The following is a 130,837-nucleotide window of genomic DNA, read 5'->3' on the forward strand; positions in this document are numbered from 1 at the left end:
GATAGATAGTCGAAAATTTGCTCAAATTTTTTTTGGGCACGCTACAGACCTACAAAGTGAAAAGAAAATTTTTTTTTCAGCTCGTAGTTTTCTATATATAAAAATTATAAAACTCACATAAATTCAAAAAATATAGTAACCATTCGACAGTAGAGATTTCAAGCTTTAAAACTCTCCTTTTTAAATTTAAATTTTCATCATTTTAACGAAGATATTGATGGGGAAAGGTCTTTTTACCAACTTGTAAAAAGATTTTTTTCCTGATCCAATATATTGTACTTACAATTTGATAATAAAACCACAGAATATGTAAAAAATTATAAATAATACTGCGGTTACAAATCGATAGTCAATACGAGTCTGATGATTGTACATATAACTGATCAAATTGGTGGACATCAAAACTCAGCACTTGGAAAGGAAGCCATGTTTTCCGAACCCATGTTTATATGATACATGTTTATACTTTTTTTCATCCTTACAATGAGTGGAATATGCTCTTAGAGTTCGGCCAACTATTTCTGAAACACCCTGTATAAGAAAAGAAGAATATTTTCAAAATTAATTCTCTGTACCATTGGGATTGGACGTATTAACGACGTCTATTAGACGCCTTTAGGCGGTACCTCGTACGCTACGAAAGATGTCTACTGGATATCTTTGAGATACACTTGATACGTCTATGTATAACGAAATCATGCTCTGATTGCATAGAAGGTATTGTGCATAATTACAATAACCAGAAATTCTGTTTATTTTTACTAAACTTTGTTTAACCAAACATTTTGTTAATCATAATTATTTTTCCCTGTGGATACTTGTTAAACTTTTTTTAAGAGTACTATCATATTCGAAGAAGACAAAAAAAAACTTTTTTTATTCCAAAGAATAAATGTCAGGATTGCTCAAAAGCGGCTAAATATAAATTCGCAGGTATAATTTTATTTCGAGTAGCTTGTGTTATGCTTTCTATAGATAATTCGGGACTACTATACTTTAATGATAGCTAAGAAATCATAAGAGGAGCTTAAGTTATCATCGCTATCATAAATAAAAGGCGAATTAGAGTTTACGCGATATGAGAAATTTCGACAAGGTTACAAAAATATTCTGTAATACTTCCGACGCATCTTATATTTAATCTTTATATTTATTATGCCGCATTTAATCTTTGTTCGAATATTTTTATTTTGACAAGGAATATATATTATTTGCATTATTTTAATGTTACCTAATCTATGGCTATGAAACATTTTTTTACAAAAATTATTTTACAAAAAATTTCAGATAATAAATAATTTCAAATTAAGACGTAAATTACGCGGTTACGTAAAATATATAAAAAGTCTGTCGCGGCGTATTTGGATAGACTAATGGATTTCCTAGAATATTCACCGGATATCCGTGCATATTTTGATTGAAAGTTCTGGACGACGTGGGGATCAAATATAGATCGTGAGCGGGTGATTAGAGTAGACGGTAAATAAAGTACCAGAACACAAGCGGTAAGAAATTGTACCGAGGCGCGTTTTGGTACCGCGAGGTCGTATTCGCGGCTCGCCGGGATGGCTCGTTCGCGATTTCCCGGCTCGCACGAGAGTCACGAGAGTTGACAGCCTCGAGAGAAGAAGAAAACGGTCGCCGTCTGGCGCTGTACCGACGTAAAGAAACAAAACGGAGCGGAAGTGGAAGATATCTATCTATAGCCCGGCGTGATCCCGACGGCGACGCTCGTCGTCGTCGTCGTCAGCGAGCGACGTGTCAGCAAAAATTACAAAAGCACATTATTGCAATAGGCCAGCAATTCTTAAATCATAGTGGTAGTTGTCTTTGCAAGCCGATATTCTTTTCGTTGTATCATAGCTCGTTAAACGCAGAAAATCGTAAAAGCGAAGGTCAAACGCAGGGATATAATTCCTCTGACGTAATATACTCATCTAAATTTTATTATGCAAAACTCTGTACCTTTCTTCGCAATTTAAGTGACTTGAATACATAATTAAAATGCCAACTGCGATTATATTAATGAAACTCTAAGTAGATCGGGGCATGTATTATGGAATTGTTCGTAATATGTGTGTGGATTCTTGGAAATTATTTCGTTTTCTCTAGAAAACACAATCGAAATTTAATGAATAATTAATATAAACTGCAATTCTGATCGGAATCCATTCCGAATAATTCCATAATACATGTTCTGTTTAAGGATCGGTTATGCACGCTTTATAGTAACAAATTGAAAATGTTATTTTTTAAATTCTAAGTATATTCACTAAGATTTATATTTTACGACACTTTTCCTTTCAGGTCGATCTTTTTTCTCCTCAATAAAATATTTTTTAATTTTCGTTTTTTTTCACTTATCTATATAGAACCATGCGTTCCTAGAATTAGATATCTTCTGCTTATACAAATTCTCAATCTATTTTAGGATTCGTTACGTTACGTATCCGTTTCCGTTTTCTTTTTTGTTTTAGAGGGCCTATTCCTTGCCGGCACGGACGCACACCCCTACCTCGCAGAATCGCGCTAATTTACGTCGAAGCGTCAGAAACGAGCCTCCACCGCAACCGGCGCGCCTGGATAAGCATCGTCGTGGTTGGACGTTACACCTGGCTCGTCCCCTAAAGGCATCCGGATGCTCAAGCCCGCTCATACCCTTGCTGATTGTCGTGCTGATCCTGCTGGGAGTCGCAGGGGTTGCACTGTACATCGTTTTCGGTAAATAAATCTTTATTTTATTTACTCTTGATGTTATTATTTTATTTTCTTAATTGTTTGTTAAGTGGGAAATCTGTAGTTGGTGAACGTACCTCACGATGTGATATATTTTTCGCGAATGTTTTTTATTTTACAATCTGGATTTCGTTAAATGTGTAAGTAACGAAGATCTGTTGTTCATTTTTACATAATTTTCCAAAACGTGAAAACGTTTCTTTTGATTATAATATTCACTTATTAAATAAGAATTATTTAATTTCAGATCACTGAAAAAGACATTTACCGAGATTTTTAGAATATTGTGAAATAGGATAATTTTGGCCGAAATTAAAAAAATGTCTAAATAGTATATACGTATGTTCCCAAAATCAGAACGTAAGACAATTTTTAAGACGTTTTTAAGATATCTATGTTTCGACTTGAACATGTGTGCTGCCTGGACATTAAACTTTAGGTCAAAATTATCTCATTTTACGATAGTTTATTCATAAGATGCTTATTCTTTACTTGTTGTTTCGTTATTAATTCATTTAAAAAGCTCTATCAAGAGAGATTAAATAAAACGCACACTGGAATTGCGCATGCGTTTTATTGCTTATATAAAGTAATAGCAGTAACTCGATGAAGGTTTGATGAAACGTTAGAAACAGTTCGCTGGAAAGATATACGTTTGTCAGAATGAAATATTATTCCCGAGATTAATCGTTCGATCAGAATGTTTATTGATTTATCATATAGAAGCTTAATTCATCTCGCGCTCATGCTGACTGCATATTGATTCACTTCCGTGAATGAATCGCCGAAGTGCATAGTAGATACTTCAGATCTACTCTGCAATATCTTCGTTTCTCAGAGATTTTTCATTTTCATTTAAAAAATCCAATGAAATTCCATTACCTCTTTTTTCAATTTTTGTGTACTCTTTATGATATTACAACTGTTTTACTTTGAATATTGTTATTAATACATATTATTTTTCGTCGTTAAAATGATATTAATGACATAGAGTTCCTTGATAGTTTACGATAATATAGAGCTTAACGACAAATTTGCAAGTCTTTATTGTTCGAAGGTATTATTCTATGCGAAGGGGCTTGCGTGCCGGGACATCATATATTAGCCGGGAATGAACGATACACTCGCCATCGCCGGCGCCGTCGCCTTATCGTTCGGGCAATTAAAAGTATCTGCATCCCGCCAGCTGACGGCCGAGGTTTAATTCGACGCAAAGCGTGGCAATTGCTTCAACGAGATGAATTTAACCGCGGGGTCAACAGAACGTTTCCTCCGACCGTGTTTGCGCGCACGGTCGATCGCGCTGAAGCGCGGCCGCGAGTACTATGCGCGATGCAAAGTGGCAAGAGCCAACGACCGTGTATTTCGCGAACGTTCAGTATTATGTCTGGAATCCCGAGGCTCGAGAGAAAGTTTCTCAGGCTGTTCCTTCAACCCCTAACGGCGCAAGGCGGAGGGCAGAGAAGCTTTCATTCTCTTTTTCTATTTCCACCTTCAACTCTTCGTTTTCCAAAATTAACGAGAAAAATCGAGGAGATTCTACCTTATATTTGCGAATTTTTTTTTCTATTTCATTTCTCTCTTTTGTGTAATAATAAATGGATTCATTAAGTCGATTCTTGTATAAAAAAAAAGAATTAAAAGGTTCAAAAAAGAACAAAGGAGAACGTACATATAATTTTGCTTTTCTCAATTTGTTTTTCTTGTATGTCAAAAGTGCACAAATTTTAACGAAAATTCAATTAAGCTTTGTTTCCCTCCTGAAAAAATTTTTGAAAACAAAATGGCTCAAATAATTGGAAAGAAAATACGATATATGTATTTTTGTGTGATTTTTGAGAGTTCTTTTCACGTTACAGTACGATTGTTTATTCTTTTGATACTGGTAGTTGCATTTTTTTATGTCTCAATCGCGTTTTCGATATATTAATTAATTCATCTGCATTTCCGTGGTTGCGAGAATGCAGTAACGAACTTTTTCAGTCGCGATGATTGATCGCATCGTGCCTGTTTTTTTTTTCAGAGCCCGAGAAGCTCCAGATTATTCAGCAGTACCTGAAGTCGTCGACGAGCAGGTTGACGGGGCAGAACGTTACTTCCGGTGAACCGATCACGCCCGCTAACGACGAGTCAAATCTGACGACTGCGACGACCGATACGATGACGTTAACATCGATGACAGACATAGAAGAAACGTTTGCCGGGGGTATGTTTGCTATGAGCGCCCCTATAAGCGGCAATCTGTCATTTCCGGGAAGCACTTCTCCGTCAAACGAAGGCGTGGAAACGGAAGCTGCGAGTCAGAACGTTATTAATGCGACGAGATACTGCGATGATTGCTTCGAGGGCGAGGTGTGCGTTGCCATCTTCGGCGAAATGGTGCCGATATGTAGGAGAATCCGTGACCGCAACGATCCCACCGGATGCGGTGGTTTTTGCACCTTGAATAGGCAGAAATGCCATCGTCTCGACGTGGACGCATTCAGGTTTGTCACTGCTTTTTTTTATTGATAGCGTCGGAATTCATTCTATTAGGTATTGATGGATAGCAGTCGGTGGATCCTTTCTAAGCGTCGATCACTAACAGAGTATCTTTGTTAGTGACTCAAGAGGAAACAATAATTCTTATTATTATAATTATATACAGTTCTTTCATTATTAACCCATTAAGGACTGGCTGTTCGATTTTTCGAAAAAAAAATAGGTCAACTTTGGGAATCTCTACCAAAAGGCTGCTTAAGGACATAGTAGCTTGCCATTAAAAGGATTTTAAATTTTGAGAAAACAATTTGTCTTGGTCCTTAATGGATTAATAATTTAATACTATATTACATTAATATTATATACTGAAAAAAAATTTGCAGATTTTAAATAAATATTTATTCCAATATAGTACTAACGAAATATTTATTTATAGTAAATAAATATTTATTCAAAATAAAACAGTTATGTTTAAATCGAATAAATATATGTTTACCGAATTATATTTATCGAATAAATATGTATTTAGTAAATATTTTGTTAGTACTATTGGAGTAAATATTTATTTAAAATCTGCAAATTTTTTTTCTGTGTATTAATAATTTAATTACCCCATAATTCTTATTTTTAAATTTTATGTGTAATTATATGATTATTATGCACTCTTATCTTATAAAATACAAAATGTGCGACATAAGTATATATTATTTTTATTATTGCCATTCTTAATTGAAACATATTTTTATACAAGAAATTTTATATATACGAGTTATGTAAGAATAGCTACGTAAATGATAAGTGTGATGTTTGTATAGAAACTATGATAAATCATCAGTTTCATTATTCTCATCCTCTTAGAGACGCAGAAATTTAATTAAATTAACTTCATTCATTCAATTTAATTTATAATCAATTTGTCATATATTCTAACAAGTTTTTTTTATTTTGTTAAAGATGCGAAAAGGTCGAACGTTTCTCCTGCTTGGACGACGAATGGACTTGCTCCAACACGTTGTGCATCCCCTTGGACAAGCGTTGCGACGGGCATATGAATTGCTACGATCATTCGGACGAGTATGATTGCGGTAAATATAAATTAAAAATTATAGTTGAAACAATCTACACATTTGTTTCCCTTTAGAATACGAGATTTGAAACGACGGGATTTTATTACAAATGAGTTTTGAGATTGCTTTCCATGTACTACGGGTACTTTCTGTAATTTCTATTCAGAAGCTATGCATTTCGCGGATTATCTTCGATGTGAACCGCAATGTTTGCAAAACGTTAGCATTTAATAATAAATCTGGACTCGGAGATAACCCGCGGATTTTGAGATTGTTTCGCCACATTTTATTTAGCGTTTTTCCAAATGGCAGGTTCTAATACAAATCTGGGATTTTCTTTTCTTTTAATTAAAATGATGAGTTTTGTAGTGAGAAATATTAATTAAAAGTGTTGGATTATTAGAAGTAATTCGTAATCGTGATAATTATAAAGAAAAGCGGAGAATTACGCGCGCTTAAAATACTATATAATTATACAAAAAATATAATTAATTATTAAATCAATGGCATAATATTAGATGAATGTGAATATTGTTCGCTCGTGATCCTGATTATCGTAAGCCAGTCATGTTCATCCACTTGCGATTTGTCTCTTGTTAAAATATACCGCATTGTTCTAGTTTGTAGTGACCTATAACTTTCTATTATCGGCTTTTCTTCTTTACTATTATTTGCGAGGCTTCGATTTGCCAGTTTTTACTTCGGTATCGCTCCAATCATATTTTCTGCGTTAAAACTAAAGCACAATTCCGAATTAAAATCATTTGATATCGATTGATGGAATTTAATAGTGATATAAATTATAAGTACCATATGGTCGAGCTAAGATATGCAAGCCATAATGAAATACAAACATACAAAATTCTTTTCTAAGATAAAGAGATTTTATCACAGCTTGATAAAGATATTTTATCACAGCTTTGACACATATTCGCAGAACTATAAGCATGCAAAATTATTTTTAGAAGCGGTATAAACAAACTATTTAGAATAAAAGAGAAATATTCGGTGAAATGATAATATTTATTAGTGTAAGAAAGAATTAACTTTCAGATTATCGTTAATTCTTATTGTCATTCAATGTTCGTTTTCACGATTGAGACGGATTACACTTTTGTGATAAATTATGTTTATAATTTATTACAAAAGAATCTAGCAATTCGTTCATTTGATTTTATATCGAGAACGGCTTGCGATATTTAATGTGGGTATGGAAGTATGCAAATATAAAGTATGCGAAGCAAGTAGAATACGATGTTATCAAATAGTACTACACGTTCTTTTTCAGTCTGCAATCTGGAGACGCATTTTCAGTGTGGTAACAAGACTTCCTGCCTTCCGTTGGAGAGGAGATGCGACAGAAAGATAGACTGCTGGGACGCAGCTGACGAGATTAATTGCACGTTAGGTGAGCATTCCAGCGTTTTATTGCGATAATGATAGTCTGAGATGTCGTAATATTCAAATGAAATGTACAAACAAAAATGTTATGCTACATGTATATGATAAAAGAGCAATTTTCTTAAGATTGTTTGTAGAGACGCAAATTCTAATCGTAATCTAAAATTTAAAATATTTATCAAGTGATACGGTGCCTTATATTTATTAAGTATTCCTTTAGTCGCACTTGTTTAAGTTTTGTTGCAGCAAAATGATGGTAGATGCAGTGACAAAAATATTATCAGTTTTTTCAAAATATCATTTGTAATGAAGGTTTACTTTATATTTTGTTCTTGAGCACTTCTCAAACACTCTTCTGGCATATCTCCAAGACATTTTAATGTCCTTGCAAAATACAGACAAAAAAGAAGATAGGACATTTTGTGTAAAATTATAAACAGAAAAATTATTCGTAGTTCTCCTTTTACATCGCTTGATCAAGATCCTTTTCATACCTTTTTTCTTTGTTTCCTTTATAGGTCATGATCTTGGTTGGTGTGAGTACATATTTATATTTGAAATGCATGTATATTTTGTATAATTTCTGCATGCTGAATTTTTAATAATGCACGATTTCATTAATAGAACGGTGAAATTGTTTATATGGTTTCTCGTATAATATTAACATTAGATTTTGATATATCTACAAACTAACACATTTTTATTCAAAGAATATATTTATATTACTTATTACATACATCTGGGATTCGAATATCCTAGAAAAAAGATAATCCATAGATAAAAATAGTTAAGTTTCCTGTATAAATATGAAAATAATTAAGTATACAAATTTATGATTCATTTGTTAAATATTTAAGAAAAGCAGTTGATTTTCTAAAAGAGTAACTTAAATATAATTCCAGCAGAATCAAAATTAAAAATCTCTTGTTTCGAGTTATTGAATATTTGAACAAAGGTAAAATGCCGAAAAAAAAAAACTGGTTTAAATAATAATTTTTATTCTTGATCCTTCAGTTTGCTCATCGGAAGGCGAATTTACTTGTATCAATGGGGAATGTATACAGAAAGATCGGTTTTGCGATGGATTGACGGACTGTAGCGATGGAACAGACGAACCTCATGGATGCAAAGGGCGATGCAATAAACACGAATTTACATGCCAGTAAGTCAATATTTTAAATTTTCTCTGTATATAAAAAATAGATAGAGAGAAAGAGATGCAATAATTAAAATAATACATTCTCTTAAGAAGATATTTTAGAATATTTTTTTCTTTTCGTGAAATTAAATTTCTCTTTTTATAAATTTACATTTTTTTCTATTCTTAACATGTCTATCGATTTATCCTTATATATATATATATAACAGGTTTATTTACTCTAACTTTATTTATGAATTATTAAATAATGAATCTTTTACTTTTTTCTGCGAAATAACTGTATTATTGAATGTGTCGAATATTTTAATTTTTGATATTTTTTAATATACTTCGATTTTTGTTAAAAGGAATTGAATTTTTGAATTCAACACATATTTTTAGATCTTTGAAAAAATAAGAATTTTTTTACAAAGAGAACAGAAAAAAATTTGCAATATTTTCATTCAAATATATTGTTTTATACATGTAAAATTTTTCTATTGTACAGAAACAGTAGATGTATTGCAAAAGGAATGAAGTGCAATGGGTTTGACGATTGCGGAGATGGCTCGGATGAGATACATTGCAAAGACCGGTTTATTTAGTATTTATATATGAAGGAAAACATTGCCAATCAGAGAGAGATCAAATACAGTATTTTATACAAATAAATGTACGTAATGTATATAGTGTGTTGTATAGAGACAGAAATATGACAGAAATATATATATTAAATCGCTTTATTTATTGAATCTAGTGCTATATATCCTTTCGTTTTTTTTCCTTTACCTCAACAATTGTAAATACATAATACATTGGTGAGTTATTGTGATCCTTTTATTGTGTAACTATTAAGACATATGTAATATGTTATAAAAGAGCATTATAAATGTAATGATTATGTAAATTATTTTTATTCACAAAAAGAAAAATTATCGATTTTATGCGGAATATATCGTTATGGACACAAATGATGAAATGATTTAATGTAACATACATTTTGTTATCTAAATATACTTACTACTTAAAAACATTGTAGAATTCTCTCAAGCCAACACATATATTTTATACTAATTGTAAGATAATGTCAGATGCTACATAATTCGTAATTCATACGAGAAATAACAGAAATTCGTCGGTCAGCAAAAAGGATTCTTATTACTGTTCGCGATTCATGATCTGTTATCTATATAGTGTAACTCTGTATGCGAATTGATCAATTCATATCTCTTAATTATCTCAAGAAATCGTTTCACTGACAAATATTGAGAAATTGAATGACGACTTATAAATGAAAATTTGATAAGATCCAATTATAACTTAAGATTTTCATACGAATATCGTCATGAATTATTTATAAATTTCACATTCAAGTTTAATTTAGATTTTTTACATTTCACTCAATTTGATCAATGTTTCGAATTTTATTCTTTTGTATATAAACTATGTGTAACATATTTTCTTCTTTCATAAGCCTCTTTTTTAAACAAAATATTAAATGTTTTTATACATGTCTATTTATACATGTTTACTATAACTAATTTTATTTTAGAAAGTGATTAATATTTGTAGATATATATATGTACACAGGTATGCAATGTACACACTTGTGAATGACTTACAGAAAAAAAATGTTTTAAGTGATTCTAAGCAGCGTCTATATATTTTTATATCGATCAGTATATCTCTTTTAATCATCCTATAGGAATTCGTCCGGTTCCCGTGGAGCATCGAGATCTCGATAATGTATGACTGGTCGAAAATCGCCACTGCAATATTAAATATTAGAAAAAATGACAAAAATTGATATTATTGCATATATACACACACACACAAAATAAATATAACAATAAAATAGATGAATAAAACAATTCTGAAAAAGTATATGTAAATTTGTTTTTAATTCTACTATACTGTATGCATGTATTTATGTGTATGGAAGATATACCATATGTATATAAAAATTAAAATTTTCTTCCCATACGCAGCAGCTATACAATAAAGTTGGTTAAAAAATTACATGTATTATTAAAAATAATAATTAAAAATTCGTATTTTTTTCTTTCTTTATGCTTCCCATAATGTTATATATATATATATATAAAATGGCTATTGACATATCAGGATTTTCCATGACATATGACCAACCGGACATAGGGTTTAAACGGAAATGGGACAAAATAAAATAACAAATCATTAGAGTAACACACAAATAGGTTTATTTGTTATTCATATTATAAATTTGCAGCATCAATAGATCCTTGCATTCATTTTAGATGGGACTGTATAAAAGTTTATACTTATAATTTAAAAACTATTTTAATAAAAAGAAATAAAGCAAAATATTTTTTCTGTACATACAGGACGATTTTTTATTACTTGTTAATACTTCAAGAGAGATTATAGAGCTCAAAATATCATAGATTATTTATAGGCTTTATTTATTTAGTCATAAGTAAAAACAGGCACCAGAGATGCATCTGCTTTCTATAATAAATAAAGCCCAAATAGTTCCTAATCATTTTCCTTATTTTGAGTTTTATATTTATTTCTGAAAATTTATATTTAATTAAAAACGCACCCTATTAATCAGTGTGTATATATAGTGGATATATAGACATGCACAAGTAAATTTCTTTTTCTAAATAATTTTTTGTTTTTAAGTATATAATACCGGATCTTGATGCGCATTAAATAAATTTGATTTATATTATAAATAACATTTAAAAGATTGTGCTAATTTTGTAGTATAATTTTTCGATTGCATTAGTTTTTTCTTTTTCTTAAATGGTGTGTTACCTAATCAAGTACATAGAAATGGTATTAGCGTTTTTATAATTGGTTTAATCTCGTGGTGAAATTATTCGCGAGATTTTGACAAAACTTAAAACAAGTCCATGTCCGGCTGGTCCAAGTCATTATAACTAACAACAGGTCTTGATGTAGTATCCGGAGCGGCTCTGTAAAACATTGTATCACTATGTTCAATATATCAACTCGAACAGACCAAGGTTATATTACCGAATCTTGAATCTTGTCTCAATTCAATATAACTTACTCATCAAAGAAAATTGAATGTTAATCGTGTAATCTTTCTATAAACTCTACAACCATGCCATTATCTCAAAGTACTTATCTGTAGATTTTATTAATTGCATTGAAACATAAAGAAGTATTTCTTACCGTCCTCGATTAAATCCGCCACGATTAGAACGTGGAGCACTAAATCCAAATCCGCCACCATAACCAGAACCATAATTGCTTCTGTTACCGCCAAAACCACTACTGTAACTTCCGAATCTAGAAATATTTGTGGATGTTTGCGTTGAGTACCTTAATGACGTTATTTCATGTTATTTCAATGTTATCGTTGAATGCTTCACAAAATACAGATAAAATCGCATTTTTATACTATATATACTACACACACGCACACACATACACACACGTACGTACGCACGCATAAAAGCATTTATTTCTTAAGTATTTTTAATTACCAGTAACTCTCTTGTACTTACGAACTGCAACCATATGGCGCAAAATTGTCCCGTGATCCTTCTCTTAACGGAGCCTTGTTGCCAGGATGCTCAGGAAGCTGAGGCCTTTTTGGATCTTTTAAATAATTGTTGAAGTACTCAGCTTCCGCTTTCACTTCGGCAACTTTCTCAGAATGCTTGTTGAAGATATGTTTACGGATAAAATCAGGTCCTTTAAATTTTTTTCCGCTAAGAGGGCACAACCATTTGTCTTTCGACAATTCTTGGGTGTTGGCTTGAACAAACTTTTCGACTTCACTGTTTATATATTAAGGAAATATTGTTTAAACCACAACAAAAAATATAAATCTGAGAAAATGATGATTAATTTAAATCAGTGTCCCAGATGTGTAATTTTGAATATTGGCTTAATACATGTTAGCATTTACCCTTATTGCCTTTCTTTTTCTTAAGAAATGAAAAAAGGAAAGTAATATATGCATCAATATATGCCGATGTATGTCAAGGTAACACTTAGAATTTTGGACAGCACTGGTTCGTCATTTTTCAGATTCATGTTTCCTATATATATTGTATTCTATAATATTAATTAAATATAATATTATATAATATTAATTAAATATAATAATAATAATTAAAAGCATAAATAGATAAGGATACGCTTCAGCATTTTTCGCGCCTAATTTCTCGAAATCTTCATTAGATAAAGTAGCAACTGGTTGTAGAAAAGCAGACATTTTGCTTTCAAAGTTGCGACAATATTCCAATAATTCTGCACTTGAGACCTTGGCGGTGGGTGGACATCCTCTAACATGCATTATTCCGCATCTATTTGGCATCTCGTCCTCGTTTGGATACTCGCAGTGATTGTAATAATCAACGGAATGAACAACTCGCAAGTATAGCACTAATCTGTCTAATACCTGTGAGAATGAATATAATGTTTTATTGATAAATATAAAATACGATATATTATACGTACCTCATCAAATAATTATCTATGTCTTGATCTTCCATTATATTATTTAAGTTTATTTAATTTACCTTGATTAGAATTGGATCTCTCTCGATTGAACTATCTCCATCGCCGCCTAACTGACCTTCCTCTTGTTCACCTGACATACCTAGTAATTCTTCTTCTTCAGCTGAAGCTTCTTCTATTAAGTAGTCTGTTATGTTTTTCAGTACTGGATTTTTAGATGACAATCCGAAAGCCTAAAATGTCATGCAAAATTTCATATAATTGTATAATACAAGATTTCTATAGATAATATATATAAATGCAAATTTTACTTACAGCTTGCTCAACCTCGTTGCTACTCTGAGTGGTCTTATTTTCTTTGTCGTCTTCCTGTTTTATTGTGCTTTCATCTTTCTTTTCTTCTTTCCATAGTCCCACTTTATTATCCAAATTGTGAACAATTTTGGCACTAAGTTTAATATCATGTCTGACTATTTGCTTATGAGATGTTAAACCATTCACTGATCGAATACGTCGTGACAGATCTCTGTTTACTATTGCACCAAGCTCACAATCACGTAGCTATGTGAGAGATGTAGTAATTAAAAGTATCCGTTTCTTTTTTTAATAACAAATGCACGAATATAAACTAGAGCTCGCTATTATACGTTTAAACGAAAATACGTTTACGCGTATAATTAGTATATCCGTTTATTAGAAACGTTTTTCCGAATATACGTGTAATTAACTATTATACGTTTAAACAAAAACACGTTTACACTATAATTAGCATATCCATTTATTAGAATCGTTTTTCTGAATATTTTCACTTTTTTTATATAAACTTTTATTCCTTTATTAAGGAGTGTGACGAATTGAGAAAATGCAAAAAATTCGATTTTTAATTTTAGTAAAAAATGTTAAAATATTCGAAAAGATGTTTTTCATAGATGGATATGTTAAATATACATGTAAATGTATTTTCGTTTAAATGTATAATAAAACACGTATATTCGGAAAAATGTTTCTTTTATAAACGGATATGCTAATTAAACGTGTAAACGTTTACCTTCAAGTAAACGTTTTTTTGAAAGCGAATATAAACGGATAAACGTTTTACGTTTACACGTATCTTCGAAAAACGAAATAAAATTAGAGCTCTAAAATATAAACTTACTCGAATGTTGTTTAAACTCCAGCAGATTTCTTTGATGTTCACTTGACGTTCGAACGAAACCCAGCCACGACGGAACCATCGTCTTTCCGGCTGTGGATCTGCTATAGCCACACGTAAGAATCCAGGAAATCGCTTGCACATCTATTCGTTAAATATAATTATGTAATTATATTATGTTATAAATGTGTCGATAATCACATCATTAATGCAAAAGAATAGTTCAAAATGAAAATGTAAATTATTTAAATATAGACAAAAGCTTTTATAAGATTTATTAACTAAAAAGATTTCAACTAACAGCTTCGACTTCTGCCTTAGTAATGGTCGGCGCCAAGTTACGTAGAAATATGCTACTGGTTTTGTGCAAAGCTCTAGGTTCTTTCTCTTTATCTTCACTAGCTAAATCGATTACTGCTTCTGGTTCAATTGTAGACTTTTTATTATTTTTTGCTTCCACTTCTGTTTTAACTTCCTGTTTCTCTACTTTAACGTCTTTTTCATCGGCATCTTCATTAGTAGCTTCTATTTTCTCGTTGGCAGCTGAAATGACAATTAATTTACGAAAACAAATATGAATATTATTCTGATGACTGATCACTGAAGAGGACAGACATTAAAAGTAGAAACGTTTGTTTATATTATTTGAATCATATGATTGTTTAAATTAGCGCACATTAACTAGCTAATCTCTGATAGCTCTTCACGATATATATTTGAATTGTTATTCATTAGAGCTTATTTTAATACATTATTAAATTACAAATACGAATATTATTCTGATGACAATTCAACATTTTCACAAAGTATACAGATTTAATTATACTTACGCATTTCTACTTTCGGTGTATCCAGTTTATTACTGTCACTACCAGAGGAACTACTGCTGTTGCTACTACTGCTGCTACTATTGCTGTCGGTACGTTTACGCTTTCTTGATTTCTCCGATTTTTCCGCTGTAACAAAATAGCTTATAACGTATGTGAATGAAAAATCTCTATATAAAATAAATATTTTACATACGAGGTTTATCATTATCAGCAGTTTCTTCTACATTTTTACTTTCTTCGTCTTCGTTTTCCTTGATTTTGTTAGAGTCAGATACTACATTTTCGTCTGTTATTATGTTTTCGACTTCCATATTAGCATTTTGGTCATCTTTCAGATCTTTCTCGTCGTGTTGTGAGTCGTCCAACTTGTTTTCCTCGCTAAAAATAAAATTAATAGAATAATTAATGTCATTTAATAATATTAATACATTATTTCTTCATATTTCATATATCTTTTTCAAAATATCTAATATCATAAAATACCTATTTTCAGATTTCTTCTCTGTAGAAGATTTTCTCTTGTGATCTTCCTTTTCTTTCAGAACATCTTTAGTCATAGGCTTAAATAGTTTCACATTTAAAATCTGTAAATCTTCCTCTGTTCCACCCTCTAGTTTAATAACCACTGCATCTAAAAGATGTAGCAATGAATCTGCTTGATCGGCATCAACGGACACCTTGTCTATGTCTCCTGACTTTAGCAACTCCAAAAAAATTTCCACGCGTTTCTAAAGTAGAAATAAAATTTGAGATTTCTGTCAGCCGGGCAAATATATTAATGATAGAATTAGAAAATAAGTTATACATTTTGGTGTTGTAGTTACCTTAAGCGCTGATACTTGCTCTTCTTTCCTTTTCACTGATTCCTCAGGATGGTATTTTATTTTGAACCTGGTGATCAATAGAAAAAAATGCGATAAATGGATGTTCACGAAATCATTTATATACATATAATGTATTTATATAATAATATTAAACAAGTCCAGAATAGAGAAACATACGTATTAGAGATGCAGCTAGTTCTGTAATTCAAGAAAGGCAACGCCTTGAAAACATAGACCTTTTATAATACACGCAGATATGAGGTATGTAAAACATCATAAAGTAATTTTTTAATGCGACGCGGAAGATAAAAATAAAAAAAGTAAATATAATGTTTTACTTCCTCATATTATGCATGCACATGCATATATCCATAAAGTAAAAATTTTAGAGTATTATATCATATCAATCATAATCCCTCCCTCATGTTTTTCCTGTAGTAACATATATGTTAAATTTATATACAGCAAAGCGCGCATAAAACAAAGTACCCACGTGAAAAATAAAATATTAGTAAGTTTTAAAATTATAATTCTACATCACAATTAGATCGTCATAAATACAATATTTCTTGAGTTGTACAAGTTTTAATTAACTGTGAATCATCGTTTTGTGACTTACAAATCCATATTCATAATGCTCGAAAATATACCTCAAATATTTCGAGTGCCATGCAGCGCGATCGCGCCGCTCACTTTTCATGTCAAAAAGTTATAAAAGTCACAGTAAGTTTGATAATGTGCTCAACTTGTATTAATTCTCAGAATTTGATTACGCTTTACAATCGAAGTTTGTTTCGTTTTCTTTCAATTTATTAAAATTAGATAAAGAACTATACATATGTACTAGGTAATTTTATTTTTACTTATTATGACGTTTATTACTTTTTAATATGTAACAGAAGACGCGCGAACGTGCTCCTTGGCATTTTTCGCACAAGTTTTTACGATCACCTTCGGCACTTAAATGGTTAAATATGGTCGGAAATATCAACTCAGAGTGGAGCCTCACCTGTAGTCATATTTCTACTCGCATTCAGTTTTCTCGTCGACACAGAGTCTTATCGACAAAGACAGTGTATTCTCGAATATAAAAATAAATAACGGGTTTAGAACGCGGCCTACCGAGCAATATTTGGGCTTTGCGCGCCCAGCTCGCAATCTATTTAGCTACCTAACAGGCACCTTGTGTCTTCAGCGATGCGCGGGACGCGAAATTCATAAAATATCGTACGAGAAAATAAACGGGCGAGATGACCCAATATAAGACGATGACGGCGATTTGCTGTAGGGATAGAATAAGCTGGTCATATTGTTTGAACTTAGCTACAATATATCGTATCTGCAATTTATCAGAGATTATAAATCATCTTCCATTTTTTCCAGGCATGTAGCCATATATGTACATGCATGGACAGAGTTCCACACGACCGATTTCCTACAGTGGCATTACTCAAAAGTATTCATTGCTTACATAATTATGATTTTAATAATGTTGTTCAATAATTCTTGATAGAAAATAGCATTTTAGCCACTGTAAAAACAAATTCTATTTTGTTATTTATCAAAGACGCCATGATAAAATCGTTCAATCCTAAATAATATAATGATGCAACCCCAAAAATGTGTGAAAACGAAGAATATAAGAATTAATATACCATTCTTCGTCTTTATGGGCGACAAAAAATTCATTGAGCTGTTGCCTCCTAAATTCCAATTTGTACTCGTTGTAGCGTTTAATCGCCTCCTCGTCAGTAATAGTATCTTCTTGAGTACCAAGGAATGCTTTGAATGACATCATGGGTGGCTGGGTTTCAATATTTGAATTACTGAAATTTCCTGCAACTTCTCGACTGAAAACAATTACATTAAAAATATATTATGTATGTTCTTCAATCACAATATAAATATTATAAGGATTAATCTATAATACAATAATTCATCATACAATATATTTATTATATATATATATATAGCTATTATATAGTTGTTAGCTAGTTGCAATGCAATTTGTGCATTAATATCTTTGTCATTGAATGGGAATATATTTCTTTTTCTCTTTAAATAGAAAGATTTCTAAAGAGAAGTAATAATTGTATAGTTTTCTGCATTTAGTAAGTTTGCATCTTATAAATGTAAATACCTTAATTTAGCTAATAATTTTGGAGTCAAACGACTTCGTTTTGGCGGAATTCTCATAAATCCTGCTCTCTTCATCATTATTTATTTGTCATAACAGTCTAACAAAATTCAGAAAAGACTTGGTTATAACAAAACAAACGAACCTGCTACTATTATTATGGTTGCCATAGTGATGGTTGCCATGGTGAGGAGAAGCATAATTATCTGGGCTCCAAGAATTCCCACCTCCACCTCCACCTCCACCTCCACCACCACCACCACCTCCACCAGCACCACCGCCACCACCGCTTCCGCCATAATAATCATGTCCATATCTTGGCCTATCATCCCATTCAAATCGCATTCTCTTCATAGGTGGTCCCATATCTTGAGATCTCGCAGGACTGTAACGATCACGACCTCCACTTCCACCACCTCGATATTCTCGATAATCTGGACGTTGCCTAGGACGACTGGACCATTCTCTATAAGAATCACTATCAGTATAACTAGAACAATGATAACAAAAAGCATAACAAAAACTATATAAGCTTATATTACAATTCTTTTTCATATAATACGAGAAGATATATCAGATTTTTAATAGATTATGGAAAGCAAGATAAAAATTTTATATTTGTCGACTATAAAATAGTTACAATAATGTAAAAAGATTAGATGTATATAACACATTATGTACCTATCGACCCAGTCATCACGCCTACGATCATCTCTGCGTTCTCGTGAATATGACTCAGTTCTCTCACCTCTAAATTTATCACGCCTTTTTCTATCGTATTCATCGTCGGAATCTGCCATCTTCGTAAAGTACTAAACCTTTATATCTCTGAAATAACACATAAGAAGCTGTTTAATTAAGATACATTAATAGTTCGACGTGCTTGAGAGTGAGGTTAGGTGCAATTAACGCAAATTAATGTGAATAGTCTTTTTCTACGAAATCGTGACAACAAAATTGACGACGGATGGAGCTTCCTTCAGTGCGAGCATCTAAATTCTCGACACTATTAAAATGTTAAAATTGACGAATTTTTTATCCGGAAAGAACGTGATAGAAACGCGATAGAAAGCCAAGTCGCGATCCAACACGTTTTATCGCTGTCCTTCGTTCGGGAAAGCAGCCGTCACGCATAATAAAGATGAATATTGGATGATAATACGATTAATTGTTTCACTTACGTGTACGTATCACTCTACGATACCAAGATGAAGGCGATTAGACGAATGAAAAGTGATGAAAAGTTTTCTTTAAAATAGCGTAAAAAGAAACGCACTGGGAATTCTGCGTCACCAGTGATCTTCACTTACGTGAATGGCGCTACAGTTCGCTATCGATCGACTCTCGCATCTCGAATCGACGCCTTTGCATGAACGCGGAAAATTTAAATCTCTAAATTGGCGCGAAGGAACCATATAAGTATTTGAGGCAAATCGCGCTTTTTACCATTATTGAAATATCTAAGGAAAAGTTTATATATATGTATAAACTTTCCTAGAATTATATATTTATCTTGTTACAACATTAGCGTGCGATATGTACATGTTGGAAGATTTGAGATTAATCCAATCTAAGAAATACATAAAAGTCAACAAAAGATCAAAATGACTTTATTTTGATCTTTTCTTCTTATAATGTCTAATTATAATGTCTTCTTATAATGTCTAATTATAATGTTCTTATAATGTCAATGATCAGTCAAATTTTGTAATAAAAAAATTATTGTTTTGACTTTCATGACATTAAAATAAAATCATTTAGATCTTCTCTTGACTTGATGTTTTCCTTGGGATGTAGAACATAATCACAATAGAACAGAGTCATAATGATATCATAGGACACGTCGTCATGATTTCATTTGTCATTTATAAGTGAATTTATAAATGACAAATAAGATCATGATGATATCATTACTACTTTTGTGTTCTATTTGATAATGTATATTTTTATCTGTTTTTATTTATTATTAAATCTGGCTTATTTTATTATGGAAATTTAGTTCTTTCCTTGTTTTCTGATTTATAAGGAGTCTCTTAGTCAGGTTGATTTATTATACATTATATCTCAATTGGAACCTTTTAAATTATATTAATATAAAGGATATCAAACTTGAGGTTTGATGTGTGTTATTTTGTCAAAACTATTCATAAAGCGGACTTTTGAAAAAGAAAAGGAAGAATATCGCAAGCGTAATGTGACAATTAAACCTTTTTTAAGAGGAACGGCACAACAATCTTCTTAATTTGACAGACAAATTATTATGTGCGTCGGTATCCTCTAAAGTCTAATTGTAAGATTACTCTGTATCCGGTATTGTGTGAATTTTCATTGATCGTACGATTAATCTGTTAACACGGATGTAACACGCCGTAATAAGGAAATTGAAATCTTCGTTTCTCTTGATAACATCTAGGCATGCGTCTCCATCACGCAGTACCATTTGTGGCCACGTATTTTTATATCCTGTGTTTTCCCCAATTATGATTGTACTTTATTATTCTGCAGGACATTGGCATATAGAAGAGAGACATCATAACACACATACAATCTAAAAGTACTTACACACGATTGCGGATATTGTCATTATTATTATTCTTATTATTACACAATGAATTGTAATTTTATCTTTTACGTGCGCGCATACTGATCGCATAGTTTTGCGACATTTATATGAAGTTTGCACGCGCATACACAACTGCGAGAAGAATTCCGATGTATTTCAATGTAAATGATTCACCGAAAAGTCAGTCCTCTCTATTGAAACGCATTCCATATATAATTTACGATACTCTAATCTAATCGTAGGAGTTGTGCATTAATAAATAGAAAATAGGGGCGTGTATGGCATTAATGGAATGGATATGACATAAATTTTTATACTTCTAAGAATAGAAATGATTCAAAACAAACACCAGCGAAATGAAAATAATCGCGTTTGGAAAAAAATAAATTTAATTTGGTGATTATTTAAAAGAAATTGTTGAAGTCGATCAATTAGTTTCAAGAATTTGTATTTTTCAACGTGTATTATTTGCATGAGACTTACAATTGCAATTAACATGTAAACACGACACTGTAATCGGCAATAATTGCAGCATACCTTTTGAAGTAATAATTTAAGTAGGTAATAATTTCAGTATATCTAATTGTAAGCTGCAACGTACACGCAATGAAAACAATTTGTTATTTATGATTATGTTAGGTTTATACATGATATTTCATAAATTGCGTTTCACACGGAAAATCAGTAAATCATCAGTCAATCATCAATGATCATTTCTTTTATCGAGAAACATTGATTAATAAATACAAAGCTATTTAGTGATGAAAATTTTGAGATTTCAACGATAAAATGTCTTTAAAATTGAAGTATAAACGTAAATACGTAGACCAAAGCGTATAATGTTAATTTATATTAACTCTATTATTTTAGATAATGTATACTTCATCCCGAAATTTAGGATAGAACTCTATTAATAATTTTATACAAGGTAGGCCATTTTAATCAATACACGCGAATATCTCGTCAGGTAAGCAAGATAGCGAAAAATGTTTCAGACCAAAGTTGTATGACTTTGAGGGGGACATAAGATGGTGTCATTAGTTTGACCTTGAATAGTTGCTTGAAGGATACGTGAAGGTCACCTTCAATTTCTTAAATGGAAATTTAAAAGTACTTGATGAAAAAATATTTTATTATGGTGTTTTGGAAAGCTCTCGAGGTAAGTTATAAGAATATGCAATGAAAAATAAGGGTTTTCATTTAAGAAATTGAAGGTAACCTTCACATGATCTTCAAGCAACTATTCAAGGTCAAACTAATGACATCATCTTATGTCCCCCTCAAAGCCATACAACTTTGGTCTGAAATATTTTTCGCTATCTTGCTTATCTGACGAGATATTCGCGAGTATTGATTAAAATGGCCTACTCGTATATACTGTATAATATGATACATATTTGAAGAATTAAAAAACATATGTTTATAAAATATATATATATATGAAAATAGATGGCACATAAAAATATAAATAGTATTCTCTATAGGTTTTAGATAGAAATTTATTGATATTTATCAGTTTTTAAAATATCCAATGTAACGTCAACAGCTTTAAATAAATATCTTTGCTCTTAAAAGGAAAAAATAAATTCTATTATTTTATATTATTATATCAACAAGTATATAAGTTAAAGGACTCGGATTCATTTTTTTTTTAACAAAAAATAGTATGTTTGATGAATATGTATATTAAATTAACATTGATATCTTGATAGAAGATACGGTAAGTGAAAAAGACTTTGAGAATTCCTTGTACGAGATTAATATAAAACGTGCACGGATTCGCAGCATTCGCTCATAGCATGCCATACAGGATGCGTAAACGTGACAAGCATTGAAGTCTCTCTCGGGGAAACTCCTAAAGAACGATGACGTACTCCGGCTATAATGGACCATCTCAAACCAGTTCTACCGTTTTACTACATCGTATATACTGTTTCTATTAGTATCTGATCGTTTGTCTGGTAGTAGTAAATAGTAGAAACAATAATTACTCATTGTTCGACAATGTACGAATGTCTCTGGCTGTGCTGCGCTGCTGAGGATGCCACCTTCGCGAATCGCTCGCGGCGGCATTCGGGATCCGCGGCGTCCCTTTCACTGTTGGGGATATCCTCATTATATATATGAGCTTTCGATCAGGATACTCTTGGCAATGGATCGGCACTCGGCGCCGCAGTGTAAACGAAGCAATCGGTAAAGCAACATTCGCGAGCCGGCCTCCGCCGAGATCGCTGAGATGTGGATCCGCAGCTTGCAATGTTCTCTGGCGGTGTTTTTCGCATGCGCGTTTCTCGCCGGCTCAGGTAGCTTCCCATTATAAAATCTATTTTAGTTTTATATAAATATTTGTCGTGCACGCGCCCAATCAGGCGAGTCATATTTTTAAATCGAAGTATGATTGCACGTGCATTTATATGAAAAAATTAATCTTTTAAATACTCACCTATTTATTAAATAAGTTTTTTTTACTGACAATTTTATCTGTCTCTTCTTTTGTTTTGCATTGTGTAAGATAGATACGAATAAAATAAATTTTGAGCAAATATATTATTAATTAATTTGTAAAAAAACAATCACATTATTTTAATAATTGATAATTATTAATATAGTTATAAAAATATATATAATTTATAATAATTAATGAGACTATAATATAATTTATAATCAAAACTGCTTGGGAAAGCATTTTTTATATCTGATTAAATTTTTAATTCATTGTAATCTGTCAAAATTATAATTATAAACTTGTACTGTCTAAATTTCAAGTACACGTGCATGAATAGACAATGAAAGCAATAGCGATACTTTTAGTATGTATATTTATTCCTCCTTTGTGTACAACTCAATGAAATCATCTTTATAAATAATATTGGAGGCCACATCTCCTTGGTGCCATAACGTCATAATTACATATATGGTTGTTGGCCTATTTGCGGAGGAGTACAATTGTTTTCACGTGTATTGTGTAATATTTTCTGTTACGAATTATGGACAAAAATTTACAACCTTCGTCCAGAAAGTTATTGCAGACAAATGAAAAGTATCCAGTCAATTTTGTTTCTGTGAGAATAGAGTCATATATATATATATATATATATGTGTATTCTCTTATTGCGTGCTATATAAATTTCAACATTTTATATCCGAACCTTTATTCATTACAATGATACTCGATTATTCTACGTGAGAATGTTTCGGTGACATTAATAGACATTACTATACGTAGAATGAATATTAAGTGCATGAAGTTTATAACTTGACGATTGTAATTTTCAAAATTTTATATAAATAAAAAAAAGCGAAGAAACAAAAAGGTATACTCACATATATCATAGTTTAAACATTACTAAAAATGACTTATGTATTTATTTTTTTAGATAGTGTATCAACTGGTGCATACGCCGGTGCATACGCTGGAGCCAGTGTATGTAATAAAAATTTTTCTCATAATTTCTCATAATTTTACAGATAGCATGTCATATTTACTCATAAAATGATCGCTTTCTCATAAATACTCATAAATACTCATCAAACGTATATGAGAAAATATGAGAAATTAAATACTTTATATAAGAAAATATGATTTTTTCTCTATATTTTGCCATTATTTGTATGATTTTCTTTTTCTAAATATGTCGTATTTTTTCATATTTTCTTATATAAAGTATTTCATTTCTCATATTTTCTCATATACATGATAACAATTTTTTTTATAATTTTTTTTTTTAAATTTTTTCAAAATTTCTCATAATTTCACATAATTATTTACAAATTGTTCATATAAAAAATTATAAAATATTTTATGAGAAAAATTTTTACCAGGCATCTGCATTAAGCAGCACCAGTGTGCTTGAAGACACAGAAAATATTCCTGGTGCTCACGATAGACATAAGGGAATTCGTAGCTACGACAGCACCGGTTTTCCCCACGACAATAATGCTAACCGTGGTGTAAAATCTTATGGCACGCCTTCCGGACAAGGTGCCAGCTATGATCATGGAATAAAAGGCGGAGGTCACGGCTATAATAAGAACAATGATTGCTCTAAATGCAAATGGGAGAACGATGATTACTGGGAGCGGGATGAGCCGGAAGAGGAGGGAGATGAAAACGATGGGGATGAATGCGATGATGGTCAATACAGACCCCATAAAGTGCATCACCAAGGTCCTGGTACAGGACACAAACCAGGGTCGCATCCACCTGGTGTACATAAGACTGGTCCTACGGGCGTTTACGTTGATGGGGGAGGCGGTAGCCCTGGCGGTCCTTTAGGCGGTAGCCCTGGCGGTTCTTTAGGCGGTAGTCCTGGCGGTCCTTTAGGCGGTATCAACTATCCGAGCACAGGATATTCAAGGCCAATCAGTGATTATGAAAGTACTCCAAAACCTGGATCCAGCTGGAATACTCCATTCGCTGATGCGTCAAAACCCGGATACGATAGCGTAACCGCAGGCGCTTTTGGAACAACACCGAGCCCTTGGCCAGACTGGAACCGAGGGACAACACCTAGTAGTTTTGGCTCTTCGCCAAAACCCGCTTGGGACGGTAGACACGACGGCAGATATCCTTCTTCACAGAGACCTGGTGCACCTGTCCCAAACTTTGACGCAACGACAAAATCCGGACAAGGATGGCCCATCAATCAATTCCCGAGCAGTTCTTCTTCCGCGATACCATATGCAGGAAGTGGCATATCTTCTCCAAGTTACAGAAATCCGCAGGAAAATCAGAATAGGCCTTACGGACAACCTGCAACACAAAGTGCGTGTTTATAATTCAATATTCTTATTGCTCATTAATATTAGTACAAATAATATTGTAATTATTATGCAGTAAGATGAATAAGAAAATGATACAAAATATAATTTATATATTGAACGGATACATTAGAAACGGTGAATATCTGTCAACATGAATTTTTTTAGAATGTTAATATAAAATGCTTCTACTTGTTATACAGGCACATATGCTGGCGCTTATGCTGGAGCAACATCTGGTGTTGGAAGCCCTTATGGAGCAACCTCTAACTTTGGAAGAAAAGATCATCCATTTGATCTCCATAAACCAGCAAATACTCAAGCATCACAAAGGCCATATGATGGGACAGATCGAGCACCTTCTAGCACTGACAGTAATTATGGCCTAGGAGGTTATAACAAACCCAGACCTGGTTCTTATAGTACGCCCACAACTATAATAAATACTATCGGAACTACTAAAGGACCATATGAAGGAATCGATTCACCTAAAACTGTTCCTGGATCCCAAACTGATCCATTTGCTCCTAGAAAATCACCAGGATCACCAAGCGGTGCTTATCATCCGGGTGTCACGAAACCGAGTTATGGAAGTACTACTTCCTGGTTAGGTCAGACTGGAAGTGGAAGTAGCACTTGGCATGGCATAGGAACTACACCTCATGTTGGATTTCCAACGTTAAATACTGAATTTGGAACGACTAAAACTCCGTTTAGTCATGTTAGCACCCCAAGTTCTATATTATCTGCTCCATACGACAGAACAGGACCAAAACAACCTAATTTTAATATTGGAAGTAGTAGCGCAATTGCAAGTGCTGGTGCAAGTGCGTTTGGAACGTCTCCTGGTATATACAGCACTCCCAGCATAACTACGACTACCTCATTATATGGTACAACACCGGCGTACAGAGGAAGTTCAAGTTATACTCCCGGGGTTAAAGGTTCTATCGGAAGTACTAAACCTGCTTATGGACTTGTTCCTCATGGTACATATCCTAATATTGAAAGTGGTACCTGGCCTGGAGGACAGCCCAGTAGTGGCACTAGACCTTGGTCTAGTGGAAAACCTGGAGATGGAAGTGGAATTACGCCTGGTAGATATTCTCCAGGTATTTTGCCTGCTAAGCAACCTCAAGGAAGTGGAACATGGCCTTCCAGACAACCAGCAAGTGGAAGTGGAGCTTGGCCTAGCAAGCAACCTGGAGATGGAAGTGGGGCATGGCCAGGCCAGGTACAATCTGGATCTGGAAGTGAACCTGGATGCGGGCCAGGTGGAAATTGTGGAGGTGCCACTGATTTGCAAGGAGGTAGTAATTGTGGAGGATGTTGTGGGAATTATAATTGCAATAGCGGTTGTAGTGGAAGAGATAATGTACCAGCACAGGGATTGTGTGGAGGAGTAATAGGTCCTAGTGGTGTTAATAAAACATATTATCCCGCTGGAATTGGCGATGGAAATGTTCCAAATATTGGAGCAGCATATTCACCTCAAAATACCGGAACTGGTATTAGGCCAGTTTATCCTGGAACGCAAGGTAAGAAAAATAAGAGAAAAATAATATTTATAAATTGATTAAATATTTAACTGTTTAGATAGCTAACGTTATTTTACGCATTATATAAATGACTAAATATTTTAATATTTATCCTTTAAGCAATACGTAAAATAATACAAGAAATACTAGCTGTTTGATAGTTGTAAATATGATTAAAGCTAAATTTTAATTTTTATTAAAGGTGCAAGTACAACACCGGAAAATCCTGTGTCATGGAATTCAGCAAATCCATTCTTATATGGAACTAGAAGTATGTGCATTAATATTTGAAAATTTTAATTAAATCTTTATCATTTTTATAAATTATATTTTTTTCACTTTTATGGTGAAAACAATAGTATGTATTATATAAAACAATAATAGTTCATAACTAAAAAAAATATAAGAAAATCTTTCGTAACAATAATTTATGTTTAGGAGCAATTCATCATATAAAATAATATATACATATAGAGTTCATCATATGTAAATTATATGAAATATGATATACATATATACATATTTATTATATGAAATATATATTATATGATTAAATTTTCTAAAATATTACGATATTAATGTCTCAAATTTCAATAGTATAATAAATTAAATTTTTAATTTATAAAAATATATATTAATAGTGTCAAGAAATACATATAAACGTTAGTTGTATCTTAATCCACTGTTTAGGCAGTACTCCAAGCAGTATTTCAGATCCTTGGATTGCAAATGCAAATAATAAACCAATTGGTCCAGGAAATCCTTTTCTCGATTCAAGTTGGAATCGTCCTAAGCCTGAATATAGCAACTCATATAATGATAGAAATGTGATTCCTCATGAAGAAACAAAGCCTGTTGGTCAAAAAAATCTTTTCCTGAATAATGACAATAGAAGAGGAGATAACAGTGCTAATCCTAACGAAGGTGTAATTCCGCTTGAAGAAAAGATACCAAAAGGAAATAATCCTTTCCTTACACCTTTGATAGGTGGAAGTGGCGGTTCAGGTGGTCCGTCATACGGTAAATATCCAGATAGATCAGGAACACCAGGAAGTTTCCCTGGTTCAGGAACACCAGGAAATTATCCTGGATCGGGAACACCAGGAAATTATCCTGGATCGGGAACACCAGGAAATTATCCTGGCTCAGGAACACAAGGAAATTATCCTGGTTCAGGGACACCAGGAAATTATCCTGGATCGGGAACACCAGGAAATTATCCTAGCTCAGGAACACAAGGAAATTATCCTGGTTCAGGGACACCAGGAAATTATCCTGGATCGGGAACACCAGGAAATTATCCTGGCTCAGGGACACCAGGAAATTATCCTGGATCAGGAGTATCAGGAAGTTTCCCTAGCTCGGGAACACCAGAAAATTATCCTGGATCGGGAACACCAGAAAATTATCCCGGATCAAGAACACCAGGAAATTATCCTGGATCGGGAACACCAGGAAGTTATCCTGGATCAGGAAGTAATCCTCAAGGTCCTAATCCAGTACAATGTAAGCTGGGTTTGTTTGGTTGTGGGACACCCGGTAGTGGAAGCTACGCAGGTGGCAAACACCCAGGAGGAGCATTTGGCGGAAATGTTGGAACTGGTACTGGAAATCCAGGAGGCATTGGCAATGTTCCTGGTGGGAATTCTGGAATTGGGGGATTCACTGTCGGCGCAGATCATCCAGGAGGGAATAATTTAGCGGCATCCGTTAGCGGTGCTCAAGCGAGAGCTTACGCTGGATCTTTCAGTTCTGCTCAAGCTTCCAGCTCCAGTTTTGCCGACTCTTTTCCCGGCGCACCAGGTTTGTTACTTGCAAAAATGATTTAACGGTGGACATTTCGCAAAATACAATTCTGTAAAAAAAATTTGAAAGTGCGATTTACTTTCAATAGCTAGAAAACGTCACGTTTTAAAAATAGAAAATATATAATCAATACTATCCATAAAATCATGAAAATTATAAATTAGAGTATAATATTTTGCAATTATTTTTAAATTAAAAAAATCTTTTCGTTTATAAGATATATTATTGCAAACATTGGATCTCAAAATATGATAACTATACACTATGGACACGAACAGTAATAAAACTTATTGAAAACGATAAAATGATATTGATTAAATGTACTTAACAGAAATTTCGCTTTTTTATTTATATTCAAATTAAGACTGTGATCCGAAAATGAACAGGCAAACGAACGACTGTTTAAAATTGGATAACCAGCGTTGCGTTAACAAGCCACACGATCATTAAGATTAGAACGAGGGAGTGTGTGCCGATCATAAATCAAGTCAACGATGCGTTCATAATTCCACAGCATTTATATCCCCGCGATGTCAAGTAGATCATACCAATGCAAGTTTTTTCTCACGGCTAATATCACGCTTTAGCGAGACATTGTAGCGGTATTTTTTGAAACGAAACGAATATATGCGAGATAAGAACGTAATCTCTCTTTTACAATGGGAAAAATGGCCTCAAGGTCAACCACGTTTGCATTACGAAGGATTGGAAATACGCGTGTGATTGATGCGTTTCTTCGTACAATGATGCATAAATCAAAGATAGCAGCGTCTTAATTAATAGTAAGCGCCGGTTCCAGGTATCCGTTTCCGTTCTTTGACTACGAAAGCTGTTATACACATATACACACAATTCGCATTGACCATAATTAATTTACCATATCAATAATATCTAGCAATGTTTCTTAATGCATTTCTGTCTATTATAAGATAATAGCAAATGTCAGCAGTTTGTAACAATTCAGCTATTTAACAAGATTTGTATATTTTATAATATTTGAAATATTTATAAACAAAAGTTAAATTTAAATAATATTATGCCGAACAAATTTTGTCAAAGATAAAATGTTGTTGAGTTTATCAATTACTTTTAAACAAGTTCTTACTTATTTTATTTGAGGATATGTGGCTTAAAAGCTCTTAGCAGTGTGGAAATCTATTAAATAATTTTGTATTCGTAGGATCCGCCAATAATTTTGGTGGAAATTTGTCTCCTGGAGCGCAAAATCAAGGACTTAATTCCTGGGCTTCCAGTGGTGCCTCTGCTTTTGCCAGTAGTAATGCCGGAAGTAAGTTTCCAATAGGATTATTTTTTTAAACGTGTATTCAGAGAGAGATGTAATTATTTAATCTAAATTGTAGGAAAGAATATTAAAATATTAAAATATTATTGCAGGCTGGTCAGGAAATCATCCTATCGACGTGAAGGGTTAACCAGTTTAATCGAAAGATGAATATTAAAGTATAATAAATACAGACGACATAATTTTGAAATATATTATAATATATTTTGATGTCTCGACACTTAATCATAAAATGCTTAATGTCTGTCATGTAAAGCTTGATGTATAAAGAGATTTTATATTTATTTGACGTATCGCTTATTTATTGTAATTGATACGAGTAGATAAAATTTTCCCTTTGTACATATCTTATTGTTAGTTAACTGATGAAAAAATAAATAGATTTCTCAGAATAACGTGTATAATAACGACTTACGTCACGAGTCCTTATTATCAGTTATTTCAATAATTGGCAATGTAATATTCCATTCCATAGAGTTACGACTCTATAGTCCGTTAAAAAACGTTAATTTTCAATATTTTTGCTTTATCGTTTATCTTTGCCATATTGTTATTCTAAGCAAGATAGATTCCATAATTAAGTCCTTAAATCAATACAAATAGGGGCTCTTAATTTTCCATGACATAGACAGTAATACTTGATCTTATTATCTGAGGGAATGGATGATCAACGAATTAAACACCCAGTATATGTTAATGAGCGAGCTATTATCCTTAATATTCTTACGACGTAGAAGTAATTACAACTCGCGCTGAGAAATGTATAAAAGGACGTTTTTAGTTTCATAGATTCAGTCTTTCTTCCGGGCTCCACTGTGTGTTTCTTGAGGAACCTTCTCCAGTTTACAAGCATCATGAAGATCATCATATTAATTTCTACTCTATTAATATTATTAATTCAACTATCTAACGCACAGATGCGTAAGTCTTATTATTATTTATATAATGAGAATACTCATTAAAGAGTATATGATCAATGGAAATAATAGCGACACCATGGTGTAATTCTATTATTAGTTATATATATATAAAACTATATATTTATATAGATATATACTATATATATATAACTAATTATATATATATAGAGAGAGAGGAAGGACACTGATACTGACATAGGTCTCCTAAAGCGACATCCCCTTATTTCTTAGAAATTAACTAGCATCTTATTAATACTAATAAAAACTGTTTAGCTAATTAAAGAAGTACAAACTCATAACTCATATATTTGTGGCTTATTTCTATCAGCTAAAAACAAATTCTATGAATCCGAGAAGAAAATTCTTACGATGTTTTTTTGCAAATTGCGTAATATAATTAAAATAAAAGTGACTGTATTATTGATAATATTATGTTATTTTAAATGTTTACAGTTTCATAAATTAGTTTCTTTTACAGACTAGGATATATCTTTATTTATAGAATAGGAATGTTGGCATTATTGCATACTATGTCAGTTTTGGAGCCCATTTTGTCAGAGCTCATTTTTGCATAACTTACAAAAAACTTAATTGTTGCAAAATTGCAAACAGTATTATAAAAATCGCTTATACCATCTCTGATAGAAGATTTTTTAGTTTGTATTTATATTTTTGAAGTTGTATTTTTATCTTTTGTTTAAGAAATATTGTCTAAAAACAAAGTGGTATATCGGTTATCGGTGACTTTCCTCTATATATAATATTTAATATACAGAATAATTTCAATAATAAAATTTATATCCTGGAAGCCAATTTTTTTATTTTTATGCTATTTTATAGAAGCAGTTTCAATTAATAAAATTTATATTTTGATGTCTTTGATTTTTATTGCTATTTTATAGAAATAAAGTTTTGATTAATAAAATATCATTTATATAGATGTAAGTTATATCGTGTGAAATTTTATTTTTCTCACATTTTCTTTGACATCAATTAAAGATGTCTAATACAGAATTTTCTTAGACGAAGTTAATAATGACAGGATTGCTTCCAATTTAAATGTTATGTTATTTATATATTGTTCGAGAACTAACGATCAGTAACTAATGATAGAAAACCATCCATATAATTTATGTAATAATTAAACCTTGTGGAAATTTTTTACAAATTTTGAATTTTATATATAATTTAGAAGGCATGTATGGTATGGAGATCCCAGGGAGCCGCCTAAACCGCGGCAGAGGAAACAATAGAGGTTACAATATGAGACAAGGAGAATACAATATGAGGGGAAGATACGATATGGGACCAGGTTATGGATCAGGTATATATTGAAATCCAAAAAAGATGAATCGGTGATCTGGGTCTACCACAAGACTTCTATGCGTTTCCACAATAATTCGTATTAAATTGTATTATATCATATTAAATAATATTTATATGTATAAAGAAAACAGAGATCATATGAAAACTTTTTCCTTGCACTACATTATTGTTACATTATACTATAGTTACACTATATTCGTATAGTACTTTATCCTAAGGAGTAAAAATATATTAAAGAAAGATACTATATGTATAAAGTTTCTCATATATATAATATTCATGTGTAATGGATTGATATAGATGGACACTTTGATATTGTTAATATATACTGAAGAGATTCTATTTTGGTTTGTGAATTAATAAACAGCTATAAATTCTCTGATTATGAAGTTTATTTTATGTGCATATATTATTATGATTACATGCAAAAAAATTAAATTTACTAATATATAAATGTAGATCATGAAATTTTTGGGATATTTTACAACCTATACTATTAAACGCTTCTAAAAAATTGTTTATTTCGCATAGTGCAAGCAAAAAATCGCAAAAAATCTCTCACTTTTAATATCATAATTTATATGGCTGCAATGAAAAAACAATTTTAATTAACAGGAACAAAAATAGCTTAATATGTCATATTTCGCTCATAATTTTCATTTCAATGGTAAATAGTAGGTATACTTTTTATAGAAAATAATATATTTTTTTAAATCAATTTTTGTGTCAAATTCTTTGCCAATGTTTGTGCAGAAACTTGGTTATTTATATAATGCGGTATATTTGCAAATATCGTTCGTTTATAAATTGTATTATTAAAGGTAATGAAAATGTAACACGCGGAATGCAGTTTATAAAGCAATAAATTTTCGAAAATATATTGAATGTTTCAAATTTAATTAAATAGCTACATAAGTACGTGACAATTTCAATGTAACTAAAAAATTTCAATTAATTTCATGATATTGTTTCAGGTACGTTCTTCTAATTCTCAACTACCTGGAAACCCGAAATTTATTTAATATAATATGATTCTTCTTGTGAGTTAAATAAATATCTATGTGAGATATTTTTTGTGTTCTCATTTTTACCAATCTAACAATATATGATTGTTTTTTTATTATAATACATATATATATATTTGTTAAAATAATTATCCTACAATTTAATTCAATTATGAGTTTTCAACCAATAATATTTAATTTTTTATTATTATTATATTGTCTTTTTCAAATTAAAAAGGCTTCAGAAACAGTCATTTCAATATCTTTGTAGCATTTATGTGAACATCTGTTTTGAGTTTTCAGTTTCCATTTGCCTATCTTATTTATCTTTTTGTTATTCTTTTTCTTTTAAAGTTTCTTGAATGTCCAATTCAAGTTTGTAGATATAACGCTTTCACAATGTATTGATTCTCAGATAGCATATATTAAATACGATGGGTTTTAAACATTTTAGCGATTTTACTCGTCTTTCAGGTAGGAATATTAAGTGACTTATTGTTAGCAATTTACTTAGAAATTAATTTATTATTTGTCCATACACAGGAAAAAATACGACTTTATCAGACCTATTGGCATATAAAACAGATACAGGTGTAATCATGGAAATATGCTATACAACTACAAACATACGGTGCTCAATGTAAAGAAACAGAAAGCCGTAATAGACTAGATCCGTGTAGTTAGGATATGTGATTTGAGGACAGGTGACTATTTAATGCTGTTTTATGGGCGAATTTTTTCATACAAATAAGACATTCGTGAGTTTTTTCGTTAACGTGCACCAATAAGTGCTTTTTCAACGCTGCTTTATCTTTGCATATTTTTTGACAAGTACTACATTCAAATGGTCTCTCACCAGCGTGAATCAGGATGTGGCTATTTAACGTGGTCTTCTGCGTGAAAGCTTTGTGACACACATAACATTCGTACGGTCTGTCACCGGTGTGACTTAACATATGTTTTTTCAACGATGACTTTTCCTTGAATGTCTTCTGACAGATGTGACACGCGTGTCGCTTATCTCCTGTATGTATGATCATGTGCGAGTTTAATCGCGTCTTCTCCCTGAACGCCATGTCGCACATATTGCACGCAAACGGTTTCTCACCGGTGTGTATTAGAGTATGCCGATTCAGATCCGATTTCCTGGTGAAGATTTTGTCGCAAACCTTGCAATCGTATTGACCGCCAGTGTGTAATAACATGTGACTGTTCAAATCCGACTTTCTTGCACATGCCTTGTGACAGACGTGACACTCATGTGGTTTCTCACCCGTGTGGACCAACATATGGGAATTCAATTTGGCTTTTTCTCGAAAAGTCATTAAGCATTCTTTACACTCGTATGGTCTCTCACCAGTATGAACCATAGTATGCCTAATTAATTCTGATTTTCTCTTGTACGTTTTTTCACAAATGTTACACGCGTGTGGTTTCTCACCGCTATGTGCTAGCATATGATTGTTGAGCGCGGTTTTTTGGGCGAACGATCTATGACACAATGTACACTTGAAATGTTTGTTTCCCGTATGGAGTGGCAAATGCATGTTCAATTTCGCCTTCTCCTTGAACGCTTCGAAACAAATCGTGCATTTATAGGGTTTGTCCGTATTCGCGTGAATGGTCATGTGTCGATTCAAATTAATTTTCTCCTTAAACGTCATGTGACACACATCACATTCAAAGGGCCTGTCTTCCATTGGCATTATCTGTTCGTTCATACCAGCTCGCTTCATAAAAGCCTGCTGCAACGCATCACAATCGTAAGGTTTATCTAATACATGTAATTGCATGTGGCTCCTTAAGCTCCATTTATAAGCGAATCTTTTTTGACAGATGTTGCACTCTAATGGACTCATTCCAACGTGAGTTAACATGTGGGCATGCAGGCTAGAGTTATCAGTAAAATTTTGTTGACAGACCTCACATTGATTTCCACTACAGTGCGTTTTTAGATGCGTTACCATGGAATCATTATTCAGAAACCATTTCTTGCACATTGAGCATTGGATCTTGTAGAATTTCGGTTGTTGCCCATTTTGACAGAATCCATGATGCTTGTCAGAGTCTTGCGTTTGTATAAAATTTGTATTAGTCAAGCATCGTTGCATCACATCCTCCTTGTCACATAAATTAGTATTTGCTATTTGCGACCAGTTCTGATGACTGGTCGATTCTCCTTCTAACTCTAACTTCACCTGTAAAAATTCACAAAGCTCCTAAAAAAAGATATTGTAACATGACATATGGCTGCTTTCAGCAGAAAAAGCAGCTTTGCAACTGTTGTAAAACTCTTTAATATGATTGGTTTATACATTTAGATCTAGTAGGAATTAAGGGCAAGGCCAATTACGTTAAAGAATTTTATAACAATTGCAAAGCTGCTTTTTCTATTGAGCACAACCAATATCATAAAAACAAGTCATATTTTTATTAAACAGTTGACGTTACTCAAAATTTAGAATCTATAGCAGATACAAAATTACATAAAAAGATTATGCAGTTATAATTGTTATGTACTTACCATTTCGTTGGAGAAATCCACCTCATTGTTTTCGATAGGCAAAAACAGGGTGCCCTTCTCGAAAGTGCCTGAGCAAATATCCTCCATGTAGTCTGGATCAAATGTTCTGTCGCCTGGTTCCTCCTTAAGCACGACAATCCTTAAAGTAATCGTTATGTTAGATTCTGGACAGCGCCAGCAGTATGCCATATACCTGCTGCTGTTTCATACAAAAAGTTTACCATAACCTGACTGTCTATGGCTAATGCATCCATCGGTTCATCTTTCACCTTAAAACCTTCCATTTGCTACACTTCACTCTGAAAGTGAAATCAATTTATTTGCTTACATTTTACAATGCGATCAACACACAGTGTCTAAAGAAAGCAAGAAAAAAAAAACAAATCCAGATAAAGAGAGACAAGGAAAAAGCTTTGTACACGATGGGTGCAGCCAGAAATTACATGAGAGAACGTCTTCCCATAACCTCCCGGAACGCGGCTTCCGCGAGGTCTGTCCCGAGGCCTCGCCTGTCGCGTCGGTCGCGAACCTGTTGCCGCGTTCCGGGAGGGCCAGTCGGAGGCGCGAATCGTAATTGCCTAAGTCGATACTCACAGCATAGGTTACATGGCCCTTCCATGGAGTACAAAAATACAGGTTCAGCACAGGGTCGGACGAAATCAACCTGTTCACGGCGCCGCTGAGATAATTGCACCGCGGCTCGAAGCAGCCGATTCGCCACACAGGCACAGATCGTTCTCACCCTGGATTCTATTGGATTCTACTCGATACCGATCATGAGCAGGTCGTGAGTCGTGAGATGTAGGTGACGCGTGAACGCGATGACGAACTTTCTCTCTCTTTCTCTCTCTCTCTCTCTCTCCTCCGACGAATGGAATCGACGAAGCAGGCGATGCGCTATGCGTTGGCTGGAGTAGATAACGTAACGTTCTAACGTTGCACAAAACGCACGCGCGCTCGCGCGCATCACATACACACGCACGTGTGTGACGTGTGCGCGTGCGTACGCGACTCATACAAACACGTACAGAACGGATGGGACTCGATCGCTTGACGTCGCGGGCGTCGCGAGTGCACGAATATATGATATGCACATATACGATACGTACTGCGTGCTACGTCACGCAGCGACGGACCGACGACGGTTACGTAGGACGCTCACGCGTGTGCGCGCGCACGCACGTCACACGCATCGCGCAGCGCTGCGCACGTTGCTGTTTATGCGCGCGCTTGACAATTGATGTGCGCAAGTTGGACCAAGTTGAACAAACGTGCTCGTGTGAAGAAAGTATATTCTTTCGATATTTGACGCGGGATATCAAGGATCGATCTCGCGGATCTAGTTAAGTTCTCGTCAAATAAGGTGCACATCTTTACGCAATAGAGGAACGACACGCATAGGATAACGACGGCAGCGTTATATCGAAACGTGTACGAAAAGGAGCAGACGGGTAAATTTATAATCGAGACTTTTTAATTGTTTCATATTGAAAGATAGATAAGAATAATAAGCATTATTTCTTTTTTTAATATATACATGACTTATAGCGAATTCGATTGGATACACTCAGTGCGCACTGGTGCATATTAAAGCCGTCGTACACAAAAAAAGATATATTTATAAATAAGTAAAGATATATTTATAAATAAATATAGAAATTGATTAAATCTTGAAATACCCAATACATTTTATTGTACTATTAAATAAAATATGTATTTCATAATTCGAAATATTTGCATTTCATTTTTATACTCAAATTAAATCAGTGTTACAACGGCTTTAATATGCACCAGTGCGCACTAGTGCTTCCAATCGAATTCGCCATTAGTTTTTTAATTTAAAATATATACGTTAATTAATATTTTAAATGTTTGTATCAATATTGAAAAACATATTATGTAGGTATAATATAAATATAATGTAATATAATATAATATTTAAAACGTAATATGTACGTACAAATATAATATTGTACAATTATGTTTGAAACATGTTTTAAATATTTGTATCAAATACTTAAATATTTAAGTGATAATAATAATTCTGAAATAGAAAAACGAAAAAAATCTCGGCAAAAGTATTGATATTAGTTGAATTTATTATTTATTTTGAATGCAATAGATAACAAAATAGAATTATTTGTGGTATTGAGATAATATTAATTCCATCATATTAATTGTTATTTATTACCTTATCACATATCTTTCTTCTTTTTTCCTTTTTTCTCTTTTTTTCAATTTTTTTTGGATCGTGTTCTCTTTCTAATTGATAATTATACCATAAGTATGAAATTCTTTGTCTGTCTTGTTATAACAACGATAAAATAATATTAACATTCCTTTCTACACTGTAGCGATATAACAAATTACATAATGTTGCAGCAATATTGTAAAGAAATGAAAATGTAGAATTTCAGCAAGAATGCAGTAGTATATTACATATGCATAAACATTTGACAAATACAATAAACTTATTACAATGCGATAATTGTGATAAATATGAGTCATACGTTTATAATGTGCGTAGTAGCTATGTGAATTACATATAAATATCTACGCGTCTGCGTATATAATAAAGGTCATATTAGTACAAGAATAGAAACAGGAATTTATTTTGTATTCAATACATTTATTACCGTAAACAACCAAGTGATTTAATCTACATAATATAATTATGTACATTATAATTAATTATTTATTATTATATATTAATTAATATTGATAAATGATATGTATGCATATGTATTTATTTTGTGTTTTGTTTAAAATTACAGTATACTTTCATTATGCAATGTTACATATATACATACATACGCTAATGTGTTTTACAAGTATGTTACACCACATTGTTATTACATCGTGATCTTTTCGAGAGTAAACGTTTTATTGCATTCTTATTGCAATAATATTGTGATATTGCCATTATGATAAAACATTCCTGTAATATAATTTTTGTGTTACATATCTTGTAACCATTCTGTTGTGGATAATTGTATGTTGATAAGTAAAAAAATAAAATACAGAATATTAATTTTTACTATTAATTTACTTAATTAGAGTCGTTATTATAAGAATTACTATAATTATCGTTATAGTTTAATCATTCATAATAATAAATAAAAATTGTTAAGTGAGTCTAAAATTTTAAATATTAAAAATCTAATTTTACGAAAACATTTCTGTATTTTCTAATATTTATCACGTTCTATTGACTTTTTATTAAAGATTGAGTTAAATAAATTTAATAACATTTTATTGCACATTTAACAATTGTCTACTAATTGTTGAAAGTTTGCTCTAAAATATCTAAGATATCTAAAATAATTTATTTTGTATTTTTAGACACAACATTTATTTATATATGACGTCATATATATGAAATTACGCAGATGATTTTTAGTAATTTTAGAGTTTTAATACTATATTTATTATCTTATCACATTTTTTATTCTGATGAAATAAATAATTAAATTTGGACAAAATAAATGACTAATATGCATATGTTTATAAATCTTTCTTCTTACAATGATTCATACAGAATGTAATTACAGATCTTTGATGTATAAGATTACTAGCGTGAGTAAGCATGTTACAGTTACGTATGACGAATCACGCAAGATTTATAGTGAAGATAGGTATAATGAGAATAATCTAGAAATTCGTAATCATTCATTAAAAAAAGATTTAAAACACGCATATATTCTTATTTAATGCTTTACAATAATTACATAATTATAAGTCAATAATGCAAGCCGACACTGGATGGTAACGTGTAAAACGCATAATAATAATTGACAATTACACACTTTCGACCACAATTTAGATTATTTTTAGTGTAATAAATAAGTACTAACTAAATATAAATATCGAACAATGTATTAAATTCAATATAATACAAAAACGAGGTGCTTTTTTTTTTAAATCTGAGATATATCGCGAGTATAAAATCAGAAATAATCATCCATGGATAAAATTTTCAATTGTCTATTGTATTTGGAATTGTAGAATATATAATAATTAAATGTTAATATGGCTCAATTAGAATAAATCAATAAATAAAACAAGGACAACGAGCCAATTATAATACAAGACCCTCAATAAACGTATATATACAATATTCAAACGTTTCGACACCGATCGGGTCATTTTCAATGTAAAATAACAAAACATCTTACATACATTATCAGAAATTCAGTTAAAATATATTGTCCAATGAGAATTTGGTTATATTCATAAAATGCGGTCCATATGTAAAACTATCGAAGAGATCAAATCTCACTTTTCGCAATTCTACCATCTCAAACGTCGCTTGACATCGTTGAGTCAAAATGTTACATACATGCGTATCATGGCTTATTAATTTTTATTAAACATAACATTTATTAAATATAATTTTGTTAATTGTGTGTTCCTACCGTTGTCTACATTACATCATTGAGATAATATGAGATGGTAGAATTGCGAAAAGTGAGATTTGATCTCTTCGATAGTTTTACATATGGACCGCATTTTATGAATATAACCAAATTCTCATTGGACAATATATTTTAACTGAATTTCTGATAATGTATGTAAGATGTTTTGTTATTTTACATTGAAAATGACCCGATCGGTGTCGAAACGTTTGAATATTGTATATATACGTTTATTGAGGATCTTGTATTATAATTGGCTCGTTGCCCTTGTTTTATTTATTGTAGAATATATATTTCGATATTCCGATATTAAAAATTATAATCTGAGATCTTATGAGTTGTGTTAAATAGATCTCACGCACATCTAGTAAAACGCTTTTATATATATATATATTTCGAGAGGAGTTGTTAACTTATTAGTTAAGGACGTTTCGTAGATATCTCAAAATGATAACAAAATTATGAAAAAATTACAAATTATTCTAAATTGCATTTAAAATTAATACAACAAATTGTTTTTGTTGATAATTTATTCATTAAAAATTTAAGTTATTTAAAACTAAAAGAATTATAAGAAATATATACGAGTATTTATATAAATTCACGCAAAGATGTTTTTTTAGCAAATTATTTATTTTATTTGTTTACAGTATTTAGCTCTAAATAATGACGATGGATCTCACCGCTCTAAGTTTGGTAATTATTTTAATATTGGATATCAATTACGGTAAGTGAAGACATGAATCAACAAATTCTTTTTATTTTCATCTACGGAGAAAAAAGAACATATGTTAGTTAGATGCGAATTCAATTTAACGTAAAAGAAGAAACAAAAGGAAAAAAGAAAAAATAGGAAAGAAAATAGAACTAAAGTAAATTATTGATCGATGCTATTTATTTAAGATTATATGAGATATATTAGACATATATTTATTATTTATATAGACATATTTAAAATAACAGATAAATCTTATTAAAAAACACAATTTATAAGTTACTGTAAATTACTGTAAAAAAAAGGTTTTCTTAAATGGTGGATTTTATGAGAGAATTCCTCATCTATGATCTGAGATCTGAAGGATCTTGCAGTTTACTGATTAGAAATGCATGATTTTTTAAAATAAAATGTGTCGTGACAAATATCGTGGATATTATTTTTGAAAAAGGGATCCGGGCATTTCGTATACAACGTTTGGTTGGTGGACAGCCCGCCATCGAATCTGAGTTTCCTTATCAAGTGTCTGTACGATACTACAACTCGCATATCTGCAGTGGTGCGCTTATTAGTGATAGGCATGTCTTGAGTGCAGCGCATTGTATATGTGGCTTGATAGATGAACCCTCAGAAGAACTCGGTGTACACACTGGGAGCATTAATTTAAAAGAGGGCGAAAAACATGCTGTCAAAGATGTCAAATGTCATCCTGATTATGTATATGGCTCTGAGAAGTCTTGGACAGCCGATCTAGTTGTAATCACGGTGAGGCATGCTTCCCTTTTGTCTTTTAGTAATTGAAGTAGGAGATAAACTTTGATAAATTCATAATTTTTGATAAATTGAAATCAAAAATAATTTTTTTTTATTAATTTAATTTTTAAAAATTACAACTATAAAGATACAGATATTTTCTTATAAAAAGCTTTAATGTTATTGCGCACGAAGAGCAAATTTAATTTGATGAAGAATATGCAACTGTCTAATAAATTTAAGATTATTAATAGATGGTATAAATTGGCTGAAATTATTAATAGCTAATAAATTAATGATTTTTGTCAGAACCAAATTATCGCTGTAAAGTATTCATGATGCATTAAAATTAAAGATAATACTTTTCATTTTTATATAATATTATATTGAATAAAATGTATTTAGTGTAAAATATAGCTTGTTGTTTTTTGAAAAATTTTCTTTAGTAAAATTAGAAATTTTGTACATATTTATGATATATTTATATTTTCAGCTTGCTAAAGAAATTCGCATATCACCCTCTCAATCGCCAATTGCTTTAGCAACGCACGATGTACCCATTGGACAACAAGCCATTATTAGTGGATGGGGTCGTGTTCATCCATTTAGTTGGTTATCTCGGGATTTACAAAAACTTTCGGTGCCAATTATCGACAATAACGTATGTCAGGCCTATTACCAAAATATTACTATTCTCAGCTCCCAAATTTGTACATTTGAAAGGAAAGGTATCGGCGCTTGTAAGGTAAAGTATATTACAAATACTTTTTACAAAAATATATTACTGTTGTTACACATTGAAACATACACGAAACTCAATTCTATATAAGATCCAAATTATAACTAATTATTATTTAAAATTATTTATCTTATATATAATTTATATAATTTATGTATGATAAAGATAAAATATATAAATATATTATATAATATATCTCGATGAAATTAAGGTATCTATTATCGAAAAACATGATTTGAAAAAGTTAAGTCGTTTTTGAGAAATCTTGCACAGATGGACGGATACACAGATGCACGACTGGACGATCGAATCAACGCAGTCGGAAATTATAAAGTACAATAGTTTGCTGTACTAAATTAATATTTTGTGTGTGTAGAAATTATTAATAATTTCTAAATATGTGTGTATTTAAAATTTTTTTGGGGAATATTTAAAGTTTTTTATTTTTAATTTTATCGTAGGAGATCGAGGATTCAAATACAATAATAGCGAAAAAAGTAATATATTCTTATCACTTAGAAATATTGCAAGAAGATAATATTTATGACACACCTTATTAAATAAAACATCGCAATTTTTAGATTAAATTTGTTTTAAAAGAAAAGAGTGATTTTATATAATTTTTTGGTGTTAATTTATTCCTATCAAATTCAACACACACACACACACACACACACACACACACACACACACACACACACACATATACAATTAAATTAAATTTTTAAGTAAAACATGAGTTTTTTCATTATATACATATGCTATAAATTTAATTATTTAAAGTGTATGTACATTGTGTAAATGTATGGTATATATATAGTATAAAGAATAAATAAAATTATATTTTATTAAAATGCCAATTGAAAGAGAATATTGTTCGCAGGGCGATAGTGGCAATCCTTTGGTACATAATGGTATATTAATAGGTATATTTTCATGGACAAAACCTTGTGCACTTGGTTTTCCTGATGTTTTTACCAGAGTAAGCCACTTTATGGATTTTATCAAACAAGTAATGCAGGATAATTAGAAGTAATCAATAATCTCGATGGAACTAATAATATAATTTATAAACTTTTATACACACATGTACATAATTTTATATATATAATAATTTATAAACTAACTCGGTCTCTCTCTCCAGTCTATTTTTAAGATCTGTGATAATCATGTTACTCAGTTCAACTAAACAACTTCCGTACAGATATCTGCGCTGTTTTATAGCTGTTGTCCCACGTACATTTGCCGCGAGATACCATGTTTCTTGATAATAACATGTAATAGATTGAATAAATATTTTTTTTTTTAACGTTTTTCGTTGTATGTTTCTTTTATATTAATAAAAATATCTCTTCGTATCGTAAATTATTGGAATCATTTTTTGTATAATGTATTGTTTTAAAATTAAGTATTTAAGAGACGCAAAACTGAACGAGATTACAAAAATAATTATAACTGGATAAAATTTATTTCACAAATAATTTGTTTGTGATAGTTGAGAAAAATTTAGAATATTTTATTTTATCTTAATAAAAAAAAAACAGAATATTTTATTTTATCTCAATTTTACGAATTAAAGTGATGTAGGCGGACTTGCGCTCAACATCAATTTTCGATTTAGATGATGAGACTCGTACTTCATCAATTTTTAGACGCTACAACTTTATCAGCAGTGTCGATAATGTGATACGTAGTTCGCATCATTGTATAAAATTGATGTTGACATAAAGATTTTTTTTTTTAATTTATTTCTAGTCAGGGGATATATATTAATAGTATGATGTATGTATATACGTATTACATGTGCGAATGTGTGTATTCATATATTTAACTGACAATATTTAATCAAGTTTCTAATTAACTTTCAATTAATAGTTTATTTTTGTAATTTTGTGTTTGGTTAAAAGAAATAATAAAATGAGCAATCTTGGGAAAAAACGACTCTTATCTTTCGTTACGCTTTTATTTGTAATTGCACGTTACGTTAAAAGAAAAGAAAATGAGAGAAAAGAAGCTGAGCTAATTAATGAATTAATTAATTTACTCAGCAGCTGCTATTCTTAATTTTTCATTTCATCTTTTTGTTGTATAGTTAAATGAATTTCAATAAAATGAAGAACGATAAGAATACTAGATATCTTTCACCTTAAAGTGATTATGATAATAAAAATATACTTTCCAACAACTATAGATTACTGATAAGTCGATGTAAAATCCGTTATAGATATATGATCTAAGCACTTTAATTAGGTTATTGACCGCTTGGCGGCTATCATTTTAAACTATACATTAACAGTATATTAGAAGTCAATAATTATAAAGTATATAAAAAGTTATATAAATTATGTATTGAGGTTTCTATTTATATATATAAATTCTTTCTTAAGAATTAAATTATAAATTATTTATTTTACATTATTATTGCACCGATTTTCGAAACATGAAATTAAGGATATGAGTGCGTCGTTTCTCGAGAGTGTTTATGTTCATTATATTTTCGTTATAAGGGCATGCCACAGATTGTTATTTCGGATCCCTCCTTTCGGGTCAGAAAGGGGATCTGATAGTCTGATACCGATCAGGGAAACCGCTATTTGGCGTTTGCATCTTCGGAAGATCTTGTATTATTATGCGATTGAACTTGAACACCATTGAGTTTAATTGATGATTGCTCAAGTCTTAATCACAATTATATAAGCTTGATCTTAATTGTTTCTTTCTGTAGCTCTCTTTAAAACAAATGATTGTGAAGTAATAATTAAAAATTTATTTGTAACGTTTGACGCCCGTATCTGGGGGTTGACAATATGACATATCTATAAATAAATGTAAATATACTTACATATCAGAAGCAACCATAACATTCCATTACTTAATAGATATTAATTAGAATTGAAACGAAAGAAAGAATATGTGGCTCCAGTTTAGTGGTATGAAGCAAATGTGCTCACTGAATCGGTAACGTTGACTATCTTTTTGCAAGAGATTATAAAAATAGGATTATAAATAATTTTATTTTTCTAATATTGGTCATAATAACTTGACAAAATTTTAAATGCGAAAAATTTTATTTTAATTTAGTCATATTAATTTACATTTTTTAGAATTAGATTTCCGTTCTGATCAGATTTTGATTAGATCTTTAGATTTTACATAAAATGCAAGTACGGTTACACTTAGCTTTCTATCTAATAAATATAATCCACATAACACGGTTTTCCAACGAATGTTGCAAGAATGTCACATCAAAAGAACATGATTAATTTTATGACACTTTTTTATTTATATTAGGACAGAACATACGCATTGCTAATATTATTAATAAATCGCTAATTAATGTTTATTTCTACAAATAAGGCCGCTTTAATAAAAGTCTTCCTTATATGAATACTTTTTACATTTATAGTAATTATCAGATCCTCTAGTTGCTGACTAAAACAATTAATAAGCTAGATAATAAAATCATAAGTAAATATAAATGTTGCTCACATTAGTGAATAGTGAACAACATTAATGATTATAAATCTAATAATAACATTATAGAGGACCGGTATAAATTTATCAATTATGTGACGCACGTAAATTGATTAACTGTTACAAACCCAATTACAATAAAGTAGGTTCAGAAATGTAGTATTTTCCCCTTATCTTTATATGCCATCCCTCCTTTTTGTCCTATCAACGATGAGGCATGCGTACTTTGCATGCGGGGGTGTGTCATTATCCACCACCATGGGAACCCTTCGACCTCTGACTATTCATGCGCGAGGTATTTACATCAGTATCTCATGGTAACGCGTCGGTGATACTTGCTTTGTGGCTTTGCGTTGTCGCGCTCGGGTGTAAGCGAAACAGTTATTCATTTTTTTATATCGTTCATCAATTATCTTTGTAGTTAGAATCACGTGAATGCCATCTCTGCGGATTAAAAGACATCTTTTAACATTAATCAACATTATTACATAATTAAATAATTTTGTAACATAAAGCTTATAATCTTATGGATTAATGATGTTAAGAATGCCGTTCTGTTCGTGAGATGAAATATTCAGACGAAAATAATATCACAGTTCTAATGAGGGTAAGTGAATATGATTATATATATCTCTGAACGAGCGAAATGAAGGTTGACTCGTGAATTTTGATGCCCAGTGTCGAAACATCAGTGGAATTAATATAGGAATAATACTTAATGATTATTGTCATATATGCCTGTAATATGTATACAGGGTGTTTCCAAATTAAATCGCAAAACTTCGGGAGCGTGTAGAGGAGTAAAAAACTAAGAAAAAAAGTTCTATAGACATATGCTCGTTTTTGCTCCGTTTCAGAGAAATCGAAAAAAAATGTTTACATTTCTTGCCATATCTAGCACCGACATATTTGATTACATTTTCCACTTTCTGTTATGAATTTGTCAGTCGCTCTTTGAAAGCCTTTAATAGTAGATGAATTTTGTCTTTTGCAATATGCCGCGTACGTATTCTAATAGTGAATATGCTGATATGGTTTTTGTATACGGTTTCTGCAACGGTAATGCTTTAAAGGCCTGGCTGCTACAAGAGCCGTGTTTGACAGATGCAATGCTTGTATTGCTGCAAGAGGTGCACATTTCGAACAAAATCTTCATTAAAAAGTTTATAAATAAAATAATTAAAATAATAAATTAAATATATTTTTTTCTTTTTTCGTGATTTCCTGCGAAACAAAGCAAAAAGGAGCATATGTCTATAGGACTTTTTTTCTTAGTTTTTTACTCCTCTACACGCTCCCGAAGTTTTGCCATTTAATTTGGAAACACCCTGTATATGGTACTAGTGCAAGAAGTAAATACGTCCTGTCCTATACTGTAAGTCACGGTCGCCAATCTGGTGTAAACAAGTGACTAGATTTAATAATTTGAACCGAAGCTTTTTACCTTTCTATCTTTTTATTACAATTTTGGCTGCGATTAAACGCAATTGTCTTTCAATTATCGGATACAGTAGGATTTGATTTCAATTATTAATTGATATTCTGTTTGATAAGTTTAATTTTAGCTATTACCAGTGAATACATTTTCTATTTGTGCTATTATCTTTTTAACAATTTAGCTTGAATAATTTATCAAATCTTCATTTAATTCTGTAGAAATATATTATTTTTACGATTTTAAAAAATATTGAAAAAAATTCTTTACGTAAAAATATTTAAATATTATCATTAACAAATACATATATGCTTGTGATTTCTCTTGATATTATGTAAAAATTTCTAAATTAAATTTCATTATTATCTATTAATCAAAATAATATAATTGACATTAAATAATTAATTAATAAGAATAAATAATTTGCCATTAAATTAATAATTTATTATTTTATCAAAACGAACATGTAAAAGGAAACATGGAAGAGGTACTATTCCGTTACTTTTTCCGTTATTTTTTATGATAACAATTTGATAATGACGTTGCAATTTTCTATGACTATAACGATAGCTAACTGAACGTTGAGATTGCGCTAAGATTGGAAAAGTTATTTTAAAAAGAGTAATTTGCATCATTACGCGTTTACTTACTAAAAAAAGTAATTTGTAACGTGTTACTTGTTACAAATAACGATTAAAAAGTAACGAGTTACAAATACCAAGTTAATTTTTTCAGTAATAAGTGACTTTTCCAATTCGTCACAAGTAACGATCGAGTTTCCAACCCTGATATTACCATTACAGGCAAAAATTTTGTCATTGACAAATCGTTATTATAATAGAGTAACGATAAGGTATAATAAGTAACGGCGTTACAAATAACTAGTTACTTCCATTTCCTGGTTAAATATACATATAGTTTATTTCAAGATCATACCTTTATCAAACCTATATCGTGAGGGCTTCTAGTATCAAAGGGATCATAATTTTCATGGCACCAAACTTGTTCTATTTTATAATCCTGTCCGTCTGTATTGAGATAAGTTGTGCCAGTGACGACGGTCAAAGATTGCCTTAGGCTTTTATGAACTAGGAACGCTACGCAATGCCCGGCAGTTAGGATGTAACGCGAATCAATTATGTTACCGCCGCAAAAGTGTTTATTGTCGTTTCTTAAGGAGACACAATGCGGATATTGCTGTATGCTGGTGGGTATTCCATTTACTAATTTCTCTGATTCATCACCATAAATTCCTGTGAACGAAAAGTTTCCAAACGTCATACAATTTGTTAATAATATGTTCTAATATATTTGAATAAATGACACAATCAGGGATAGGAATTGTTTGTCGTTACTTTTTACAATAATGATTTGGCAATAACGTTGCAATTTTTTATGATGGTAACGATAAATAGCTAAAAGCTAAAATTGGGGAAGTCACTTTTGAAAAGTAACTTATCACTATTACGCGTTATTTATTGAAAAAAGTAACTCATTTATAGCACGTCGATTCGTTATTTTTATTCGTTATTTTAATTTGTTACAAGTAATGAGTTATTTTTTTTACAATAAACAACGTATGATCGTGACAAGATACTTTTGAAAAATAATTTTTTCCTAATTTTTGCTTTCAGTTAGTTACTGTTTCCACCATAAAAAATTGCAATGTCATTATCAAATCGTTATAAAAAGTAACGATAAAAGTAATGGTAAAAGCAACGGCTTTATTTATTTCCCATCTCTAGATCAATGCTGATTAATTCAATATAAAATTACGAAAATCATATTTATCAAAATGTTATTACATCATTATTAATATGAATTATTTACACGTTTATGACATTACTTATGTAATGTCTAAAGAATTCTTGCTAATTTTATATTTTAAAGTTTATTCCATCTTATATTTCTTGTGACATAAGAAAAGATGTGATAGAATTTGTTTTTAATTTTGTACAAAATTTATAAAATTAACGGGATAAAATCAATAAATGTAATAACAATAATAAAATTATATGTATAATCAAAATAATAGAACAAATAAATATATAATAGCAACATAATGATTGACGAGATTAAACATTTTATACGATACACAATTAAGTAATTTATATGCATTATTTTTATATATGTAATATAAAAAATAAAATATAATGTGTAACGCTTTTATAAAGTAAACGAATTAATAAAAAACACATTTTAATTATTATAAAATTGTTAAAAGAAAAAACGTTATCAAGTTTCTGATATTTAACATACCTACGATCATCAATTATGCAACCAGAATACATCTATACAACATACAATTCTTTCCAAGGAATGTCCTATAAAAAACGCCCAAAGGATATGCTCCCAGGAAAAATGTTTAAGTCAAGATAATGTAATAACATTAGGCGATTTTTGGCGTGCTTCTGGTATAGCAACCAAAAGCAATCGCGATTTGAGGCTAAAGCTCTTCGTTTTCAGGGATCAGAAGACAAAGATAGCCCCAACCGCGGTTGTTTTTGGTTGCTATATCAGAAGCACGCCAAAAATTGCCTATAGTTATTGTAATACATAATGTGCTTGACAAGTATATAAATAAGCATGCATTCTTATAAAATAAACGAAGTAAACTTTATTATTATATTTAAATTCAAATTGTGATTACATATAAACACATTAATTGTTACTTCCCGGTATGAGTTTTAAAATTAGATTTTTATCTGACTTTTGCAGATTTTTATTTTTATTCTCGATGTGCCAGCAAAACCGATATATAACCACCCGATGTCTTTAACAACTAAAAATATAATTATTTATAAAAAATATATGTTACTTGATGTGTAAAAATAACTTAATTAATGACAAGATGATAAGAATAAAACCTTACAGATATCTTACATTTTGTACATATTATACATATATGTATAAATCACATAACAAATAAAATAAAAAAATGTTATATACACAAAAGTGGTTTTTATTTTATTTTTTAAGTGATCTATATTAAGAATCGGTAAAGGTAAGAGTAAAGGTGATATGAATAATTTCTATTAGCTAGCTTACGTTACAAAATGTAGACATCGTCATAGGGAACAGTTTTCCTGCAGTAAGGTACAACGATTTGTTGGCTCGAATCATTATCATCATTAAGTTCTTTGCTTTCTTTGGCTCCAAGTTATACCACTTGTACTTGCATGCAGCTTCATAAACTCCTTCGCACTTGATATACATAGCCATACGCAATAAATATGTTGTTACACAGATCGTGTGTTAAATCGGGCAAGTATTTTAATTAGTGTATTGTATAATTTATATTCTGTTTGTAATAAGTCAATCAAGAAGATAACGTACTTGTGCAACTAAAATTTCTCCTACAACGCAATAGAGACATGTGTGTCCAAACGTATTAATAAATACCGTCATAATAAAAGTTAAACGTGGTACTGACAGATCACGACCTTGAGTCGCCATCTAAACAAACGAAAGGATTAAATATTTATAGAATTAAGTATTTATTTATAATTTTTGAATGTTTAAGAATAGTAATTGATGTTAAATAAATAAGATGAAACATTTAATATAATGTTAATTACATTAATTATAATTTATAATATGTTTTTGTTATTTATATTACATTATTATATCAACAGATTTTGTACGTATATGATTATTCTTTATTTATACAACTTTAATTATTTATCGTAAAACGCATTAATACAATATTTAAAAATTTAGAAACATGAAAAGAATTTTTTACATAATTTCTCGGAATGCTTGGGACAGTCAAACAAGCATGCGTGTTTATTTATGCCTATTTATATAGAGTATATGTTTATTAAATTTTTAGAAAATATTGTAATAAAGATGACATTTATAAAACATCATATTATTGACAGGCAAAAGTAATTAAGGAAAGTTACTTACAGTACCCAATAAAAAACCGTAAAGTGCAAATAATATGCCAAAGTAAAACAACGTAGCAAGTAGCATTATTGTAAATATTTCGTCAATGATATTAATAAATCTGAAAATTATTAAAAAGAGAAAGTTATTGAAAAAGTCATATTTATAAATTAATTTTTTTATTATTTGTTTCTATCATAATATTCAAAGAATCTTTTCATTTTATGTTATACTTTAGAATAATTTAAATAAATATGCTAGTGGAAAATGTGCTTTATTTTTTATATCTGTTAAAAAATTATCTGTTAAAAATCAATAATATGCGTAACCTGATGAGACGTATATGATCCTGTATGCTATGTGATAAAGCATTTTCGAAATTTTGGAACTTATCCAGGTGGATGATACGTATTTTGAGATTTTCTAACTGACCACATACGTGAAAAATTAAAAAACTTAAAAAACTATCTACACCAGTGTACATAATAGCGATTACCGACAAGCCGAGACTCTGCATGATATAAGTTATTTCGTAAAATGGGCTTTTATCTCGATCGTATATATAATATGTTTGTAGCGGCATTAATTTTCCTGGATCCGTTTTATTTGTCAAGTATCTCATGGAAATACCGAAAACAGGAAGAACTACACACAAATTAAAAGATACCAACATTATGAAGTATCCGAATATCGTAAATATACGTGCTATCCGCGCTCGTTTTATCATAACATCTCTCTCTTTTATCATTTTCGATTTCAACCAATCGTCTTTAATCATGTTTAAAAGGGGTAGAACATCTGTAATCAACGAAGATAATAGAGTTACATATATTTTAATTAAGCTTAGAACAGAATGTTACTGTTTTGAATTAAGATAGCAAGATTGAAAAAAACCGTTTTTTACTAATATATATAATTTACAGAAATATGTATATAAAGGAGAACGGAGCTAGTTGTTACAATCTTATACTAGAATTTTTTTTTAACTCATGCATACATTTAAATTTTGAATTAATGAATACTTATACATTGATTGAAATATATTTTTAACTAGTGTAATTAAAGTTAACTAATCTAAGTAGATAATAATCTACTTAGACAATTTTTTCTAATTTATATCAATGTTTTTAAATATTGAAAATTGAAATTTTTCGTTAGTAGGTAAATTGTAAAGAACAAAAGATTACAACAAAAAATCAAACACAAAATACTTTATATTGAATACTTTATATTACGAATTATTTTTAGTTTATTTTAGGATACAAAATTAAAATATAAAAAATATGTTAATTCAGATTTTTTTTGAATTAATTATTAAATATATAGCAATCAACTATAAGAAAGAAAGAGTTTAAATTATTAGTTTATCAATTTTAAGTACGAGGTAAATTATTACATTATTATATAATAAGTGTTATTACATAATAAGTGTTATTATATTATTATAATATATTGCTTCGATCAAAGTGTAATAACTAGCCCTAACTCATCATTTTTTATTCGAGAAAATATAGATAAAAAACCAATATATATATATATATACATTTCGAGTCAAATAAAATGTGTTATTGTAACTAAATGTATATAAAATAATAAAATAAATATAAAAAAGAATGATAACATACCTTTAGCTTACGTATCCAATAAACAAACAATTCACACAATGAAATATTTACCTCCAAGTAATATAATCATATAAAAATAGCGTCTTCTACAGTTCAATTATGGCTGCCACTAATTGTTAGTGAAATGTCATAAGTATTATAAAATTTATAAAAAAGTGTTGTCTTCTTTGGCTAAAAGGACTAAAAGGACTAATTGTAACAACTAGCTTCTGTCTCATCTACGTATTACCTTTCTTTCTCAGCCACATAGTGGATAATTTTATTATTGCTACCGACATCGGTAAAGTATATTGCAGATTATCTATCATAGACATTATATCACCCCAAACTTTGAACAAAGAATGTATACTTGGAATGTAGCAGCCACAGATTGTAATATTTAACATAAGGATTGTACAAATGTTTGATATTAATTTTTTCTGTTTAGTTTCGTTATTTTTTGGCCAAACGCCCAATAGTGCCAAGCTAATCCGATTTAATCCGATAGCCCATTCATAATCTATTTTATAGAGAGATAAATGTGAGTAAAAATTTTAATAAAATCAAATTTCTTTGTTGCCCATGAATATTATGTAATTGTTATGTATTTTCTTTTCCCTTTTTCATATATATTCTCTCTTTTTTTCCTTATTTTTTCTCTCTTTTTTTAAAATATACATCACTATCTTTTTATTTTTTTTTTTGTAAAAAAGAAAAATATCTATTTATTCTTGTTGCATACATTTGCAGTTGTAAATATTAAACCTCCCATAAAATGTATTACTAGCTAGATTAAAAAAATGTCAAAGAGCAAATTACGTATAAAAAAGTGACATATATCTATTGTATGCGTGTATGTGTACGTGTATATTTATATAAATGTGTAATAGAAGGATGTAAAAGTAAGAAAATAATTGAGTGACACAAACTTTTCTAATGTTTACAATCTTTATCTGCGTCAATAATGATTCTAGAAAGATATAAATATAGGTTTTTTTTTTAACTAGATGTAATTATATCCCATATTTTAGCTAGTATTTTTATAACAGTTGTTTGTTTTGTAGAAAATAATTTGAAATATTTGTTCGTGAATATTATGCGCTTGATGAACATTGCTATCTTTCTACTTAACGTATCTATCGAAATTAATCAAAGAAAAAAATGCACACCTACATACGCTGAATCCTTTGAAACATTCATACTGGTGTCTGTGAAGAGACTAAGCGTCTCTTTTTCTCGTTTTATTGTCAGTTGGAGCGGTAGATCGTTACGTATGACGAGACTTCCTAAGTTCAATGCCACTCTACAAGTGTATATACTGCATATTAATAATGCAACATCTGTAACGAGAATATTATGGTGAATAATGTTTATAGCCGTTTGATTCACTCTACAGATGAAAAATTGTTTAGTGGCATGATAGCGAATAAAAAAGTGTATTGCTGCAGGGTCGCATGTGTTTTTAACAATGTTCAGTGTATGACTGGGCATGTGTTATGGAAGTGTTTGAAGTGAATTCCGATTGAAATTTTTCATTTTTCCCCAGAAAACACAATAGAAATCTAAGGAATATTATATATGTAATTGACAATTCCGATCGAAATTTATTCCGAACATTTCCATTCTGAATAATTTCATAATACGTACCTCGAACAAATTAAAAAAATTTACACATACACATATGTACAATGTAATTAATACATGTGCACATTTTTGTAGTAAGTAATGAAACAATGTATTTATCAAAAAATATAATTAAATTATGGAAATTCAATTACAAAAAAAAAATAAATTTAAGGAACATATATTTTGATATATGTTCAATTATTTTATCTTCTTAAAATTTATTTGTTCTTTATACGGAATCAACTAAGAGAATATGAATCTTCTTTCGTTTATTTATTATGTGTTGGAAATTTTTAAAGCCGATCCTGTTATGCCGCAATTATCGATTGATCACTTCACTGAAACTATTATTATCTATATAAGAAACTTGAAAGTTTTTTAAGCTAAAGTTTGCAATTTCTAAACTTTAGCTTAAAACAGTCTCCATTTCCTTTTGTTTTATTAAAGTCAGTCAATTTAAAAATAAAACTTGAAATACCAAATGGTTGGACTGTATAGTACGACTATAGCCATACGTGTTATATATCATACGGGTAGAATGTTAGTCCGTATTTATTACTAGAAGTGATCGTAATGATCCCTGACTATACAGTATACCGTACTGCAATTTTTTCAAATATATTTCTGCGTTTTTTTCTTGAAAGGTAAAATAAAATCCTTTTCAAGCTTAACAACAATATTATTAAGGACAAATTTGATAATTATGTACCGCAAATTAGTTTATTTATTACAAATTGAATAATAAATATAATAATATAATTAATAAATATCAGAAATATTATCTTAGCTATAATATATATAATGTTCCTAGAATTTTTAATAATTTTTTTAGTTAGTTATAATTAAGTTAGTTAACTAAGTTTTTGGTTTTAGGAAGGATGTAATATTCTTATCGTACTTTTCTTATGTATTTGGCATATCTTTTCTTTTTTTTAAACAGGTTTATTAGTGATGTACATTTGCCTTATATGATCGATCTTTATTAAGTATTAAGAATATATAATACAAAGGAATGCAATATAAAAAATATTATAGCAATAGTTTTATTTTGATCCAATTAACATAGCGACAAACATTAGTAAATATATCAGGATAACCCCTGGCGCATGGTATTCCACCAGACACTAAACCAACAATTTTTCTATCACGCTTTCTAATTACTCCGCTACCGCTGTCACCCTGCAATAAAAAAAATGGAAATTATTATTGTACTCTCTTTGTCCCTTATAAGATTGAGATTAATAATATTTTATTCGTTACCCACTGAACTCAAAATTAATATCATTTAAAACGGTAAAATTTCAAAAATATAACATTTATACCATTTGCATTGCTATAATCAATGAAAGTAATAAAGAGAGAAATGCGGTATATAAGAATTCTACTTTAACACTCAATGTTGCACTTGCAAATATGAATTAATTATAATATAAAATATTATCTTGGAACGAAAGATAGGAGTGTAATATTGTCATAGAAGTGATGTTAAATGCACCGTCATGACTGAGCAAAAGTAACTACAAAATGTAGTGTGCATATTTATATATAGACGGAAGATACTAGATATATAAAAAGATGTGTGATAATACAATCAAATGATTTATGCAATATTTGAGCATTTTATCAGATATAATGTAATATTACGTACGTTGCACATTCCAATTCCGTTCTTAATGTAGGTACAAAAATTATTCTTGTCAATATGTATAATAAGACTGGATTTGTCATAACGAGCTTGACATGTAGCCGGAAGCATGACTTTCATGTCCAATTTTTGCAAATCGTTATGTAGGGGTTTTTGGAAGCCCTTTCGACCCCAAGTAGCGATCATAACTTTCTCATTAATTGCAATATCACTTGTTGGGAGCATAATTCGCTGTTGTGTTGGGCCAAATTGAATGGTCTTAAGCAACTAAAACATATTTTATATTAATGAGCCAAACTGTAGCAGTGATTAAAGTACATTTCATCATTTAGTCTGTACATCATTTTTTATAATTAATATAGCAGAAAGTATACTGAATGTGTGTACCATATATGTCACAAGCTAATATAACACGTATGAATATTGTAATATGTATATAATTTATTCTAAAATTGTACCTTTATTAAACCGATGTCATTTACACCCAAAATGAGAGGATCATAACGTTCGTGGAAATACACCTTTTTCACTTTATGAGTCACTCCACCTTTATCAAGGTAAGTTGTGCCAGTAACAACAATCGTAGAATTCAATAAAATCTTGTCACGATATAAATCATACACGCAATGAGCGGCAGTTAGGATATGTCGTTTACTGATTATATTTCCGCCGCATATGTATTCTCCAAGCACTTTTATGGAGGCACAATGCGGATTTTTCTGTATAGAGGTAGATTTTCCATTTACTAGTCTAGCCGTTTCATTGCCATAACTACCTGCAAACATATAGTAAAAGTAACTTTTAAATGTTATACAATGTGTTAATAATTTTTTAAAAAGTTATCTTAAGATACGACATAATATTAATTTATGAACATAAAATTGCAGGAATTTTATGATATATCAAAACATTATTACTTTATCAATTTAAATTATTTCCATTATTTTTTCATGAAAATTTCTTTCTATAACTTTATGTTTTAAGATTGATTCTATTTCATATATTTTGTGACATAAGAAAAGATAAAATTTATCTCTGTTTTTATACACAATTTAAAAGCTAATAGGATAAAATTAATAAATACAATAAGAATAATAAAATAATATAATAAAAATAATAAAATTATATATATAATTAATACTATAAAAATAGTGTAGTTGATGAAATTATCTACTCGTGCAAGTAGTTTGAAGTGATTTTTATAATCTACTAGGCAAGAAATAAGGCTCACTGGCAGTAATTCTTTTTACTAAAAATTTATATTTATTTATTATTTATTCTTAATTTTTTAAAAAATGTTGAGAAAATCGATATATCTAATGAATAAAACTATTAGTAACATATAATGTTATATAAATTAATAATAGTGGTTTTTAATCAAGGTATTATAAAAATATTGTGTCGTTTATACTAAAAAGATCTAGAAGACTTTCTGAATGAAGCATGTACAGCATGAAATTATGCAATTTGTATGCATAGTTTTTATATATGTATACAATATAAAAATCAGAATATAATGTGATACATTTATAAAATAAATGAATTGATAGAAAACATAATTTATCTAGTTCTTAATATTTAACTTACCTACGACCGCTAATGCGATTAATTGTAAGATACATGCTAGCTGTCTCATTGCGTTGATTTGCTTTCACACTGCGCTTAGCAAACTATGATAAGAACAGTAATAAGTGTTGTTGCAATTTTTATCATCATAATCAAAATAAGAAAGAAAGAGAGAGGGGGGAAGGAATAATATTAATAGATCATTTAATTTTTATCACGTTATAACGAGATTTAAGATATAGAAACGTAAAAATATAGAATACCATATTATATCTATAGGTAAAATAAAATATCCTGTCGCGAATAGTTTCACATCTTCACTTTATAATAAAAAGCACAACTTTGTATGAAAAATCATCTATTTAATATAGAAAAATTAATATTAATATAGCCAGCAATAAGTTGAGTTCACAAAAAACTAAATAAGCAAGAAAATTTGTAAAGCATAATCCGACATAAAAAGAAAATTATAATGTACGATATTTATTGATTGTCAGTAACGAAATTCAGTCTGTTTCAATCAGATTGTGATATTATATATGAATCACTTTCTTTGTGCATGCACGGTGAACATATTAAAACTTTTAAGCTCCAGACACAATACGAGGGAATAGTAATAGCGATAGAAATAACACAATTTCAATCTATCAAAAATTAGATACCGGAATATATAGTATTTGGGTTGAAATCATATTATTTTTATCGCTATTGCTATTTCCTCGGCTATTGTGTCTGGGCTTTATAGGTGTTTTTTATTTGATGACATAAATCAGCACAAGCATTATTCTATCTTTATCGGTATTCAGTGAGTAACAAAGATAGAATGACACTTTGTGTAGACTTATACTAGTATATGTCACCAAATGAAAAGCATCCAATGAACTGTAAATCTTACTAATAAAATGTCAATACATGTTAGAAATGTTTAAGACGAAATAACATATTTATGAACAAAATAAGTTATTCTGCAGTTTCAATAATTTCCGCTGGCTGGAAAAATAACTTCCTTATTATTCATATACATTTTCTTTTGAAAAAAGTTTTTGATACTATTATCTTAATGAGGACGTTTTAAGGGCATTCATATTACAGTTGAAATAAGAGTAAACTGACTGCAATTATATTATCACAACTGATATAATGCGCTCTATTACATATTACAAGGCCATCGATGAAACAATAGTATCAGAAAATTATTGATAATTACTATACATATATATAATATATAAACGTATAAGATCTTTTAAAATAAAAGACTGAATTGTGAGCAAAATTGTCACTATTATTTGTAAAAAATTATCATGGAAGGAAATCAATCATTCGATGTTTTGATTAATGTTACATTATCCAATATGCTCTACTCGCTATTTGTGGATAATTACACGGTGAATTTAACAGATCGCATTCTAGAATTGAAAAGAGACAATGAATAAGTTGAACCTTGATTAAGAGTTAACCGTGAGTTATGGAACTGGGCGTAAATTGTATAGGCTGTCCGTCTGATCCGATTATAGTTTATTGCTTAATTCATTCATTCTGTTATTATCAGTAAAGCAAAATACAGAATGTTGTGTCGTGACATAATATTTCGTAGGTAAATATAATTGCTTTTTACATCTAGAGATGGTTATTAATTTTCGCGATCCATATTATTATAGCTCTGTATTTACATCTTACAACACTATATTTAGTTTATCTTTATTACAAATGTAAAAATGTTGATATCCATCATGTTGATATCCATAGAGAGCCGATATAGTCAATTTTAACATTTTAGCTGTGTACGATTGTGTCGACTTGTGTTGTAGAATTGGAAAGCATTGGATAGTACACTGTGTTACGCAGTGTCACTTGCTGGAAAGCACACTTAGTTATAAGTATTATCTAATTACTTTCCAACCCTGGATTGTCTGTTATAATAATATATAATTGCGATTATTTTACTCTTCAATACAAATATAATGTTTAATATGACTCTCGAAATTCAAACAATAAATAAATACTCACAAGAGTGAGTGAGAGTAAAAGAGCTGTGCGATAATTCATGAGTTATAATTTTTAGCAATATAAATTATATTTAATTCTTTCTTACATCCTTTACATGACGATTGGATGTTTGGACTCAATTCAAGCTATCAGTGATATCTAAAAAATCCAATAATTCATAATAATATGAACTCTGTGTCCGCAAAAGATACAATCCCGGTATGTGTGTGTGTGCAGCGGGTAGAGCCTCCATTAAACTCCATGTTTGAAGAGTGAAACCGTTAAGTAGTTCTTAGATTAAGTGAATTCTAAAGCGTGAGAAAGTTCATAGAGATTTCTAATATGAAACAGAAAAAAAATTAAATAATTCACTCACCTATTGCAACTATGATTGAATACAGAACCACAAAATATGTAAAAATAAAATATTATGATTATAAAATATAAACTGTTACAATAACTTGACTAAGTCTGACAAAGTTTAAACGAGAAATGCGGTTACAAAGAACGAATGGAGTTAAGTAACTCGTCAAGTGATAAAAAAACGTAAATAATATAAATAATTATTGATAATTATTGAGCATTAACGGTACGGTCAATTTCTTATCATACTTTGAAACATTACTTAAAATATTGACGTAACCATGATGTAAGAACTCAATGTCAGATAATAAATTCATACTATTTATTTGAATTTTAATGTTTAACATTTCGGAAATTAATCTTCTATCTAAATATCTTCCGCTATCTAAATTTTTGATTTTTCCCAATCAAATTTATGACTATCTTGCAACCTATGATCATTCTATGATGATAGAAAGAGCTTTATGTTCTCTTCATTTATATCAGGTTTTTACATATTCCCTTTTTCTCTCGATACATGTAATAAAATGACGGTACAATAATTGGAATCTAAAGGAATATTATGCCGTCAGTAGATTGGAACGTTGAAATTCATGCGATGATGCTGTACAGTCAGCAGACCGCAAAAAGTGTTAAAATAATTTAATTAATATTATATAATTATTTAAATAATTAGATAAATTAATAATTCGTTATACCGTCAAAATGAACATGTAAAAAGAATTCAAATAATTTTTCAGCTTTTCTTATACGTGCACATATCTTTGTAGCACAAATCTTCCAGAGACGTTAAGATGTCCAGAGTTAATATCTTTATGTTCTATGGATGTTCTCAGGATAAGAATATTCCTCGGATAAAGTGTGCTGTATGGGTAACAATGAAAATTCAGTTAGAGTTCTACAAATAATGTATTAATAATTATTATAATGTATTAATAATGTATTATAATATACAGGATGTTAGTTAAGTATGTTACCATACTCAACAGAGCGATTTTTTTATTTATGGATTCATGTTTATATGGACTTTTTTATTTGAAATAAACCAAAGAATCGCTCTATTGAGTATGGCAACATACTTAGTTAACACCCTGTATAAGGAATATAAAGATTTGCTCAATTATTTTTATTAAGTTTTAAAAACATACGATACAAAAATGATATCATTCCGTCATTTTTTCTTTGATCCAAGAAAGATAGGGATAAATGTTTGTATATACGTCTGGATAACCCTTGGCGCACAGTCTTCCACCAGATACCAAACCAATAATTGTTCCGTCGCTGTCTTGAATCAATCCGCTACCGCTATCACCCTGCAATGGAAAAATAGAAATTATTATTGCATTATCCCTTATGTGGCTGAGATTATTAATATTTTACGCATTATACTGAATCTAAAATTGGCATTATTTAAGAATTCCAATAATTTCGCGTTATCATTGCTATAAACAATTAAGTAAAGAGAGACGTGCGATATAAAAGAAATTCTATTATACTTTGGAATCAATTCTATTGTACGTACAAACATGAATTAATTATGATGTAAAATATAACCTTGGAGAATATAGGGGTTGTAATATTGTAATGCGAATGTAATATAGCGTTATTTATTAAGCAAAAGTAATTACAAAATGTAGTGTATTTAGGTGAAAAACGTTAAATATAAAAAGATATGCAAGAGTAAAATTAAATGTGTTCGGACATTTTATTAGATATAATATTATATTATATACCTTACACAATCCGATTCCTTTCTTGATAAGGATACAGAATTCATTCTTATAAATTTTCATAATGAAACTGTGATAAACCTGGCATGTGTCTGGAAGCATGACATTCGCGGTTAATTTTTGTAAATTGTTATGTACGGGTTTATTAAAACCCGTAGAACCCCAGGCAGCAATCATAACACCATCACTTTTTGTCACATTCTTTGTTGGGAGTTTAACTGGTTTTTGTGTTGGGCCAAACTCAATCGGTGACATCAGCTAAAAATACTATATACTATGAACTAAAATGAGAATGATTAAAATACGTTTTATCATTTGACATCCGTGTATTATTACTATATCAGAAAGTATACTGTACGTCCATGTTATACATGTCACAAACTGATACTTATAATATATTTACTCTAAAGTGTTGTACCTTTATTAAACCCATGTCATGAGGGCCTCTACCCAATGCGCGAGGATTATAATTATCGTGGTACCACAATTTTTCCACTTTATAAACCTGTCCACCTTTATCGAGGTAAGTCGTGCCAGTAACAACGGTCACAGATTTCCTTAGAGAGTCGTCAGAAAATAGAGGGGCCACGCAATGCCCGGCAGTTAGGATATATTGTGAATCGATTATACTACCGCCGCAAAAATGACTATTATTGATTCTTAGGGAGACACAATGAGGATTTTTCTCTATAGTAGTGGGTATTCCATTTACTAATTTGTCTGGTTCATCTCCATAAACACCTGCGAATGTATTGTAAAAGTAGTTTTCAAACGTTTTAGAATGTGTTAACGATATATGATATTTCTACAAAGTAAATGAATTAAATGATGAAAATAAAATAAATATAAATACAAAGTAAGTTAATAAAAAATGCAATTTAATTATGAAATTTGTTAAATAGTCACAGAAATTGTTATCAAGTTCTTGATGCTTAATTTACCTACGATCGCCAATGCGATTAGGAAACATGCTAGCTGTCCCATTACGTAGATCTGTTTTTACACCGTGCCTGGCAAACTTTGGGAAGTACAGTAATGAGTACGGTGCAATTTATATACGTATCGAAGTGTGTACACAGCTGTACACATTTTGATACATAATAAATATGAATATTATAACGAGATTATTGCGAAGATCACAGTAATGCGATGTTGAATTAAGAACGATAGTAAGATTATATCTTTAGGACCTTAGCAGAGTGATTGACTTATAATCTTAAGACAGTCTTATGACCTAAATCTTTTGTCTTTAGTAATTCACGCTTCATATAGGTATATGTATTTAAAACATCTTTAAGATTTGAGTCATAAGACAGTTATTGTGCGTTACTAAAGGCAAAAGATTTAGACTATAAGACATTGTTTTAAGATTATAAGCCAGCCATTCTGCTAAAGCACTAAATCAATTTATGAGCAATAGTGTGTTATGTTTAATATTTGTAACAGCAAAGAAAATATTGTAAAGTTTCATGAAAATAATCTACATTATTATAAATCTAATAGACAGTTTATAATAACAATAATAAAAGATTATTAATAAATTACAGAAATATTATCTTAGTTATAATATCTTTAGAATTTTTAATTATTTTTTCAAATTTTTTCATACTAATTCTACTTTAATCTTATTCTTTTGTTTATATAAAGCTATACGTATAAATTATGAGAGTTTTTTTTCACTTATCTTTACAAAATCGAGAAAACCACGAAGAATTACGTGATATTATTTTTTTCTAAGTACTTACGTAATGAGTAACAGTTTTCAATGAGAAACACGTATAATGGTAATAAGTTATTTTAAAAAATATTGTTATTAATCCTGACGTTATTGTTATCGCCATGAAAAATAATAATAATGTTATTATCAAATGATTATAAAAAAGCAGTAATAACGGCGTTATAAGTAACATGTTATTTGTCATGTCTCATAATATATCATGAAATATCGTTTTCATTTTTCCTTTTATGTAATAATACGCATTTGTTTATCTAGGAGGATTATTCATGATTTATTTGCCGTCTGACCTAGAGAACAATTGTTACTTAAAAATTTTTGCATTATGTGAAAAAAATTAATATGCAATATAAAATATACTCTAAATTTGCAACGATAAATTTAAATTAAATTCACTCATGTAATTCATTAACAAAAAAGGATAAAATTTAATAACACGCATAGAAAAATTAGAATATATATATATACACAATATATATAGAATTGATTTATATTAAAGTACATTACTACAATAAGAAATGTGTAACAGTTAAAATATTACTATGTAATTTGTTTCTATCAACAATAAAATTGCGATGTTATGCAATTGTTATATAATATTTTATAAATGTTTCTAGTTTAATTACGATGTGCTAATAAAACTGATATGTAACCACTAGATGTTTTTAACAGCTGAAATATAATAAAATTATATAGATAATCAACTGTAAATGTAGAAATTACATTAATATAAATTATATTAAATTTTCTCGTTATTCGCATTATTAATTAGTAATTGAAATAATTAAGAACTTTAGTTCCTTTTTTATAATTTATAATAATACAATTTAATTTATATTATTATAGTATTTATATTACTTTGTTTTACTATTATAATTTAATGTTATGCACAAGATATTAAAATTAACAAACAAAATATTAAAAAGATATTATTTAATGATATATTATTTAAATATCTTATTAAAGAACTAAATTATAAGATCAGAAAACTTTTGTATTTTACAATACGAAGATATATTTTTTATTTTTTAATTTCTAATTCTAAAATTAATAAGAAAAAAATAATTAATACTTTACTTAATAAGAAATTCTTGTACGATGCTAATAGAAAGAATTTTTGTATATTTTAATTTTTTATTTTTTAGTAGTTATATTGTATATAGAATGAATAAATTAATTTATAATAAATATTACATTGCAAAATGTGGCCATCGTCATAGGAAAAAATTTTCCTGCAGTAAGATGCAGTGGCCTATTGACTAGCATCATTATAATCAATAGATTTTTGGCTTGTTTCGGCTTTAGATTGTACCACTTGTAATGATAAATAGCCTTATATACCTCTTCACACTTGACAAACAATATCCCAAAAACAATTATAATAAGGCATAATTTAATATTACGTTTATTAAATATTTTAATAAATAACATTTAATATTCTGCATGCTGATAATAAAAAAAACAATAAATAAAAGAATATTAATACTTACTTGAATGACTAAAAATTCGCCTACTACACAATAAAGGCACATATGTGTAAATGTATTAATGACAGCTGTCAGGATGTAAATAAGTCGAAAGATCGAGAGATTGCTACCTTGTGTTATTATCTAAACAATAAAAATAACTAAACGTAATTATAAAATTGTAAGAAATTTTGTACTCATATATATATATATATATATAATGATAAATATAAATAATTAATTTAAACAGATTTAATAGGAGTTTATAAATTATTGAGGATTAAATTGTATCACTTCTATAATTACAAGTAAATAGCCAGTTCGAGTCTGAGACGTAGTTGTGCGTGCGATTAATTAAATTTTATAGTACAAATAATTATACTTATACTTAACATTGTGTTTTTCATTATTTTTTTTACACATAATGATGATGTTATTTTTTTAATTGATAACATTGTTTGTGTTATAAAATCTGATTGGTTACGCACAATCGCTTGGATTTATATTGGCTATCGATTTGTAATTACAGTGTTAATATATCAAATAAATTTGTATCATTTGCTTCTCTTTTAAATAAAAAATTTTAAGTTTTTTTTATATTTTAAGAAAAAAATGTAATGATTAAATTATTAAAAAATATAAATAGAATAGTAATTGTCATGATAATATTCTTTTTATTTTGTAATAATATTCATTTTTCAAAGGATGCATGGACATGTTTATTGCAATTTACAGTACACAAATATAATACTTCACAAGCATAATATAATAAACCATTTTACATATATAATGAAATAATAGATACATTATTTAAAAAAAAAATTAGATGAGTATTGGAATATTACAGTTTCTAATTGTAAATTACAGTTCCAATTAAAACTGTAATTTTATTGTGTTTTTATTGCATTATATAGAAATGGAGAAATCCAACTTAAATACAAGTTAAAAGATACTTGCGGTGACAAATAAAAATCCATATAGAGCAAAAAGTATGCCAAAATATACTAGCAGACCAAGCAACATTAAGTTAAACGTATTGTCAATGAGTTTAATAAATCTGTAAGCGAAAAATGGCAAAAAGTAATATAAATATTATTTCATTTTGTTTCTACTTATTTTTTATATAGATATAAAGTAAAAGAAAATATCTTTTATAATTTATAATATATAATAGCTAATATATTGCTTATACATATATTATAAAACTTATGTCAAAGCAATAAATTACATAATTCACTTTATACAAATTGTTATCATCAAATTTTTTGTTTACAAATATTATACACACACACACACACACACACACACACACACACACACACACACACACACACACACAAAAATACACACACACACACACACACACACACACACACACACACACACACACACACACACACACATACACACGTGTGTGTGTATATACAGGTTGTTTCAGAATTTTAGGGACAAACTTCAAGAGGAATGATAAATCTCATTAAAAGAATCAAACATTCCTTGACGAAAATGAATTCCTTTGGTGAGAATATTTCATCCCCTAAATCTTCTGAAACTTAAGATTCTGAAATATCTTCTATGTATGTATATTTATAATTCTATTATATGTGTTACATGTATATTATGTGTGTACATATACATATATGTATATTAATTATTTTTTTAAAAATCTTTTGTTATTGACCAACAAATTATTTTTCTCTTATTTTGACAAAATTTGATGGATTTATGAAATAGAGAAGATTTTAGAAAATATTTGATATAATTTCTGGAAAATTTATTAAATTCAATTGTGAATTTACTTCTTTATTTATATCATCAGTACGAAACCTGATAAGACGTATATGATCCTGCACATTATATGATAATGCTTTCTCGTAGTGCTCGAATTTATCCAGATTAAGAATACGCATCCTGAAATTTTCGAGTTGACCACATACATGGAAGGCTAGATAACCCATAAAAGAGTCCGTGCCAGTGTACGTAATAGCGGCTGTCATCAAACTAAAGCCTTGTATAATGAAAGTCATCTCATAAAATGGACTTCTGCTTACATTATATATGTAATATGTTTGCAGTGGTAGCACTTTGCCCGGATCGGTAATATTTGTAATATATCTTATCGATATATTAAAAGAAGGAAGAATTACAAATAAAATGAACGAGAAAACCATAACAAGGTATCCCCAAATCATGATTAGACGTGCAATTCGTGTTTGTCTTACCATGACAGCTCTTTCTTCTTCTGTCTTTAATTTTATCCAGTCCTCTTTAACCATTTTTAAAACTGATACAAGAACTATTAAAAATGAATTACGAGCATTAAAATTATGTTGTTACTCTCTTGTTAGAATAAAATCATAAAAATAATAAAATTTCCGTTAAAAAATGTAGTGGAAGAGAATTATATTTGAGATAAATATATAAATGGAAACAATACATTAAAATATTTAAAAACTGAAAGTTTTGTTCAATATTGATCATTATGCGCATTAAATTTTTTTATTTAAAAAATGTCTTATCTTTCTATATATATTAATTAAATTTTAAATTAATAGTAATTTTAAAATAATAAAGTATGATTATTTTACGTTTAATGTAGTTGTGAGAATCGAGAATAAATTTTTTTTTCTTAAGATTTCTTATGATAAAATAGAGAAAATTATATTTTGAATAAACTTTGGGTTTTCTTATGTATGCTGCATATATATTTTCTCTCAAGTTTAAGAATACCTTTTTTTTTCTGCCACAACAGAATGAGTTTCATTATTGATGTTAAAAGCGGTAAGGTGTATTGTAGGTTATCGATCATAGGCATAATATTTCCCCATATTCGGATGAGAGAATGGAAAGATGGAACAACGCAACTCCAAATAATTATACTTAATATAATAATCACGCGTATATTTATCATCAATTTCTTTCGTGGAGTTTCATTGGATTCCGGCCAAACTCCAAACAAGCTCAAGCAAAATCGATTTAATATAATAACCCAATCGTAATCTATTTTCAAAAAAATATGAGAGGCAAAATTAATATAAAACTTCTTCTTAAATAAAATGCATCACTTAATATTTTGCTAAAACTGAATTGCATGACTTGATTTTCTATTGACAGCGTTTTGCGTTTTTTGTTTTTTTTTTATCTTTATCCACAACATTTATCTACTTAAAAATATTCTCATATGTTCATTATATTTTTTACTTTTTATATTATATAATTTATCTCTGTACACGTAGTTAATAGAAAACTATATTAAATTTTATACGTTTATTAAAAATTATTTAATAAAAATTTTATTAAAAATTTATTTAATAAAAATTATTTTATTATAAAAAGTGTTTATAATGCTATATTAAAATTATTGAAAAAAAAAAGCACCTTTATGTTCTGAATGCATCGAAATAATCATATCGGCAGTTACGTAGGAATTAACTTCCCCTTTTGCCATGTCTACAATATGACCATCCCTTTAGCACGTACAATGTGAACTACAATGTGCGCAGAAACTTTATAGAATTATAGACTTATTTCTCTTCGTGAGTGAATATTGCAGTCATTAATAATAATGTACGTGTCCGTAACAAGAATGCGCGTGACGCTTATAGCTAGATTGTTTAGCCTGAGAGGAAATTGAGAATTATAGGGTAGTTATTTCCCCTCTGTGAACTAAACAACTGCGACCTGTCGTCAACATCGATAAAGGGTCGCATATGTCCAATAATAAACTTAAATATATTGTTATTGGACATATTTCGCAAATTGCAAAACTTTTATTTATGCAGAAAATTTGATTGAATTATATTATTACATATATTTATGTTGTATTAAGATATTAAAATATATTCTTATCGTTTTCATAAAAACAGAACATATATATTTAAACAAAACGTTAAAATATTATAGATTTAAATATTAATTTAATGATAAGATTGATAAGTATTTTAGCTCCTTTAAATTTATTCATTCCTTGTATGAATATAGAAAATCTTTTTTAACGAATTTAAGATTCTTATTTTTGGTATATTGGCGATAAGTTTAATCATTTCTAAAACCGACCCTGTAAAGTAGTTATCGATTAATGTGCTCAACGTGCACGATATATAAAAGTTTGTCTGTTAAAGTTTGAATATCAATTTTTTTTTATAACGGTCTGGCAAAGTTTTATACTTGAGGACTAAAATACAAAGTAGCAGATAATGTGCACGTAACAAGTATTCTTCTTAGTATCTATACGTATCACCAAAAAAATGACTTACACTGTTCTAGTGTACGTCTAGAGATAATATATTGTAACGATATCTATTATCATTCTAAATATTTGTCAAATAAGTAAAAAAGTATTTATTTGATATTTGAGTTATTATACTGAAAAAAATGCATGTAATTTTACATGGAAATTACATGTCTATGACTGGAAAATTACCTAATTATGATTAGAAATTTACAATTTCCAGTAAAAATTTCCAATCATATTTATGTAATTTAAGTAATTTTCCAGTCATAAACATGTAATTTCCATGTAAAATTACATGCATTTTTTTCAGTGTAGAATATCTTTTATTTTGTGATATAATATTATACTATTATACGAGAAATGAGATATTAAAATTTAAATGTTTAAGAGTATCTATTATTATTTTTCTTAAAAATTTCAGACTTATGTACACATAAATACATACAGTAAATATATGTATAAAACATATACATATATATATCCATTTGTTATATTTATGCGTGCCCTTGCGCATAAATATATGTATATGGATGGAATAATTACTTTTATCAATATATCTTTCTAAATTACTAGATATTAAAATATTTATTTATACATTACAATGTTACATATTATAATTGTTGCTTGAAAATTTATTTGAAAGTATAAAATAGAGTAACAAAAAAATCATTACTTATAGGTATACATATTGTAAAGGATACATCTGTCCTTTTTGGTAATATCATCTATATATAATTATATATTTGAAATATAATAATTATATATATTTAATTATATTTTGCAATTATATTGTATTTTTGTAGATATTATGTGAAAAGTTAACTTTTTATATAGATTAATTATTGTCGACAACATACTTTTGATTATAGTATTACATGCTAATATAATTATTGTCGACAACATACTTTTGATTATAGTATTACAACATGCTAATATAATTACCTGAGATATATGTTGTAATCTATATTATTATTTAATGCAGTCCGTAAATATCTATCATCTCTAAATTTCGTGTTTAAAATAAGAATTAAACATAGAGCATGAGTAAATTTTTATGATTTCATAATCTCATTGAGATATTCGATATTTTTGTTTATACTGGTATGAACATCTGGAACCGGGGTTTCAATGCATGAAATACCGTAAGTACAATAGCTATACCTTACAAGTTTGCCTTTATAAATCAGAGAGCTACCCTAAATAATAATTTTTAATATTGTTATTATTAAATTCTATTACATTTATTTTAATTTTTTACATATTTTATAAAAAATGTTTATTAATTAATGCTAATATTCCTAGATAACTTATCTTTAAAAAATTAATTCTTATAAGTTTAAATGTAAAAGAAAAACTTTTGCTAACGATATTTTATTACAAGCACATTATAGATGCTTGCGCAAAAATTTTTCTTTTTAAAACTTAAGCAATTATCCAGTTTATTATATTTATTTTAACAATTTTAACAATAATAAAAATATTTAATAAAATGAAATATTAATAATGTAACATTATTAAAATTATTTATTAAAATGAAATATCAGTAATGCAGCATTAAGTCAGATAAAATACTTATTGTTAAAATATACATATTAAAATATTCCGCTTTTTCAATGTCATTTTTCGTAATATTTTTTTACTTTACAATAATTATTTCGGATTCCACACGAGAGTAGAACTCAGATTTAGAGAGCTTTTTATCATGAAATGAGTGACATTCTTCAAAATCTAGTGTTGTTAATGTTACTTTCTTTAAATTTGCAGTCTTTTTTCCTTCACGATCGACTATCATCCATCCAATCATTTGCAATTTTGCGCCCAATGGTACTTCAGTTTCGGATAGTGCAATCGGTTGTATCTTCTCATTGAATTGAAGTGGTTGTATGAGCTACAAAAGTTTTGTTTATCATGTTGCAAATCTATATGTTTGATATATTACAAAAAATAATATAATGTATATAATTTTTCAAAATATGAAACTCTAACTTTTTAAATTTTAGCAATTAAAATGAATGGACTAGACGAGAAGATAATCTAATAGACTTATTGATAATCTTTTACATTTTAATTATTATTTAATTATAACATTTTAAATAATATAGTATTTCATTGCCTGTATACATTACATTGTAAACCTCTTCGTAATTTGAAAGATACACATTTTTCATTAAAAATATATTTAAATATACCTATAAAGAGAATTATATATATAAAGAAAAGAATATTAATAAAATTAATGTAAAGATACCTTCAATGATCGCGACGGAGATCTAGAGCGAAATATTGCATAGTTAAAGTCAAAATGAACACAACATTATATGTATATTATTCAATTTTTATTTACAATCTAATTATTTCTTATAATATAACTTTTCTTATATAATATTACTTTTAGATAGCAATTTTGCAGTAAAGTTGTGTAGGGTAGAAAGATACCGACACATTTTAGCGTAAAGTTTATTCACGCAAAAATTTTAATAAAAATTTTAAATAACTTGACGCTAAATATTATATGTATATTGCATAATATGATGTTTTGTACAAAATTGTTTTAAAATTAAAATATAATTATTTTTTTAACAAATTTACAGATTTAAAAATATACATGTGCTTTGTATGAAATTTTCCTATGTCACTATTATTACAAAAGTGATTTAAATTGTTAAACATGAATACAATCGTTTTACATAAAGCGTAAGAAATTTTAACGGTTCATCAAATTTTTCTATTTCGAGAAGAACATGAATTTTGAGCAATCGATAACACATATTATGCAGGTATGTGATACCTGTATAATTTTTTAGAGATAATTTATAAAGAATAATGAATAGGCAGTATGTAAACGGTAAAATACCGATTTGATCTGTGAGCCGTATATATGATTGATACTACGAAACGTATCAATATGTAAACAGTCTAATTGCATGAGAAATACAGTCAATATAAAACCTGATAAGTCGTATCCATTACATTGATTTTCTGAGGTGAAGTTTTTGGATTCGTATATCTAACACAAGTGTTTTGTTAAATTTTTCAAGCTAATTGCATGAATGTGAAAAAAGAAGGAAGTTATTAACAGATGTGTAGGAAAGTGTGATTATCGTTAGATTGACGCATTGAAGGAAAAATGTGACCTCAAACTACGAATCACATATCGTATCTAATATGTTTTTGTGTTTTAATTTCTTGTAATTCGCTCCTAATTAAATTTTTTAAACCGCAATTATATTTATGTATGAAAACAGTTGCTCTTTATTGGAATTTAGGTGATATAATAGATCTGGAAAAAAGATGGGTACACTAAATAGGTATTTTTATTTCATATTTTACGATATTAAACCTATTTTATTCTTTCATATACTCACTTTCCGAATGTAGTAATTTTTCATAGAGGAGCTCCTGTCTACTCGTATCATAGAATTCCACCACCATAGAGTCTAGCTATTATTTCATTGCTTCTTATAGTTTCTTCATCCACTGACATCTACTTTCTCCTTATAGAACGACATTAACTTTCATTTAACAGATAATTCATGTATGTGTGCATAATAAAAGTTTTTTAAAGCGATAGATGATAGTAGGATAACTATGGGGATTCTAATTCGCGAGCTCGACGAAGGGTGCGGGGAGCGGGGAGATCTCGAATTAGAGAGAATTCCCATAGTTATCCTACTTATGAAATATAAAATATTTCTTGAGTTGTTCATTTTTTGATAATTCTGCTTTAATACTTTTATCCATAGAACAGCGAGATGAATCAATTGACATAAAAAAATACATTACTGCTTTAAAAAATAAATTGTACAGTTTACAATATGCAACTACGTATATATTTTTGAAAAATATTTTCTTTACATCAATTAATTCATCTCATTATTCTATACAAAATATTAAGATTTAATTAACAAGAAATTAGTGATAAAATTCTCATTAGAGTTGCGAGATATTTCATGTTTATCTCAAAATATGTGCACAATTTCTATTTTAGTGATATCAAATTAAATATAAGATATGTTATAACTGTGTATATAAATTAAAATTCCATATAATCTTTAATGACATTGGATTTTATATTTTTTAATTTACCTAAAATTTACTTATTATCTTAAATCTAATATTGCAACAGTTTTCTCAAGATATCTTATATTTATTTTCTTTTCTTTTCTCATCAATATTTAAGCTAATTTATTTGTCTTTTTTGTATTATTTAATAATTTTTATCAATAAGCAAAACAATCGGTCTATTTACAGTATATTACATTTATTTGCAGCAGAAAATGTAAATATTGAGTTTATTCATGCATATAATCATTACATAATGCATATAATCATTCTACATAAACTTTTCAAGTAATCTTACATGGCGTATTCTAAATTAGTTAATATTTTCCGGATAAATCATTATCGAATTTGTATTTTTAACATTAATTTGGGCATTATTCATATTTAAAACTGCGATTAATTCCTTGTTGTAAGTAAAACAGATATGTATCCAGCTGACGTTTTTAATAGCTACAAAAAATAGAGTAATAAGTAAATAAAAGACATTTTTAAGGAAATACGATATGAAAATATATACACATAATAATATATACATATATTATTAAATATTAGATATATTATAAATAGTTTATAAAAAATATGATATATAAACAAGCTTAAACTACAAGCAATACATCATATGCGTACAAATTAAGTGATAATTACAAAAATAATCTGTAATATTATATATTAAAAGAAATAAAACAATTCGCGTGTCAAAATTATATCTCTGTAATCTTTTGTGAATTTAAAACATCTGAGTCAGTGGAAAATCAATGATTAGATTTTACAAAGAATCTCTTTAGCAGTTAAATAGTTTTGACATGAAATTCTTTATTATTTATGTATTTTATATATGATGTTTTTATAATACTTAAACGCTCTAAAGTATTTTTGTATTTACATTGACTTTACTTGGTATACATATAAAAAGACTATCTTGTACTCTAAAATCATATTTAAAATTCGAGATAACTTACACTGCAAAATGTAGCCATCGATAAAGGAAACAGTTTACCAAAATTAAGGTGAAGAGGCTTATTGGTTCTTAACATTATAAGAACTAAGTCCCGAGTATCTCTTGCATTCAAAGTATACCATTCATTGAAATATGCAGCATAGTGGATTCTGTCACACTTAAAATCATAAAAAATACATACATATATGAATTATTAAAATGGCGTGCTATATAATAATGTACATATATGAAAATTTACATGCAATTTTAAAAAATGTGATGTTTTTATTAACCATTTTTTATTAACCAATTAAACTTTGGCTATTGAAATTACAATTGCAGCTTAAAACTTTTATGTATGTATAATTATCACACACATTGTATAATATATATTTGTTAATATAAGTTTCATTTGTTATATATTATGTTATATTTGATATATAAATTATCTCAGATAGATTGCAGAAACAAATTTTGAGTAGAGTCTGCTATATAATTTCTGATGCGAGAAAGGAAGATTTCAAGCAGAGACTGTAAACTTATAAACAAAATGTTAGCAGAATGTCGGCAGATTTGATCGGAGGATATTAGCGAACTAACCTGAACTGATTTCGCTTTCTGCTTCCGTTTTGACAACAGCACGTGAGTTAATATTCTTGTTATCCAAATTAATTCGATGTCTTTGGACATTTAAAATATGTCTAGAAATATCTCGTTTTCATCACTGTATGTTGGACGTTTAAAATACGCCCCAAGAACGTTATTTGAATGTCCTATTTACATAGACATTTTAGGTATGTGCATACTAGTATAGAGTGTTAAATTGACAGGATATAGTGTCAAATTTAACTATCGTTTTAGTATAAAATAACGATGTACTTACAATTAGTAGGAGCAGTGGCGACTTAAATTAAATTAAATTTAACACTGGATTTAACAGTGTATGTATTTATTTGTATATTCAAGCTTTAATATGTAAAATATTTAATGTATTAATAAAGTTATTTAAAATTATTTCCTCAAAATAGAAAAAATGTGGGTAATAGGAACGTTATTTTGAGAAATTTTTCCATAGTAATAACGTTACAATTTTAATACCTATAAAACAGGCTCTGCTCCATATCTGCTATTAGTTTGCCAAATTGTGTTGCGCAGATACTGCTCGGTTTCTGCTACCAATTTGCCGTCAAATTCTCTCAGCAGATCTTGCTCGGTTTCTGTTGCCAATCTGCTGGCGTAGAATGTTAACAAGCGTTCAGTTTGATTTTTGTCACAGTCTGTTAACATAGAATATTCAAAAAATATGCTGTCGACAGAACGGGAACAGAATGCGACATCAGTTGACGTCAATTTGCTAATATCTAATTCTGATCTTTGCTATCAATTTGTTGACATTCTGCTAACATTCGCTTTTTGAGTATAATACTACTATTATTTCTGATTTTAGAATACATTTATTATAATCTGCAATTGTGCATGGAAAAATATAATAATTGATAGGAAGTAAAGAATTTTAATTATACCTGAGCTGTTAATATTTCGCCAACAGCGCAGTACATACACATGTGACCGAATATATTGGTAACGATGCTTACAACATATGCCAAGTTTAATAACGATAAGTGCTGGCTACTTTCGAGTATCTAGTCAATTAGTTAAAATGTACGTTATAAAAGATGTAATATGTTATTATTAGTATTATAGTTATAGCATATCGACGCCTGAATAGAAAGTGCTATATCGAGAAAAACATGAAGAAAAGTCTATATCAAGATATTAATGAAAAACGATTTATTTCGTGCGAGGCATGAAAACCGGTCTATCTCGATATAAATCGTATGTCGAAGCACATACGATTTATATCGAGAAAAGCGAGAAGAACGGTTCAAGTCGCATAAAATTAAAGAAGGTTCTATATAGCGCAATATTTTCTTCTCATAAATTTTATAATATGACTGAGGACGGGAATCGGCTTGATTTTTAATCCTGCTTCTGGTACTTTATTTATTCATATTATTTAATTTTCTGTAACTAAATTTGTATAATTTGTGAGTAGTAAATATTGCGCTATATAGACTCTTCTTCAATTTCATACGACTTAAACTGTGCTTCAAGTTTTTTTTCATATAAATCGTACTTTGCATGCATTCCGACATAGACTGATCTTACGCCTCACGCGAAATAGACCACTTTTAATTATTTTTTTGACATAGACTTTTCTTCATGTTTTTCTCGATATAACACTGTTTATCTCTCTATATAGCACTCTCTGGCTGCGGTCCACTTAGCGCTTCAAATGCTACATAGCATTTGTAGCACTAACATGACTGGTCCATTTGACGCTTCGGAACATTCCCAGCAACCCTGATTACGTCATCAATACGTCATCGTTTTCGCTCTCACTACCTCACCTCGGGAGGTGGGTTGACTGGAGTGTTCAAGTAGCAATTGTAGCATTCGGGACAGTAATGGACCAATCGGAGCATAGCGTTTGGAACGTAGCGTTCAGAGCATTTGAAAGAAGCAAGTGGACCGCAGCCTCTATATATCTTTCGATATAGCACATTCTGCGGCTTAGGCGTCGATATGTTATGCTATTATTAAAAATATAGATTACTTACATATATTATAATATATTGACTATTGACATATATTACGATTACATATGTTATTATTAAAGATATACATACAAGGTGTTCCATTTTAAATGATAACTTCAAATATCTCTTAAACAGTGCATTTTAGAGAAAAATATTTCGAATAAAAGTTTCAAGAGAGTATAAGAAGATACCATTGGTTTGACCTTGAGTGGCGTTGTCAAGGTCAGGACAACGTCACTTTGAATTTTTTAAGTGGAACCCCCTATTTTCATTACATAATACTCTTAGTATTATAATACATATTAGTTTATTTTGAGAGCTTTTCAAAACACTATAATAAAATATTTTTTCATTAAGTACTTTTTGAATTATAAGGTATGAAAGTTACAGTACTGTCGGCATACACGGTATGGTAATAAAATTCGATGAGTATTCCTATATTTGTAAACGCATGCAGCAAGTTGCGGCATCGTACTTAATTAACTAATTTAAAACAGAACTTAATTAGCTCTTTGTTCCATTTTCATTAATGAACATATGCTCCTTCGTTACTAGTCTACGCTTGAATATAGCTGTGCGTCCGTTAAGGGCAGGCGTGCAACACGCTGAAATGTGTGTCTAGATTCGCTAATCTATAACAAGTACGATGCCGCAACTTGCTGCATGCGTTTACAAACTGAATATAAGAATATTCACCAAATTTTATTGCAACACCATATATATTAGCATTATCCAAAGTGTCTGACCAACAACTAAAATCTCCTAAACATTGTCCAGGATCATGACTTGGATAAAATTTATTATGATCAAGGTTACTGGATTGTATCTCTTATTTTCATTTTTACGTAAAAATGAATTTTCAGTGAAAAGATGAAAATAAGAGGTACAACCTCCAGTAGCCTTGACCTTGACAAATATTATTCAGGTCATGAACAACATTTAAGAGGTCATCGGTCGGACACCTTGGGTAACGCTAATGCCGACAGTACTGTAATTTTCAAGCCTTATAACTCGAAAAGTACTTAATGAAAAAATATTTTATTATAGTGTTTTGAAAAGCTTTCGAGGTAAGTTACAAAAATATGTAATAAAAAATATGGGGATCCATTAAAAAAAATTTTAAATCACCTTATACGGACCTTGACAACGCCACTCAAGGTCAAACCAATGGTACCATCATATATTCCCCTCGAAGTCATGAAGTATTTTTCTCTACACTATTCAAGAAATATATGAGGTCGTCGTTTAAAATGGGACATCCTGTACATTAATATAGCTTATATAATTATATATATATTAGGTGTTGGAATTAATTCGTAGCGTTTTACAAGAGATGGCACAAGCAGTACACTATTTCGTTGTTACCTATAGTTCTGTATATATTGTAAACAGCTATCATAGGACGTCATTTGCCGTACATAACCTTTCTTGAAATCATAAATAACAACACTGTATAATTCATTGAATATGTCAAAATTTGTGCCAGATAAAGTGTTTTTGCGGGGAGTTTTGCTTCATTACTTTAATATGAACAAAAGTGCAGCTGAAGCTCATCGTATTTTAGTGGATGTGTATAGTGAACATGCTCTGGCTGAGCAAACGTGTAGGAAGTGGTTTACACGTTTTAAAGCTGGTGATTTCGACTTGGATGACAAGGAGCGACCTGGTCAGCCGAAAAAATTTGAAGATAACGATTTGCAGGCATTGCTCAATGAAAACTCATGTCAAACACTTAAAGAATTATCTACGTCATTGGAAGTTGACTTATCAACAATAGGAAAACGTCTTAAAAGTTTGGGCATGATCCAGAAGGAAGGACATTGGGTCCCATATGAATTGAAACCAAGGGATATTGAGAGACGTTTTCTCACGTGCGAACTGCTGCTTCAACGGCAGAAAAGAAAAGGTTTTTTGCATCGGATTGTTACCGGTGACGAAAAGTGGATCCATTATGACAATCCAAAGCGCAGAAAGTCATGGGTTAAGCCCGGCGAACCATCAACATCAGTGGCAAAGCCCAATATCCATGGCTCAAAGCTCCTGCTCTGTATTTGGTGGGATCAAAAGGGTGTCATATACTACGAACTGCTAAAACCGCATGAAACCGTTACTGGAGATCTCTACCGACGGCAACTGATGCGCTTGAGCCGTGCATTGAAGCAAAAACGGTCGGAATACTTCGAAAGACACGATAAAGTCATCTTGCTGCACGACAATGCTCGCCCACACGTTGCAAAACAGGTAAAAACATACCTGGAAACACTTAAATGGGAAGTGCTACCGCACCCGCCGTATTCTCCTGATATTGCACCTAGCGACTACCACTTGTTTCGATCATTAGCTCATAGCTTGTGCGAGCAGAAGTTCACATCTTACGAAGATTGTGCAAAATGGTTCGTGGATTTCATCAAAAGACGAACAGTTCTTCCGACGCGGTATTCATTCACTGCCCGAAAGATGGACAAAAGTAGTAGAAAGTGATGGGAAGTACTTCAATTAATGTATTTTTTAATGTTCATGTGAAATAAATAACGTTCTTTCATTAAAAAAACGCTACGAATTAATTCCAACACCTAATATATCTATATTATGTAAATATTAAATACGGAATCCTCTCATGTGCATTATTATGATTATTTTAATTTTAAAGTCTTCTCAAATAAATATGAATAAAAAAATTTTTAAATTGTCATTTTACAGTTCTTTTTACAAAAAAAAAACATAAAAAGGTATATAAATATAACTTGCGATTACCAATGGAACATAAATATTTTTAACGTATATGAAAACTATTTATAAAGCAATAAATTGTATAATAAAAATTTTTATAAAATTAATTACATTTATTATCCACAATCCATAGAAAGCGAAGAGTGTACCAAAACATAGAAATAGTATCAGCAATATTAAATTGAATATATCTTCCACATGATTAATAGCTCTATAAAATGTCATTTTATATAACACTTTATACTAAAGAAGATAACTATCATGTTTACATACATCTATAAGAAGATATTTTATATTATTAGATAAGAATATTAATTTTGTTTAAATCTATAATATGATTTCGAAGCAACAATTTTCTGTTTTGATACGAAATATAATTTAATATCATAATTGTTCATAAAATATTACGTATTCATCATTTAACTAGATTAAAGCAGATATAAACATTACATTAGAGCATAAAAACAATCAGAATTTGAATCGGCGTGTGAATTGGATGTATATATAATAGCTTAAGTACTGTTAGGAGTTGCAAATCAAAACTATTTTGGAAAAGTTTGCCAAGTGGCGTGGTTCTGGGTTAATTAATTTTTTGCTGTTGACTTTTTTTGTATGAGTTTGTAAAAAGGGTCGATAATTTCGTAATGATTGATAAAAGACAATGTCAGAGAATGTCGTGAAGTTTTATTTTTCTTTGGTTCTGCGGTTCAAATAATGAATATTTTAATGCTTAGAGAATGTTTAAGAGATTTAAGTAATTTTTAACAGATTTAAGTAAAATATAATTAAATCTTTTTTTGACAAAAAATCATTGTTTTTTTTCTGTTCCATTGAAGAACTTGGGATTCTCTTGGATACATTTGCGTTCAACAAAACTTCTCCTACAGCATAAAATATTACAGCAATATTACTGCAATATTGAAACATTAATATTTTATTGGAAATATTCTAATCTTTCTCAAAGTAATATTGCTGCTTTCAAAGTAATGTTACTGTAATATTTCGTGTTGTTGTATTTCATAAAAATTTTTCGAAAATCTGTTTCAGTAATATAAATTTCTTTAAAAGATAACAAAATTTTATGTCCGCTTTCTGTCCTTTTCTTATCAGTTACTACAGAAATCACCGAAATTGTTTACAGACACAAAACAATTCGGTAGCAAAGAAATCAGTTAAATTGTAACTACATAACTATACACTACTGGCAAACTTTTTCCAAATAATTTCAATTCGTATCCTCTAACGGCGCAACAAAGCTATTTATATCCAAAATATTTGCGCATTCAATTTCGTTTATTATTTATTATTCTCTCTCTTATACATTTTTTATTTAAATATAGCAATAATTTTATTTATGATACAAAAATTTATTTAGATACAAAATTATTTACATTTAATATTGTAATTAATATTCTTTCAATTATTCTTCACATATTACTTCACATATTACGTATTTACGTTACACTATAAATACACATGTATACAGTAGAACCCGGATAATTCGACAGTGTCTTTTTGATCTCCCGGATTATCTGACCTTATCATTATCGATGTTCTCATGACGATAGTGTTATGCTACAAAAATCGCTTATTATGCTATTATTTCGATAATTCGTGGTCGGATAATCAGGGAGATGAAAAAAGCAATGTCGGATAATCCGGATTCTGTTGTACATATATAGGAATGTATATAGGATAAAAAAAATATACCTAAGCAGCCTTGTATGATCCATTATACAACTCTTTAAAACGTTGTTAAAATTGGCGACAATATGTAAATGCAAGAGACGATTTCTCAGAATGTCCAGTTGACCAGAAATATGAAATATCGAAAGACTAAGAAAGTTATCTATGCCTGTATAACACATGGTACATAAGAATAAGACAATACATTGAGCAGCATATGTCAATTCATATTGTGGACTTTTTCTCGTATTGTAGATGTAATATGTCTGCAATGAGAGTGGTTTCTCCAGATCTTCAGTAACATTAGACAGGTGTCTCACCGAATAACCAAATATAGGCAAAATAAGCATAACAATAATGGCCGCTCCCATCATGCCGTATCCAAATGTGACAATAATGCGTGCAATTTGCGCTTTTGCTATCATTATTGCTTTTTCTTGAGATGTTATTGTCTTTGTCCAATCGTTCGCAATCAAATGTATTATTTGTGCGACAGCTTTAAGAATACAAAAATAAAGAATTTACTAATATACTATAATAAAATAAGTGTTAATTACTGATATACAGGTAGGTATTAATAAATTTATAATAAATAAAACGAGATTTTAATATAATTTATAAAAATTTGATTCTGATTAAATTTAATTTAATTAAATATTATAAAATTGCGAAAATACATTAATAATTTAGGACGACAACAAATTTTTTTGAAAATTAACTGAAACCAGAATAGGTGTTTCTTATGGATTTTGAGTCACAGTTAATTTAAAAAAATTTTTTTGTAGTTATGTATGATAAAGTCCGCAATTGTAATAGTAACTATATGTATGCAAAATATAAAATATAAACAATTACTATTGTACATCAATAACATGCAGTATATGAATTTAATTTTTTTTGTACTTTGATTTCTAAAATTCAATATAACTAAATAAACCTTTAATTCATTTTAAAATTGTACAAAAAATATAGAGATTAATTAGGCTAATATATAAAACGTTTATTGTAAACATTTTATATAATTTGATCGTGTAACGATCAAATTGTTACTTTATCTACCTTTTCTCTTCCACCAAAAAATTATAAGTCTTAAGAGGCAAGTAGAAACTGGTAAAGTACACATCAAATTATCTGCCACAAGCAAAATGTCAAAATGGATTCTTATCAGAGAATGTACAGCAGGAAATATTATTAATGAGAATGTGAGAAGTACACGTAAATTGCACACACGCTTTTCCCATGTAGTTTGTTCGAACTTGGGCCAAAGTCCGATTAATTCTAGACCAAATCGATTTAACTTCACTGCCCATTCGAAATCTGTTTCAAAAAAGATTTGATAAATTATGTGTTCCACTTTGGACGAAATATATTTTAGCTGACCTTTTTTTGATAATGATTTATAATCATAACTACTATGACTCCGAGCAAGATATTTTGCTTCCATGTTGAAGGTAAGAGATGAACTGACGACTCTGTTTCTTTTACAACGATGTCTATACAACGAGGGACGATATTTCATGTGCATAATAAAAATCCTTGAAAACGTGAGATGTTTAGTGACAGAAAGTTTAAAAAATTCTACATGTGATCCCTTCTTGTTGTGCAACTGTGGAGAATTACTAGTACAATAACGTCTAAAGCATTCATGAATAATAACTGAAATAATGACTACTTGATGCTTGATAAGTAGTTGGTCATGCGGCTGGTTATGTAGATGTAGCAGTCATGTTCTTACGCAGTCGTAATCGATTTTGAGAAAGACAGAGAGAGAGAGGTGTCTATAGTCTGGACTATACTCATCTTGTAACGACCAATTGTGAGTAATATTACTTTTATTGTAAAAATTAAGTACAGTAAATAGGTATTTTTATTTCGTATTTTACGATATAAAGGCCTATTTTACTCTTTCATATACTCACTTTCCGAATGTAGACATTTTTCATATCAGAGTTCCTCATATCTATGATAAACATATCACAGAATTCCACCATCATAAAGTCTATCTATTACTTCATTGCTCCTTGCAGTTTCTTTATTATCCACTGACACCTACTTTTTGCTTATAGAACGACATTAACTTTCATTTAATCGATAATTCATGCATGTGTGTATAATAAAAGTTTTTAAAAGTGATAGATGATTATTGCGTAAAGAGGATGGACTTAAAAAATTTTAAAACCTTCCTGTTATAGAAGTTATGTTAGTATTTCGTGTGTGCAATATTTGAAGCAGATAAATACTGACATAACAACGACGGGTTGTTAAATGCCTGTTCGCAACCTGTTTTTATCTTTCTGTTAAGTTCTCACGGTCTTGTAATTGATTTTGGGTATTGCGTGTGATCTGAATTATATTTTTTGTTTTTGTGTTGTATATATATATAGTGAGCAATAATTTGTATATAATATTTTTATTTCAATTAAAGTGTTTATTCGATCTATCTAACTGCAGGATTGAAATTAATATAACATTGTGATATTTCCTAGATTGTAGAGAATATAACTGATAGTTATAATTTTCTTATCTTTATGACCTATTTGATAAATAAATAATGAAGATTAATTAATTTTTTCTCAATTATTATGTTAACAGTAGAGGAATAACTATCTGTCGTGATTAATAATTTGGCTTTATTGATAAAACATTAAATTTTTTTGAATGTATAAACTATCTAAAGTTACTTTATACAAATATTCCTTTAACAAAATCTTTCCTCAAAAAGTTATGTTTAAATATACAGGATAGAGAACATAAATCACCAGAATATGTTGAAATCTATATCCGGTAGGTAAAATTGTTTTAGATAAAATTTTATGATTTGAAGAAGGACAAATAAAATTAATTTTCCAAAAGATATTTTTTTATATGAAGCTCACGGCTATTTTAAAAATGAAATTATAGAACTTATTTTACGTAATATGATTCCTCTAATTATATTCTGCATATAAAGGTATTAAGATAAAAAATTATAAAAAAATCAATGCGAGATATTTTATACTTTATATTTAGACACATTTTAGTATGAAATAAAATTTCAAGAATTGTTCATTTTTCGATAATTCTACCTTGATGCTTTTATCTATGGAACAGCGAGATGAATCAATTGACGTAAAGAAAATACATTATTGCTTTAAAAAAAAGTTGTGCAATTTACAATATTTTCAACTACGTATATTTTTTGAAATATGTATTTTCTTTACATCAATTAATTCATCTCATTATTCTATATAAAATATTAATGTTTAATTAACAAGAAGTGATGGTAAAATTTTTATTAAGTTTGCGAGATATTTCATGTTTATGTCTAAATATGCGTGCTTACAATTTTTATTTTATTGCTATCAAATTAAATATAAGACATGTTATAACTGTATATAAAATAAAAATATATAATCTTTAATAAAATATTAGATTTTATATTTTTAAATTTATTTAATACATTACTTATTATCTTCAATCTGATATTGCATGCGACAGTTTCCTCGTGATGTCTTATACTTACTTTCATTTCTTTTCTCGTCATTGTTCAAGTTAATTTTTGTCTTTTTTTTATTATTTGATGATTTCTATCAATAAGGGGAACAATTAGTCAGTATATTACATTAGCAGTAGAAAATAAGTATTGAGTTTATTCATAATGCATATAATCATTCTACATAAACATTTCAGATATCTTACATGACATACTTTCAATTAGTTAATATTTTCTGATTAATTCCGGTTAAATCATTATTGAATTTGTATTGTTAATATTAATTTGTGCGTTATTTATATTTTAAAACTTTGATTGACTCCTTGTTGTAAGTAATACAGATATGTAACCGGCTGACGTTTTTAACAGCTACAGAAAATACAGTAATAAGTAAATGAAAGACATTTTTAAGGAAAAACGATGAAAATATACATATACACATAATAATATATACATATATTATTAAATATTAAATATATAATATTATAAATAGTTTATAAGAAATATAATATATGAACAAGTTTAAAAACAATAGATTATATGTGTACAAATTATGTGATAATTACAATGACGACCTGTAATATATTAAAGGAAATAAAGCAACAAATATCAAAACTATACCTTTATAATCATTTGTGCATTTAAAACATTTGTATAAGTGAAAAATCATTGATCAGATGTTATAAAGCATCCCTTTAGCAGTTGAATAGCTAACACGAAATTTTTAATTCTTTTATGTATTTTATGATGTTTTTACTTAAACGCTCTGAAGTATTATTGTGTTTACATTGACTTTACTTTATGTACACATGTACACATGTAAAGAGAATATTTTGTTGTACTCTAAAATCATATTTAAAATTCGAGATAACTTACACTGCAAAATGTACCCATCGTTAAAGGAAATAGTTTACCAAAGTTTAGGTAAAGAGGTTTACTGGTTCTTAACATTAAAAGAACTAAGTCCCGAGTATTTCTTGCATTCAAAGTATACCATTCATTGAAATATATAGCATAATGGATTCTGTCACACTTAAAATTATAAAAAATACATACATATGTGAATTATTAAAATAGCGTGCTATATAATAATGTACATATATGAAAATTTACATGCAATTTTAAAATGTGATTTTTTTTATTAACTTTGGCTATTGAGATTACAATTGTAGCTTAAGACTTTTATGTATGTATAATTATCACACACATTGTATAATATATACTTGTTAATATAAGTTTCATTTGATGTATATTGTGTTATATTTGATATATAAATGTACGTTAAATTATCTCAGATAGCCTGCAGAAACAAATTTTGAAGAAAGTCTGCTATATGATTTTTGATACCAGAAAGGCAAATTTCAAACAGAGACTGTTTTATAAACAAAATGTTAATGGAATGTCGGCAGCCTGACCTGCAGATTGATTGGAGAGCAGATTTGATCGGAGAATGTTAGCAGACTAACCTGAATTGATTTCGCTTTCTGCTTCTATTTTGACGACAACACGTGAGTTGACATTCTTGTTACTCAAACTAATTCGACGTCTTTGGACGTACGAAATATCTCTTTTTTATTGCTGTATGTTGGACGTCTAAAAAACGTCCCAAGAACATTATTTGAACGTACTGTAATATCTATAGTAGCTATTTAAGAATTAAAAAAAATTTTTTTGTTTAACAATTGTTTAACAAAAAATTAAGAAAATTTTTTCTTCTTCACAACATTGAAGTACTCTTGAAACCGTACAACTTTTGTTTAAAAAATTTTTTTCTATCTTTTATACTTCCGATGATATTCGTCTCGAAAGAAAAATACTATTTTTTTTTTCAAAGAGGTGTTTCACCCCTTAAACATGAATTAGGGCACGTATAAAAAAATACGTGTCTCTTAGATTTTCGTGTTTAATAACACATTTCATGGAGAATCAAATCGGTTCCGGACAATTGTGAAATTTCCCTTGTTAGTTTTTTTATTAGAAATAGCATTATATATTTAGTGGGCGTTATTTTATTTACCCTGTATACAGCTAACTGGTTAAATTTGACACTATAGACTTAATAGTGCATATACCTATTTATATGTATATATTTAAGCTTTTATATGTACACTGAAAAAAAAATTTGCAGACTCTAAATAAATATTTACTCCAATAGTACTAACGAAATATTTATTTATAGTAAATAAATATTTATTCAAAATAAAACAGTTAAATCAAATAAATATATGTTTCCATTTAGTAAATATTTCGTTAATACTATATTGGAGTAAATATTTATTTAAAATCTGCAAACTTTTTTTCTGCGTAAAATCAATATATTTAATTTATTAATGAAATTATTTAAAATTATTTCTTCAAAATAGAAAAAATGTAGGTAATAGAACGTTATTTTGAGAAATTTTTCTGTAGTAATAATGTTACAATTTTAATACCTACTAAATAGCAGGATCTGCTCCATTTCTGCTATTAGTTTGTATCAGATTGTATTGCATAGATACTGATTGGTTTCTGCTACCAATTTGCCGTCAAATTTTCTCAGCAAATCTTGCTCGGTTTCTGTCAATCTCTTGGCGTAGAATGTTAACAAACATTCTGTTTGATTTCCGTCACAATCTGTTGAAATAGAATTTTCAAAAAATGCTACCGACAGAAGTGGAGCAGAATACGATATCAGTCAATCTGCTGACCTCTAATTCTGATCAAATAATTTGCTACCAATCTCTCTCTCTCTGTCTCTTTCTGTCATCATTCTGCTTTTTGATTGAACATTTTGCTTTTTGTGTGTAATACTACTATTTCTAGGTGTACTACTACTATTCCTCATTTTGAAATACATCTATCATAATATGCAATTGTGCATGGAAAAATATAATAATTGGTAGGAAGTAAAAAATTTTTTTTTATTTGTACCTGAGTTGTCAATATTTCTCCAACAGCGCAGTACATGCACATGTGACTGAATGTATCCAGAACGACGACAAAATAAATCAAGTTTAAGAACGTTAAATGCTGTCTACTTTCGAGCATCTAGTCAATTAGTTAAAATATATGTTATAAAAGATGTAATAATATATTATTCTTAGTATTATTGCATATTTTATATTATTATTGAAGGTAGATTACATATATTATGATATATTAACATGTATAATTACATATGTTATTATTAAAGATATACATGTATAAGTGCGGTGTAATTAACAGTACAAATGTTTCAGAAGAATTTTACTTTTTAGAGAAAGTGGGGAAATTGTGCGCATCCTGATTTGGTACTTTTCCAATGGATGACGACATCACTGTGGTGAAATTTTTACGCAGGAGGTCGTCCTCTTAAGATATAACTACAAAAGATACGACGTAAATATGTTGCTACTCAGAGAAATATAAAAAAGTAAAATCATATCTTTTCTTGTTATTTTAGAAAATAAGGTGATAAGTCCGTATTTTTAATTTGTTTAAAGTTGCATACGTTATTAAAGTATGTTATTATGTGCGTCTTTTGAGCTGTTATTTATTAAGTTTGGTTAAGAAATGTTGAAGTAATTGTATTTCATATCGAGTCGGGTCGCGGCGGGCAACTGTGCGCAAGCATTTTAAAATGCACCCAATTACCCATTTTTCATATATCATATATGACTAGCACTAATTTTTTTGTTTTTTCTTTGCATTATTATTTTATTTTGCCATTTTAATTTGTCAAAGTCTATTTGCATTATTATTATATTAGTTTTGTATTTTTGTTTAATATATATAATATGTATATATGCTTTGCGCACAATTACCCAACCCATGCGCACAATTATCCGACGCGCGAGAAATTTCTTCGTTTTTCCGTTTTTTCCTTTTTGCTAAATATAACCTTATTGAATGAAAATCTATTAAATATGAGGATACGTAATGGTAGAAGAATGTTTATAGTTTCTATTTCTATACTTATATCGCTTTGAACTTGGAAAACCATTCCAGGACAATAAATTTCCCTTAGGTGACTCTTAGGTGCGTACAATTCACCCACTTTTCTCTACATCGTGAGGTGAATTTCTTATAAAAATTATTATAAGCTATATATTAATATAGTTTATATAATTGTATCTATTATGTTAATATTAAATATGGAATTCTCTGGTTTGTATTATTATGGTTATTTCAATTCCAAAATTTTCTTAAATATAGGACTATATCAATAAGAAAATTTTAGAATTGTCATTTTACGATTCTAGTTAATAAAAAAACATGTAAAAAGTGTGTAAATGTAAGTTGCGATTACATTTGGAACATAAATATAACGTTATTTTTATGTACATGAAAACTATTTACTTATAAAGCAGTAAATTGTATAACAAAAATTCTTTTAAAATTAATTACGTTTATTATCCAAAATCCATAGAAAGCGAAGAGTATACCAAAAAATAGAAATATTATCAGCAATATTATACTGAATATATCTTCCACATGATTAATAGCTCTATAAAATGTCATTTTATATAACACTCTATACTAAAGAAGATAACTATCATGTTTACATACATCTATAAGAAGATATTTTATATTATTAGATAAGAATATTAATTTTGTTTAAATCTATAATATGATTTCGAAGCAACAATTTTCTATTTTGATACAAAATATAATTTAATATCATAATTGTTCATAAAATACTACATATTCATCATTTAATTAGATTAAACTAGATATAAACTCTACATCAGAACAGATAAAAAAAATCAGAATTTGAATCGGCGTGTGAATTGGACGTATATATAGTAGCTTAAGTACTGTAAGGAGTTGCAAATCGAAACTATTTTGAAAAAGTTTGCTAAGTGGCGTGGTTCTGGGTTAATTGATTTTTTGCTGTTGATTTCTTTTGTATGAATTTGTAGAAAGATTCGGCAATTTTCGTAATGACTGATAAAAGACAACGTCAGAGAGCGTCACGTGAAGTTTTATTTTCTTTCGATTCTACAATTCAAATTATGAATATTTTATTGTTTGAAGAAATTTTTAAGAGAGACAGTTTTAAGTAAAATATAATCAAACATTTTTTTAATCAATTCTGGTTATTTTTTTCGTTCCATTGAAGAACCTGTGATTCCCTTTGGTACATTTGCGTTCAATAAAACTTCTCCTACAGCACAAAATATTACAGCAATATTGCTGCAATATTGAAACTTTAATATTTTATTGGAAATATTAAAGTGATCTTTCAAAGTAATATTACTGTAATGTCGTTATAATATTTCGTGTTGTTACATAAAAATTTCGAGAAAACAGTTTCAATAATATAAATTTTCTCAAATGGTAACAAAATTTTATACCCCCTCTCTATTCTTAATTTCATATCAATTACTATAGAAATCACTGAAATTGTTTATAGACACACAAAACTTCATCAGCAAAAAAATCAGTCAATTTGTAATTAGATAATTATACGTTACTGGCAGATTTTTTCAAAATAATTTCAATTCGTTTCCCCTAACGGCACGGCGCAGTAAAGCTAGTATATCCAATTTGCGCACCGCATTCAATTCCGTTTATTATTCGATTATCTCTTTTGTACACTTTTCATTTACGATACAAAAATTTATATACAAAATTGTTTACATTTGATATTGTAATTAATATTCTTTCAATTATTTGATGCTCACATATTACTTACATATACAGGGTGTAACTAAAATAACGCCCACTAATCATATAGTGCTATTTCTAATAAAAAACTGAAACGAAAAGTTTTCTACCATTTTGCAATTTTCGCAACATTTTTTTTAGTTACCCATTGAGCAAAATGTCTAAAATCGACTTATATAAGACAGCTTTAAAATATCTTTAAGAGTTCTTTAGGAAAAACCTATAAAATATTTCACAAAGAATACGGAAAGATATCTCAAAATTGTCTTATACATAGATTTTATCCGTTTATTCGGCAATATTTAGAAATTAATATCTCGTTGACTATTACGAAAATTGCAAAATGGTAGAGGACTTTTCGACTTAGTTTTTTATTAGGAATAGCACTGTATGATTAGTGGGCATTACTTTAGTTACACACTGTATACGTAACACTTAAAACATATTGTATACATATACAGTAGAATCCGGATTATCCGACAGCGTTTTTTTCATCTTCCGGATTATTTAATCTTATTATCGAGTCGATGTTCTCATCACGGTAGTGCTATGCTAAAAAAAATAGTGCTTAACGCTATCATTACGAGAACTCGATAACGTGGTCAGATAATCCGGGATATGAAAAACCATTGTTGGATAATCCGGAGTTTATTGTACATATGTAGGAATATGTATTTAGGACAAAATATACCTAAGTAGCCTTATATGTTCCATTATACAACTCTTTAAAACGTTGTTAAAATTGGCGACAATATGTAAATGCAAGAGACGATTTCTCAGAATGTCCAGTTGACCAGAAATATGAAATACTGAAAGACTAAGAAAATTGTCTATGCCCGTATAACACATGATACAGAGAAATGATGCAATACTTTGAACAACATATGTCAATTCATATTGTGGACTTCTTGTTGTATCGTAGATGTAATATGTCTGAATTGGGAGTGGTCTCTCCAGATCTGCGGTAATATTAGACAAGTGTCTCACCGAGTAACCAAATATGGGCAAAACAGTCATAACAGTAATAGCCGCTCCCATCATGCCGTATCCAAATGTGACAATAATGCGTGCAATTTGCGCTTTTGCTATCATCATGCCTTTTTCTTGAGATGTTGTTGTCTTTATCCAGTCGTTCGCAATCAAATGTATTATCGGTGCGACAGCTTCAAGAACACAAAAATAAAGAAATTAATAATAATATAATAAAATAAATATTAACTACTAATATACTATATTAAGAAATTTATAATAAATATATAACAAATATAATATAATAAAAATTTGATTCTGATTAAATCTAATTTCAATTAAATATTAGAACATTGCGGAAATACATTAATAACCTAGAACAATAAGAAGCAGCAAACAAAGCATTTTATATGCCTTTTATGACTATTTACTATTTACTGATTATGGGGGACAATGATAGCCTTGTTTCATTTTTACAAGTGTTTTACAATGATCTCATTATTTCGTTTTATTCAAATTGTTTTTATTTATAAATGGCATGCAAGAAAAATCAACGTGTCGCTTATGGGTCTGAATACAAGAATTGTCGTAACGGTCGTAACTCTTACTTAGAGACTTAAATTGTAGACGTAAGTAACGAACAAGCTTTGACGTATGGCGTATGACTTATTGCCGTCTCTTGAAGATATATGTCAAAGCTTGTGCGTTACTTACGTCTACAACTTAAGTCTCTAACTAAGCGTTACGACCGTTACGACAAATCTTGTGCTCAGATCCTTAGACACATTTCTTGCTTATAACGTCATGATTCAATATATCTGAAGTGAGCATACAGGGGCCTCAAACTGTTTTGCTCTATCACATTCACTTTTTTTTAGGTAATCGAGAAAAATAGTGGCAGATTTTTTAAAAGTTGTATTTTTGCTCTTTTCAAATGTTTTTTTTCATTTTTTATAGATTTTTAGCTATTTTCCTTGATTTATTTAAAAAACTAAATGTGATAGAGAGCAAATTCAGTTTTACAAATTCGAATTCAATGACCAACAATTTTTAAAAACAATAGTTTTATTTCCAGTTAATTAAACAACATTTTTTTAAGTTATGTGTGATTAATCCGCAATTGTAACAGTAACTCTACATTTACGCAATAAATGTAAAATATAAACAATTACTATTGTACATAAATTGATAACAACTGCGGTACATGAATCTAACTTATTTTATTTTTGATTTCTCTAATTAAAATTCAATATAAATAAAGAAATATTTAATTTTAGAATTGTACAAAAAAATAGAGATTAATTATGCTGGTAAAATGTACATTGTAAACATTTAGATCGTGTAACGATCAAATTGCTACTTTATTTACCTTTTCTCTTCCACCAAAAAATTACAAGTCTTAAGATGCAAGTAATGATTGGTAAGGTACTCATCAAATTATCTGTCACAAGTAAAATGTCAAAATGGACTCTTATCAAAGAATGTATAGCAGGAATCATAAGGACAAATATTATCAATAAGAAAGTGAGAAGTACACGTAAATTGCACACATGTTTTTCCCATGTAGTTTGTTCGGAGTTGGGCCAAAGTCCGATTAATTCTAGACCAAATCGATTTAACTTCACTGCCCATTCGAAATCTGTTTCAAAAAAGGTTTGATAAATTATGTGTTCCACTTTGGACGAAATATATTTTAGCTGACCTTTTTTTGATAATGATTTATAATCATAACTACTATGACTCCGAGCAAGATATTTTGCTTCCATGTTGAAGGTAAGAGATGAACTGACGACTCTGTTTCTTTTACAACGATGTCTATACAACGAGGGACGATATTTCATGTGCATAATAAAAATTCTTAAAAACGCGAGATGTTTAGTGACAGAAGGTTTAAAAAATTCTATATGTCCCTTCTTATTGTGCAACTGCTGATAATTACTGGTACAACAACGTTCAAAGCATTCATGAATAATATCTGAAATAATGACTGGTTGCTCATGCGGCAGGTTATGTAGACGTAGCAATCATGTTTTCACGCAGTAATCGATTTTGAAGCGTCTGAACTATAGTCTGAACTATAGTCGTCTTATAACGACTACTAGTAAACAAGAAACGTTACAAAACATATCAGTAACGTTGCAATAACGTTACGACGTTGCCTTAACTTTGCAACGTTTCTTGCTTAGTGAGTAATTGTGAGTAATATTACTTTTATTGTAAAAATTGGGTACACTAAATAGGTATTTTTATTTCATATTTTACGATATTAGGCTTATTTTATTCTTTCATATATACTCACTTTCCGAACGTAGTAATTTTTCATAGCGGAGCTCCTGTCTACTCATAGAATATCATAGAATTCCATCACCATAGAGTCTAGCTATTATTTCATTGCTTCTTGCAGTTTCTTCATTATCCACTGACATCTACTTTCTCCTTATAGAACGACATTAACTTTCATTTAACCGATAATTCATGCATGTGTGCATAATAAAAGTTTTTAAAAGCGATAAATGATAGTAGGATAACTATGGGGATTCTAATTCGCGAGCTCCGCGAAGGGTGCGGGGAGCGGGGAGATCTCGAATTAGAGAGAATCCCTATAGTTATCCTACTTATGAAATATAAAATATTTCTTGAGTTGTTCATTTTTTGATAATTCTGCTTTAATACTTTTATCCATAGAACAGCGAGATGAATCGATTGACATAAAAAAAATACATTATTGCTTTAAAAAATAAATTGTACAGTTTACAATATGCAACTACGTATATATTTTTGAAATATATTTTCTTTACATCAATTAATTCATCTCATTATTCTATACAAAATATTAAGATTTAATTAACAAGAAATGAGTGGTAAAATTTTCATTAGGGTTGCGAGATATTTCATGTTTATCTCAAAATATATGCTCACAATTTTTATTTTACTAGTATCAAATTAGTTATAACATATGTTATAATTGTATATAAAATAAAAATATACATATAATTTTTAATAACGTTGAATTATATATTTCTTAATTTACCTAATGCATTACTTATTATCTTCGATCTAATATTTCATGTTTTGTCGAAATGTATTATACTTATCTTTCTTTCTTTTTCCGTTATTAGTCAAGCTAATTTTTTGTCTTTTTTATATTATTTGATAGTTTCTATCATTAAGCAGAACAATCAGTCAATAACAAAAAATGTAAGTATTGAGTTTAATCATAATGCATATAATCAGCTTTTCAGTAATCTCACATGACATATTTTAAATATGTAACATTTTCCAGTTAAATCATTATTGAATTTGTATTTTTAATACTACTTTTATTACTATTGGCATTATTCATATTTTAAAAGTTTGATTGATTCTTTGTTGCAAGTAATATAGATATGTAGCCGGCTGACGTTTTTAACAGCTACAAAAATATTATAATAAATAAATAAAAGACATTTTTAAGGAAAAATTATATGATAATATATACATATAATAATATATACATATTATTAAATATTAGATATATTATAAATAGTTAATAAATATAACATATGAATAAGTTTAAACTGTTGCACAAGTAATTGAAGTAATACATAATATGCGACAAAAATTAAACAATAATTATAAAAATGACCTGTAATATATTAAAAGAAACAGAACAATTCATGTCAAAATTATATCTTTATAATATTATTTGTGAATTTAAAACATCTGAATCAGCGGAAAATCATTGATCAGATGTTACAGAGAATCTCTTTGCAGTTGAATAACTGACACGGAATTCTTTATTCTTTTATGTGTATTTTATGATGTTTTACTTAAATGTTCCAAAGTATTTTTGTGTTTACATTGACTTTACTTTTTTATACATAAAAAGACTTGTACTCTAAAATCTTAAATTCTAGATAACTTACACTGCAAAATGTAGCCATCGTTAAAGGAAACATTTTACCAAAGTTTAGATGAAGAGATTTATTGGTTTTTAACATTAGAAGAACTAGGTCCCGAGTATTTCTTGCATTCAAGGTATACCATTCATTGAAATATATAGCATAATGGATTCTGTCACACTTAAAATCATAAAAAATACGTACATATATGAATTATTAAAAGTATATAGCATAATATAATATATAATGTATGTACATATATAAAAATTTACATGCAATTTTAAAATGTGATTTTTTAATACTAACTAATTAAACTTTGGATATTAAGTACAATTGCAGCTTAAGATTTTTATATACGAGGATCGTCTGAAAAGTTTTGAGCCTAACATAGAAACAAGTAATTTTTCGGTCAAATTCAATTTTATTTTTCCACATAGTCTCCTTTTAAGTCGATACATTTTTTCCAGCGATGTTCCCACCCCTTTAATCCATTCAAATAATACTGAGCGTCTTACTTTGCAAAATAGGCGTCTACGGATGCGATGACCTCATTCGAAAAATTTCTGTCTTCCGAGCCAAACTTTGAGCCTAGAAAACAGAAAAAAATCGCTGGGGGCCAGATCTGGTGAATACGGTAGATGGTCAATTAATTCGAACCACAATTCGTGAATTTTTATCATAGCGACTGCTGATATTCGATTTTTTACATTTTTACAAAAACATTGACATTGACTGACACAAATGATTGTCAAACAACAATTAAGCGCCGAAAGTAGCTACAATTTTCGCAGGTATCTTTCAAAGTATGTACGATTATAGTACCAAAATTGTTTTGACGAGTAATGCCATCTTCATGTTGAGGCTCAAAACTTTTCAGACGACCTATGTATGTATAATTATCACGCATACGAGTACATAATATATACTTGTTAAATAAGTTTTATTTGATATACAAATATTAAATATAGAGGAGAAGGTGAGAGATATTATGGCACCCTAGTTACATTTTACACAATAACTTTGTTAATAATCAATATTTAAGTTTAAAACAATTTAAGTTTGACAATTACATTTGTTAAAATATTGTTGAATCGATTCTGGACTCAAAGTTACGAAATATTTATTACTTAGGGTACTATTAACAAAAATGTGACATTGCATAATGACTCGAAGAAAAAAAATGGGTGGTAATGTGGCCTTCCATAAAAATAGCCTTAAAATATTAGTTTTGTTTAGAAAACAGTATTTGGTTACAAAATTAACAAAAAAAAAACATTTTTAAATGTATGCAAATGAATGTATATACATTCACATAACTTCTGCATAAAGCTACTCAGTACTAAAAATCTCAGTACTAAAAATCTCAGTACTAAAAATAGTACACGTAATATAAACTATAGATCAACAGTAGAGCTACAGTCGATTATCAAATAATTATTTTGATATGAAAATCTCAAAAATGATGTCGTGAATAATCAATATCCATAGAGGATCACATTAGCAAAATGCCATGGTATTGTTTTAAATTTGTATAACTCAAAATGTATACAGTCAAATAAATGTTAAATAGCAAATAACACACTCAAAAATACATATATTAATGTGATAATACGCTCAAGTTTAAGAAAAATGAGGGGAAGTAGGTGTAATTAAATGCTAAAGTGTACCTCAGAAACGTTTCGAAATACTTGAAAGTGAAAATTCGTTATAATAAGTGCTGGCTATTGAGTATTGGTAATATTAGCGCCATGGTACAACGGCGAGTTGCTGAACTAACAATTCCATAAGTAATCATTAGGATTCGCTATATAATAGCAGAGATATTAAGGGAGGCCATAATATATCCATTGGTCATAATATACCACCTTCTCCTCTGCGTTTAAAGATAAAGTATTTGAGATAACCAAGCCTGCAGAAATAAAGAGACCGAAAAAAGATAGTTTATTCAACAATTATAAACTGCAATTGTGCATGAAAAATATAATAATTGATAAATTATAAAGGAAGTAAAGCATTTTAATTATACCTGAGCTGTTAATATTTCGCCAACAGCGCAGTACATGCACATGTGACCGAATATATTGATAACGATGCATATAATATATGCCATGTATAAGACCGTTAAGTGCTGTCTACTTTCGAGCATCTAGTCAATTAGTTAAAATATATGTTACAAAAGATGTATATAAAAGATGTATATGTAATATATTATTCTTCGTATTATAGTATATGTTATGCTATTCTATTATTAAAGATAGATTATATATATTATAATACATGTGTTATGTTATGATTACACATTATTATTAAAGATATACATATATAAAATATAAGTGCTATCCAATTAACACTACAAATATTTCAAAAGAATTTTATTTATTGACTAATCAAAGAATGCTTCAAAGTATTTATACTACCACAAGTGGGTCGTAGCAATATATTAGGTAATATTACTAACAATAAGAAAATTTTAGAATTATCTTTTTATAATTATTGTTAATAAAAAACATGTAAAGGTGTGTAAATGTAAGTTGCGATTACAATTGGAACATAAATATGACGTTACTTTTATGTATTTGAAACTTATTTATAAAACAGTAAATTATATAACAAAAATTATTGTAAAATTAATTACGTTTATTATCCAAAATCCATAGAATGCGAAGAGTGTACCAAAATATAGAAATAATATCAACAATATTATACTGAATAAATCTTCCACATTTTTAATAGCTCTAGAAAATGTCATTTTTTATAACCTTTTACACTAAAGAAGATATTTATCATTTTTACATTCATTATAAGACGATATATCTTGTATTAGATAAGAATACTAATTTTGTCTAAATATTTAATATAATTTTGAAGTAACAATTTTCTGTTTTGATAAGAAGTATAATTTAATATCATAATTGTTCATAATTGTAAAATTCTATTTAATCATTTAATTATATTAAAGCAGATATAAACACTTTAGAGAGAGAGAGAGAGAAGCTATTACAAAAACAATATATATAGGCTCTTGAAACATAAATTCAAAATACAAAAAAATGAGTTATTAGAGCCGCGCTAGTTATTGAATGCGATTTTTGTAACAGGGATTGATGAAACAATCAACAAATTTTAGAGAAGACTAAAAAAAAATCAGAATTTGTATTGGCGTGTGAATTCGACGTATATATAGCTCAAGTACTGTTAGGAGTTGCAAGTCAAAACTATTGTGGGAAAATTTGGCAAGTGCCATGGTTCTGGATTAATTAATTTCTTTACTGTTGAATTTGTTTGTATGAATTTGTAAAAAGGTTTGGTAATTTTCGCGATGACTGATAAAAACATCAAAGAGTATCAAGTTTTATTTTCCTTTGGATCTGCTGTTCATATTATGATTATTTTAATGCTTGACTTTTTCAAAATAATTTTGATTCGTATCTCCTAACGGCGCAATAAAGCTACTATATCCGACTTACACACCGCACTCAATTCCGTTTATTATTGGATTCTCTCTCTTGTATGTACGTATTTTATTTACACGATACAAAAATTTATATATAAAATTATATTTACATTTAATATTGCAATTAATATTCTTTTAATTATTTGATCCTTACATATTACTTACATATATACGTTACACTTGAAGCACATGTATACAGTAGTTTCTGGATTATCCCCGACAGCGTTTTTTTATCTTCCGGATTATCTGACCAATATTAGTCGACGAGTCAACGTTCTTGCACGGTAGTGGTATGCTAAAAAAATCGCATGTAATGCTATCATCACGAGAACTCAATAACGTGGTCAGATAATCCAGAACATGAAAAACCATTGTTGGATAATCCGGAGTTTATTGTACATATGTAGGAATATGTATTTAGGACAAAATATACCTAAGTAGCCTTATATGTTCCATTATACAACTCTTTAAAACGTTGTTAAAATTGGTGACAATATGTAAATGCAAGAGACGATTTCTCAGAATGTCCAGTTGACCAGAAATATGAAATACTGAAAGACTAAGAAAATTGTCTATGCCCGTATAACACAAGGTAGAGATAAATGATGTAATACTTTGAACAACATATGTCAATTCATATTGTGGACTTCTTGTTACATCGTAAATGTAATACGTCTGCATTGGGAGTGGTCTCTCCAGATCTGCAGTAACATTAGACAGGTATCTTGTTGAGTAACCAAATATAGGCAAAAGATTTATAATAATAAAGGCCGCTCCCATCAAGCCATATCCAAATATGACAATAATGCGTGCAATTTGTGCTTTTGCTATCATCATTGCTTTTTCTTGAGATGTCGTTGTCTTTGTCCAATCGTTTGCAATCAAATGTATTATCGGTACGACAGCTTTGAGAATACAACGACAAGAAATTAATAATGATATAATAAAATAAATGTTAACTACATATACATATTAATAAATTTATATTAATGAATGTAATTTTAGTATAATTTGTAGAATTAAATTTTAATATATAATAATTTATGAAAATTCGATTCTGATTAAATTTAGTTTCAATTAGATATTAGAAAATTGTGGAAATACGTTATTAATTTAAGATCACAACAAATTTTTTGAAAATTAACTGAATCCAGAGTAAATGTTTCTTATAAATTTCGAGTCATTGAATTAAAATTTTTAATGTGATGCTAGAGTGGCCGAACTCTAGAGCCGAACTTGGTCGATGTCGATAGTATAAACTTTTTAATTATAAAAATGTCGATAACAATGACATCTTTAATTCATTTCTTATGTTACCGTTCTGTTTCACTCAATTGCATTCGTTTGTCATTATTTAACATATTTCAACGGCATCTCTTGCAAATTCGAGCACGTACTGCTAGACACAATTACTACTTTGTTTTTTATTCTGAGTCTTCGCTAAGTACATAAATGTACTTATGACGTAAGTTGCAGATTGATATAAACCTTTTTTTTTTAAGCATTTTTAATCTTAGTTTTTTTTTACAAATTCAGTCGTAATAATGTCGTTCATAAATTCCACTATACTACCTCCTAACTTTACGTCTACTTTAATTCTGTAAAGGGATTTTTGATTCAGTTAATTTAGATATTTTTATATAACTATAATGTCTCGATAATTCGGTCACCTCCAGCATCCCCTTAAGGCTCCTCAGCAGTCACCTCAGTCATATTGAATCGTAACGTCATAAGCGGGAAATGTCACATCGATTTTTCTTGCATGTCATTTATAAATAAAGACAATTTGGATAAGACGAAATAATGAAATCGCTATAAAGTACTTGTAAAAATGGACCAAGACTATCCTTACTAATTTTTCTGATAGTCAGTAAATGATCGAAAAACGTTCGTGAAGTGAAGATAGGTTACACATGCCCATTGAGTAAAAACTAGCAAATATATTTTACATGTCTTTTATTTACTATTTACTGATAAGGGGAACATTGATAATTTCGGGCCATTTTTACAAGTGTTTTCAAGCGACCTCATTATTCCGTTTTATTCAAATTGTCTTTATTTGTAGAAAGCATGAAAGAAAAAAAGCGTGTCGCAGACACATTTCTCCCTTATAATGTCACGATTCATATGGCTGAAGTAAGTACACAGGAGGAGTACTTAAACTGTTTTGCTCTATCACATTTTTTAGATAATCGAGAAAAATAGTGGTGGATTTTTTAAAAATTGCATTTTCCTCTTTTTCAAATGTTTTTTCTTAATTTTTACAGATTTTCCGCTATTTTCCTTGTTTATATAAAAAAGTAAACGTAATAGAGAGCAAACTGATTTACAAATTCTAATTCAATGATCAACAATAATTTATAACCACAACAATTTTATTTCCAGTTAATTTAAAATAATTTTTATGTAATTATGTGTGATTAGTCCGCAATTGTAACAGTAACTCTACATACATGCAATAAATGTAAAATATAAATAATTACTATTGTACATAAATCAATAACAACTGCGGTACATGAACCTAACTTATTGTGTACTTTGATTTTTAAAATTCAATATAAATAAATAAATCTTTAATTCCATTTCAGAATTGTACGAAAAATAGAGATTATTTATGCTGATATATAAAATGTATGTATATTGTAAACATCCCTGGTGGAAATCTCCTCATGATGGGAAGATTTGGAACGGGTATGTACCTATTTTAGGTGGGTGTATACCCTTCTAAAATAGTCATATACCTATGGGTCATGGCCATTTTTGGAACTACCTATGAGGAGATTTCCACTAGGGATTTCATATTGTATACCGATCAAATTAGTACTTTATCTACCTTTTCTCTTCCACCAAAAAATTACAAATTTTAAGAGGACAGAAATGGCTGGTAAAGTACACATCAAATTATCTGTTACAAGTAAAATGTCAAAATGGACTCTTATCACTCTTATCAGAGAATGTATACCAGGTATTATAAGGGCAAGTATTATCAATAAGAAAATGAGAAGTACACGTAAATTGCACAAACACTTTTCCAATGTAGTTTGTTCGAACTTAGGCCAAAGTCCGATTATTTCTAGACCAAATCGATTTAACTTGACTGCCCATTCGAAATCTATTTCAAAAAAGGTTTGATAAATTATGTGTTCCATTTTGGACGAAATATTTTATTTGACCTTTTTTTGATAATGATCCATAACTACTATAACTCTGATATACAAGATAGTTTGTTTCCATGTTGAACGTAAGAGATGAACTGACGACACTGTTTCTTTCACAGCAATGTCTATACAACCGGGGTGATATATGTCATATGCATAATAAAAATTCTTAAAAACGCAAGATGTTTAATGGCAGAAGGTTTAAAAAATTCTATATGTCCCTTTTTGTTGTGCAACTACGAATAATGACTAGTACAACAATGTTCAAAGCATTCATGAATAATAACTGAAGTAATGACGGGTTCATAAGTAGTTGATCATGCGACAGGTTATGTAGATGTAGCAGTCACGTTCTTCACAGTCGTAATCGATTTTGAGGTGTCTATAGTCTGAACTATAGCCATCTTATAGTAATGACCAATTGTGAGTAATATTACTTTTATTGTAAAAATTGGGTACGGTAAATAGATATTTTTATTTCGTATTTTACGATATTAGACCTATTTTACTCTTTCATATACTCACTTTCCAAATGTAGACATTTTTCACAGCGGAGCTCCTGTACACTCGTATCATAGAATTTCATTACCCATAGAGTCTAGCTATATTATTTCATTGCTTCTTGCGGTTTCTTCATTATCCACTGATCTATTCTCTCCTTGTAAAGCGATATTAACTTTCATTTAACCGATAATCCGTGCATGTGTACATAATAAAAGTTTTCAAAAGTGATACATGATTCTTGCAAAAAGAGGATGGATTTAAAAAATTTGAACCTTTCCTGTTGTAAAAGTTTTCTCAGTGCCTCGTGTGTGCAACATTCGAAACATAAAAACTGGCATAACGACGAGGGGTTGTTAAATGCCTGTTTGCAACCTATTTTCACCCTCCTATTAAATTCTCACGAACTTGTAATCGATTTCGGGCATTGCGTGTGATCTGAATTATATTTTTTTGTTTTTGTGTTGTATATAGTGAGCAATAATTTGTATATAATATTGCTTTTTTATTGTAATTAAAGTGTTTATTCGGTTTATCTATAACTGCAGTTTTTGAAATAAATGTATAATATTGTGATATTTGCTAGATATTGTAGAGAATATAACTGATAATTATAATATTTTTGTCTTTATGACCTATTTAATAAATAAATAATGAGGATTAATTAATTTTTTCTCAATTACTGTATTTACAGTAGAGAAATATTTACTTATCTTAATTAATTTGGCTTTATCGACAAAACATGAAATTTGTTTGAATGTACAGAATATTTAAATTCACTTTATGCAATTATTCCTTTAAAAAAATCTTTCCCAAAAAAGTTGTGTTTAAATATACCGTGTACAGAACATGAAATAAATCCCCAGAATATGTCGAAATCTAAACCTGGTAGGCCAAATTGTTTTAGAAGTACAAGTTGTATGATTTGAAGAATGACAAATAAAATTAATTCTCGAAGACTTTCTTTTACATGAACCTCGTAGCTATTTTTTAAATGAAATTATAGAAAACTTATTTTGCATGATATGTTTTCTTATTTATTCTGCATATAAAAGTATTAAGATAAAATTATAAAAAAATCAATAATTTAGGAAACATATTTTATACTTTCTTTATTTTGATATGAAATATAAAATGTTTCATGAATTGTTCATTTTTTTGGTAATTCTACCTTAATAATTTTATCTTAATACTTTTATCAGAACAATGAGATGAATCAATTGAAATAAAGAAAATACTTTGTTATTTTTAAACAAATTTTATGTTATTCGCTATATGTAACGATATATATTTTTTGAGAAACACTATATATTTTCTTTATATCAATTAATTCATCTTATTATTCTATATGAAATATTAAAATTTAAAATTAACAAGAAATGAATGTTAAAATTTTCAATTAGGTTTATGAGATATTGATGTTTATGTCAAAATATGTTAGAATAGCTGTATGATTATTAAACTAATTTAAAAATTATAAAAATTTCTCAGCGCTATATCTTTTTTGTACTTTAAATATTAGTATATATATTATTTTATTTATCTCAGTATTATTCAAATTTATACAATTAATTTGTAAGTTATTATTATTATAATTTATTAATTAATTACATAATTAATTCAGTGTAATAGTGTTACATCAGGAGTGGTTGAATTTACCTCTATTTTTCAATTAGGTTCTTGTTGTAAGGAGAACAGATATGTAACTGGCTGACGTTTTTATGAGCTGAAAAATATATTAATAATAGCATGTCTAACATTTAAACAAATATGCACATTATTAAAATAAAACATGTAGTAAATCAACTACATTTAACACCTTACGTTACAAAATGTAGCCATTGTCATAGGAAACACTTTTCCAGCGGTAAGATAACTTGATTTATTGCTTCTAATTAATAGGACAATTAAGCATTTTGCGCTTCTTGGCTCTAAAGTATACCATTTATAGTTGTACACAGCTCTGTGAATTTGATCGCACTGAAAACCGTAAGAAATTTTTTAATTTTTAATTAAAGTATTAATTTTATCTTATATTATGTATGATTTTATATTTTATATTTAACAATTAATGTATTGACAGTATAATTTCTATAACTGATAAAGATGGGAAATTCTAGGAACAATGATTTTTTTCTGGATGTTAGTACAAACATCGTGAAAATACAATAAAAAATAAAACAATTATATTATTCAACTTACTTGTGCCACTAGAATTTCTCCTACAGCACAATAGACACACATATGACCAAATGTGTTGACAAGAATACATACTTCATATGTCAAGTGAGTAATTGATATATTATTCCCCTTTTCTATTAACTAAATGACACGTGTAAATAAGAGATAATTTTTATACAATTTATTTTTGGAAGAAAATTATATTGTGGATATTAAACATGAAAGTAAATTGCATGACATTAGATGTATATGAAACGTTGCGAAAACAAATATAATAAATTCTCTTTTTTTCAAATGTATTAAAAAAAAAATTAAAAGGCGTGATAAATATGTGAAATATTTTTAAACACTTACATTTATTATCAGGAATCCATAACAAGCAAAAAGTATACCGAAATATAAAAATAATACTAAGAGAATTATATTGTATGTATCATCTATAACAGCGATGGCTCTATAAAATGATATTGTATTTATTTTCGATTAAAGTTGGAAGAATAAATGAGAATTAATGAATAATAATTCTAAAAACATTTTCATATAATGGGTAAGAAACATACAGTGCTCTTTAAAAATTTAATTAGTACATAATAATTCGATAAAATAATATGAAGAAGTCCGTACATATTATATAAAACGTGTATCGAATACCTAAGTAGTCGGACGTGATCTATCACATTCTTTTTTAAAATGTCATGAAAATCGATAAAGTTATCCAAGTGCATGATACGATATCTAAGAATTTCCAATTGGCCGCAAATATGAAACACCAATAGTCCGAGAAAATTATCAATACCAGTATAAGATAAAATAGCAAAGAAAATAGCAATACTCTGAATAAAGAATGTCAACTCGTATTGCGGTCTCTTTGACACGTCATAAGGATAGTACGTTTGCAATGGTAATAGTTTTTCTGGATCAGTGACATTCGTCAAGTATCTGATTGAGATTCCACAAATAGGTAAAACGACAACAAAGGTAAATGCTATCGTCATTGCACTATATGCGCACATAATAATTATACGCGCGGTTTGCGCTCTTTTGATCATCATGCTTCGCTCATATGTATTTTTCAGTCTTTGCCAATCCTCCGCGATCATGTTTAAAATCCATAAAATAGCTTTAAAAATCATAAAATTGTTTAAATTTGCAAAAGTTTGTTGCTTATAAATAAAAAATTATTTATATGACAATATTCTCGGAATAATTTTTACACCGCAGCTTACCGGTGTAAAATAAAAAAATTCTTTTTCTCATATTATAAAATAGTTGTCGTTCTATCATAAAATCTATTATATGTTTCATTGAAGTAGGAGTTACACAATAATAATTCATAATACAATACAATTTATTAGTATTTTGATTAAGACAAATTATATAAGATAAATTATATTTACCTTTTTTCTTCCACCAAAGTATTATAATTCTGACAGCACAAGTAATAGCCGGTAGAGTAAATTGCAAGTTATCAATCAGTAGCATGATATTCGAATGAATTCTTATCAATGAATGTATTGAAGGAATTAGAACACCGATTATTATTATTAGGACAATAATTAAAGGGCGGAAATTATATGTTAATTTCTCTTGAATGTTGTATTTAGTTTTAGGCCAAAGCCCAATTAGTTTTAAACTGAAACGATTTATCTTCACCGCCCATTCGAAATCTATCTGTTACAAGAAGTATTATAATAAAAAAATATTATGAAAAATGTAAACAATAAACACTAATAGAAGCATCAATTATAATTAAATTGTATTTGCTCTATCAACTGATAATTTGTGAAACTTTGCTATAAATATAGAAAAGAGAAAAGTTTTTGATGTATTTTGTAAATTATTGTGAATTCTAATAATTAATTACTTAATAATAAATTATAACAACAAAACAAAAGTTTTACGTTGTATTACATCTACTATTTTACTATAAAAAATAAGATAAAAATTTATTGTTGTTTTATATTTACAGTTAAATAAGTGGTACTAAAATATTATTAAAAAAAATATATATTATAAATGTAGATATAACATTGAAAAAACATTCACACTTCAACATTGAACATTGCAACATCTGAGCAACGTTTTTTCAACGTTCTGCGTGGAAGTTATGTTGAGTGTCGTAGAAGAATACAAGATAAAAATGAGAACATGTTCGAATTATATTAACGCACGCATAATCATATATGTTTATATTAATCTAAAATAGTCTTTCTTTATATATATACGAAATAATCCTGGCCAATTGTGATTACGATATCTGTAATGAAGCACCTTGATATCCCAAAAAGTTTAAAGTATCCATACTGAGTGTTAAATAGAAACTGATGGTTGTGTGCTTTTTCTTCATGCAGCAAAGTCATTTTGTATGCAATAAAAAATACCCACTGCGTGTGGAAAATGTTCTCAAAGAGAGAGACGATCACTTTGAAAGAGGAATCATTAAAAATGTACAACGGTTATAACGTGTCTACTCACTTGAGTTTCTATTAAAAAACTTGAATAACAGTTTATAGATGCTTTTTACTTTTTTTGTAATCGATTGATGTCAGTCTTAGTTTATGCTATAATGTCAGACTGTAATCAGTTATATCTATCACACTTGATGATAATGTATTGTAGTGTAAGTAACGTAATGTAGTGTATTATTAGTGTGCCTACACTTGTGTGATCGCAATAAAATTGATAAAGAAAATTATTTTACTGTATCCTCCTTGTTATTAATAATAACTCATAAAACATTCATTTTCCAGAAACTTGTTTAGAAAGTTAGAAATTGATCAATAATAGTAACATTTTTTTGCTATATAAATACAATGAATATATTAAAATTAACTCTGTTTATGACATTTTATTTCTTGAAAGGAAAATTATTACTTTTCCATTTTTCATGTTAAACAGAAAGGATATACATATTAGTTAATATTTGTAGTAATCCAAATATTATATCTATAACATATTAAAAATCTTAGATTTGAAAATAAACTGGGAACCTTTTGATATATTAAAACTATAGTTTTAGTATATCAGTTTTAATACAAACAATGTTTATATGAAAAAACAAATAATTTTATTTAATTAAATGGAGGTGATATCTTATAACATCTCAATGAATGCCTCCATATGGAATAAAACTGCTGAGAACTTAAGAAGTCATCATAAAAACTAAACAATTTTAATTTGACATACTTTTTATTAAGTGAATTGCTTTTAAAATAGTTTAAATTATTATATAATAGTTCATTCAAAATTGATTAATCTATATTATATAATATTATAAAATAAGTGCTAAAATAAAATTAATACTTTAACTGGATGTTTTAACTTTAAAATTCATGGAAGTATTGATATCTGTAACGGTATTCTTAAATTCAAATTTAAGATTTTTCTATTACTGTTTAAATATAATACACGTAATGTCTCACACAAATAAAGCAATAAGATTTGTTTATTCATTGTTCAAATAACATATTATTAATACTCGCACAATTTTTATAAGCTATAATATTCTATCAAAAATTGCACATTGAAAAAAATTTTATATTCTTCTTGTTTTTTCTATCAACTTTTTATTGTGTGCAAGACGGATATATAACTAACGGATGTTTTTACAAACTGAAAAAAATATTTTTTAATGGTTATAAAGTTAACAGTACGAGTTTGATTTACCTTAATTATACATATTGCACTACTATGGTTATATGTACATATATATATATATATATATAAATAGAACGAAATAAAAAATCGAATTTTACATATTAAAATGTAGTATAGGTTTTATAATAATTTTTAATAAAATTTTAGTGATACCAATATTTTAATGTTCAAGTCAAATTCTCAAACATTAAACTTACACTGCAAAATGTGGTCATTGTAACTGGTGACACTTTTCCAGCGGTGAGACAGACTGATTTAGAACCTCTTGTCATTAAAAGCAACAAATCTTCTACAGTTTTTGAATTTAGAGTGTACCATTTATTGTTATATGCAGCATAATATATTTTATTGCACTTGAAAATATCAGAAGCACTTTTAGATATCAATTGTTATGTACATTGTATGCGTATTCAAATAAAAATTAGTCATTGTTATATGATAATTTATACATTAACAAGAAAAATGTTTTGTTTTATAAACCAAAATTTTGCTGTAATAATAAAAATTTGGTTGAAATATTATATACCGAACCAAAACTTTTCTTAAAATGTATCGAATAAATTTGTAATTTTTGTAAACTAAATTGTTTAGTTGGTGTAAACAAATATTTGTTATTTACAAAACAGAAATAATTTTGCAAAAGCAACTAATTTTTTGTTATATAAACAAAATATTTAGTTGCTGTTAAAAATTGCATAAACAGTTTTACTGAAGGTACAAACATTTTCTTTTCCTATAAATATAGAGTAGAGCTAATTATGCAACATTCAATTTATACTAACTCCATAATAAAAAAATATATGTAATAAAAATATATTTTCGCAAGAAAAGTAACATATAAGTCGAAATTTTTCGTATTCTATATTATGTGCGAATTGTTTAATATACATTATTTGAAATATACATCAATTTAAAATAAGCAACTTTTTTTTAGTTCTATGTTTAATATTAGTTCTATGTTTAATATTACCGAAATAATTAATTTTAAAATACGCAGTTTTCTTTCCTTCTTCTGAACAATATTATATTTTTGACTTATGCCATTTTTCTTGCGGGGATGCTATATGTATATATAACTAACCTGGACTATCAAAATCTCACCAAGAGCACAATATAGGCACATATGTCCAAATAAATTTATAACGATGGAGAAGAAATATATTAAATGAGCGATCGACATATCATTTCCTTTATCAAATAGCTAATTAATTTATAAAATAAATAAAAGATTTAATTTTCTTAATAACATTAATTTAGAATTTTAAAATAACGTTACATACTTTTTTTTTAAAATAATATTACATAAACATAGTAACTTTTTATTAAACTTAAGTATCTGTTAATTTAATATTAATATATCTATTACTAAGTATTATTTATTAATTTAGACAAAACTTCTTTAAATAAGTTCTTATCCAAACATTTAAATACTTACACTAATCATCTGAAATCCGAAGAATGCGAAGAGAATTGCATGATATATAAATAAGAAAAAAAGTATTATACTATATGTATCTTCAATAACATCAATAGCTCTATTAAAAGATATTTAATGTACTAATATATTTTACGAAATGTTTTACATGGATTCTGTTTCTATACCTATATATTCTCATATAAGTAACATACCTAAGCAAACGATTATGATTTGCAATGCAGCATTTTAGCATTTTGTGACAATTCATGTATTTATCCAAATGTGTCAAACGATTTTTGAGAATGTCTAATTGGCCGCATACATGAAAAATTAAAAGACTAAGAAAATTGTCTATTCCAGAATAGGCTATCATGGCAAATGCTGCGTATATGACTTGACTAATAAATGTCAGTTCGTAATGCGGCTTTTTTGTTACATCATAAATATAATGAGTTTGTACTGGCAATAGTTTTCCTGGATCAGTAATATTAGAAGTCAGTCTTATTGACATTCCAAAAATTGGCAATACTGTGATGAAGAACCACGCTAATGTCATTATACAATAAGAGCAAATAGAAATTATACGAGCATTCTGCGCTCTTTGGATCATCATGCTTCTCTCTTGGTCACTTTTTAACGTTATCCAATCCTTCACAATCATATTCATAATTGGTATATTAGCTTAAAAGTAAATATTTTTATGTACAATAATTTTACAGCACTTCTGATTTAAAATACGTTAAGCTTAAATAATTAAAGATTTAAAAAAAAAACATCACTATTTTCGTATTCTCTCAAGAAAAAAAAAAATAACATTACAATTTTTTAAATCAGTAAAAGTGTTAATTTTGGAATGTATTAATCTTATTATACATTAGACATATACAAAATCTGTTATTTATAAAAAGTAAATATTTTATCTCCATATGAATATGTAAATATTTATATGCAAACACGTAGGTTTAAAATAATGCAATATATTATAATCTACAATATTTTTCTAAACAAAGTAATTAGCAAAATCGATTTTGTTATAAAAAGATCTCATTTAATAAAGGTACACGTTTAATTTTAATAAATTATAAATATATATATGTAAATACATGATTTTTAAGATGTAAACAACGCTTAAAGTATGTAATTCGTGAATTTTATTATTTAACAATTTTAATGAAAAATAGTCTATACATAAAAATATATATGTATATATTCATATATAAATCGATTTTACTAGTGTAAGTAAATTGAGTGATCTATATGTATTTGAAGCTATTAACATTAATCTGAACATTTAATTGGTATATGTATAAGTTATCATACATTTAAAGCTAATAAGATACAACCAAAATGATGACTACCTTCTTTTTTCCACCAAAAAATGATGATTCTAATCAAACAGCTTATGACTGGTAACGTATGTTGTAAATTATCTAACATTAGTGAACTGTCTCCGAAAATTTTTATTAGGGAATGTATAGAAGGAATAAGAATGCAGATCGTTAATCCCAGAAACACCACCAGCACTCGAAAATTGCATATTAATTTCTGCCAAGAATTTTGTGCAGTCCTAGGCCAAAGTCCAATTAAGTTTAAAGTGAAACGGTTTAATTTTACCGCCCACTCGAAATCTACCTGCAGAAATCTTAATAAGTACAGTGCTCATAATAATAGGATTTGTAATACACAATTTCAAATACACAAATGTATTAATAATTGTCAATGTACTGTGTGGAATTAGTTTAATATAAGATATTTTTGAACACTTTGTACTAATCATGTAAAGATTATTCAGGAAATAATAAATAATTAATAATAATAATAAATAATAGTAATAACAACAAATTCATTGATACAGACTTTTTGTTAATGATGAAAACATAAAAGATAGATTGTAAGAAAATGATACCACTGTTTGCACACATTCCTGTTAAAATATTTCCTGACGGCCCTTTTCATATATAATTAGAATAATTGAAACTTATATATAATAAGCACCTTGATATCCATTATATTTCGAATTTTCCATGTCTAGTGTTATCTAAAGACTAACGTCTGCTCCTTTTTTGTGAATCGACGTTACCTCCTGTGCAAGGAAAAAGCGCTTCTTGCGCATGCTTACAATACTGCTTCTCGAAAGTATCGAACGATCAACTTGCAACAAGGTATTTTAAATATTCTGCTTCTACTCTCATTTCAAATTTCCATCAAGTTATACATCTAGTAATTGCCGATTATTGTGGGAAACAATTGCAAATAAAAAATTGCGGAATATTAGATGGTGATATAACGATGGAAAAAAACATGCATGAGTATACCCCTATTGATTAATATTTCCATACTTCTATAATCCTCTGTTGTCTATGACTACAGCTTTTAGTAATATACTATAGCACAGAATTTATCGTGCATCGCTTTTATTGGTTTCTAATTTTTTAAATAAATTTGTTAAAATTTTATTGTTTGTTCTTAAATCGAATTTTTCAAAATAAATATAAAATATAAAAGTATATTGCATTGTTAAATCTACAGTGTTGAATTTAACCTAATGTGAGTCGCCATTGTTCCTACTGAATTATATTGTTATTTTATACTAAAACAATGATTATATTTGACACTATATAGTGCCATCTTTGATTGTTTGTAACAAATCATTACATTATGAACATTTATGTATAATGTATTGGGATTTTGTATTGAAAATGTGCTGTTAAAGAGTTACTAGATAATTTTTTAACATATATAATTTTATAAAAATAAAATGATTAATTATATATATATATAATGTAAAAAAATCACAAAATTTCGTTTAGTTGGAAGTGATCGCAATATATTTTGCGTAATAAAATATATAATATATTTTTTTAATTGAACAGAAATTCAATGTGTAAATCTTAATTAACATTTGTAATAAAATTTTGGGAAATCCATTTTAGAAAAATCGATGGAACAAGAAATTGAGTCGTTGCTGTTCAAATTTGTATCACATTGTTAATAAATTTATCTATAACTTGTGTCAGTTGGTGCTCGAATTTAAATTTTTTTGGGTGTGCACCCCCCTACAAGTAATTCTGTCGGGCGGCGTTCATGTTTAATGATATGTTATATAAAATAAATAGTTAAATTAAAAAGTAATTTTCACGAAAAAACATTCTTTTAAATTATGATTCTCTTAAAATTAAATTAAATTTTACATCGATCTGTATTATTACTTAAGAGAATACTGGGTGTAGTCTATTTAATTAATGCATTAAGATATATTTATTTGTAAATGATATGTCAATACTGATGTAGTTAAATTGGTTTTCTATAAAAAATTGCATGACGTTTGAAAAAAATTTTACATACTTTCATTTTTTTTATTACCTCCTTGTTGTATGCAAAACGGATATGTACCCAACAGATGTTTTTACTAACTAAAAAAATAATCTTTTAATGGTAATATGATTAACAATATAATTTAATAGTTAAATAATTATAAAGTTTAATTAAGATAAGATTGTACACGTACCTAAAATGAATAATTCAAATTTTATATAGATACTATAGATTTAATTCAATTTTCGTTACCTCGAATAATATTTTAATGTGATAATTATATTCAAACATTAAAATATCTTACACTGCAAAATGTGGCCATTGTAACAGGAGACACTTTTCCAACGGTGAGACAAATTTGTTTAGAACCTCTTGTCATTAAAAGCAACAAATCTTCTACAACCTTTGGATCCATAGCGTACCATTTATTACTATACGCCGCATAATATATTTTATTGCACTTAAAAATATTAAAAGTACTTTTAGATATCAATTATTATATATATTTTTTCATATATAAATAAAACTACTACATATTATATATACAGTAGTTTATAGTTAACATGCAAAATTATACAACATCAATTTACATAATTCTGAAATAAAATAAAATATTTATGTAATTACCTGAGCCATTAAAATTTCGCCAAGGACGCAATATAGGCACATGTGTGTAAATATATTGATAACAGTGGATATGAAATAGATTGAGTGAGTGATCGATATATTATTTCCTTCATCAAAAAGCTAATTAAGTTATGAAAAGCATAAACGAAAAAACATAATTATTCCTGTTACTATCAGTATTAATATTCTATTTTGTAATAATGTGTAAGGAAGAGGGTTAATAAGGCCATTTTTGTGTCTCTTACGGATTTCCATTAAATAATTTTTTTTGTATGATCACTTTAGGAATATCAAAAATAATCATTATATGAGAAAAACTCGATCCATTAAGCCTTAATTAATTATTAGTCTAGGTTTATCACTATGGGCTTAAGGTATAAGGTATAATGCTTAATGATTATACAATATAAAAAAATTGTCTAATTTAAATCCATAGGGGGCATAAAAACGGCCTTATTATAAATAATCCTTCTCCTTATCTCATACATAAATAATAACTTATTAATCATAATCATTAAAGTATACACCATTATTCAGCAATTAGACATAAACGTCTTTTTATTCAACTTTTAGATACAATACTTACGCTAATTACCCTAAATCCGTAGAAGGCGAAGAGTATCGCGAAATATATAAATAAAGAGAGAAGTATTCCATTATAAGTATCTTCAATAACATCAATAGCTCTATAAAAGATATTTTATGTACCAAATATATTTAATCACATGTTTTGTATAGATTATCTTATTTATGTATACGTTTTCTTACAAATAACAAACCTAAGCAAACGGATATGTTTTGTTAAGCAGCATTTTAGTATTTTATGATAATTTATGTATTTATCCAAATATTGCATACGATTCTCAAGAATGTCTAATTGACCACATATATGAAAAACCACGAGACTGAGAAAATTGTCTACTGCACTATAGATCATCATAGCGATAGCTACATAGATGACTTGACCAATAAATGTTAATTCATATTGAGGCCTTTTTGTTATATCGTAAATGTAATGGGTTTGTAAAGGCATTGGCATTCTTCCTGGATCAGTAATATTAGGTGTCAGTCTTACTGACAATCCAAAAATAGGCAATACTGCGACGAAAAAGCACGCTAATGTCATTATACAATAGGAACAAATAATAATTATACGTGCATTCTGCGCTCTTCGGATCATCATGTTCCTCTCTTGATTAGTTTTTAACATTATCCAGTCCTTCGCGATCATATTCATAATTGGTACAATAGCTTAAAAGTAAATAATTTTATACACGTTAATTTTACTGTGTTGCTGAATTAAAATTTTAAGCTTAATTTTAACATGTAAAGACAAAAAAGAATACATCGAAATACTAACACTATTTTTGTATTCTCTAAAGAAAAGTATTATTACAATTTTAAATCAGTAAAAATGTTAATTTCATAACATACCAATCTTGTTAATATAGATATCATATAAATTATCATATAATATATCATATAATATATATAAATATAAATTCTATAATATATATAAGTATATAAATTCTATATAAAGTAAGTATTTTATGTTTAAATGAATATATGTGAGTATTTATATGCATACACATAGGTTTAACATGATGTAATTTTTTATAATTTTCTGTAATATTTTTCTGTACAAAGTAATTAGCAAAATGAGTTCTGTCATAAAAAGATTTTATTTAAAAAAAAAAGATATTTATTTAAATCTAATAAATCATATGTACAATATAATTTTCAAAATGTACAAAATTTAAAATATAGGGATTTCAGGAATTTTATTATTTAACGACTCTATTGAGAAATAGTCTATATATATATATATATAAAAATATATGTTAATATATGAATTGATTTTATCGTAATGTAAGTGAATTGTGTAATTTATATGTATTTGAAACCATCAATTTTAATTTGAATATTTAATTTATATGTAAGAGTTACATACTTTTAAAATTTGTAAGAGTTATAGATATGAACAAAATGTTGTGTACCTTCTTTTTTCCACCAAAAAATCATGATTCTAATCAAGCAGCTTATGACTGGTAGAGTAAATTGTAAATTATCTAACATTAGCAAAACGTCTCCGAAAATTTTTATTAGGGAATGTATACAGGGAATAACAAGGCCGACTAATCCCAAAAAAGTTATCAGCACTCGAAAATTGCATATTAATTTCTGCCGAGAATTTTGTGCAGTCTTCGGCCAAAGTCCAATCAAATTTAAAGTGAAACGGTTTAGTTTCACCGCCCACTCGAAATCTACCCGCAGAAATCTAAGTGAGTACAGTGTTTATAATTATAGGATTTGTAATATACAATTCCAACCGTCACAAATGTATCCATGATTGAATCAAGCGCACCGCGTGAAAGTTTAAAATAAGATATTTTTTGAACATTTCGTATTAATCATGCAAGAGTCTAAAGATTATTTACGAAGTAATAAATAATTAATAACATAAATAAATGATTTTGTTAGTTGCAGTTAGATATAAGTAACTAAAGACGTAATAAATATACATTGCGCATTCCGATAAGTCGTCACTATTAATTTAGAAAGAGGGAGATAGCTTAGTGCGTACTGCTTTCTCTCTCTTTCTCTTTCTCTCTAAAATATTAGTGTAATATCAGTGTTAGTGCACAATTAAATCGCCCTCTCTTTCCTATATATCACTTTCTCTATTCTCAGAAAAATATATTATGTGCTCCAAATCTTCATTACGCTTCCCACACAAAGCAAATGACAAAGAGATACGGTTATTCAATATTGCGTTCTCTTTTTACGTAGCACAGATGCTGTAGAATCAATTAGGATAGGGAACTGCAGTTTATATCTATTACGTCTATTCCTACAAGACATACAAATCTTAAAACATATGTTATATGAATATTAAAAAGAGTAAATAGTCATATAACATTTTAAGAATGTTGTGTACTTATAGAATGTAATTAACGCTGTTGCAATACAAAATTTGATGTTCAATACGTTCATAAAAAAACACCAATTCACTGAGATAATCCGGACTTTTTCGTTAACAATGAAAACGTAGATTATAAATGATATCTATTACTATTTGCACACATTTCTAATAACGTATTTCCTTAAGGATCTTTTCGCATACAATTAGAATAATTCGAAACTATAAGCACCTTGGTATCCATTATATTTCAAACTTTCCATGTCCAGTGTTATCTAAAGACTAATGTCTATTCCTTTTTCGTGAATCGACATTACCTTCTGTACAAGAAAAAAGCGTTTCCTGCGCATGCTTAAAATATTACTTCTTGAAAGTATCGAACGATCAACTTGCAACGAAGTACTTTAAATATTCTGCTTCTTCTCTCATTTCAAATTTCTATCAGGTTTCCATTAGTACCTATTATTGCGGGAAACAATTGCAAATAAAAAACTTCACAATGTCAGATGGTGGTATAGTAATGGAAAAAAAAACAAGTATACGTATCTATCATATAGTATTTCCATACTTCTATAATCCTCTGTTATCTATAACTGTTGCTTATAGTAATGTACTATAGTTTAGAACTTATCGTGTATTGCTTTTATGTGTGTGGTTTCCAATTTTTTAAATAAATTGGCTAAAATTTTATTGTTCTTATATCAAGTTCTTCAAGATAAATGCAAAATATAAAAGTGTATTGCTAGATCAGATTATTCATCTTTAATTCTATTCATTATATTTATGATTCTGATCATAACATAAATTCTCATCATAATATTTATGATTATTATTATTATCGATCAAAAAAATGTTAAATATAACAATTGCTTCTCTTGAAAATTTGAGATCGTTTTTGAATCATAAGCCGATAATAAAATTTACCAGTAACTTAATTCATACGTATTTATCTGTTATTTTTGTAACTTTAATATTATAATTCTTATTAAATATTTACTTTTACAATCTAGTTTTATGTACGTAACAAATCAATTGAAATATAATATTTAAATGTAAGAAGCAAAGAAATAAAACTAATTTTACAAATTAATACTAACATTAGCTGAAATACAAAAATTAATTACAAGTAATAGATAATTTTATAAATTTGCAAGATTAGTTATGAGCCTGCATGCGACAAAATATATATCTTTGTCTATCTTTGATTGTAATAAATCATTACATTATAAACATTTATATATTTTGTAATTCAATTGGCGTTAAAAATATGCTATTGAAATTGTATAAGATTGTTGCGTAACATTTTATAGACTTTTATACAAATAAAAAGATTAATTATATATAATGTCATTATTTAAAACTGCTTATCTATATTTAATGGTATATTTTATAAAATAAATTATTTAGTTTAAAAAGCAAATTTGGTTTATACAAAATTCACGAAAAACCATTCTCATACAACAGAAACCAAAATACATTATAGGAATGTCCTAAAAGTATCACATTTCCTAAATATATTTTTAAGATATCCATATAATGTATTTTAGACACATCTGCTGTGTAGATTCCTTTAATTAATTTATGATTTTCTTAAATTTAATTTTACATCTGTGTCATTATTTAAGAGAAACATATTTCTTAGCTTATTCTTTTTGATTAATGTATTAAGATATATTTATTTGTAAATGATATAGTTAAACTGGTGTTTTATCAAAAATTGCATGCTTGAAAAAATTTCTCATGTTTGTCATTTTTTCTATTACCTTTTTGTTGTATGCAAAACGGATATATACCCGATAGATGTTTTTACTAACTAAAAAACAAATTTTTGGTGATAATATATTTAATAATATCAATATAAGTATGTAAATAAGTAAGTAAGAAAAATAATAAATACATTAAATGTAAAATTCAAGTCTGTATATTCAAAAATTTTTATGAATGTTTAGTAGTACCAAATAAATTTTAATATAATATTTCTAATTAAACATTAAAATATCTTACACTGCAAAATGTGGTCATCGTAACAGGAAATATTTTTCCAACGGTGAGATAGATTGGTTTAGAGCCTCTTGTCATTAAGATTAACAAATTGTTTGTGGTTTTTGGATCCATAGTATACCATTTATTATTATATGCCGCGTAATATATATTATTGCACTTGAAAATATCAAAAACACTTTTAAACAAATTATTGTTTAAATATTTCAACTAAATAGAAAGTAAACAATGTATAATAGTTTGCAAATTTAATTGTGCAATATTCAATTTATATGATTTCTATAATGAAAAAAAATATATATATATGTTACTAACCTGAGCCATCAGAATCTCCCCGAGAATGCAATATAGACACATATGTCCAAATAAATTTAAAATGGTTAATGTAAAAAATACGAAACGAATAACTGGTAAATGATTTCCTTCGTTGAATACCTATTTAATTTATAAGTTTTACATAAGGATATTGTATCTCATAATTAAAATTATTTTAGTTGTCCATGATAAAATATAGTATGTTGTAAGTATAGTAAAAATTTAGATTATAATATACACTTTAGTAATTTTGTAATATTAAAAATTAATTAATATATGAATTCTAATTTTTAAGCGTTTTAACACTTACGCTAATTACCCTAAATGCGTAGAAAGCGAATAGTATCGCAAAATATATAAATAAGGAAAGGAGTATTATATTATACATATCTTCAATAACATCAATAGCTCTGCAAAGCGTATCATATATTCGATTATATAGGATGATTCAGAACAACCAGTAGGGTGATTTAAAGTTTGAGTTTGAAACACCGTATTCCTTATTTAATTCTAAGACGATTTTTCCTTTACTATAAAAGCTTTATCTGAAGCTTACTTTTTAAATTATAAGAAAAAATAGTTAACGAATTACGGGAATTATAATTTAAAAACTAAGCTTTAGATAAAATTTTGGTAAAAGAAAAATCGTCTTAGAATTAAGTCAAGGAACACGATGTTTCAAGAATAAATGGTTGTTCTAAATCACTCTGTATATTTCGGACAGATTATATGTGCGTATATTTTCTTAACAAATCTAATAACAAACCTAAGTAAACGAAGATGTTTATCTATACAGCACTTTAGCACTTCTTGATAATTTGTGTATTTATCCAAATGTGTCAAACGACTCTTGATAATGTCTAACTGACCAGATATATGAAATATTAGAAGACTGAGAAAATTATCAATTCCAGTATAGATCATCAAGGCAATAACTACGTAGATGACTTGACTAAGAAATGTCAGTTCATATTGCGGTCGTTTTGTTATATCGTAAACATAGTAGCTTTGTAAAAGCATTGGTTTTCCTGGATCAGTAATGTTGGGAGTCAATCTCATTGACATTCCGAAAGTAGGTGGTATAACGATAAAGAAGCACTGTATTCCCATTAGACAATAGGCACAAATAATAATTATGCGTGCACTTTGCGCTCTTTGGATCATGAAACATTTCTCTTGATCACTTATTGACTTTATCCAATCTTTCGCGACCATATTTATAATCGGTACAATACCTTAAAATGGTTTGAAAGGTGAAGAATTTTATTTATAATTTTCAGCTTTGTTAAGTTAAAGTATATTGATTTTAATTCTAAGCAGTAAAAAGTACAGAAAAAAGAAATTTATACAATGTTAATATTTTCTATGTAAAAAAACGATGTTATAATTCAATATCATAAGTAAAACGATCAGTAGAATGATCAGTTCTACTGAATCAGTAGAAAGATTCCTTAAGGAGATTGAGAGTCACATTGTTGAAATCCTTGACAATTTTTTTATGACAAATTCATTAAATATATGAAAGTGAATTTCGCACGGCATATACGAATATTTATATGGCATGTAAAAAATTAACAAAAAAAAATGTTTTTTATTATCTCACAAATACTTTATATAAATATACGATGCGTACATGGTCTATTTTTTTTCATGGTCGTTTTGCAGTGACATCTCAACTCTCGGTGATTCGAATAGCGAATTTTAATTAGAAATTTTCAGGCCTGCCGATATAGAGTGAACCATACACAACCCAGTTAAAACATTTTATCGAGATATTCATTTCTTAGTACAAAGAAACTTAAAAATATTGAGTTTATATTTATATAATTGCATATTTATATAAGTATTTGTCAATAAAGAATGTATTTTTTTACTCTTTATATGTTGTATAAACGTTGCTTAAATTGTATATATGTAGTAAAACTAAAATGATGCTTACCTTCTTTTTTCCACCAAAAAATCATGATTCTAATTACGCAGCTTATAATTGGTAAGGTAAATTGTAAATTATCTAACATCAGCAAAACGTCTCCAAAAATTCTTGTCAGGGAATGTATAGAAGGAATAACAAGGCAGACCGTTAGTCCCAGAAAAACTATCAGCACTCGAAAATTGCACATTAATTTCTGCCAAGGATTTTGTATGTTTTTAGGCCAAAGTCCAAGCAAATCTAAAGTGAAACGGTTTAGTTTCACCGCCCACTCGAAATCTGCCTGCAGAAAATTTGTGTGATATGTCTGAAGTTCTTTTTAAAACAGTTTACATAATTTAGAACACATACAAATATAGCCACATAAAATCAAATATACAATAAATTATTTGACAGAATACGTGAAGTAGTTTAAAGTAAAATATTTTGAACACTTTACTTTTGATTACATAATGGTATAAGTTTAAAGATTATTTACAGGTAATAATAAATAACTTATGATAAAAGTTGTAGTTAGATACAGTTAACATTAATATATGAATACAAAAACACAAGTAAAATGATAATCTAGAATTTTTATTCATGATGTGAGAATAAGATATGGAATATTATTATTACAAATAATACCATTGTTTGCACACATTGTTATTAAAATATTTCTTTAAAGTTCGTTTCACATATAATCACAATAATAGAAACCATAAGCACCTTGGTATCCGTCATGTTTCGAACTTTCCATATTGAATGTTGTCTGATGACTGACGTCTGTTCCTTTTCCATGAATTGACGTTACCTCTTGTACAGTAAAAAACGCGTTTTGTACATGCTTATAATACTTCTTGGAAGCGTCGAACCATCAATTTACAGTAAGATAAATTTTAAATATTCTACTTTTGTTTCCAACTTTCATTTAATTTCCCACATCGATCATAGCGTGAAACATGTGCGAATAAAAAATTGCATAATATAGATACGTTTGACGAAAAAACATGCGTACACCAGTTATATTCTCATGATTCTACAGTTCTCTTATAACTGTAGTTAGTAATAAACTGCACAGAACTTATATTATGTATATTACTCTTAATTTTTTTAAATATAAATTTTCAAAAATTTATATTGTTCTCTTTCACATATTAGAATTTTCAAAATAAATGCGAAATGTAAGATTTAGTAGATTAAGTTATTAAAATAATTGCAAATAAAAATAAATTAATTATTTTTATAGAAATTTTATTGGACTTGGAAATTTTATTTCTCATAGCAATGTGATAAAATTAAAAGAAATTTTTCAAAAATATCGTTCCTGAATGCAGAAGAAATTTCGACATGGAGTCAATAATGATTATATGGACTTCACAGTTCTACTTTAATCGTTAAAGTAAATGATTGAAAATCCAAGAAAAACTTATACATAAAGTGTGAAATAAAGCAATAAAAATGATTTACTAGAATGAAGTGCATCCATGTCGGCTACAAATCTGCAAAATCTGATTTGAAAACTATCATTATCTTAATGGTAAGTAAGAAATTCCAAGAATGTGACGGCTATCGTGATAACCGTTTTTTGTCTTTAATATTATATCTTCTTGATATTTGTTATCTTTAATTTTACATAATTTTATATAATTATTATCATTATGAATATAAAAAAGTTTAATCAAGAAATGCAATTGCATGTCACATTAATTAATTAGTATTTGCAGTCAAATAATAGATTCAAATATCTTCCTATAGTTCTCAATATATGAAATAGTTATCTAAAAGTGAATTCTTCAAGAGATACTTTACGTTTTATGTATTAATATAAAATATATTAAATATTTCTCTCATAAACTAGTTATTTTGTGATAACTACACCTTGTATTTTTTATATAAAATGATGCATAAAATTGATTTATTTGAACAAATATATTTTGTTAAATAAAAGTGAAAGTAATTTCAAAATTCAAATTACAGAATATTTCCATCTAGAACAAAATAACTATAATGTTAATTATAAAATATTATTTCAAAATGAAAAAATCTTATTTAAAACTTTGTTTTCATTAAATATAAAGTCTTTAAATAAAAATATAAGGTCTTTAAATAAAAATTTAAGGTAATTATTGAATTAATCATAATATAAATTCATTATTTAAAATTAAATTGTTAACACAATTAACTTTACGTTTTAGGAGAAAGATGGATATTTATGGACTACGATTCAGATTACAGAATTCAATTTCAGATTTCATCTTGCATCATTTAATAAAATTCAGTTATTTTCTATCGAATTCTGCACTAAAATCTATAATTTATTTTATATTCGGTATTAATGCTCGCATAGTTCTTATATTATCGTTTCTATAAACAATTATAAGGTCAAAGAATAATATAAAAGAAAATCCAAATATATCTCGCTTTGTTTTTAATTTCTCGTTGTATGTAAAACGGATATATAGCCAACTGACGTTTTTATTAACTGTAAAACATGTTTTAAAAATATAAATAATACAATAATTACTGACAAACATTGGTATCTTACACTGCAAAACGTTGCCATTGTTATAGGGAATATCTTTCCAGCAGTAAGATAGACCGGTTTAGAACCTCTGATCATTAAAATCAACAAGTTTTGTGTTACTTTAGAATTCATGGTGTACCATTTATTACTGTACGCTGCATAATATATTTTATTGCACTTGAAAGTATTAAAAGTATTTTTAGATGAAAATTATTACACTTTATCTAGTAATTGAATATAAGTTAGTTGTTAATTATATTATAGATCAATGAATATATTTTAACACTTTTATATTATAACTTTTTTACTTCCTATATTCTATAGGAATCAATCTGGATTGTCAGTTCTAAACACTTTCATGAAACCTTTGTTTAAACTAACCCAAAAGTTAAATAAAATTATTAATAATTTAGTTAGTTGTATTCACAAATATAGAAATTAATATTAATTTTCTAGTACACGTGACAAATACTAGATTTAATGCATAATATACTTATAAATTAAATACTTCTTTCATAAATTATAGTAATTTATAGAGATAATTATGCGACATAAAATTAACATGACTTTTATAGGAAATAAGAGAAATGATCAACTAACCTGGACAACCAAAATCTCACCAAGAGCACAATATAGACACATATGTGCAAATATATTGATTACAGTGGATGCAAAATATGCCAAATGAGGGAATGATATATCATTTCCTTCGTCAAATAACTAATTAATTTATAGGATAAGATAAAAGACATGATTTTTTTATATTGATATTAATTCAAAAATTTAAGATAAAATATCATGTAACTGTATACGTTTTTAGTATACTTCTCAATTGTTTTCTTAAAGTCAACATCACATTTTATTTAAATAAATTACTAAAAAATACTTACAGTAATTATCCGAAAACCATAAAAAGCGAAAAGAATCGCAAAATATACGAATAAAAAAAGAAGGATTACATTATACGTATCTTCAATAATGTCAATGACTCTATAAAAGATGATTCGTGTATTAGATATATGTATATAGGTGAAGTACTGATTATGTATTTCATATGTATCAAACCTAAGCAAGCGCATGTGTCTGGTTATACAATTGCTTAATATCTCGTGAGAATTTTTACATTTATCCAAACTTGTTAAACGGTTCTTCAGAATATCTAATTGACCACATATATGGAAAACCAAGAGTCCAAGAAAATTATCGATTCCACTATAAGACATCATGGCAATAATAATATAAATGGATTGACTAATAAATGTCAGTTCGTACTGTGGACTTTTTGTTACATCGTAAATGTAATGAGTTTGTAGGGGCATTGGTCTGCCTGGGTCAGTAATGTTGGTGGTGTCTCTCATTGATATTCCAAAGCTAGGTAGAACAATAAGAAAAAAGCATCCTATTCCCATTATACAATATGCGAATGTAATAATTATACGTGCATTCTGTGCCCTTCGGATCATTATACTTCTCTCTTCTGCATTTTTCAATTTTACCCAATCCTCCACGATCATATTCATGACCGGTTCGATAGCTTGAAAAAATGTTAATATTAAAAATTTTAATCATTTAATAAATAATTGTCATCATTTAATAAATAAATAATTGAAATAGAGATTATTACAAAAATTTAATTATAAGCGATAAAAAATTTAAAAAAAAAATAGAAAGGAATATTTTTTTCGTACTTTCAACAAAAAACAAATAATTTTATGGAATATGTAAGAAATAAAAATATGAAGACTAATGCACAATTGAAAAGCACAGACAATAGGAATAGGGAATAACAGACTTCAACTATTCGGAAACTGTATAATCAAAATATACGGTATGTGACAGGTTGTAATCTGTTTTTTGTTCCTTGTTCCTATTGTCTGTGTTTCTCAATTGTGCATAAGGCTGCATTATAAGCTTTAGATTTGGAATATGCATCAATATAGTTCATTCTTCATATAAAAATAAATATACATGTATATATGTATAAATGTATATACAATACATAACTATAGTCTTATTTGTTAAAAAAATTTTCAGCTATTTAGTGATTTATAAATATTAAATATTAATTATAATATAATATTTAAATTATACATTATTTACTGAATTTAATAAGTTTAGAAAAAGAATAAAATTAATCTATACCTTCTTTTTTCCACCAAAAAATTACAATTCTTATCAAGCAACTTATGGTTGGTAGAGTAAATTGTAGATTATCTAGTATTAATATAATGTCCCCAAAAATTCTTGTTAAAGAATGTATTGAAGGAATAAGGAGGCTCAGTGTTATACCCAAAAACACGACAAGCACTTGAAAATTGCACATTAATTTCTGATGAAAATTTTGTGCGGTTTTAGGCCAAAGTCCAATCAAATTTAAAGCGAAACGATTTAGTTTTACCGCCCATTCAAAATCTACCTGCAGAAACCTTAGTAAGTTCGAAATTTATTAAAAAGGTCACTGTATTTTTTTAAATATACTTAAGTAAAGCTATAGTTAAATAACATCACTTTTCAATAACCACATCTAGTAGTCTTCAATAACCAGATCTAATTATAATAATCACTTTTTAATAATCACGCAAGTTGAGAAAATAGTAGATACCGACAATAAGAATCACTCAAAATTTCAAGTTAGATGCGTATCTAATTTCAATAAATTAACACAAACACTATTATAAAATGGAATAACTACAAATTTTTTAAGGTTATCGTTAGTCGGATAAATTGTAATGAAAATATTTCTATTGACACTTTCTCAATTACAGTCATTTACAATAATCAAGAAAATATAAACACCTTGGTATCCATTATATTTAGAAGTTTCCATGTCGAATGTTGTCTAGTGTCTGACGTCTGCTTCTCTTTCATGAATCGACGTTACCTCGTATTCAGAGGAAAACGTTTCTCGCGCATGCCCTCAATAATTTTTGTGAGAGACGAACAAAGTATTAAGTATTAAATATTCTGTACTTTCGTCTGAAGTTTCCATGACTTGAATATCGAACATCGCACAAAACATTTGCGAATAAAAAAATTAATAACAGACGGATACCATGTCAGCAAAAAAGGATGTATGTATATATATCCATTGTCCTCTTACACTTCTATAATTGACTATAGCTTTTAACTATAGTTAGTAATAGACTATATATAATACATTAAAATGTGTTCGTTGGTAACAATTGCTGTAGCAATCTATGCTCACCACATCTTCCTCTTTTGTTGTTATTAATTCTATGTATATAATCTTCTGTCATTAGATAATAAATTGATTGGTAAAATTAGTTTTAAAATATAAGATAATACATTAATTTAAAACATAAATTATCTGACGAATTATTTATTTTGAGGTAAATGTGTGTGTGTGTGTGTGTGTGTGTGTGTGTGGATGCGCGTGTATTGAAATATATTTGAACATGTATATTGAAAACTTATATCTTAACTAATTTTCAAAATATTAAAATATAAGATATGTTTGTGTGTTATTATATGTATATATTTTTATGCAAAATGAATAGAAAAGTTAATTAATAAGAAAACATAAATAATTACATTTTAAATGGAGATAATTTTATATCTCAGAAGTACAACAAAAATAAGTGAAAGACTGTCATAGAAACTAAGCATATTTTGTTCAACACAACTTTTATAAAATAAATAACTTTTAAAACATAATATTGTAATATAAAATTAGTTAACTTACATTTAATGATATATTTAATTAATAACGTGATATATAAAATAAATAATTAATTGTAAAACAAAGACTGGCTTACAATTTAATTAGTATCTGCAGGTTACAATTCTCTCAAACTAATTAGATTTACCGACATTTTTTATACCATTTAACACATTTTTACCATTACTTAATAGAATTCTAGATATATTCTATTTGAATAATGCATTAAGATATATTTCTTTGCAAATGATATGTTAATATCGGCACATTTCTATCATATTCTATAAAAAATTGCATAATATTGGCAAAAAGCATTTTTCACATTTTCTATCACCTTCTTGTTGTATGCAAAACGGATATATAACCAACAGATGTTTTTACTAACTAAAAAATATATTTTTTAAATAGTAATACGATTATCAATATAAATTTAATAATTAAATATTCATAAAGTTTGATAAGATTGCACATAAAATGAATAATTCAAATTTTATATAAGTACAATAAATTTCAACTAAATTTTCATGACATTGAATAATATTTTAATATATATAGTTAAATATTATAGTTAAATATTAAAATATCTTACACTGCAAAATGTGGCCATTGTAACGGGAGACATTTTTCCAACGGTGAGACAAATCTGTTTAGAACCTCTTGTCATTAAGAGCAACAAATCTCCTGCAACTTTTGGATTCATGGTGTACCATTTATTACTATACGCCGCATAGTATACCTTATTGCACTTAAAAGTATTAAAAGTACGTTTAGATATCAATTATTATATATATTGCTTCATATATAAAGAAAAATTGGACACTACATATTATATATACAATAGTTTATAGTTAACACGCTAAATTATACAACATCAATTTACATAATTTTGAAATAAAATAAAATATTTATGTAACTCACTACCTGAGCCACTAAAATTTCTCCAAGGACGCAATATAGGCACATGTGTGTAAATATATTGATAATACTGGATATGAAATAGATTAAATGAGTGATCGACATATCATTTCCCTTATCGAATAGCTAATTAAGTTATGAAAAACCATAAAACATAATTATTTCTATCAGTATTAATATTTAATTTTGTAATAACATGTAAATTTAAATGTAATAACTTATTGATCATAATCATTAAAATTATTCAGCAGTATAATTTAGACATAAACATTTTTATGAAGTTTTCAATTTCATTAATACTTACGGTCATTATTAAGAAAGCAAAGAGTATCGCAAAATATATAAATAAAGAGAGAAGTATTCCATTATACGTATCTTCAATGATATCAATAGCTCTATGAAAGACATTTTATGTACCAAATATATTCAATCACATTTTGTATAGATTATCATATACATATAGGTTTTCTTATAAGTAACAAACCTAAGCAAACGGATATGTTTTTCTATGCAGTGTTTTAGTATTTTGTGGTAATTTTTGTATTTATCCAAATGTTGCATACGATTTTCAAGAATGTCTAATTGTCCGCATATATGAAAAACCATGAGACTGAGAAAATTGTCTATTCCAGTATAAGCCATCATGCCGATAGCCACATAGACTGCTTGACTAATAAATGTTAATTCATATTGCGGCCTTTTTGTTATATCGTAAATGTAATGAGATTGTAAAGGCATTGGTATTCTTCCAAGATCAGTAATATTAGGAGTCAGTCTCATTGTCACTCCAAAAATAGGCAGCACCGAAATAAAAAACCATTGTAATCCCATTATGCAGTAGGAACAAATAATAATTATTCGTGCAGTTCGCGCTCTTCGTATCATTAAATTTCTCTCTTGATCATTTTTTATACTTATCCAATCCTTCGTGATCATGGTTATAATTGGTATAACAGCTTGAAAAGTAATAATTTTATGCACATTTTACAACGTTATGAAGATATTTTAAAATCAATCCTAAATCATAAAAAACATGAAATGCTATTATTTTTTTTAATTCTTTAAAGTTTAAAGCATAATAATACCTATTATAATTTAAAATTGGAAATATTAATTAATCTAATGTAAAAGTATCATGTAAATTCAATGATATTATATACGTAACGAGTATGTATACAAGCTGTTAGTTAAGTATGTTGTCGTACTCAACAGAGCGATTCTTTGGTTTATTTCAAGTAAAAAAGTCCATATAAACATGAGTCCTATACGGTTTAGTTTCCGAAATACAGGTGAATGTTCGCAAATGTTTGACGAAATGGTAAATTGCGTTGGAGATATCTTCTTGCATAAATATGCCTTGCTTCACGTGAGTTACCATTCGCACAACCGTAAACAAAGTGACAAAGTCAAAGTCAAAGTCACAAAATCAAAAATTGACTTCAGTTCTGATGTTGCTGCGGGTCAGTTAGCTTGTACATACGTTTTCGCCAAATTGTTCTATCAAAATCGCAAGGTGGACATTTTCAACATTTTGTTTAATTGTTTTACTTCAGCAGAAGAACTGAAACCTGTTTTTTTTTTCCTGTTTTTGACTAGTTTTTGACTAGTTCAAGCTGTATTTCTTTCAAATAAACAGATTAGTACTACACGTTTAAATTTTTTTATTTCGGAAACTAAGCCGTTTAGGACATAAGTTTATATGGACTTTTTTTACTTGAAATAAACCAAAGAATCGCTCTGTTGAGTATGGCAACATACTTAACTAACACCCTGTATATGTAAATCTTTTTTATTCACAATAAATGTATCTATACGTGTTTATGTGCATATACTGAAAAGGTTAATATAAAATATTCCTTTTTATAACTTATATAATATGTATTTCTATTTACAAAAAATTAGCGATAAGAATTTTATTTAAAAGATTTTATTTTCTATTATTTAAAAGATTTAACTTCCACTTATAATTGTATAAGTTTATAAATTTGAGGAAATACTTAATATACTCATAAATTTTTTAAAAAGTATACAAACATGATGAACTATATGGTGTATAACTAAGTTCCCACCGTTAAGTATACAAATTTTTTTATAAACGCAAAAGGATCGAATAATATAATTGTTTTAATCAAAATACTTTCTGTATGCATCTTCCACCTTTGGTCATCCTTATGGCAGCATACGAATGTGGCGAAAGAATGTCTCATCTCTTGACGCAATGAAGTCATCGACCCACTTTTTAACATTTGCTTCATTTTGAAAATACGTTTTGGAGACGCTGTGCTGCATCAACCGGAATAAGTGATAATCAGGCAGTGCAATGTTTGGAGAGTATGCTGAGTGGGAAAGGATTTCCTATTTAAGATGTGTTTGTTTAATTTCATGAGCAGCATGAGGCCTCGCATTGTTGTGGAGAAAATGATCTTGTTGTTTTAAGGCAACTGTTATTCGCTTCTCTTCAATTGCTTGACTCGAACGTTAAAAAAATTAATTCAAATTTGATTGAAATTTAAAAGCAATTCAAAAGAAACGACCGGCAGTTGCTTCAAAATGACGCAAAGTTAATTTGTTCCACAATGTTGCTAGGCCTCATGTTGCTCAAAAGTCTAACAAGCGCTGTATGATCTTGAATGGGAAATCTTTTCTTACTCACACAGCGTACTCTCCGGACATCCCGCCGTCTCCAAAACACACTTACAAAATAAAGCAGAAACCAAGAAATGGGTCGACGACTTCATCGCATCAAAAGATGAGACATTCTTTCGCCGCAGTATTCGTATGCTTCTTGAAAGATGGTAAAAGATTATAAATGCAAACGGCAAATGTTTTTATTAAAACCATTGTATTTTTTCTTTTGTTAATAAAAGAGTTTTTATAATTATCGGCGGGAATTTAGTTATACACCTAATATATGAACATATATACAGGGTG

The 130,837-nt window shown here is 28.5% G+C and overlaps 19 protein-coding genes and 1 long non-coding RNA gene across 26 annotated transcripts in view; 3 read left to right on the plus strand and 17 right to left on the minus strand.

Moving 5' to 3' along the window:
* Positions 1–10,208, plus strand: part of LOC108723049 (uncharacterized) — a 43,280-nt gene extending 33,072 nt beyond the window's left edge. The window contains exons 3-9 of the mRNA XM_018448522.1: positions 2,478–2,721; positions 4,760–5,222; positions 6,172–6,302; positions 7,573–7,692; positions 8,204–8,221; positions 8,700–8,847; positions 9,332–10,208. Coding sequence (XP_018304024.1) covers positions 2,478–2,721; positions 4,760–5,222; positions 6,172–6,302; positions 7,573–7,692; positions 8,204–8,221; positions 8,700–8,847; positions 9,332–9,428 — 1,221 coding nt within the window. The 3' untranslated portion in view covers positions 9,429–10,208. The remainder of the gene's footprint in view (positions 1–2,477; positions 2,722–4,759; positions 5,223–6,171; positions 6,303–7,572; positions 7,693–8,203; positions 8,222–8,699; positions 8,848–9,331) is intronic.
* A 182-nt stretch (positions 10,209–10,390) lies between these two features.
* On the minus strand, positions 10,391–19,534 carry Ars2 (arsenic resistance protein 2). 3 transcript variants are annotated; one of them, XM_018448426.1, is made up of 16 exons: positions 19,428–19,534; positions 18,928–19,074; positions 18,392–18,712; positions 17,765–17,959; positions 16,110–16,176; positions 15,769–16,013; positions 15,479–15,663; positions 15,286–15,411; positions 14,757–14,998; positions 14,459–14,599; positions 13,618–13,863; positions 13,365–13,535; positions 12,981–13,243; positions 12,342–12,617; positions 12,007–12,156; positions 10,391–10,592 (listed from the first exon to the last, which is right to left on the minus strand). In XM_018448426.1, exons 2-16 carry the CDS (start codon positions 19,044–19,046, stop codon positions 10,523–10,525), a joined length of 2,817 nt encoding a protein of 938 aa, XP_018303928.1. In that variant the 5' UTR covers positions 19,047–19,074; positions 19,428–19,534; the 3' UTR covers positions 10,391–10,522. The 3 variants fall into 3 exon arrangements, with proteins under 3 accessions (XP_018303928.1, XP_018303927.1, XP_018303926.1); XM_018448425.1 differs by lacking the exon at positions 10,391–10,592 and adding an exon at positions 11,565–11,783; XM_018448424.1 differs by lacking the exon at positions 10,391–10,592 and adding an exon at positions 11,565–11,783 and having other exon boundaries at positions 18,392–18,736.
* Positions 19,535–22,950: 3,416 nt separating this feature from the next.
* Positions 22,951–30,483, plus strand: LOC108722997 (collagen alpha-2(IV) chain). Of its 2 annotated transcripts, none has more exons than XM_018448422.1 (8): positions 22,951–23,112; positions 24,187–24,233; positions 24,632–25,574; positions 25,774–27,108; positions 27,311–27,379; positions 27,799–28,911; positions 30,095–30,202; positions 30,310–30,483. In XM_018448422.1, the coding sequence occupies exons 1-8, from the start codon at positions 23,046–23,048 to the stop codon at positions 30,345–30,347; spliced, it is 3,720 nt and encodes a 1,239-aa protein (XP_018303924.1). In that variant the 5' UTR covers positions 22,951–23,045; the 3' UTR covers positions 30,348–30,483. The 2 variants fall into 2 exon arrangements, with proteins under 2 accessions (XP_018303924.1, XP_018303925.1); XM_018448423.1 differs by having other exon boundaries at positions 27,799–28,902.
* Positions 30,484–33,962: 3,479 nt separating this feature from the next.
* LOC108722999 (zinc finger protein OZF) lies at positions 33,963–36,728 on the minus strand. Of its 4 annotated transcripts, none has more exons than XM_018448427.1 (4): positions 36,586–36,661; positions 36,202–36,290; positions 35,992–36,130; positions 33,963–35,686 (listed from the first exon to the last, which is right to left on the minus strand). In XM_018448427.1, the coding sequence occupies exons 2-4, from the start codon at positions 36,273–36,275 to the stop codon at positions 34,148–34,150; spliced, it is 1,752 nt and encodes a 583-aa protein (XP_018303929.1). In that variant the 5' UTR covers positions 36,276–36,290; positions 36,586–36,661; the 3' UTR covers positions 33,963–34,147. The 4 variants fall into 4 exon arrangements, with proteins under 4 accessions (XP_018303929.1, XP_018303930.1, XP_018303932.1 ...); XM_018448428.1 differs by lacking the exon at positions 36,586–36,661 and adding an exon at positions 36,411–36,428; XM_018448430.1 differs by lacking the exon at positions 36,202–36,290 and adding an exon at positions 36,341–36,347 and having other exon boundaries at positions 33,964–35,686; positions 36,582–36,728.
* Positions 36,729–41,436: 4,708 nt separating this feature from the next.
* Positions 41,437–43,643, plus strand: LOC108722877 (chymotrypsin-2). Its single transcript, XM_018448221.1, has 4 exons — positions 41,437–41,494; positions 41,573–41,886; positions 42,368–42,619; positions 43,497–43,643. The coding sequence occupies exons 1-4, from the start codon at positions 41,437–41,439 to the stop codon at positions 43,641–43,643; spliced, it is 771 nt and encodes a 256-aa protein (XP_018303723.1).
* Positions 43,644–48,452: 4,809 nt separating this feature from the next.
* Positions 48,453–48,803, minus strand: LOC108722878 (chymotrypsin-1-like). Its single transcript, XM_018448222.1, has one exon. The coding sequence runs from the start codon at positions 48,801–48,803 to the stop codon at positions 48,453–48,455; it is 351 nt and encodes a 116-aa protein (XP_018303724.1).
* A 1,447-nt stretch (positions 48,804–50,250) lies between these two features.
* Positions 50,251–50,978, minus strand: LOC108723034 (uncharacterized). The gene is made up of 3 exons (XM_018448490.1): positions 50,859–50,978; positions 50,571–50,726; positions 50,251–50,304 (listed from the first exon to the last, which is right to left on the minus strand). Exons 1-3 carry the CDS (start codon positions 50,976–50,978, stop codon positions 50,251–50,253), a joined length of 330 nt encoding a protein of 109 aa, XP_018303992.1.
* A 4,691-nt stretch (positions 50,979–55,669) lies between these two features.
* Positions 55,670–62,945, minus strand: LOC108722880 (transmembrane protease serine 11F-like). The gene is made up of 8 exons (XM_018448223.1): positions 62,872–62,945; positions 62,349–62,671; positions 61,934–62,188; positions 61,376–61,513; positions 57,873–57,933; positions 56,744–57,060; positions 56,289–56,552; positions 55,670–55,819 (listed from the first exon to the last, which is right to left on the minus strand). The coding sequence occupies exons 1-8, from the start codon at positions 62,912–62,914 to the stop codon at positions 55,670–55,672; spliced, it is 1,551 nt and encodes a 516-aa protein (XP_018303725.1). The 5' UTR covers positions 62,915–62,945.
* Positions 57,927–60,258, minus strand: LOC108723035 (uncharacterized). Its single transcript, XR_001936626.1, has 3 exons — positions 60,214–60,258; positions 59,944–60,145; positions 57,927–57,955 (listed from the first exon to the last, which is right to left on the minus strand). It is a non-coding gene; the product is annotated as an uncharacterized lncRNA (long non-coding RNA).
* Positions 62,946–64,283: 1,338 nt separating the features above from the next.
* LOC108722881 (odorant receptor 43a-like) lies at positions 64,284–72,797 on the minus strand. The gene is made up of 8 exons (XM_018448224.1): positions 72,731–72,797; positions 72,053–72,153; positions 71,006–71,253; positions 66,959–67,246; positions 66,137–66,188; positions 65,156–65,275; positions 64,860–65,015; positions 64,284–64,337 (listed from the first exon to the last, which is right to left on the minus strand). The coding sequence occupies exons 1-8, from the start codon at positions 72,795–72,797 to the stop codon at positions 64,284–64,286; spliced, it is 1,086 nt and encodes a 361-aa protein (XP_018303726.1).
* A 1,014-nt stretch (positions 72,798–73,811) lies between these two features.
* Positions 73,812–81,805, minus strand: LOC108722882 (odorant receptor 63a-like). The gene is given in 5 exon segments (XM_018448225.1): positions 73,812–73,877; positions 74,387–74,542; positions 75,888–76,007; positions 79,806–79,905; positions 81,405–81,805. Coding segments are annotated over 5 exon segments (843 nt in total).
* A 3,350-nt stretch (positions 81,806–85,155) lies between these two features.
* Positions 85,156–87,879, minus strand: LOC108723033 (Odorant receptor 47b). Its single transcript, XM_018448488.1, has 3 exons — positions 87,763–87,879; positions 85,729–85,884; positions 85,156–85,221 (listed from the first exon to the last, which is right to left on the minus strand). The coding sequence occupies exons 1-3, from the start codon at positions 87,877–87,879 to the stop codon at positions 85,156–85,158; spliced, it is 339 nt and encodes a 112-aa protein (XP_018303990.1).
* Positions 87,880–91,155: 3,276 nt separating this feature from the next.
* On the minus strand, positions 91,156–93,215 carry LOC108722883 (uncharacterized). The gene is made up of 3 exons (XM_018448227.1): positions 93,152–93,215; positions 92,819–93,088; positions 91,156–91,643 (listed from the first exon to the last, which is right to left on the minus strand). Exons 1-3 carry the CDS (start codon positions 93,213–93,215, stop codon positions 91,156–91,158), a joined length of 822 nt encoding a protein of 273 aa, XP_018303729.1.
* Positions 93,216–94,795: 1,580 nt separating this feature from the next.
* On the minus strand, positions 94,796–97,476 carry LOC108722884 (odorant receptor 33b-like). The gene is made up of 3 exons (XM_018448228.1): positions 97,357–97,476; positions 95,355–95,510; positions 94,796–94,861 (listed from the first exon to the last, which is right to left on the minus strand). Exons 1-3 carry the CDS (start codon positions 97,474–97,476, stop codon positions 94,796–94,798), a joined length of 342 nt encoding a protein of 113 aa, XP_018303730.1.
* A 6,639-nt stretch (positions 97,477–104,115) lies between these two features.
* LOC108722885 (odorant receptor 43a-like) lies at positions 104,116–105,619 on the minus strand. Its single transcript, XM_018448229.1, has 4 exons — positions 105,395–105,619; positions 104,646–104,765; positions 104,268–104,423; positions 104,116–104,169 (listed from the first exon to the last, which is right to left on the minus strand). The coding sequence occupies exons 1-4, from the start codon at positions 105,617–105,619 to the stop codon at positions 104,116–104,118; spliced, it is 555 nt and encodes a 184-aa protein (XP_018303731.1).
* Positions 105,620–108,448: 2,829 nt separating this feature from the next.
* On the minus strand, positions 108,449–111,161 carry LOC108722886 (odorant receptor 67c-like). Its single transcript, XM_018448230.1, has 5 exons — positions 111,057–111,161; positions 109,911–110,379; positions 109,717–109,816; positions 109,363–109,482; positions 108,449–108,634 (listed from the first exon to the last, which is right to left on the minus strand). The coding sequence occupies exons 1-5, from the start codon at positions 111,133–111,135 to the stop codon at positions 108,449–108,451; spliced, it is 954 nt and encodes a 317-aa protein (XP_018303732.1). The 5' UTR covers positions 111,136–111,161.
* A 1,896-nt stretch (positions 111,162–113,057) lies between these two features.
* LOC108722969 (odorant receptor 67c-like) lies at positions 113,058–114,871 on the minus strand. Its single transcript, XM_018448366.1, has 5 exons — positions 114,420–114,871; positions 114,227–114,326; positions 113,641–113,760; positions 113,318–113,473; positions 113,058–113,111 (listed from the first exon to the last, which is right to left on the minus strand). Exons 1-5 carry the CDS (start codon positions 114,869–114,871, stop codon positions 113,058–113,060), a joined length of 882 nt encoding a protein of 293 aa, XP_018303868.1.
* Positions 114,872–118,319: 3,448 nt separating this feature from the next.
* On the minus strand, positions 118,320–120,091 carry LOC108722964 (odorant receptor Or2-like). Its single transcript, XM_018448363.1, has 5 exons — positions 119,643–120,091; positions 119,187–119,286; positions 118,877–118,996; positions 118,565–118,720; positions 118,320–118,373 (listed from the first exon to the last, which is right to left on the minus strand). Exons 1-5 carry the CDS (start codon positions 120,089–120,091, stop codon positions 118,320–118,322), a joined length of 879 nt encoding a protein of 292 aa, XP_018303865.1.
* A 3,125-nt stretch (positions 120,092–123,216) lies between these two features.
* On the minus strand, positions 123,217–124,836 carry LOC108722963 (odorant receptor 43a-like). Its single transcript, XM_018448362.1, has 5 exons — positions 124,378–124,836; positions 124,203–124,302; positions 123,913–124,032; positions 123,334–123,489; positions 123,217–123,270 (listed from the first exon to the last, which is right to left on the minus strand). The coding sequence occupies exons 1-5, from the start codon at positions 124,830–124,832 to the stop codon at positions 123,217–123,219; spliced, it is 885 nt and encodes a 294-aa protein (XP_018303864.1). The 5' UTR covers positions 124,833–124,836.
* Positions 124,837–127,321: 2,485 nt separating this feature from the next.
* LOC108722962 (odorant receptor 67c-like) lies at positions 127,322–128,842 on the minus strand. Its single transcript, XM_018448361.1, has 5 exons — positions 128,391–128,842; positions 128,211–128,301; positions 127,913–128,032; positions 127,581–127,736; positions 127,322–127,375 (listed from the first exon to the last, which is right to left on the minus strand). The coding sequence occupies exons 1-5, from the start codon at positions 128,840–128,842 to the stop codon at positions 127,322–127,324; spliced, it is 873 nt and encodes a 290-aa protein (XP_018303863.1).
* Between the last annotated feature and the right edge of the window lie 1,995 nt (positions 128,843–130,837).

The sequence above is a fragment of the Mycetomoellerius zeteki genome, unplaced genomic scaffold, assembly GCF_001594055.1.
Source record: "Mycetomoellerius zeteki isolate Tzet28-1 unplaced genomic scaffold, Tzet1.0 scaffold221, whole genome shotgun sequence".
Lineage (NCBI taxonomy): Eukaryota > Metazoa > Arthropoda > Insecta > Hymenoptera > Formicidae > Mycetomoellerius > Mycetomoellerius zeteki.

Coding starts and splice junctions, on each gene's coding strand:
- Ars2 (XM_018448424.1), bottom strand. CDS start 19,046: ATGGCAGATTCCGACGATGAATACGATAGAAAAAGGCGTGATAAATTT. Junction 15,664..15,768: donor GAGAAGAAATCTGAAAATAG/GTATTTTATGAT, acceptor TTTTATTTTTAG/CGAGGAAAACAAGTTGGACG. Junction 13,536..13,617: donor GCAACGAGGTTGAGCAAGCT/GTAAGTAAAATT, acceptor ATGACATTTTAG/GCTTTCGGATTGTCATCTAA.
- LOC108722997 (XM_018448422.1), top strand. CDS start 23,046: ATGTGGATCCGCAGCTTGCAATGTTCTCTGGCGGTGTTTTTCGCATGC. Junction 23,113..24,186: donor CGCGTTTCTCGCCGGCTCAG/GTAGCTTCCCAT, acceptor TTATTTTTTTAG/ATAGTGTATCAACTGGTGCA. Junction 27,109..27,310: donor AGTTTATCCTGGAACGCAAG/GTAAGAAAAATA, acceptor TTTTTATTAAAG/GTGCAAGTACAACACCGGAA.
- LOC108722999 (XM_018448427.1), bottom strand. CDS start 36,275: ATGGAAGGTTTTAAGGTGAAAGATGAACCGATGGATGCATTAGCCATA. Junction 36,131..36,201: donor CAGGTTATGGTAAACTTTTT/GTATGAAACAGC, acceptor GATTACTTTAAG/GATTGTCGTGCTTAAGGAGG. Junction 35,687..35,991: donor TGGATTTCTCCAACGAAATG/GTAAGTACATAA, acceptor ATCTTTTTTTAG/GAGCTTTGTGAATTTTTACA.
- LOC108722877 (XM_018448221.1), top strand. CDS start 41,437: ATGGTGGATTTTATGAGAGAATTCCTCATCTATGATCTGAGATCTGAA. Junction 41,887..42,367: donor CCGATCTAGTTGTAATCACG/GTGAGGCATGCT, acceptor TTATATTTTCAG/CTTGCTAAAGAAATTCGCAT. Junction 42,620..43,496: donor AAGGTATCGGCGCTTGTAAG/GTAAAGTATATT, acceptor TATTGTTCGCAG/GGCGATAGTGGCAATCCTTT.
- LOC108722878 (XM_018448222.1), bottom strand. CDS start 48,803: ATGACGTTTGGAAACTTTTCGTTCACAGGAATTTATGGTGATGAATCA.
- LOC108723034 (XM_018448490.1), bottom strand. CDS start 50,978: ATGGCGACTCAAGGTCGTGATCTGTCAGTACCACGTTTAACTTTTATT. Junction 50,727..50,858: donor GAGAAATTTTAGTTGCACAA/GTACGTTATCTT, acceptor ATGTATATCAAG/TGCGAAGGAGTTTATGAAGC. Junction 50,305..50,570: donor CGATGTCTACATTTTGTAAC/GTAAGCTAGCTA, acceptor TTATATTTTTAG/TTGTTAAAGACATCGGGTGG.
- LOC108722880 (XM_018448223.1), bottom strand. CDS start 62,914: ATGGGACAGCTAGCATGTTTCCTAATCGCATTGGCGATCGTAG. Junction 62,189..62,348: donor ATGACATGGGTTTAATAAAG/GTACAACACTTT, acceptor TAGTATTTTTAG/CTGATGTCACCGATTGAGTT. Junction 57,934..61,375: donor TTTCTTGGATCAAAGAAAAA/ATGACGGAATGA, acceptor GCAGTGTGAAAG/CAAATCAACGCAATGAGACA.
- LOC108722881 (XM_018448224.1), bottom strand. CDS start 72,797: ATGGTGGTGGAATTCTATGATACGAGTAGACAGGAGCTCCTCTATGAA. Junction 71,254..72,052: donor TAAAATTTCTTACGCTTTAT/GTAAAACGATTG, acceptor AAACTTTTGTAG/CTCATACAACCACTTCAATT. Junction 64,338..64,859: donor CGATGGCCACATTTTGCAAT/GTAATATTTATT, acceptor ATTATATTTCAG/CTGTTAAAAACATCTAGTGG.
- LOC108723033 (XM_018448488.1), bottom strand. CDS start 87,879: ATGCTCGAAAGTAGACAGCATTTAACGTTCTTAAACTTGATTTATTTT. Junction 85,885..87,762: donor GAGAAATATTGACAACTCAG/GTACAAATAAAA, acceptor TATAATTTTAAG/TGTGACAGAATCCATTATGC. Junction 85,222..85,728: donor CGATGGGTACATTTTGCAGT/GTAAGTTATCTC, acceptor TATTTTCTGTAG/CTGTTAAAAACGTCAGCCGG.
- LOC108722883 (XM_018448227.1), bottom strand. CDS start 93,215: ATGGAAGCAAAATATCTTGCTCGGAGTCATAGTAGTTATGATTATAAA. Junction 93,089..93,151: donor TAAATCATTATCAAAAAAAG/GTCAGCTAAAAT, acceptor TTTTTGAAACAG/ATTTCGAATGGGCAGTGAAG. Junction 91,644..92,818: donor TTTTTGGTGGAAGAGAAAAG/GTAAATAAAGTA, acceptor GTGTTCTTGAAG/CTGTCGCACCGATAATACAT.
- LOC108722884 (XM_018448228.1), bottom strand. CDS start 97,476: ATGCTCGAAAGTAGACAGCACTTAACGGTCTTATACATGGCATATATT. Junction 95,511..97,356: donor GCGAAATATTAACAGCTCAG/GTATAATTAAAA, acceptor TATGATTTTAAG/TGTGACAGAATCCATTATGC. Junction 94,862..95,354: donor CGATGGCTACATTTTGCAGT/GTAAGTTATCTA, acceptor ATATTTTTGTAG/CTGTTAAAAACGTCAGCCGG.
- LOC108722885 (XM_018448229.1), bottom strand. CDS start 105,619: ATGACGATAGCATTTACCTTTGTTGTCGTTTTACCTATTTGTGGAATC. Junction 104,766..105,394: donor ATAATTTTCTCGGACTATTG/GTGTTTCATATT, acceptor CGTGTCATTTAG/TTAATAGAAAAGGGGAATAA. Junction 104,170..104,267: donor CAATGGCTACATTTTGTAAC/GTAAGGTGTTAA, acceptor TATATTTTTCAG/CTCATAAAAACGTCAGCCAG.
- LOC108722886 (XM_018448230.1), bottom strand. CDS start 111,135: ATGTTAGATAATTTACAACATACGTTACCAGTCATAAGCTGTTTGATT. Junction 110,380..111,056: donor TTTTTGGTGGAAAAAAGAAG/GTAGTCATCATT, acceptor TTTACTTTTAAG/CTAATATACCAATTATGAAT. Junction 109,817..109,910: donor AATCATAATCGTTTGCTTAG/GTATGTTACTTA, acceptor ATCTTTTAATAG/AGCTATTGATGTTATTGAAG.
- LOC108722969 (XM_018448366.1), bottom strand. CDS start 114,871: ATGATCGCGAAGGACTGGATAATGTTAAAAACTAATCAAGAGAGGAAC. Junction 114,327..114,419: donor AAACATATCCGTTTGCTTAG/GTTTGTTATTTG, acceptor TATCTTTTATAG/AGCTATTGATGTTATTGAAG. Junction 113,112..113,317: donor CAATGGCCACATTTTGCAGT/GTAAGATATTTT, acceptor TTATTTTTTTAG/TTAGTAAAAACATCTGTTGG.
- LOC108722964 (XM_018448363.1), bottom strand. CDS start 120,091: ATGGTCGCGAAAGATTGGATAAAGTCAATAAGTGATCAAGAGAAATGT. Junction 119,287..119,642: donor AAACATCTTCGTTTACTTAG/GTTTGTTATTAG, acceptor TACGCTTTGCAG/AGCTATTGATGTTATTGAAG. Junction 118,374..118,564: donor CGATGACCACATTTTGCAGT/GTAAGATATTTT, acceptor TTTGTTTTTTAG/TTAGTAAAAACATCTATCGG.
- LOC108722963 (XM_018448362.1), bottom strand. CDS start 124,832: ATGAATATGATCGTGGAGGATTGGGTAAAATTGAAAAATGCAGAAGAG. Junction 124,033..124,202: donor ATGGTTTTCGGATAATTACT/GTAAGTATTTTT, acceptor TAAATTAATTAG/TTATTTGACGAAGGAAATGA. Junction 123,271..123,333: donor CAATGGCAACGTTTTGCAGT/GTAAGATACCAA, acceptor CATGTTTTACAG/TTAATAAAAACGTCAGTTGG.
- LOC108722962 (XM_018448361.1), bottom strand. CDS start 128,842: ATGATCACGAAGGATTGGATAAGTATAAAAAATGATCAAGAGAGAAAT. Junction 128,302..128,390: donor AAACATATCCGTTTGCTTAG/GTTTGTTACTTA, acceptor TGTCTTTCATAG/AGCTATTGATATCATTGAAG. Junction 128,033..128,210: donor TTGCTTTCTTAATAATGACC/GTAAGTATTAAT, acceptor TAACTTAATTAG/CTATTCGATAAGGGAAATGA.